Below are 132,514 nucleotides of genomic sequence, written 5' to 3'. Positions count from 1 at the left end.
CTGAGATGCTCCAGTTACCTCCAAAGAAAGTTCATGGAACAGATCAAGAACCTCATGAAAACCCAATGCGAAGCACATTAGAAATGGTGGAACTTGGAAAAACCCACACATGAGTGGACAGCCAGAATTCTTAAACCCTCATTGGATCACAAGACAATCTTGGTCCAGTGCTATCTTGGGTCCCTTCCTCCGTCACTGTCCCAATGGCCTTCACTAAGTACCCACCCCCTGGCTTTTGAAGATGGTGAAGATGGCCGACGTTTGGTACTGGCTGGCCCATTTTGGAGCAGAACACCACCACACAGATGGGACCGTTTGTGGGGGGAGGGAGGGAGAGAGATAAAAGTGCAGCATGTGGAACTGGGAGCAAAGCTTCCACCTTTAACCGTGTCATCTCTCTGGACTGCAGTTTCTCCACTTGTAAAGTGGGAAAGATTCTCTTCTAGCTCCAAGGTTCTGCAGGCTCGTGAAACATCCCAACCCTAGAAATGAGGCTTTTTTTTCCCTCTTGAGCTTCCTGAGGCACCAGTTCCTGCTCAGAATCCATGAGAAGGTCATTCATGTGGTTTAAAGGCTTTCACAATTCACTTTCTTGTTACTGTTGCCTAATTTATAATTGTACATGAGGTTTCTGAACAACCATCCTAGTCTCTCATTTAGCCTGTTTTATGCCCTGGCTTCAGAGATAGATTAAACCAATCTGTAATTACCTGCTTCCTTTTTGGGCAGACTTGTTAACAAGTGGCTGCTTGAGAGTACCTGCTTCTTTTCCCCCTAAATATTATCTACCACCCAGACCAGGGAAAATAAAGCTGTTTAGGTTTTATCTACTAGGGAAGAGAGGATATACAAATTCAGAAATAATCCACCTGAGTAAGGCAATTAGAAATTCAAATAAAAGAAAACGACCTTGTCTTCACTGGATGCTACTTAATTTCTATGCTTTTCCATCCAGCTTCCTCCCCAAAACACTTCACCAACGTGGGAATCTCCCATTCACCAATTCTCCAATCCCCAAATCACTCTAAGCCAATCACAAAGCCTCATGATTATCCGGCAGGTAGAGGTGTTCCATTCACGTTCCTAGATAATCATTGACTAATTCCCTAGGCTTAAGGGAAAGACCCGTAATAAATATAAAGATGAGTTCCTCACATACACAGAATGAGCAGGTACAATGCCAGCCCATTCAAAGCCCTGTGACAATGGTAGTCTGGCTCACAGTGACGTGACTAAAACACTCAAGACCCACGGGGCAGGATAAGCTCGTTCCCAAGGAGGGCAGTGCCATTAGGAAGAGCTAGACTTGTGTCCAGATCGGGATTTGGCTGGCTGCAGAGGCTGATAAGGTCAGACTCCCCCCATCCTGCAGGGGAAGCATCATGAGAATATCCCACTAGGAACTGTATGGCGTTGGGTATAGGCGTTGGGTAATGGGGACGTTATTAGAATAACCTGCAGAGAATTAAGTGTTTGAGCATGGAAGGAGATATGATTTTATTCCTTAGTATTATACCCTTCTTCCACTATATCTTTACTCAAATCTTTGAGTATGAGGAGAAGATGTCCAGGCAGCATGAGACAGAATGGCAAGAATTATATCAGATGAGTATATTTCCAGTTAACAAAAATCTATTTCCTCCCCCTTTCTTTTTTCCTCCCTTCTTGAATGAAAAAAGAAAAACAAAATCTTTATAATATTCAAAGTCAAATAAAATAATTTGCCCCATTGGCCATGTCCAAAAATGATTACCTCCTCCAACTTAAGTTTCAAGAGGACAACTTACTTTTGTTCTCTCCCTGCCCTCATTACATTTAAAACAAGGGGTTCCTTCTTGAGCAAAAACCATAATTTGTTCAAACCTAGAATGACAGATTAAGAAACTGAGGGCACATCATAGGCTATCAAAATTGGAAGGAGCCGCAGGTCATTTAATCTAACCCATAGATGGATTGAAGTCCTTTCTATAAGAAAGAGAATAAAGAGTAGTGGACAGAGCACTGGATTTGGTGCCAAATCCAGGATAAAAAAGCCTAAATAATTTATTTATCAATATTTATTTATCAATTATTTTTATTTTCTTCAGTTATATGTAAAAACAACAGTTGTATTTAAAAAAAAAAACAACTTTTTTTGAATTCCACCTTGTCTCCCTCTTTCCTTCTTGAGTAAACAAGCAGTTTGATACAGATTACACATGTGCATGCAGTCCTTCCAGTGCCTAAAATCCTTGAAGAATGGACCAACCAAATACAGGCTCTGCCAGATCCATCTCAAACTCAATGAATCCAATATAGAACTTATTACCTTTCTGTAAAAAATCCTTTCTTCTTCCTTATCATAATGGACAATAATGCCATCTTACCAGTCATCTTGGCTTAGGAGCTTTGACTTCCCTCTCACATACATTCCACATAGTCTGTCTCCAAGTCTTATAATTTCTCCCTTCACAACAAGTTTTCTCTATGTTCTTATCTCTCCATTCACTCAACTATCACACTGGTGCAGGTTCTAATCACTTCATACCCAAACTGCCTCATTCGACTTTTAACAGGCCTTCTTGAAGCCCTCATGTCTGTTCCCCACCTAACCAGGTCTGACCATGTTACAGCTGAATTCCAGTGCCAGATCAGATGTAAAATCCTTTAGTGTTTAATACTCTTTACAATATGACCCCTACCATCTTTTTCAGTCTTCTCATATTTATTCCCCTTGAAATACTCAGCTCCTTTCAGAATGGCTCCAATCTCACCTCCTGCAGAAGACAGAAAAGGTACCAGTTATAGAGCAGATGAAAAGTAATCCCAGAGAGAAAGTACTGAGTATATCTCATATATCTGTGGTCTCTTCAATTAAAATGTAAATTCCCTAGGGCCAGGGACCATTTACTGTTAACTTGGCATTTGCTACTCCGATTAATAAATGCTTTTTGATTGATTTAACTATAGCCCTGTCTGTCATCAAAGAGCCAGCTGTCAAATACTGAGAGTTATCACCAAATTGGCTTCAGATTGGTGGATATTTTAGTCATCCAGCATCCAACATGTAGCATGTTGGAGCCTTGAGGATCAATAAGATCACAGGTGGTTGAAGAATTGAAATAAGCTAAGACTGGTAGGAGTAGAGAGGTTAAAACTGGAAGAGCTTTGAAGATCAGAAGGTCAGGAAAGGTAAATAACTTTTGCTTCAGGCCACATAAAAAAGCCAGGGCATAAGACCTTTCCTTTAACTTCATCTTGTGGTTAGAGCATGAATTCTTAATCTTTTGAGCTATGGACCCTTTGGCATCCTGGTAAAGCCTCTGGTCCCCTTCTCTGGATAATATTGTTAAATCAATAAAATATATAGGATTATAAAGAAAACCATTTAATAATAGTTTGATTTTTCTAATAACATATCAAGACAATTTTTAACATTCATTTCTTAAAATAATTTTAAGTTTCTATGCCCAAAGGGCAATAAAAATGCATATTCTTTGATCCAGCAATGTCTCTATCCTATAACCCAAAGAGATCATAAAAGAAGGAAAAGGACCCACATGTGTAGCTCTTTTTTTAACTAATTTTTTATTTTCAAAACAAATGCATGGATAGTTTTTCAACATCAACCCTTGCATAACCTTGTGTTTCAAATTCTCCCCCCTTTTCCCCATCATCTCCCCTAGATGGGAAGTAATCCAAGATATGTTAAACATGTGCAATTCTTCTATACATATTTCCACATTTATTATACTGTACAAGAAAAATCAGATCAAAAAGGAAAAAAGTGAAAGAAAACAAAATACAAGCAAATAACAAAAAGAGTGAAAATGCTATGTTGTGATCCACACTCAGTTCCCACAATTCTCTCTCTCTGGGTGCAGATGGCTCTCTCCATCACAAGACTCTTGGAATTGACCTGAATCATCTTATTGTTGAAAAGAGCCACATCTGTCAGCGTTGATCATCACATAATCTTGTTGCTGTGATTTCCTAGTTCTGCTCATTTCACTTAGCATCATGTAGGTCTCTCCAAAACTCTCCAAAATCATCCTAGTAGCTCTTTTAGGGGCAAGGAACTGGAAATTGAGTGGATGCTCATCTACCGGGAAGTATGAATGTAATGGAAACTATAAGAAATGATGAGCAGGCTGATTTCAGAAAAGCCTGCAAAGATCTACATGAACTGATGCTGAGTGAAGTGATATTGTCTCCAAGAGAATATTTACACAGTAACAATAAGATTATGTGATGATCAAATGGAATGGACTTGGCTCTTCAACAATGCAGTGACTCAAGGAGAGAGAACTATAGAGACAATGTGGATTAAAGCATAGTAGTTTCACCCTTTTGTTGTTTGTTTGTTTATGTTTTTTTTTCCCTTTTGATTTGATTTTTCTTGCACAACATGACAAATTTAAAAATATGTTTAAATGGATTGCACACATTTAACCTATATCATATTACTTGCTGTCTTGGGGACAGGGGAGAGAAAAGAGAGAGGGAGAAAATTTGGAACGCAAACTTACAAAAATGAATGTGGAAGGGCAACTAGATGGTTCAGTTCATAAGCACCAGCTCTGGAGGCAGAAGGACCTGAATTCAACTCTGGCTTCAGACACTTAACACTTCCTAGCTATGTGACCCTGGGCAAGTCACTTAATCCCAATTTCCTCTCTTAAAAAAAAAAAAAAAAAAGCCCCCAAAATCCCAAAGAATGTTGAAAACTATCCATACAGATATTTGAAAAAATAAAATACTATTATTTTAAGTTTTAAAATTTCTCCTTTCCCCTTTCTTAAAATGATAAGCAATCTTATATATATTATACATGTGCAATCATGTAAACATTTCCATATTATGTTGTGAGACCAAAAGGAAAAAAAATATAAACCAAAAATAGTATGCTTTGATCTTTATTCAAATTGTATCGATTCTTTCTCTGGCATGTTCCATTCTAAATTTATTGGAATTTTCTTGCATCACTGTATTGCTGATAAGAGCTAAATCTATCCAAGTTGGTCATTGTACAATGTTGCTGTTACCGTGTACATTGTTCTCCTAGTTCTGCTCACTTCACTTTGCATCAGTTCATGTAAGCCTTCCCAAGGGAAATCACTTATATTGAAATAAAAATATATATTTTTTCATACATCCCTGTATGTGCAGAGGATCCCAAGTTAGGAAACTCTGCATTAGAATATCTTATTGGACTTGGAGGCAGAGTACATGCGTTCGAACCGAGGGTCTTCCGTTCACTTTTTGGTGATCTTGGGCAGCTCCCTTTACTTCCCCCAGTTTTTGTTTCTGTCAGATGAGGGGATGAACTGTATCATTTTCAAGGTTTTGTTCTATTTTTTGTGACTTTTTTCTACTACTAGTCTGTGGACTGGATTCATCACCCCAAGTGCTCCCTTTTCCCTGAGGAACTGAGGTTGTAAAAGTAAGAGACAAAGATCCCATAAAGACCAGCTTTTGCCTGGCTCCTGTGTGCCCTGCAGCTTGTCCACCAGATGGCATCAGCATCCCCTAGATGCCAGCTAGAAAAACTAAAGGCTGTGAATGCTCTGAACCTGAACTGGGTCCCGGTGTGATCCAAGCTTTAAGAACTGTCCTTAGGCACTAATCTCTGGTCATGCGGAGAACAGCTCTGATGACCTAAGGAAGAAGTAGGAGGAAGAGGAGGAACTACAGAGCAGGATAGTGGGTGGGAGAGAAGTGGAAGCTGGCTCAAGGCGATGCAGGATGGAGGGGAGGGAGGATGCTGGGAGGATGAGGAGGCTCAGGTGGCCCCAGGTGTCAAGCATGTATATGGCTGTAGGGACAGAGGAAAGAGCAGGGCTATGGAAACAGCAGCCAGCCAGCCAGCCACCAGCAGTGAATGAGGAGGGAATGTGAATAACTATATTTCCAGCCATTATTGATGGAGGTTTGCTCCTTGCAGCTTAGCAACCATGAGTGGATTGGGGGGGGGGGGGTGCTCCTACTCTGCTCTGAAGTGATCCCAGGAAAACCAATGGAGCAATGAGTCTTCCCTTTCCACCCCATCCCTGGGGATCCCGGTACTGGCAGCTATAGAATCACAGAGATTGGAAGCCACCTTGTTCAACTTCCTGAAACTGATTCTTTTTTTCTGTCTAGCTTAATGATCCGGATTAATTCACAGATCCTCTTCAGAGCATTGGGAGTTTTGGGGCTGAAGCTAGGACCTGCTAGTCGACAAGAGGCTGGGAGGGTGCGGGTACTGTTTACTCTTACAGGAGGAGGGGGTACAAATGTCGGAAAAGGCGATGGGACAAGGATACTTATAGCCACAGGATGTGGGGCTAGGAAGTTGAGAGGGATTTAACTAGCTCATTTTGCCAGAGATGGAGCTCTAAGGGAAGGTCGGATGATTCAGAAACACATGAGGTTAACAGGATAAGTCAACATCACCCCCATAGGAATTGGAGTTTTATCAGGAAAGGAAGTTGGAAGCTTAAGGAGAGAAAAGAAGTCCAAGATAGGACAGGACTAATGGGTGAGTGGGGGGTGGAAGGCAGGAGGAGAGGACTCGAATTCCAAGACTCTGAGAGGAGACTGAAGATATGTTTACAGCTATACCAGAGAGTACAGAGAAGCTAAGACTAATATTGGGAAAGGCTCAGGGACTGGATGTGAGAGCCCTAGGGTGCTTGCCAGGGTGGAAGTCACAGAATATTAGGGATGGGCTCAGGGAAGACAGACAAGAGGGAAGAGGAACAAGAAAAGGGAGATGGTAGGAATAGAGAAGATTCCAGGAGTCAGGGCAAGGAAACTTTGAAGGCTGGAGAAGGACGGAGGAGACTGGACATTAGACTTTCCCCTCCAAATGGGAGTTTTTTGGAGGTGCTCCAGGTAGGGATGCTTGTGGTCAGACCACCTTTCCATTGCTAGAGAGAAGGACACCAAGGGACACTGAGTGAATGAAGGGAGAGATTCCTGAAAGAGAATAGACACTTGGCTTCTACTTTCACCTCTGCCCTCAGCTCTCATTTTTTTGTGCGTCTCTTTGGTCCCTCTGACCATCCCCTCACCTTCGTTCATTCAGTCTGTGTGTGCTCTTGCCCCTGGCTCTCTGCCCTTTGTGGCCATCCCCATCCCAAGGCTGGCTATACAGAAATCCCTTTCTGGGCCAGTCAGGCGGATAACTCAGGGCTGACAGGCATCCGGGGAAGAGTACCTCTAAGCAAAGCCATGGGTGAGGTCATTGGGGCGGGGCACTCAGTGCCAGCCAGACTCCCTCCCCCCACTGGAGCCTCTCGCCTGTCCTGCCTTCCTGCCCAAGATGCTTCAGGCCTCTAATTCTCCTCCAAAAGTCGACGGGCCCTTTCAGTATCTCAGAGGGGAAAATCCAATTTCAGTGGAATGATCACTTGGAGAGGGAAGCATCTGAGCTCTTTCCAAAGCCCTCCTCAACTTCATCTCTCCTCCAACCCCTCATGTCCTACTGTACAATTCACGGGGAAAGGGACACTTTTGTTTCTCATCAGCAGATTTTGTCAGTCACCAAACTACTCTCATCTATGGAGGGAGAGGTGGAGGTTGTGGAAGACAGAGATTGGATCAAATATTGCCTTTTGACTCCTTAGAAAGGGCTCTCTGTCCCTAGAACCCAACCATATATTTTCCAAGAAAAATCTATTCGGACCTGCCTGTCCACAGCCCAGAGATTCTCCTTTGGAGATGTTGGGGCCCTTATGAGAGAAGCTCAGTCATAACAGTCCAGACTTCTGGGAGTATCAGGGAATGATCTGTCCTTCAAAGAAGTTGAAATTTGCTGGGGAGGGATCTTACTCTCCTAACCTCTTAGTTCCCTCTTAATCCCTCCTCTACTCCCTTCCCCCAGCCAGCTTTATCCTGGGTGTATGGTGCTGGCTGTAAGTGGGAGAGCTGGGCTGGAACAAGGTTATCCCTTTTCCTGAACCTGGCAGAGAATGAATCCCATACACTCCCTCCCCTCATCAAGAAGGACAGATGCCCTAGGTTTATCTCAGTTAAGATTGGGCAAGAGGTATTCCCCAGGGGATAACAGACTAGGGTTTTTCTCATACTTGCTTCAGACTCTCCACTCTGCCCTGAGTATAACCCTAGAGAATCACCCTGGGGTCCTCTTTCATCCTCCATTACTCCAAGTGACAGCACCCGTATTCCTAGTGGGCAAGCTAGCTCTCTTCCATATAACTCCAATTTGGGCCAGTTCTTTAATAAGCCATGTTCCCCCTGACATGCTAACCCAAACTACCCCCTTCCCACCTCCTCTTCTCCTCTCCCTCCTTTCCTAGTATCTGCTTTGTCTTTGTCTCTTCACTCTCAACTCAGAGACATGACATCACTCTCCTCCCAGCTGTAACCCACTCTGAGAAGGAAGAGGTGGAGAATCCCTTAGCTATCTTTATGGAAGGGCTGGGATCCAGGAATCCTGACTTCTAACTAAGGTTAGCTAAGGCTCATCTTTAGAATGCCCAAGTCTTGAAATAAAGCTTTCTGAACTTTTGATTCTGGTTCATAAAAGTTTAAATTATGTATATTAAATGTAATAATGTATATTAAATTAAAAATTAAATATGTTTCAAAATACTTTATTCACCTGTAGTCTGAGATACAGGAGCATTTCTTGTGGGCATTTCAATGATGGTTTTCTAGATTCCTCAATCATCATTTTTGGTGATGCTCTTAGCATGTATCCAGCACAGTGTTGGGGACACAGTAAGAGCTTGATAAATGTTTATTAATGAATGATTGGGAGCTTTTTCCTTCCAAGAGTTCCTTGCACAGTAACCACACCAATGATCATGGGCTTTGGGGCCCAGATGGGAATTGGAAGAAAAGACAGAAGGCAGAATGTTGTTCTATTTAATTTTACAGGTCATTCACTGGCAACCAATGGAAGTGAAGCCAGGAGAGATCTGGGTGAATTACTGAGTTTACTACTAGATGCTTTTACAATGGACAAGTCTTTACTTTTTTACAGGTTTTTTTATACTTTTCCCCCATTTGACACCTTTTTTATCCAGAGAAATTTTTCTGTAACCCCAGACATATAAGTATATATAATAGGTATACAAATCAAAAATTTGCTGATAATAAATCATAATTTCATGATCCACACAATTCAGTTATAAGATCCTATATGGAGTTACAACCCACAATTTAAGAAGCTGGGCTTTAGAGGATCAGAGCTGATAAGAGACGGTTGTAACCTTTACAATGCTTTTTAACCAAAGTCTTCTCTGCCCAAATATTCCATGCTATCCCTCCCTCACACTCCTATTAGAGATCTGCCCAGGGGATGGGCTCAGTTGCAGTGGCTCATTTGGAAGGTTCTTCTCTGGAAGCGCTGGGGCAGAAATGTCTCGGTCACTATTGACTGTCACCTCACACAGGTGTGATGGCTAGTTTCCTCTTGGGGGAGAGAGATTTGCTGCTTAATAATCTTCTTATTTCTATAATAAGAGCATCAGGTCTTAGAGAAGGGCTGGGATGGGAGCTAGGGTAAGAAGACAGAAATTCTGGGAATAGCAGAGAGGTGAGAGATCCCGTAGAAGGGGCTTCTTCTGACAGCTCTTCATCCATAGTTAGAGATAGGAGAGAATGGTTTTCTTTTCCTACACAGTGACTAGTTTTTGGTTATGATCATAGTAATCCTGGGCCATTCTCACAATCCTGGGCCATCAACATTACATATACACCACCCCTCGCCCCCCAAGCTTGGGAGTTCCTTAGCTATAGCTTCCTCTGTTAACACTCCCTGCCCCTACTCTGTTCACCTTCCTACTTCTCCTCCTCCTCCTCCTCTTCCTATTTCTCTATCTCCTCCTCCTCCTCTTCTTCTTTTTCCTCCTCCTCCTCCTGATTTGAAGTCAGTAAGATGAATCAGATCTGACACTCTACATTCTTGGTCACCTAGTTGCAAATCTGCTCTCTGCTAAAACTTTTACTAGCCTTCCTTCTTTTTTACAAGATCATTCCCATCTTCCAGACAAACTTTCCATTTTGACCTATTCAAACAACTGTATCCTAACCCTTCTCTTCTTTAGCAAGTCACTTCCTTTCCTAAACCAGTTATTTTCTGCTTACTAAACCCATGCTTTTGGGGCATCTCTACATGAAATAGACATTCCTTACCCCCTGGCATAGAGTGCTGATCAAGATTAGGAAAATAGAATTGAAAAAAGCCTTAAAGGGTTTCTAGGCCAATTTTCTCTTTTTTACTGAGAGCCACAGAGTTTCGTTGACTTTTCCTAAGGTTGAGCTGGTAGTCAAGTATCAAACAGACTATCTAAAATCAGTTGCTTTTTCCTTTCTACTATTACATCTAATAACAATAACAACAATAAAAATAATGTATAATGATAACAACAAATAATGATATTTACTTAGCACTCTAATGTTTACTAAATACTAAATATACAAGCACAACCTTTATGACTCATAGCTTAGTGCCCTAAACTCTCAAATCTCAGATCCTGTTTTGTGTGTGGCTCAGAAATATCAATATGTCTGGTTTGCCATTGTCCTACTCAAAGTTTAATCTAGGAAATCTCATAGTATAGCTTATGTATAGTCTGGTCTCCATAAATGTGGGTAACTGGGTCCTTATATAAAAATATATAAAAAAAACTTTTTTAAAAGTCTGAGGCAAGATTTGAATTGTAATATAGCCTTTTATACTATTGTTGTTGTTCAGTCATGTCCAATTTTTCATGACCCTGTATGGGGTTTTCTTGGCAAAGATATGTCAGTAGTCTGCCATTTCCCTTTCTAGTAGATTAAAGGGAAAGGTTAAGTGACTTGTCTAGAGTCATACAACTAATAAGTGTCTGAGGCCAGATTTAAATTCAAGTCTTCTTGACTCTAGGTTCAGCACTCTATCCATCTGACTGTCTCAGCTTCTGTATCACTCTACAGAAAATTCAACATATGCAAAGAAAGCCCTTCAGCAAATATAGAAAATAATAAAGAACTCAAAACTGTCCTTTAGTAAATGAAATTCTCCTTCCTCTCTGGCAGTTTCCATTTTCTTCACAGCATCCTAGAATCTTCTGTATTCAATTCTACTGCACGGTTTGGACTTTTCTCAGGGGGATTTGACCTGGTAATAAAATCCCAATGTTCTGTTGGATGCCTTTTCCCCACCGTGTACTACACTAACCATATTACTACCTTGCACGTTAGAATTTGAACTCCTTTGAACTCCTTTGAGGGTAGGGACCAAGTTGTTGCCTTTATTTATATTCTAAAGTGATTAGCACAATGTCTGCCACATAGTAAGAACTTAACAAAGTCATGTTGATTAATTGAAACTTCTGTAGAAGAAAAACATTTTGGAGCTGGTAGACAGCCAACTAAATTCCTGTCAGATAGTATATATCTGAATAGTTTGATGTAATATCTAGAAGCAAAGCCAAGGTCCTTTCCTCTCCTAAATTATAGGTACAATCTTTTATTGCTCCTCAAGCCGTAGGCTTGGTATAGATAATTGTCTTCTTTTTTCAATATATACTTATTTCTCTTTCCCAAGTAGAAGGCAACCCTCCTAATCTGGAAGTATTCAAGAAATTTCCTTTCTTTCTATGATCAATCTACCCTGCAAATTCTCCTTCTCTAACTGGGAAGCTGGAGTATAAGAATGACAATACTCATGAACTGCATTCTGGGACTATATGGGCAAATGTGTAGTTCTTATGTACTTCTCCAGATCACTTCTGCCATGACTTAGTCTAGAAAGGTCCACTCTTCCCCAGCATTTAGCATACTACTTGACATGTCACAGGTACTTAATAAATGTTTATTGGCTTCAACTGCTACTTCTATGATGGTGACTCTAAAATCTGTATCTCTAGTCACATATCTTTTCTGAGCTCTAGATGTACGTCTTATATCTCCTAGGGGAAACTTATTGCTACCTTGAACTCATTAAGTCAAGAAAGGAATATCAATAGTCATATGAAAGATCAAGTGATATAAAAATACTCTAAATTGCTAGTAATTAGAGACAAGCAAATTAAAACAACTCTTGAGATAGCACCTTATACCCATCAGATTGACTAATATAACCGAAAAGGATAATGAACATAAATGCTGGAGATGTGGAAAAATAGGAACACTAATACATTGTCATACATAACTGTAACAATAACAATATATAATTGTCGATAGAACTGTGAATCTAACTATTCTGGGGAAGAATTCGAAACTATGTCTAAAGGGCTATAAAACAGCTATGATCCAGCAATATCATGACTAGATTTGTATCTCAAAGAGATTAAAGAAAAAAGAAAAGGACCTATAGGTATAAAAATATTTATAGCAGCTCTCTTTGCAGAAGTAAAGAAAGGAAAACTAAAAAGATGGCCATCAATTAGGGAACTAAAAAAATAAAACAAATAAAAATAAAAATTAATGAGCTGATGTGGTACAGTAGAAGACCTGAATTCATCCAATCCAACCTCAGACTCTTACCAGCTATATGATATCAGGCAGGTCACGTAACCTCTCTCTGTCTCAGTTTTCTCATCTGTAACATGGAGATAATAATAGTACCTATCTCTTATAGTTGTTGTGAGAAAAAAGTGACATAATATTTGTAAAGCATTTTGCAGATCTGCAAGTTTTATATTAATGATAGTTTTGTTGTTGTTGGGGTGGTGGTCTCTTGCCCATAAGCTGCCTTTAAAAAAAAAAAAACTGCACTATTTCTGTCTATGTCATCATCAATTACTTTACTTCACAATTTACCCTTCTCTAGTTCTCACTTCTTATGGCTGATCAGTGGTCAAATCCCTTCAATTCCATCTATGCAACATCTCTTGCATCTTTCCTCTTCTCCATTGTCCCTGCCATTACCAGGGAAGCAGTTACATTGTAATGGCAAGAGCCTTGGATGTGGAATACCAGTCTTCTATACATTCCCTCTGTTATCTTGGGCAAGTTAATTAACTTTTGTCTGTCTCAGTTTTCTCATTTGTAAAATGAGGGATTGGTCCTGAAATTTCCAAGGTCTTTCTTCTTCAGCCTTAAATCCTAGTACAAGTCTACCCACCTGGATTATTGCAACAGTTTCCTCATGATTGTTCAGCTTTTAGTGTCATCCCCTTCCAAAGTATTCTTAATGTAGTCAGAATAGTCTTTTGTTTAAAAAAAAGTTTAATTTTTTTTTTACAGAGTTCCATTATCTTTCCTTTTTCCTCTCCCAGAAAGTGATCTAACATAACAAATAATATTTTTTTGAGAAAGCACATATGCTTTATTTTAATTTTTTTATTTAAATAAGAAGAATTCTTTTAAATAGAAAGAGCTAGTACAATCATAAATTTGAAAGGAGAAATAATAGATACTGAAACGGAGGGAAAAGGCAAGAGAGTGCTTCACTGGTCTGATGATTCCAGGATTCTGGCTTCTCATCCAGGTTAAAATATTTCCAAATAATATTCAAATAGGTTGCACATTATCCTCTTATTCATCTTCTACTTTTCAAATATCTAGTCTACATGAAGAGACAAAGAGAGGAAAGACCCTCTCTCTCAAAAAAAAAAAAAAAAAAAAAAAAAAAAAAAAACAACTCCCAAACCAAAAACAAAACCAACCAAACAACAACAACAAACAAAACAAAACAACCCCCCCTAAAAAATAAACAAAATCTTTTACTCTACAAGAGGTTAAAAACTTTAAGGAGTACAATATCCCCAATTAAAAACAATGAATCCATCCATAGAGACTAAATGGATTTAGTGCCTCCAGTGACCATAAACCACTATTACTATTTCCAGGACCATAATTCCATAACAGGATGGGTGAGGGAATTTGGGGAAATGAGGCAATGATTAGATATTCTGATGAAGCAGGGAAATCACCACAGCTATATTTGCCAGCAGTAAGAGTAGGAACAGCTGGCTGGTTGACCACCACTACTACAATCCCAGACTAATTCCCTTGTCCCTGGGTGACATTGTGTGGTTCAGACAGCATTTAATAAAAAAAAGCTGGAGAAATATCTAGAAGCAAAGCAAAGTTTATACATTCTCGAGAATTGGGCGTCGCATCCAATTAAGCAGATAATGGAAGGGAGGAAGCGCAGTAGGGGGCAGGGTCAACACTTCTTATCCCTAAAGCAAATACCCCCTCCCACCACTGACCCTCATCCTTATTGGCTGAGGATCTTACATTCTAAACTCGGGAACTACCCAAGAAATTAAACTTGACCAATAAGTACATAGTTGCCCATATTTGACCTAACAGAAAGACACTGATGTCATAGGAGGATAACAAGGGGACTTAAGTATGCCCTCAAGGGACAGTAGGGAGGGGACTTAAGTATGCCCTTGACTTGATGCTTAGTCCTTCAGGCCTACTCCAACTCTGAAATAGATGAAGCCTTACTCAATTTTCACAACTGTCTTGAAAGATCTCACCTCATCTCGTTCAACATCAATGAGTTCAAAGGGCTCATTTTCCTGACAAATAATATTTTTAAAAGAAGAGAAAGAGTTATATCTCAAATGTTAAATGGTCAAAGGGTTATGAATAGGCAACTTTTTTGATGAAGAAATCAAAACTATATGTAGTCATATGAAAAATGCTCTAAATCATTGATTAGAGAAATGTAAATTAGACAACTTACATCTATCAATTTGGCTAAAATGATAAATGTTCTTCAGTTGGGGAATGGTTAAACAAGTTATGGTATATGATTGTAACAGAATACTACTATGATATAAGAAATTATATGCTGGTTGGTTTTTAGAAAAAATATATGTATATCTACCTATTTGTCTACCTATATCTATGTTTAAATGTAGCTTTCTTTAGGGGTGGGGAGGGTAACCAAAAAAATTAAAAGTGCACATCAGAGAACAAAGAAAATTAGAAGGAAGCACAGAGAAACTGAGTAGCTTTGAAAATGAGTAGTATTTATCATATTGTTTTTTTTTTTAAAGAATAAATAGTTTGAAATGGAAATTTATTATTTTTCATTGAATTCTCTATATTCTGCTGTTACCCCCCTCATTTTCTATTTAAATTTAAAATGAATAAAAACTTTTTAAAAAGAAGAAAAAGAAAAAAATGAGTAAAATATATCAATAATTAGAAAAAGTTTGAAAACACACATAATTTACCCCATCTATGGACTTTTTACTTCTTTGAATGGTGAGGGTAGAAGTGATGTCTTTTCATATCTCATTTTAGTCACACTTGTTCTTTGTGCAGTAACTTCATATTTTCTCTTGATTGTTTTGTCTTGACTGTTCTTTCTGTTTACATTGTTATAGTCACTGTTTACATTCTTTTTTTTGACTTTACTTCATTCTTCACCACATCATGTTAATCTTTTCACATTTCTCTATATTCATCATATTTGTCATTTTTGTAGGACAATAATATTCTATTATGTTCACCTGTCTTATATTGATACCCATTCCTCATTTGATGGACATCTACTTTGTTTCCAATTCTTTGCTATCAAAAAAGTGCATTTATAAATACAGAAAAAATTTTCTTATACAAAAGATTGGATCGTGTCAGTAATCTGCTCAAAAATCACCCATGGTTCCTTATTGCCTATTCTGTGTAGCATTCCACAATCTAACATCATCTTATTTTTCCAGTTCTTTTCTCATGTTATTTCTCTTCACACACACTGCCAAATTGTTCTATTTTTTGTTCCCTCAACAAGTAATTCTTTTTCCTGCCTCCAAACCTTTTCCTTTCACTGTTTTCTATGCCTGAATTTCCTTCTTCCTGTTCTTTGACTATAGATCCCACTCAAAGCCCAACTCAAATATTATTTCTTCTAGATGTCTTTCTTCAGTACCCTGGCCAGTAACAATCTTTACTTTTCATAATTCACATGGTACTTTGTTTTGTAAACTCGAATGAACTTATCAGGGAGCTCTTACAGTTTCTGTGTTGGTGTTTTATTTACCTACTATGGAATGTGTTTCTTCTTTTTTTTTTTTTTTTAAGTATAAACTCTTTTTTATTTTATTATTATTTTTATAGTTTTTTATTTATAAAACATATGCATAGATAATTTTTCAACACTGACCCTTGCAAAACCTTCTATTCCAACTTTTCCCCTTCTTCCCCCTATTCCCCTCTCCTAGATGGCAGGTAGTCCAATACATGTTAAATATGTTAAAGTATATGTTAAATTCAATATATGTATACATATCCATACAGTTATTTTGCTGCACAAGGAAAATAGGATCATGAAAAAAAGAAGACAAAACCTGAGAAGGAAAACAAAAATGCAAGCAAACAATAACAGAAAGAGTGGAAATGCTATATTGTGGTTCCACACTCATTTCCCATAGTTCTCTCTCTGGGTGTAGCTGATTCTCTTCTTTTCTGAACAATTGGAACTGGTTTGAATCATCTCACTGTTGAAGAGACCCACATCCCTCAGAGTTGATCATTTTATAATCTTGTTGTTTCTGTGTATAATGATCTGATTTTGCTCATTTCACTTAGCATCAATTCATGTAAGTCTCTCCAGGTCTCTCTGAAATCATCCTGCTGGTCGTTTCTTACAGAACAATAATGGAATGTAAGTTTCTTGAGGACAGAACCTGTGTCCTAATTTTACATCTAAACTCTCCAAGTTTTCCCAGAGTATAGCAGAGTGCTCAAAACATAGTAGAAACTTAGTAAAAAATTGTTGAATTGTATTGCATTAAATATGATAATATTTATAAAGTGTTTTGCAAATCTTATGATTGCAAATCTTATTGAAAATATTAGTTATTATTATTATGTCATCTGATTCAGAAATTCTTAATCTGGGAACTTGTGTTAAATAATGAAATGTACATATAATGCAACAATATTTCCATATAATTTTTCCTTTGTAATCCTATTTATTTTATTTTATGCATTTAAAAATATTTTTCTGAAAAGAGATCCCATAGGTTTCAAGAAACTGCCAAAGGGGTTGGTCTCTGAAACAAACCTGCCTCAATATAGTTCAACTCCATTATTTTATTTTTTTTAAATTTGTTTATTAGTTTTTGACACTTATTTTTATAAGATTTTTATTTCCATTTTTTCTCCTCACCACTCCCCAAGATGGTAATTAATCTGATATAGGTGATACATGTATAATCATATTAAATATATTTCCACATTAGTCATGTTTCAACTTCATTATTTTACAGATGAGTAAAGTGAGTCTCAAAGAAATTGTGACTTGTCCAGAGTTACAGAGCAAGTTAATAGCAAAGTAGGCTTAGAATACAGCTCTCTAGACTCCTTTGAGTACATCACAGCTAGGTGTGTTGTGTATTGGAATTGGACACTCTAGCTTTGGGGGAAGGGCAAAGGGGGAAAGGCCTGATATCTAGACTTTCTCTATTTGTTGAGAGAGGATGTTATTTAAATTAAAATACTTCACCTGGATTCTAAGGATTCACTGAAAATGCCCCCAAGTAAGTTGAAAAATGCTCTTAGATACAGGAAATTAGTTCAGCTTTCCATCCCAACAATCCCTCAGGCAGACCTTCAAGGGCACAAGGACTCACAGGAAAGAAAAGTTTGGGAAGGAAGTTTTTCTGGAGAAAGTGGCTAGAAAAAGGCCCTTTTGAGAAACTTTGCATAAGGACTTTGAATTTGAATTTATGTCATTAAATCCTGGGATGAAATGGGTTTCTTAAATACTTTTGAGTGCCTAACATTGTCCCTTCCACAATACTAAAAAACTCCACCAATGACCTGAGTTCATATAATGCTACACAGTTAACAAAGTACTTTCTTTACAACAGTACTGTGACATTGGTGGTAATAAGGGGTGAGAGTTATATGAAAACTCTCATAAAGTCTCATAAACTCTCTAAAGTTTAGACAGCGCTTTACATACTTATATCATCTCATTTGATCCTTATAAACAGCCCTATGAAGTAAGTAGGTCATGTTGGCATTATTATTCCTGCTTTACAGATAAAGAAACCAAAACTCAGAGTCAAAATGATTTAACCAGAATCACAAAACTAAAAAGTGGGCTGCTTTATTATTTTTTTTACATCAGTGGGGGGAGGGGTACCTGGAAGGAAATGAGTCTTGGACTGCAAGATTTACTCCTTACTTGGGACAGTTCCAGAATTAATTTACTTTGGCAAGAATTTGGAACAAAATAGTTACTTCCTTCCTTCCTCCCTCCCTTCCTCCCTCCTTTCCTTCCTTCCTTCCATCTCTTCGTTTTTGTCTTTCTTCTTCTTCTTCTTCTTCTTCTTCTTCTTCTTCTTCTTCTTCTTCTTCTTCTTCTTCTTCTTCTTCTTCTTCTTCTTCTTCTTCTTCTTCTTCTTCTTCTTCTTCTTCCTTCTTTCTTCTTCTTTCCTGCTTAGATAGCTAACTGGTATAAAACCTGAACTTAGGAAGAAGATGGTTAAGGTATATCTTTGCTCTTATTGCAGATTGGTATTTCCCAGGGTTTGCTACCTCTTTATGAATGGGCTGTATTTGGCATGTGTGTGATTAGAGCAGTTGCTATATCTATGGTTGTGTTTTTGAGAGAGAGAGAGAGAGAGAGAGAGAGAGAGAGAGAGAGAGAGAGAAAGAGAGAGAGAGAGAGAGAGTCCGTGACCAGATGTGTGTGATTGTGTGTTGAGTTAGAACACAGCGGTCAACTGCATTTGTGTATGCTTGATTGCATAACGCGTGGCCATGAGAGTGAGGGTGACTTGTTGTATGTGTGAGCTTGTGTGTAGGACTGTCTGAGTGATAATATTGAGTGTACGTGGTTCTGTGCGGTTGTGTGTTGGGCTTCACACTGGCAGCTGATGTGGTGGGTGAGGGGAGGGGGAGGAGAAGGGAACGGAGGAGGGAGAGAGGCAGAAAGAGAGAGGGAGGGAGCGAGGGAGGCAGAAGGGGAGGGAAAATCATCAGAGAGAGACAGAGACCGAGACCCAGATCGGGGAGGTTTTGCTGGAGCCGGAGGCTCAGAGCCAGGAGGCGGAGCCCGCGGGAAGAGAGAAGCAGCGGAGCCTCTGGAGCTGGGCACGGTGAGAGCCGGCTGGGGGACTCGGGCTGGGGCCGAGGGATGCGGGGCTCCGGGATCCGCAGATGGGAGATGACGGTGACCGGGAGTCTGGGTGATGGGGAAGGACCAGGAGGACCGCAGGCGTTGGGGAAAGCTGGGGAATTCACGGTTCGCATCTGGACACGCGGGGCGATGGGCAAGAGGGGGACAGACGTGTGTGTGTGTGTGTGCAGGGGGGTTGGGAATGTCTCAAGGGCAGATCCATCGGGCAAGCTTTCCTCCCCATTCATTACCTTCTTCTTCCTTTCATTACCGAAGATGAAGGTAGCCGGAGTGGGGGGTGGGGAGGTACGGGGGGGAGGATGCTGAAGGGGAGAAAGGGGTTCAAACTGGATTGGGATGGGAAGAGGGTCCGTTTCCTCCCCTTTCTGAGAGGGGACTTTCCGATGAAACTGACCCCCGGGGAAACCCAGTGCAATCCGGCTGAGTGGGAGTGGAGACCGGGTAGATGAGCGCATCCCGGGTCTTAGGGGAGTGCATGTGCATGTTGTGCGCGTGCTTGTGTGGAGGACGGGGCTGGCTGGTGGGTTGTGTGTCTGAGTGAGTGTGCTTGGGGGGTGGGTGAGTGAAGCCCATAGGTGTTACTAGTGTGGGAGCATGTTGAGTGAAGGAGTTGGGGGGGGGAGCAGAGAATCTGTGAGAGAATGGATGGGCGTGTGCGCGCGCTGCCTGGATGGGCGTCTGTAGGGGGTGTGTAAGTGTGCGTGTGTAATCTGGATGTACCGGGCATGTGTGTGATGGGAGGGTTGTTTGTGCATGTGTGTATCCGAATCTCATCTCTCCCCTTCCCTTCCTCCCTTCCCGGCCCCACCCCCTGCCCCCACCCCCCACCCCCCACCAGCCTGATGTGGCCGCTTATCCCATCCATAGCGGCGGCGTGTCTGTGATCCGCTGCGGGAGCCAAGAGTCTGGGTCTGCCTGGCTTTCTTCCCTGGGGAGCTAGGAGCCCTGAAATAGAAGCTCTTTACCCCCACCTTCCTCCCTGCAGAGAAAGGAACCGAAAATCCCCAAGAGGGAGTTGGGCTGGGGGACAAGTAGAGAAGGAAACTGGACAGAGCCAGAATCAGAGCCTGGAGTGGACTTCCTACACTGGGAGGGGCTTCTCCTCTCAAAATCTGAAGTTCCCCTCCCCCATCCTCTCTCCCAATTCCTTACCGCCCATGGGCCTCCCTCCTCTTTCCCCCTTCCCCCAGATCCCAGTTGTCTCCTTTATGCCCTAGTGGCTCAGCGAGGTTAAAGAGCCAACGTCCGGGCTTGGGGTCAGTAATTCTAGTCCTTCAAGGTAGACAGGTGGGGGGAGAGAGAGAAATTTCTGGAAGTCCTCCGTGCCCCGTGTGATCACAGTGGGGTGGTACAGGGCCTGTGGGGCTACTGGTTGATTTAGTTTGAGGGTAAGAAAAGGTAGAAGGAAGCATTGGAGGGAATTGATGGGGCCATTGGGATGTACACTGCAGCATTTAGGACACACAGCCTCAGATCTGTGGAGAGGGATGGGCCAGGGATGCTGGCCAGAGTAATAAAAGGCTGGGAGATTGAGTGAGAGAGGTTCATTCATTCAATAAACATTTATCAAGTGGCTACTATATCCAATGCACTAAGCTGGCTGTGCAGAGAAGGGGCAATGGGAGCAGAACTAAAATATCATTCCTCTTCCAGGGGCCAAAGACCTTTGCCCTCTCCTCAGGATCTTGTTACTTGCCCTCTCAGTGCCTTTTTACTGAGTCAGAAGTGTACCCCCACCCCCTATCCCTGGGAAAGGGGAGGATGGAGCATTTCCCTTGGCAAGCAGGGCTGACTGGGACATCTGTCCTTTCTTTAGGACAGACAGAAGGACAGTGCTTCTCTCTCTGGAGGTGAGGTGTTCTCCCTGAATCCAGTGTGGGGGCCATGGCTGGGAAGGGCTGGGTTGGGCTGGGGCTGATTTCCTGGGCCCTCCTGGGAGTTATTGTGGCTCCCCAGCCTGGCTCCTCAGTTCCCGGTGCTTTTCTTACCACCTTGGCCCCCCGCCCGCAGAGTGAGGCCTCCATGTTATCTCTCAACCTGGGCCTCAACTTTAAATTTCATGTTCGGGGACCTGGATCTGCCTGGGGAGGACTGGCCACAGAGACCCAGCCTCGACTCCAAGTTCTGGACCAGGGCCCTGATGACGGGGTTGGTGGGCTGAGGACCGACACTCTCCCTGGACTGTTGACGAGTTCTCCAGAGTTGGGGTCTGCCGAGGGCAGTGCTGTCTCCAGTACCTCCACCCTGCCTTTGCAGTCCACCTCTCCTGATCCTCGGCCCAAAGATGGGCTTCCTCTCCTGGGCACACTGTCCCTGGACACTCCCTTTCAAGCCACTGCCCCTCCACCCAGCACCCCATGGCCCCACAAGGGTGAACTGGAACTGAAGTTTGACGTGGCACTGAGAGCAGGGGCAGCACCTACCCTTGGGCACAAGATGCTGCCCTTGCTACCTAGCCTTCGGGCCAGCCTGGCAGAGATAGCAGGACGCCTGGGTCCCTTTGGTAAGTACTGGCACTGAAGCAATGGGGGCTCCAGAGAGGGGATTGGGAACCACTGGTGGGCCACCCTAGCCCCAGCCTACAAGATAGAGGACTGACCAGTCCAGTTTACTGCCTCTGTACATCCTGTCCCCTTCCATCCTTCTAAATTACAAACTGGAATGAGTGGGGCTTGTCTCAACCAGTGGGATATAGACTATTTACCAGATGCCCTGCATCTGTCTTTCACCCCACTGACTCACTTGGGAAGATGTTTTCCAAGCCCACCTACCTGATGACTTAGGAATTCTGTAGAGGACAAAGTGCATGTCACGGATGGACTATAGTGTGGTACAAAGTCAAGTCAAAATACTTTTATTCTGGTTGGAGTTCTTTGAGTGACTTAGATCAAGTCATGTCTCTACTGTGCCATAGTTTTCTTAACTCTAAATTGGGTTATGTTTGCTCTGATTTTTCTCTCCCAACATAATTCATAAAACAATGTGTATTAAAATAAACTAAAAAATAAAAGTGTAGGGCAAAAAAACACCCAACAACTCTAAACTGGTTTATATAAAGTCTAGGGACTACATCCTATGGACCTCTGGGGTCTTCTCCCTAATCCCTCTTCAGGCACTCACACATGGGAGGTAGAGAAAGCAGGACATGGTCTCAGGGGCTCCTGTTCCTTTGCAGGATTCTTTGGCACTACCCTGTCCTCCGAGCTGGAGCCAAATAACCTCACAAGCAGCATCGTGGGCTCAAGTTCCTCTCCAAGCAATGATTCACTGCGGAGCGAACCCCCAGGTAAGAGCTTGCTGCATTCTCCTTTTCATCAAATTATCAAGTCAACATGAATTTTTTAAGTACTTACAATATTTCGGACATGGTACTAAACTGGAGGACTCAAAGAAAGGCCAGAACTATTTCTGCCCTCAAGGAGCTTACATTCTAATGGAGGAGAATTTCTGTGCTAGATACTGTAGGAAGTCACATGGACAGTTCCTGCCTACTAGGAGTTTATAGTTTTAAGACTAATTGATATTTAGTCATTTCAGTCAAAATCAGTTCTTTGTGACCCCATCGGGAGATTTCTTGGCAAAGACACTAGAGTAGTTTGCCATTTCCTTCTCCAATTCAATAAACTGAGGCAAACAGGATTAAGCAATTTCCTCAGTACACAGCTAGTAAGGGTCTGAAATCAGGTTTGAACTCAGGAAGATGAGTCTTCCTGACTCCAGACACGGTGCTCTATGCACTGCGCCAGCCTAGCTGCCCTAGTTTAAGATTGATACCATGAGGCAAATAAATAAACAAAGAGGCAGCCAACTAAGATTTCTTCTATTAGTTATTCCTACAGCTGCTCCTCTCTCCTTTCTTTCCTTGCTTTCTACTAACACTGGCTGATTCAACAAATTCAACAAACACATTTTAAGAGGCTACTGGCAAGCCACAGCCCCTCCACCCCGTGGCCCATGGTCCCACAAGGGGGAATTGGAGCTGGTTTGATGTGGCACTGAGAGTACCCTGTGCCCTTGCCACCCAGCTTTTGGACCAGCCTGGCAGGGAGAGCAGGAAGGTGGGTCCCGTGAGTCGGCAAGCTTTAGTGAGTAGGATGCTAGATTTGGAGTCTCAGAGACCCTGGGTTCAAGTCCTGCCTCAGACATTTCCTAGCTGTGAGATTCTGGGATTACAGATTTAAAACAGGAAAAGGGCAAGATCTCTGTTGCAGCTGGGGGAAGGATCAGTATCAGGATCACTTAAGTACAAAGCCCCAGAGGCAAGGTGTGAAATCTGAGCTACTTGGCTGGAACTTCAGTACTCTATTCACTGTGGCATCCGTGGGCATTTAACAGCTTCATACGGGCAAGCTACTTAACCTCTCTCAGATTTAGAGATCCCTTAGACTTATCTAGTGAATTATAGAGATTTGAGACTGCAGTGGTTGGAAGGGGTTTCTATGCCAACAAAATCATAGATCTTTGATGTATTGTCAGGCATCCAAGGCACAGTCCCTCATAGGATCTAAAGGTGTGAGGAGCCCTAGAGAGCCCAGTCAGTCCCCTTCCATTTTCCCTCTTTCCTCTCCCCTCTGCCGGGCCTGCCATTGTCTCTCTCTGTACTGCTGTCTTTTTTGGCGGTGGGATCTGACATGACATGCTGTCAGGAGCAGACAGAGCTTGGCCCTTCGGGGGAAAAAAGATGTGAGAATGCAGACTTGGAGCAAAAACAAATACTACATGTGTATCATAGCATAGGTGGAGGACTTCAGAAGCCTAGACTCCCTTTTCCCATCTCATTCCCCCTGAAGTTCATAATTAAACTAGACCTAGGAATGGGCTGCAAGGGCTTAGGCCTATATGTACTAGCACATACTTACTGCTTCTTGATTTGCAGCCAAGTTCTGTTCGCTGTGCACATTTCCAGTCTTGCATGTTCTGGTAATCAGTCAATACCCATTTATTAAGTTCATCTTATGTTCCAGCACTGAGGATGCAAAGAAAAATAAAAGACAGTCCCTGCTATCAAAAACCTCACAGTTTAATGAGGAAGATAACTTTTTGTTGTTGTTGTTGTTTATTTTTTTATAATAGCCTTTTATTTTTCAAAATGTATGCAAAGATAGTTTTAAACATTCACCTTTGCAAAACCTCATGTTCTAAATTTTTTTGCTGCCCTCCCTTAGATAGCAAGTCATCCAATTTAAACATGTGCAATTCTTCTAAATATATTTCCACATTTATTATGCTGTATGTGGATCACAGCTTAGTATTTTCACTTTTTTGTTGTTGTTTGTTTACATGTTTTTTTTTCTTTCTGATATGATTTTTCTTTTATTTATTTAAAAAATTTTAAAGCTTTTTATTTTCAAATAATTTGACAACATTGTATAGCCTTGTGTTTCAGATTTTCTCCTCATTCCTCACCTATATAGTAAGCGATTCACCATATGTTAAACATGTTAAAATATGATATGATTTTCTTGAGTAGCATGATTGTCTCTGGATTCAATGACTTTCCAGCACAAGTCTATTGAAATTGCCTTGAATCACCTCATTGTTGAAAAGAGCCAAGGGGCAACAACTTTTAAATGACCATATCAAATAAATATATGCAAGATTAATTGGAGATAATCAAGGCCTTAAGTGGAGTTAGGAAAAGCTTCTTATAGAAAGTAACATTTTAGCTGGGACTTGAACCCTTCAAATTACTGATATGCCGTAGTATGAATAAGGTGGGGCATGTAGTGAGATGACCCTGGGCCCTCTTCACTAGGAGGATGAGAGATTGCTCCTTTTCTTGGACTCATTGGGCAGAAAGAACCAGTTTCAAATAGGTCCGATTGTGGGTATGGAGATACCCAACTTTCCTAGACTGATTTGAAAGTACTTTTTGGGGAGAAGCCTTCTGGTTCAAACTACTTGTCCATAGTCACACCTATTAATTGTCCGAGGGTGAATTTGAGCTTGGGGCCCAGATTATAGGGCCAGTGCTCTGTCTACTATCTCGCCAGCTATTCCTTGAGAGTGCTTCTTAAAAACTATCTTGGGTACAGAACCCAGTGCTGAGGAGAGGGTAAGGTCCCATGGTCCCAAAGGAATGAACTGGAGCTCATTTGATGTAGCATTGAGCCAGTCCTGGTTTTTGTATTTCCTACTCTTGTTAAAACCATAAAAAAAACCCCTCAGGTGAGGTGCCAGCCAGCGCTGGTCTCCTGGTGACTGAAGGTTCAGGGAGGAATCTGTGGCCCTCGGAGGGAGATGGTTTGAGAGGATGCTGGCTGGCAGCCTGTCAGCCCAGGTGACAGTCTTGGCCAAGAAAGACCTAATGCCTCCGGACAGCCAGAGACAGCTTGGCTCGGCTCCCTTGAGAAGTTCCTCCTCTTCTCCTCTCCCTTCCTTGCTGGTGGCCTAAGGGAACTACAGGACAGAACCTGTCCTGGATGACTGGTGTTTTTCTCTAGGTAATTGGGGTTATCGGGCTTGTTCAGGGCCAGCCAGCTAATCAGTCAAGTATCCGAGGCTAGTTTTGCCCTCAGGTCCTCCTAGGTTGCTCTGCGCTGTGCCACCAACTGCCCCTGGCTGGTGTCTTTTGAAGAGGTCATTGAGTCTTGACTGGGACAACTGGGATGGCTCAAGTGGCTGACCCTTTGCAGGGGAGGGTGAGTTCTCTGTGATTCTTCTGGGGTCTTTTGGACCTGGGTAGGATTTGTGGATTAGCCCCTGATTCCTTCTTCCACGTGTCCCTTTCCCTAGAAAGCCTTGAGGGAATTTAAGAATTCCATCCCAAAGGGATGATAAGGAGCCATACCAGCCAAGGCTACCCCATCTTCAGATCAGAGAGCAACCCTTTTCTTAGTCTCTTTGATCTGGGCTACCTCTGGTTAAAGAGCCTTAGATTTTCCTCCAGACACCATCACCTAGACCAAGCTTCTGTCCCTTAATCAGTCACACTGCTTACTTATATCCACTGGAAGACTGGGCAGAAGGGTTATGGAGGAAGCCACTTTGAAGAGAAACACCTAGGGGAAGAGAGAAGCAGTGGAGTATAGAGGAAAGATCGTTGAATTTGGAGGCAGAGCTTGGATTCCAATTCTGGATCTGTTCTTTACTGTCTGTGTGACACAGACTTTGTGGAACTTGGCTGCAATTCAATAGCAAATCAAGAAGCAATAATGTAAGGCCATTTTTTGTGCCTTAGTTTCCTCATTTATGATATAAATGGATAGGACTAGATGATTTCTAAGATCCTTCTAAGTCAAGAGCTCTTAATCTGCCATATGTGAAGTTAAAAAAAAAATTGTAACTCTTTCCCTGCCATTTTTCTCCTTTGTATTTCTATGTAATTTGTTTTATGCATTTAGAAGATTTATTTGGATAGGGATCTATAGATATCCCCTGCTGCTTGCCAAATGGGTCTAGAACAAAAAAAAGGTTCAGCACCCCTATACTAAGATCTTAGTCCTAGGGACCCATGAGATTTCACTCAGTGAACCCAGGTAGGAAAAAGCAGAAGACCCCATTGCTCCCCCCTTTTTTGAGGCAATCAGGGTAAAGTGATTTGCCCAGGGTCACATAGTAAGTGTCTGAGGATGGATTTGAATCAGGTTCTCCTGACTCCAGAGCCAGTGCTCTATCCCTTTCCCCTGCACTGGGGATGGAGAAGAAGGGTCAAATCTTTCAGGTGTCCTAGAGAGGAGAAGGCTTAGAGACTGACATTAGCGTTACTTCTGTTCTGTGAGGACAGAAAATGACTTTTCTCTCTCCTTTGTAACTCCCCCACTGTGCGGGCACATACACCCCCATCAGTAATACCTAGCACAATGCCAGGCACATATGTGGGTGTTGAGTGATGTTGATGACTTGAATTCGGAGCCTTGGAACAGGTGTGGAGGCTGAGCTGGCTAAGTTCTTTTGTTCAATAATTTATGCAATTTTATGCCAAAATGTCTCTCTCCCTCCTTTCTAGTGGGTGATGTTAGGGTTCCCTGTCTCAATGCTTCTGAATCTGAAGGGGTTCCCCATCTGTGTGTATGGTTAGGGAAGAGCTTCATATTGGTCTCCTTGCTGCCACCATTTGTATGGTACTTAAGGTTCACAAAGAGTGTTCATTCTCCCATTTTCCTCATTTGGATAATCAGAATAATATTGCCTGTAGCTCATACTTTTATAGGATTGTTGTGAGGATTAGGTGAGACAATGTTTATAAAGTACTTTGCAAACTCTCTCTCTCTCATATATATATATATATGAGAGAGAGAGTTTGCAAAGATAGATAAACTATATATATAGTTTATCTATCTATCTCTGTTATCATTTTTGTTATTGGAACTTCCTGACAGTCCTTAGATATTTAATATAACAGAATTCTATAATTTAAGGTTTGTCAGGTGGTTTCCTTGCAATAGAAGAAGTGCCAGTATTTTTATCCCTATTATACAAGTGAAAGAATGAGATTCAGATGAGTCAAATGATTTAGTCAAGTTGAAAAAAAGCTGGTAAGAGGCAGAGGCAGAACTAAGGTCTGGTTCCTCTTTTTCCAAATCTGGTGCTTTCCCCTTTACATGAAGGGTTGCTGCAGGTGATAGAGAATGGTTGGGGGCAAGCCTTTGGGAAAAGATGCATTTGTCTGTGATAAAGAAAGAAAAAAGGGATGGGTTATATTAGCTGGTGCAGGACAGGATCTAGAGTTCTTAGTTACCTAAGGGCCTGGTTCTCCAGGATATTCTAGTGAAGTGGGTGATGAGAGGAAAGACTGGGGTCATTCTGTTTCCTTTGGGGTCTTTCCAATCTGGGTTTTTTGGATTGCTTGATGTTCCATGACAGGAAAAGGGATAGTTTCTGCCCAGCTTGGGAAAACCTCAGGGCCAGGAAAACAAGGTTACCTAACAGATGGGAAAGGAAAAAGGAAAGGAAAAAGAATGAGAAGAGGTTAATTTTTAGGATTTCCTTCCTTCCTCCCTACACTTTCTTCATGATTTATCTTTCAGTGTTGTTGAAGGGGAAAGTGCCTTATAAACTTTAAAGCCCTGTAAAATTATGAATAATTATCATGTGTTTGTACTGAGCATGTTACAAGGTAGATTGGGTTGGTGAACAAGATAAAATTTTATAGAAGTATTGGAATGGACAGAAAAACAAGAAAAAAGTGAAGAATGGTTGGGAGGAGAAGGAAGAAAAAGACAGAGAGACATACAGAGAGAGAATGTTTACCCTGGCTAATATCTAATAACAAATTAATGTGATTTACTGATCAGTAAATTAGGATTGTAAGATCATAGACTCAGAGCTGGAAGGAATCTCAGAGGCCATCTTTTATAGATTTCTTTTAGTCTTAAATCTATCATCCTTTCGTTTTATAGAAGAGGAAACCAAATAGGCCATGTCTCAATTGTCTTTCACCTTGTTCTCAGTTCTAAGGTAATCAATCAATAAGCATCCTACTATGTGGCTCAGTGCTCAACTTAATGGCTTATTTATTCATTAGATAGCTGAGATCATCATTAAAGACTGTTAGTATATCCGAATTGTTGAACTCAGTAAAGTGAAGCATTAAGTTCATGTTTATTCATTATGCTAATTAAGATAATAGCTTTAGAGCTAGAAATGACCTTGAAGGTTACCTAGTCCAATCTTCTTTTTTTTTTTTTTTAAAGTTGAAGAAACTAAGTTCTGTGTCTGTTGTCCTTTCCATATTTTAGCTAATGGTTTATTTAGTCACTAAGCACCTCTACCTTTATTAGAAACTGTTAAGCACATCCAATGGTATTTTGTTGAACTAAGTAAAGCCTTGTACTGAGTTCACATTTATTCTTGTTGTTAATTAGGATCTTGAGATTATAGCTTTAGAACCTAGAGGGATCTTGAAGGCCATTTTTTCCCTAGTTGTTTTGTTATTTATTTTTGCAATGTTACATACAACAAAAGGCAAAACACAACGTTCTTTATAGGGAGAATCAGATATGGTCTTTAAAACTTTTTTCAATAGTATTTTATTTTTCCAAATATATGTAAGGATACTTTTCAGTATTCATTTTGACAAGGCTTTGTTTTCCAAATTTTTCTCCTTTCCTCCTTTATTGCCCCCTCCCCCAGACAACAAGTAATTTGATATAGGTTAAATATGTGCAATTCTTTTAAACCTATTACCACGTTTGTCATGTTGTGTAAAAAAATCAGACCAAAAGGGAAAAAAACACAAAAAAGGAAAAACTCAAAGAGAAAAAAAGGTGAAAATACTATGCTTCAGTCTATATTTAGTCTTCATAGTTCTCTCTTTGTATCTGAATGGCATTTTCTATCCCAAGTCTAATTGAATAAGCAGATATATTCTTTTTAAAAATTATTTGTTTTAATAGCTTTTTATTTTTCTAAATATATACAAAGATAGTTTTCAACATTCCCCTTTGCAATAGCTTGTGTTCCAAATTTTTCTCCTTCTCTTCCTTTCTTCCCCCACCCCAACACAGCAAGCAATCTGATATAGGTTAAAATATACAGTTCCTCTTAAAATATTTCCATATTTGTCATATGCAAAAATAAAATCAGATCAAAAGGGAAAAAAACGAGAAAGAAAAAATAAGCAAGCCACCAACAACAATAATAACAAAAGATGAAAATACTATGCTTTGATCCACATTCAGTCTCCATAGTTCTCTCATTGGGTGTGGATGGCACTTTCCATCACAAGTCCATAGGAGTGGTTTTGAGTCACCTCAATGTTGAAAAAACAAGTCCATTATAGTTGATCATCACATAAACTTGTAACTGTATACAATGTTCTCTTGGTTCTGCTCACTTCACTCAGCATCAGTTCATGTAAGTCTTTCCATATTTTTCTGAAATCAGCCTGCTTATCATTTCTTAAAGAACAATAATATTCTGTAACATTCACATACCATAACTTATTCAGCCATTCTCTAGCTGATGGGCATCCACTTAATTTCCATTCCTTGCCACTACAAAAAGGGCAAGCAGATATATTTTTAAAGAACTAGATACAGACAAGGTAAATTTTAACATTTAAGTGACATACCATTTACAATTTTGGGAACTCATAGTGAGAAAACATCAGGATGGGGAAGATCATTGTTATGTCACTACAACTTCAGATCATGAAAAAGGATAAAATCAAATATTTTGAATTAAAAGTTACCAATTTTCTGTCAAACATTCAATTAAGATGAAAAAGTTCAATTCTATGTCTACCTTCTCCCTTTCCCCCCAAGTTTTTGTTTTGTTTTGATTTTTGGGCAAGTAAATAAGAATTTGTATCTATAGGATAGTTCAGCAGCTAGGGTAGAAGGAGGTAGTCTTCAAGGATCTCTCTTCTCAAATGCAGAAGTCACTAAATAAATACACCAGGGGTCCCCCCCCATTCCCTCTCATTTTACAAATAAGGAGCCTAAAATTCATGACTTTTTTAATCTCACAAGGATTCCAACCCAGACCCTCTGGCCCCCAATCCAGACTTCATTCTGCTTCCTGCACCTTTCTGAGATACTGAAAAACTTCTTCGTGTTCTCTCCCCTCACCTCTGCAAAAAAATCAAAACAAAACAATCCCAAAATAAACAGCCTTCAGTTAAATAAAACATCAGAAGGATCAGTAAAGACACAAGCTACTGCTTTTGCTAAGTGATGAATATCAGACATTGTGCAGATTTGAGCCGTACCAGGAGTTAGAGAGGGGGAGTGATATAGGAAATGGCATTTAATAGAGATCCCAGAGCACTCTCAGCTTTCATTGTGCAGCTGGAAGTGAACTGGGTCTATTTTCCCTTCTGATCTCTCTCCCCTGCTGACCCCTCTATTCCTCTCTCTCCTCCCCACCTGTCCAGTTCTCTCACTTGCCACTTGTGCTAATCACCCTTCTGACTTTTATCATTCCTTCTCTCTTGTTCCTTCCCCTCTCTCCGGTTTCCCTGTTTCCTCATTTCCAGCTTCTTTCTCAGATCCCTGCCTTTTCCTTTCCTTGACCTGAGCTCCCCTGAGACTGGATGTGTCCCAAAAGTCCTTTGCAGAGCAACCTCAGGTGTTTTCTTTGGGGCCTTTGCTTGGATCGCCCAACTTTGGCTTGGCCAGGCAGCTGGCATCCTGAATCTGGGAGCCAAGCTATCCCTCCCCCTTCTCGTTCACAGCTGCCTCCTGTCTATCCCACCTCATCCCCTCTTCTCCCAGTGCCCCGTCTCACCCCCTTTTTGACCACCATGCAGCTGAGCCTGTTGGTATGATGGGTGGTCACAGGTTCCAGGGCCCCCTCCCTAGTTGTTGAATTGCAAGAATCTATTTCTGCAGCTTCTCAAACACAAACCATCTCTTCCTCCCGAACTTGGATTCTCATTGGTGAAGGCAGCTGCCTCCAGCCCCCAGAACTTGGGACCTGCTCATAGGGACACACTCAGAAGCCAGGCTCCAATCTAGGTATCTCTGGTTCTAAGGCCACAGCACACAGAGTAGAACCATTTGGATGCTTCCCTCTTCCCACCTCCCAAGGATTCTGGATTTGGAATTCTAGGAACACAAGCTGGGTGCTGAGGGGGAGAATTTGTCTATTCAGAAGAGATTAGAGACTCAGATTCTTATTCCTTTCCATTACTTGTCCCCAATTATCCCCTCTGGAAATCAGGCTGGGGACACAGACGGTTGTTTATCTCAGCATCCTCGAGAAATGGTCCTAGTTCTGTCTGTCTGCCCTGAAAGGACAAGTCCAGCAGACTTTCCAGGGATTAACTCGGTTGTCTTCTTCTTAGTGATTGCAAGGAAGACCTGGGGAGACCCTGGGATGCTTGGCAGTTCGGTGGGTGGTAAATGAGAATGAGAGAATTGCTGTAATCAGAACGCCAGGGGGAGGGGAAGCTTCTATCCCTCCCAGGCTTACAGAGAATGCTGAGCAAGGGGGAGAGCTGAGGAGATGAAGGAGCTTTCTTTCTTTCTTTCTTAAAGCTTTTATTTTCAAAACATATACATGTCTAATTTTTCAACATTAATCCTTGCAAAACCTTGTGTTCCAAATTTCCCCTCCTCTTCCCCCAACCCCTTCCCCTAGAAGTTAATCCAATATATGTTAAACATGTTAAAAAATGTTAAATCCAATATATGTATACATATGTATACAGTTATGGTGTTGCACAAGAAAAATCAGACCAAAAGGGGAAAAAATGAGAAAAAACAAACAACAAAAAGAATGAAAATGCTATGTTATGATCCAAATTCAGTTCCCAAAGTCCTTTCTCTGGGTGCAGATGTTTCTCTCCATCACAAGACCATGAAACGGCCTCAATCATCTCATTGTTGAAAAGAGCCACGTCCATCAGAATTAATCTTCGTATAATCTTCTTGTTGCCATGTACAGTGATTTCCCAGTTCTGCTCACTTTATTTAGCATCAGTTCATGTAAGCCTCTCTGAAATCCTCCTCCTGATGGTTTCTTATAGAATAATAATATTCCATATCATTCATATACCATAACTTATTCAGCCACTCTCTAACTAATGGGCAGCCATTCAAAAAGGGCTGCCCCAAATCTTTTTGCTCATGTGGATCCCTTTTGATGAGGGAGTTTTTTTTGAGGTGATAAGAACATTAAGGGGAAGGGCAGGAAAGAGACTGTTCCAGACTCTGGGGATAGTGCAGAACAAGGGATTGAAAAGAAAATCATTGGGGCAGCTAGGTGATTCAGTCAGTTACAAGGAACCGAGTTCAAATCCAGTCTCAGATGCTTAGTAGCTGTGTGAATTACAAAGACTGCTCCAAAGAAAGAAAACCATTATGAGAGACCCTCCTCTAGGTGGGAAGTGCTCCCGACAGAGAGTCCAGGAGTCTTGGGTTCTAATCTCAGCTCTTCCTCTAACTAGCTGTTTAACTTGGGACAAGTCTGGTCCGGCCACCAACCTGTTTCTTGAGCTGCAAAATTAGGAAGAGTGGGGAAGAACTGGATTGAGAACCAACTCTGAAGTTAGAAGTTCTGGATTCAAATCCTGATTCTGACAATTATAATCTTGGAAACTTTAGAACGGTGATTTCCCCCAGAATTTCAGACCTGCTAGTCCCCAATGCTCCTGAGTATCAGCCTAACCAGATTAAAAGGAAATAAATATTTCCTGTCCACTGAAATGAAATATTTACTAAAGTGAACACAGAAAATTTTAGTACAAATATACATACTTTAATACAAGATATATGATCCACAGGGATTTTTATGTATGGTTTAATGACTTGTTTTGATTTGAATTTGACTTCCCTGATTTAACTTCCTTGAACATCTAACTTGACATCTCCCCTTAGAGCTACAAATCTTCTAAGATCCTCAAGAGTCTCTTCACTGTCAGAAGTTTTAGGTTCCGTGTGAAAAAGCTCATTGGCTTTAGGGAGGCCATGATGATTGGGGACAAAGCTCAAAGTCTGGAGTGAGGAATCTGAATGTGATTTGGGGAACGGGGGGTAGAGGGCCCAGTGAGGCCTGAGGAGTCACCAGTGACCGCAGGGAGTGATTCTGCATCTCCAAGGCTGTCCCGTGCTTGCTTGTCTGACTGGGGAGCAGTCCTAGGCCCTGATCTCCAGGGAAGGAAAAAAGACCCACAGATTCTGTCTGGGCTGGCGCTGGGGACTGGGCGGGCCAGAGGAGGCTGGTGGGCAGGGGCGTTACTCATCTCTCTCCTATGTGTCCACAGATATCACTCCCACCCCAAACGAGCCTTCTCCAGCCAGCCTGAGGAGCTCATCAGCACAGCCAGAGTGTGCGGCCCAAGCCTGTGGCACCGGGAACCTGCCTGAACCCAAGGACCCTGCCCCGGCAGTTCCAGTGCCCCCCATTTTTCTGAACCTAGAGGCTGACTGGGCCTCTGCCCGAGCCCGATGGGGGCTGGCGTGGGAGGCCCATGTGTACGGGGTGGGCGCGCTCTTCGGACTGGTGGCCTTGTTGGCCCTGCTGAGTCTGGCCCTCCTGCCCTGGCGTTGCCCACCAGGAGCCTCTTGCTTGGCTCTCCTCAATCTGCTGCTGCTCTCAGCTGGCACTGCCCGGGCTTTTCCCCTCTTCTACGATGCCTACGGGCACCGAGAGCGGCTGCCTGCGCTGGTCCGCCTGCTGCTGCACGACCTCTCTCTGCCCTGCCTCTCTGCCTGTCTGGGGCTGGCCTGCCTGCTGTTGGCCCGCCCCCACCCACCCCGCTGCCCCGGGGGCCTGGCCATGCTGCTCCTCCTGGTGCTGGGCCTGTCCTCGGGGGCCACCATGGCTGGAGCCGTCTCCAGACCCCTTCTGCCCCTGCTGCTGGCCTCCCGGGGCCTGGCTGCTCTCCTGGCCTCCCTTTTCTCAGGACTCCTGCTAGCTCTCTCCTGCCGCAGGAGCCGACGGAGGCAGGGGGTCTCTTTGGGGGGGGCCGGCCTCAAGGGCCCCACCCCAACTCCGATGACCCGGGGTCCCTTTGCCCTCCCCCAGTCGTGGCAGCGGGCAGCCCGCACAGCCCCGGTGGCGGGGGCCTTCGGCCTGCTGAGTGGGGGTCTGCAGGGCTACATGGTCTTGTACACTCTGGGCTACGGAGGCCAGCTGGGCCTGGCAGGGCCCTGGCCCTGGTGGGCCTTCCAGCTGGGGGTGCGTCTGGGCGAGGTGGGTGTGGCCCTGCCATTAGCCCTGTTAGGGCTCTACCCCGCCCTCTGCAGTCCCCGCCTGTCCCAGAGGTGCTGGGCCAAACTGTTCCGCCTGTCCCCCGGTCACGGGGCCCCGCTGCTGCCCTCGGGCTGGGAACCAGGGCCCCCCAACAAGCTGCCCCCAGTAAATGCCATGGAGCAGGGTGAGGCTGAGCTGCTGCCTCTGTGTGCCCTGACCGGGCCCGGGCCCGACCTCCTCCTCCCTGGCAGCGGCCACCTGGGCATCGAGGGGGTGGCTGCCCACCCGGCCCCCTCAGCAGCTTCTTCCCCAGGCACCGGCAGCGACTGCACTGTGGACTTCTGCCCGCCCTCCCCCATCGACCTGCACCGGAGCATTGCAGAGGCCCTCTGCAGTGAGGTGCTGATGGCTCCGAGCTTTCTCCAGGCTCCGGTCTGCAGGGAGAGCCTGCCAGGACCGAGCCTCTCGGGCACCGCCTCCAGTGAGGAGAGTTCTGGGCCCAGGACGGCCGGGGCCCCGGGGGCAGAGCCGGGCTCCCCAGCCCCTGTGCTGCCCTCCCCTGGGGCCTGGCTGGTGGGCAGCAGCGCCTCCTCGGGCTCCCTGTACGGACTCTCCAGGGACAGCTCCTCCATGCTGCTCTGCTCCAGCCCGGAGAAGCCCCCTCGGTCTTCTCTGCCAGGAATCTGCAGCACCCCCCGACCTTCAGGGAGGAGCCCCGGCCCCCCGGGCCCTGGGTGCTACAGGGCTCTGTCCCTGCCCTCCTGCAGCTCTCCCGAGAGAGCAGAGCTGGCCAGGGAAGAAGCCCTGCTCCAAGAGCAGTTCCTGGATGCTTGCCGGCAGATTGACGAGCTCAGCGTCAGCAGTGAGACCATAGACCTGTGAGGGCTGGGCAGCCCCCTGCTGCCCTCCTCCTGCCCTGTTCCTCCAGGCGCCTGCACTGCCCATGACCTATTCACTGTAACCCTGCCCCACTCCTGCCTGGCTCAAGCACCCCTTCCCCTGGTCTCTTCCATCCCTGGGGATGAGTGGGCTGGGGCTCAACACAATGGACGGGGAAGGCACCAGAACGGCCTCTTCTGGGCACCCACGCCCAGTGCCCACCCTATGGGCAACTGCAGCCCGGCAGAGTCGGACTCTCCTTGGATTCACCAGCAATAAAGTTCCAAGGTGCTCCATTCCTTCTGACAAGCCTGCGTGCCGCTCAGGGTGGGAACTGCGGCGGGGGGCTGCTCTTGGACCCCTGCTTCTGCCTTCCCGAGGATCCCCTAGCCTGCGAGTGTGTGTGTGTGACACGGGTCCCGCCTCTCTCCTGCCCTTCCTCCCCTCACGGATGGCACCGCTGATCCTTCCAGTGGCCGGGAGAAAAGTAGCTACTTTTAGAGCTAATTTATCAATAAAATATTTTCTGAAGAGAGGCATCTGATTAATTGGGAGAGCTGGGAGGGAGTGATGGCGGCAGCGCCCCAGGTGAAAAAAGAAAGGCAGTTACCGGTTTTTTACTGGACCCTGGCTCGAACAACCCCCTCTCTCCCCCCCCCACCCTCCCGAGTCCTGAGTTCATAAGGAGGCTTGCAGCTTCTGGTGGCCCCTGCTGTTCCCGGAAACACCTTCCTGATTACCAGACGGGCATGGCAGGTAGGGGTCCCTCTACTGTAATTGTCCCACTGGGTCTGATTCTGGGAGATTAGCTTCTTGTAGGAGACAAAAACCTGCTCCCAAACAGCTTGGAGACGGAGAGATGGGGCATAAACACAATTCTAGAAGGCAACGACCATCCTTCCTGGGGTCTGCCCTGAAAAGCACTCTGGAAACAGGAAAGAATTAGGTACCACAGGCACTGTCAGAGTGCTTGATGGGTTTGACCTGGGACCCCAGCTTCTGTTCCTAGAATTCAGTGAATCAGAAGTTCTTCCCCCCACAATGAGACAGAGAACAACTTATTCCTCACTGTTCATCCTTTCCTATGCTCCCATCGAGCTCTCTGCTTTGGATCCAAGAAGTCTTCCTCAATCTCTCCTGACACATTGAAGGCGCCAGTAGAATGCTCACCTGTCATCCCTTATCCTTGTCTCACGGCCCACCTGTCTCTCTCACTAACGACAGCTGGCGTTTTCCTGGGACTTAAGGGCGGCCCATCAGTTTGCGTGCATTTTTCTCATCTGATCTTCCCAATGATGCTGTGACGTTCTGTTATCCTCATTTTACAACTGAGGCTCAGGAAGGTTACATGACCTCTCCCAGTGACAGATCTTGCTGGAGGGGGGCTCTCCTAACTATTACGCCATGATAACCAGTTATGTACACGTGAAGACAAAGCTATGGCTGACATCTGTGCCCATGCAGCACAAGCCCCGATGTGGGGACACCCTTCCTATCTGAGGGGATCCTGTCTGTCAGGGGCAGCCCCCTCTCTCCTAGCTTCCTTTCCCCACTCACCAATGGGACAGAAGTAACAAGACCGAGAGACCAGAGGCACACAAATTTACAGCTGCCAGGCGTCTTTCACTTTCTAGATTGCTAGGAGGAGCCGTGTTTTAGAGAAAAGAACATTTAGCATTTTTCTGAAATACAGTAACAAGGACATTTTGACTTGTTTCTTCAGTGCACTGTAAATACAATTGATCTGATGACATGGATCAAGCGTGGGGCAGAATTTGAAAATCTATGAAGGTTCCTGAACAAATGCTTCAGGTTCTGATCCATCAGAAACACAGAGACAGGCAACACATGTGTTTACATGTTTAGTTAAAGCCAAGGACTGACTTGTAGAATGCACATATAGAGACTCCAAACAAAGAAGGAAAAAAAGAACTCGGGTTCTTTTCCTTCCTGTAGGCTTTGAGAAATGGAAGGAGAGACGGGGGAAAGGGAGGAAAGAGAAGGACATCTCCTAAAGTGGGAGGATGAAATTAAAAAGCCAGATCCCCAATCTCTGTGGATAAAGATCTGTCTTAAACAAGGGCTATGCAGAGTTCTGGCCCGGTTTCCTTGGTGGGGAGCTGTCAGGAAAGGGGGGTGAGCAACAGTGCTTGGGGGTGGGGAGGATATTAGAGGGAGAGAGAGACAGAGGAGGTGGGGGAGGGAGGGCTGTGGCTGCTCCATCACTGAGGGCTTGGCTCAGACATCCTGCTGCATCTTTACTTTGGCCTAGGACCCAGAAAACTGCCAATTACAGCGTTTCTCACCCGGAGAGTAACAGTCAGAGCAGGGCTGCTGGCTTGCTTCAGCTGCTTTTGATTAAGAGAGTGGATTTTGAATTAAGAAAAGCTTCTCCCATTCCCCTCCCCACCTTCTTTAGTTCTCCTCTTTTCTTGCAGTTATGGTCTCCTCCCAGTTCTATCTTGGTCAGATAAGTGCACTCTCCTACTTTACAGCTTAGGTATCTGAGCATTCATTCATTTTAATTAATTGATTTTAATTAGTTAATTATTTTGGAAGTACCTTACTCCAGGAATTTTCTCCCTCCAACCCTTTTCTCTCTCTCTCACACAAAATCAATTCACACAGTATTTATCAAGCACTTATTAAGTGTCAAGCACCCTTTAGAGATACTGGATGAGATACAAAAATGAGTAAAATAAAGCCCTTTCCCTCAGGGAGTTTATAATCTAGCAGTACATTTTATTACATACATCTCTGCCCTAATCATATAAAGAGAATGAAGTTCTTAACTTATATTTAAAAATACATTCTGATAACTATTTAAATACAATTGGTTATTTTGTTTTGTGTGTTTTAAAACATTCTAAGAAGGGTTCTATGATGAAAAAAAACTTAAGAATTCCTGGTAAAAGGTGAGAGATGGGGGCAGTGATAAAGGAGAAAGGGTTTAATCTAGGTATGACACTGATTTAGACAAATTAGTTAACTTCTCTGGCCTTCAGTTTACTGGAAGCTGGACTAAAAGACTTCTGAGATCTGTCTTTCTACTCATGAGAATTTTTTTTTCTGTCACCCAAGCAAGCAGCCAAGCAAGACCATATTCCCAACTTTTAGCCCAAAGTAACATTTCTAGAGGAGAGCCTGATTTGTGCCCCAAACTGGACTCTTTTGCCTCAGATTGTCTAGCTCTTGGAAGGTGGGTCCAACCAGCCTGGGTTTCCAAAGGGGGAACAGATAGAGGCTCATTACTTTGGAAGAGAGTTGGGAAAAGTCTCTGCCAGTCCCTTTTAGTGATGGATGGGGAGGTAGCTCACCACTGATTTCCCCTGGCAGCCTGGGGGAACTGGTGTGGGGCCCGGGCACTCCTGTTGCTGCTGCTGTTTAATAAAAATACCCCGCAGGAGTCCTGAGGAGATTTATGAGGGAATGTTCTCCAGTGAGGGAGCTTCTTGTCCGGCCAGATCTGAAGCAGCAGGGGAAGGGCTGAGGCTAAGCAAGAGACCAGGAGGGCTGAGATGGAGAGTTTGGCTGCCTCTGCTTGCCTTGGGAAATACAGGAAGAATCAATTGTGATGTGTCAGGCTCTGGGTGTCCACAGGGCTACACTGTGGGTGGCTACTGCCCTCTGATGGACAATCCTGCAATGTCTTTTGAAGAGGCAAGCAAATAGGGCCTATGGTACTTCGTGCTGAGCACTACAGGGGCCGAGAATACAGCACGTAGAATATGTCAATTCAACCATTTTTCCTGGCCTGATTCTGGCCTCTCAAGGTAGTTGGGACCAAAGAAAAGTTCCTGGGCTGGGTTTCAGAAGCCTCATCTTTGAGCTTCTAGGCCTACTACCATTTTGACCATCACCTCCCTCAGGCCCCAATGGGGACACTCCAGGATCTTGGATCCAAGAGCCTCAGGTTAGCGTTACCTCTAACCATCAGATCTGCTTCTAGCCCAGCTCCCACAGCCATCACTGAGTGGGGAAATCATTGTGGAGAGGTGGCCCATCTTGCCTTCATCACCAGCAACAACTGTTGACTGACTTCCACCAAAAGGCAGCTAAGCACTATCCCCCTGAGAGAAGTAAAGCCCAGCCCACGAATCCCGCTTCCGGCCCGTCTCTCAGAGCCATCGTCTGGATAAGCAGTTCTCCTGGGGAGATGAATTGAGATATCCCTACCAACTGCCAACCAACTGCCACCCCCCCCCCACATACCCCCACTCACTCCCCCACATGGCAGTCAAGTCAAGCTAGCTAAAGCAGCAAGGCACCCTGAGGGAGAGAAAGGAGGCAGCATGTGCTAAGTAAGTCAAATCACCACATCTTACACCTTGATCAGATCTTCCCCTCAGAACCTGATGGAGAACGCTCCAAGAGCCTTGGGACTAGCAATGCTTCCAGCATGGGGCCCTCGGTCATTATCCTGGGAGGGAGGCCTTCGGAGAAACAGCTTGGTAATTGCTCCTGCAGGTGCTACAGCTCCTGAAGATCCTGAAAAATCTTTGCCATTAAAGTCCTTGGTAGGGAAGGGAATGAGCATTTATATAGCACCTAGTAAGTGCCTTATATGTGTTTATTCATATGAAATGCTTTACAAATATTATTCCCTTTGATCCTCACAACAACACTGAAGGTAGGTGTTGCTAATTTACATTTAGAAGATTTTCTAGCCTTATTTTTCCTGACCGGATCCCATTTTACAATAGGAGAAACTGAGGCAGAAATTAAGTAACTTGGTCACACATCTAGTAAATGTTAACTCACGCTTTCCTAACTTCAGGATCGATACTCTATTTACTGTGTTACCTAATTGCCTTCGTGTTGCTAAATGGTTCACCATCTGCGTGCTGTTTAATTAATTATGTCTTAAGGTATATGGGGTGCTCAAGGGGACTAGCTTCCACTTTGGTGTCCACCTGCCTCTTAACTCACACCTGGGACTCCGAGAAGTTCTAGCAGCTGCCACATCCCAGACTGAATCAGGTGGAGGGTAACCTGCAAGCCTCAAACCTGTGGGTGAATTAGGGGGCGTCCCCCTGAGTGTTTGAACTGAGAACAATTTATTCCCACAGCCATGAAGGCACTGTGGGGCACTTAGCGCTTGGTTGGGCAGGGAAGAAGGCAAGTATCCCAGGCCGCATCAGTTGACTCTGGAATATAACTTTGCCTTACTTAAATCCAATTTATGCACAAGTTAAAAAACAAACAAACCAGAGACTCTAAACCAAAAAATTTGCACGTATGCAGTAGGAATACCTCGTTTTACATTCCTCGTGATTTAATTCGATTTTATCAATGGAAGTGACTTTAAAAGAAGCGCCCTAAAGATAACGGGACTGTTTCCTCGGAGCAGCAGCTGAACCGCTTTATTCGCGCTGTTTCTCCCGTTAAAATGTGAGCTCTCGGAGAATGGGGCCTGTATTTCCATTCGCTCCCCCGGGGCTTCGGACCCTGAGAACTTAATAAAGGCTTCGTTCACCCATTACCAAAGGCTAGCGCGTGTGTCAGGGATTTCTCCTGCACGCCGACTCTCCGGCTCTGAATGCACGTCCTCTGACTGAGGCCGGCCCCGGGGTCCTGCGCTGAGAAGGGGAAGAACCCCCCGAGGTCGCGTCACCCGGGGGGGCTTAGCTACATTTTGTTTCTTTTTTTGGTGACGCTTTCGGTGAACGGCTCTCCTCCGTAAGCCTCTGGCTTTTGCTTTGCGCACCAGAAATCTTACTCTGAGGCTTCACTGCCCGAGCAAGGAGACCCATGCGACAAGGAGATGTTAAGGCAGCCCCCGACCTTCCCCCTGGCTGTGGCTGCCCTTCAGCCATCCATCATCTCCGTCTCTTTGTGCCCTCATGGACGCTATTGTCCGGGGGTTTCCCTGGCAAGGATGCTGGAGCGCTCGGCCATTCCTGAACGCCGGAGGCGGCCGGAGGCCGCGTCCCGCCGCGCGCTCCCTCGGCCGAGACGGTCCCTCCGCGGAAGGGGATGCGGACCCCGAGGTTCCTCTCCGGCCCCTCCCACGAGCGGGGCTGGCTCTCCACAAGCCACATGGCGTTCTCGGAACGCGGGGTGGAAAGAGGGCGGGGCTCCCGAGAAGAGGTGAGTTGCAAAAAAAAAAAAAAATACTCCCATCCAACAGGAGGCGCCAGCGCTGGAGCAGACCAGAGAGGTGGGGCGAGACCCTCGCGGCGGCCCAAGAGCCGGCCTAGGCCCGCGGAACTGCTTCCTCCCGGACGCCGCGCTTTCCCCCGGACCCCTTTCTTCACCGGGCTCTTCCGGTCCGTCTTGCGGCTAAGATGGCGGTGCTGAGTGCTTCCAGTCCCGGTGCGCGTGCTCTCCTGACGGTTCTCCGGCGGTTCTGAGCACGCGCGGCACCAGCCTTTCGGCCCGATGGCGGGACAGACCCTGTTCGTGGGCCGCCTCCCGGCCTCGGCCAGCAGCCTGCAGCTGGAGCGTCTTTTCAGTCAGGTGGGGCCCGTGAAGCAGTGTTTCGTGGTCACCGAGAAAGGTAGGAGCTGCGGGAGCGTCTCGGTTACCCTTTCCTGCCTCCCTCCCTCCCTCCCTCCCCACCCGCCGGGGCCCGAACGGCCCTGCTCCCGGGGCGTCTCAGGTGGGGGGGAGGGAGGAGGGAGCTCTCTCAGCGGGGAAGGGACAGAGACGGCGAGACGCACGGAGGGCGAGCCAGCCCTGCAGGCCTGGAACCTCGGCGCAGCTTTGCTTAGCAGATGCTTAAGAAGTGCTTGTTGATGGAGCGAGTTTGACATCTGGGACGGTCTCTACAAGTTTTATAAGCAGGGGCTTAGACAGAAACTTTCTTGTGCCGCGGACCTCTTTGGCAGGCTGGGGAAGCTTCGAGACCCCTTCTCGCAGCAGCGTTTTTAAATGCATAAAAGACATAAGAAGCCCAAAAAAGCAATTCCATTGAAACTCGATCGCCAGAATATTAAAAAAGTCAGTTTGTAGCTCCCAGGTTCTTTTTTTTTTTTCCCCCACAGACTCTTTAGAGAATTTTATTTAGATTTCTTCATAAAATAACAGTTAAAGAAAGTTTTTTTCAAGAAAGAAGTTTATCCTCATCTTTCTCCCTTCTCTGATTTCTTACGAGTCCTTATGGACCAAATTTAACTTAAACACTCTATCCTTTATTCCATGACACCTCATAGCAAAATAGGAACAACGGCCCAAACTTGCAGCCAAATTCTTTCATTTTCATAATTTTCCATTTTGCTTTTAGAGATAGTGTTTTTACTCTGTGGGAAAACCTAGTGAAACAAGTATTTATATGACATATACGTAGAACATAGTTTTTTTTTTTGCCTCTTTAAACTTTATTTTAATTTAAAATCAGTTTTATTAATATCTTTTTTATTTCATGTATATTTCTGAAGTATGCTGTCCCAGAAACAATTCTTAAAATATAGATTAATTTTTAAGTTACTGAATTTATAATAACTTTTTTTGTTTTCATGTACTTTCTCAATGAATAGTTTAAAAAACCATCATGTGGGAGTCTGATAGACGTAGAACATATAAATATACAGATAGATCCTCTCCATACATTGTAGCTCCCAGATTAAGAACCACTGCTTTAGAAGGAAGAGACCCGGTCCCCTCTCCCCCATCCCCTTCTTTCTCCAACATGTTTTTTCTTTCTCTTCTCTGAGGAGTAGAAGTACTTGAAAAGGAAGGAGCTAGATCTGGGTTTTTCTTACCTCTTTAATGTAATTTTTATTTTGCTTTTTTTTTTTTTTTCCAGCTAACAAGTACTTAATTTTATTTCTCTCACCCCCCCCCAAAAAAAAAAGAAAAGGATACTCTACTAACAAACATGCATAATTAAGCACGATTAAATCTCTATATCTGCCATGTTTAAAAATCAGGGTCTCATTTTATATCTTGTCCTATGCTCTCTATGGGTAGAGAACCATACCCATGGCTATGGGTAGCATTCTACATTATCTGTCCTTTAGAATTGTAATTGACCACTGTATTGTTGCCTGACACACTATCATTTGGAAAAATAAAATACTGTTAAGGAAAAAAAGAATCTATGCCAGCCAAGGGAACCCTCCTGCTTCTGTCACACAAGTCGATTCTTAAGGCCTTCAAAATTATTATTTACAGTGTTGTTTTGTTTATTGCTTTCTGCATCAGTTCATACAAGTCTTTTTGATCCCCTGCATTACTTAATTTCTCATGGTGTAATACCATTTCATTATTTTCATATTCATGTTAAATTTGATTTGTTCAGCCATTTCCCAACTGATGGTACTCCCTCTCAGTTCTCTGCCACTACAGAATAACCTGCTTAAAGCATTTTTGTATATTAAAAAAAAAAACAAAAAAACTTTCCTATTTTGTTCTTTAATCTCTTTGGGGCAGAGGCCTACTGAATAGGGAGTTTTTTCTCAAGCTGACATTGTGTGGGCTTGGGTGGATTCAGTACTGGGGGGAAGGGTGAAAGGGAGCCCATTTCATTAAGTTCATTTTCCTTCTCTCCACATTGTCTTGGATACCCAGGAATGGGGTACATGCCCAGAGCAACCAAGTAGTGTAAGTGGCTGCCTCTACTTCCTAGCAGGAGAACTGATGAGAAACCAGCATCATGTAGATTTTATGCTCTGACAGATCTGAATCTGCTGAGAACGCAGTCCTCTCCATCAGAAGAGTAACTGGAAGACTGCCTTTTTAGTAGTCACATAACTAAAATTGCTATTTTTGTTAGGGCACTAATACTAAAGAGGGCCCAACTCTGTTGGGCTGGCCACATTGTTGAAATGCTTAATGTACATTTGCTAAAAAAAACTTTTATGGAGAACTCACACAAGGCAAGCAGTCATGAGATGGTCAGAAAAAAGATACAAGGACACTCATATAACTTGGGAGACACTGGCACAGAACTGCCTAGCATGGCATAGCCTCATCAGAGAAGGTGCTGAGCTCTGTGAGCAAAGAAGAATTGGTTTAGCCTAAAGGAAACTTGAGACGGACAAAGTTAGAGAAGCCATCCCAAGTGTTCTATGGTCCGTTTGTATCTGACCTGTGCCAGAGTACTCTTGAGCTCATATGATCTGTCTGATCAGCCATAGTTAAGACTTAATAACTTGACTCTAACATAGTGATGTTATTTTGATCCTCTTCGAGTACAAAGGACAGCACCACAAGTTACCTTGCATGTAGTCCAGGAAGGATGCTGGCCAGATATGGTCAGTTTTCTCCTTAAGGGATTTCTTTTTTTGTTTTCCAGAAAATTTTTAAAGATAACAAATTAGCACTTAGCCTAGTGCCTAGCACTTAATAAGTTCTTAATAAATGTTGATGGATTGCTCCCCCTTAAGTTGGATCTCAACCAGCGGTTTGAAACCAATGGCCTGTGGCAACTTGTTGCTTTTTTCTCTCTTCTTTTTTTTTTCTTCTCCCTTCTCTTTGCACCAGCAAGAGTAACCCATTGGATGTGTAGGAGAAATATTTCTTTCATAAATTTTATATATGGAGGTGGATTTTCCCATGTTGTGTTAAATACCATACCAAAAACCTTAGCAGGTTCTCTTTGTTACTTTTTCCAAAGCCATGGAAACTCTGCACCTCAACTTCTTGGACAGTTCCTAGTATCCTCTTTCCCTCTGTACTTAGCAGAACAGGCTATGATCCACTGATGCTGTTTCCTTACTAGTGAACAGACTAACAAATGAATGTCTTTAGATGGAAAGGAAACACTTATGTTGTGCTGCTAGGTATGAGATTTAATTGGATTATATTCATGATCAATCTTCAGTTTGCAGGCATATTGTATAGGATAAATATGTAGTACAAGGAAAGGGAAATCTAGTGCTTTTGAAATCTGTTGCTAATTTTGATGTTAGGCAAAATGATGTGTTTTATGTATCTTTCTGACAGAGCTGACCTTTGTACAATGATTTTTTTAGACAGGGATTTAGAAGCTTCTTCATTCTTTACTGGAGAAGAAAGTGAAGTTGATGATTTTGCACAGCCCATCTTCACTTAAATCCAACTTTTTTGCATGTCATTGCATCAACTCCCTGATGTCATGGTCCTCTTCAAGAATGAAGGACAAACAACAACTGCAGCAATGACATCAATTTTATCCTTTTCAATTGCATGTAATGATAGTTTTCAACATTCATTTTTGTAAGATTTTGAGTTCCAATTTTTTCTCCTCTCTATTTCCTTCCTTCTCTCCAAGACAGCAAGAAATCCAGTAGAGGTTATACATGTACAAATATGTTAAACATTAAAACAATTATTTTTCTGATCTCCACCAAATAAGTATTTATTTTTTTTTGATCTCCACCTCCCCTCCTCCTGCCTCCACTATTGAAAAAATAAAAGGAAAAAATCAATAAATGTACAATAAAAAGCAAAATAAATTTTTATTTTGGGCATATCTAGAAATGTAGGTTTCATTCTGCACCTTGTTTATCATCTCAGTAATATGCTTAGTCTTTTAGATTCTTGATTGCATCACTCAGATTTCTCAAATCTTTCAAAGTTGTCTTCCTTTATAGTTTTGCTATTGTTTTCTTGGTTTTGCTTACTTTATTCTGTCCATATATGTCTTCTTAGCATTTTCTAAAACAACTGTTTGATTATTTCTCATGGGACAATGATTTTCCTATTAAATTTATATGGCATGTCATTATTGGGTCTGTATCCCAAAGAGATCATAAAAGGATCCACATGTACAAAAATGTTTGTTAGCAGCTCCTTTTGTAGAGTTAAAGAACTAGAAATGACTGGATACCCATCAGTTGGGGAATGGTTGAATAAGTTGTGGTATAAAAAGCTAATGGAATATTATTGTTCTATAAGAAAGGATGAGCAAGCTGATTTCAGAAAAGCCTAGAAAGACCTACATGAACTGAAGCTGAATGAAGTGAGCAGAACCAGAAGAACATTGAATACAGCAACAAGATTATGTGATCAGCTGTGATGGACTTGGCTTTTCTCTGCAATTCTGTGATTCAAAACTTTGGATATAAAATGCCATTCTCATCCAGAGGGAGAACTATGGAGACTGAATGTGAATCAAAGCACAGTATTTTCACCTTTTTTTGGGTCTGTTTGCTTTTTCTTCCTCATGGATTTTTCCCTTTTGGTCTGATTTTTTTTCTTATACAGTATGACAAATATGGAAATATGTTTAAACTGATTGACAATGTTTAACCTATATCATATTGGTTGCTGTCTTAGGGAAAGGGAGGGGAAGGAGAGAAAAAAAATTTGGAACACAAAGTTAGATGAAAATGAATGTTGAGGGGCAGCTAGTTGGTGTGGTGGATAGAGCACCAACCGTGAAGTCAGGAGGACCTGAGTTCAAAGCTCGGCTTCAGTCCTGGCTGTGTGACTCTGGGCAAGTCACTTAACCCCAATTGCCTCAGCAAAAAAAAAAAAGAAAAAAGAAAATGAATGTTTAAAACTATCTTTGTATTTGGAAAAATGAAATATTAAATTTTCATTTTAATAGTAGCTTTTTATTTTCAAAATATATGCAGAGATAGTTTTTTTTAACATTCACCCTTTCAAAATCTTATGTTCCAACCCTTCACTCCCCTAGATAGCAAGTAATCCAGTATGTTAAACATTTGCAATTCTTCTATACATATTTCCACATTTATTATGCTGCATAAGAAAAATCTGATCAAAAAGTTAAAAAATGAGGAGGGGGGGGGAAAGCAAGCAAACAATAACAAAAATGGTGAAGATAATTATGTTGTGATCCACACTCAATCCCTATAGTCCTCTCTCTGGATGCAGATGGCTTTCTCCATCACAAGTCTGTTGGAGTTGGCCTGAATCACCTTGTTATTGAAAAAGAGCCATGTCCATCACAGTTGATCATCACATAATCATCTTGTTACTTGTACAATGTTATTTTGGTTCTATTCACTTCATTTAGCAGCAGTTCATGTAAGTCTCTCCAGGCCTTCCTAAAATCATCACTTTTTGAGGGGGGTGCACATGTGCATATTTTCCCTTTTTTATGATCTCTTTGGGATATAGACCCAGTAGAGACACTGCTGGGTCAAAGGGTATGCACAATTTGGTAGCCTTTGCGTATTCTGGATTGCTCTTTAGAATGGTTGGAGCATTTCACAACTCCACCAACAATGTAATAGTGTCCCAGTTTTCCCCACATTGCTGCCAACCTTTTTTCCTGTCATCTTAGTCAATCTGAGAAGTATATAGTGGTACCTCAGAGTTGTCTTAATTTGCATTTGTCTAATCAATAGTGATTTAGAGCAAAATAAAATACTATTCAGAAAAAAAAAATTTAAATAAATTTGCATACTATAATTTTTATTGGGTGGTTTTCATCCATTTGATTTTAATGAAAACATACCATTGGCCAATTAGTAAAAGCAAAAAACAACCTATAAGCATCATGCAATAATTTAGCATTTTGCCTGTGCTTATATAGTGGTTTACTTTACGTGTAATAAAATAATGAGGAGAGAGAAAACAGTACTGGTGTAGTTAGAATATGGAACAACCAGATTTTGATTTTGTAATTTTGAATATATTGTTCTCCTTGGGAGCAGAATTTAGGGATAAAATGGAAGGTTCTCTTTCGGTAAAAGTGGTGTACTGTTGGACACATTGATTGGATCTTCAACTTCCATTTCTATTGTCCTGGTATTTCTATTTCATATTGTTTGGCTGCCTATCAAATTGGAATTTGATTTGCCTAATTGACAAACTGTTCACAATAAATTCATTAATTTACTAAGTAGTATGTGTTTTTTAAATTTAAATTGAACCACAGAACTATCGTCTTGCTCTGCTCTTTTCAAATTCATTTGGTCATTTTCAGTCTTGACTCCTTACTTGGGCTTCTGTTTAGCCCTGGTACATCATGGAGTGTTCTCAGGAGCTACTTAAGAGCAGAATATTTTAGCTTTAGAAAGATTTAAAAGTACAGGTAACAGAAAGGGTAATGGGAAAATGGGTGTGGTGTTTTTAAGCAGAGTACAGCATATTACCAGCATCGACTAGCACTCAAATATTGGCACAAAAGACATTATCCAATCATAATTAAATAAACTGATCATGTAGTGAGAATAAAAGGCAGCAGATGGAGCAGCACATTGATATTTCCTGAAACACTAAAATAACAAAAGGAAGAGGAGAACATGTTAATGGGGGAAGGGAAGTGGGGGAGGAGGGGAGAACTATTGGATTTGGATTAAGAGAACTTGAGTTTGAGTTGGAAAAAGCTTTCATCTGTCACTACTTAAGCAAGATACTTAAACTCTCTTGGCCAAGGGGCCTGCTTACAGGGTGCCATTTAAAAGAAAAGGATTGTGTCAAAGCTTTCTTCAGGTCTTGTGTTCAAAACCTTGTGTTCCAATTTTTTTTCTCCCTCTCTTCCCTCCATCTTATCCCTTAGACAGTAAGTAATCAAATATATGTTAAACATGTATGATTCTTCTATACATATTTCTACAATTATCAGATCAAAAAGAAAAAAATAACAAAACAAAAAGCAAGCAAACAACAACAAAAATGAAAATGCTCTGGGTGTAGATGGCTTTCTTCATCACAAGATCATTGAAACTGGCCTGAATCATCTTGCTGTTGAAAAGAGCCAAGTCCATCAGAATTGCTCATCATGTAGTCTTGTTATTGCTGTGAACAATGTTCTCTTGGTTTTATTCACTTCACTTAGCATCAGTTCATATAAGTCTCTCCAGGCCTTTCTGAAATCATCCTGCTGATCGTTATATGTTATATTATTTTATAATTCAGCCATTCTTTGACTGATGGACATCCATTCAGTTTCCAGTTCCTTGCCACTACAAAAAGAGCTGCTACAAACATTTTTGCACATGGGAGTCCTTTTCCTTGGGTAGATTCTTAATGGAGTCTTTCTGGGAAAATAAACACAAGAATCCTACATGGATATTTTTACAACTGTATTGATGAAAACATAATTCTTTCTTTCTTTTTTTTTTTTTTTTAATAACTTTATTGACAGAACCCATGCCAGGGTAATTTTTTTACATTATCCCTTGCACTCACTTTTGTTCCTATTTTTCTCTCCCTCCACCCCCTCCCCCAGATGGTAAGCAGTCCTATACATGTTAAATAGGTCACAGTATATCCTAGATACAATATATATGTGCAGAACCGAACAGTTTTCTTATTGCACAGGGAGAATTGGATTCAGAAGGTAAAACATAATTCTTTCAGAAGATCAGTGTAAAATACTTTTATCTGCAGGATAGAAATAATTTTTTCTTTTTCTTTTAGAAATAGTGATTGCTGCTTTTTCTTGCTTCTGTTTAGAAATGAATTGATATGAAAATGTTAAAAGTATACTGTAGGAGTTGTTAATTGTGTGCTCATGAATTCCCTTATAGCAATACAGAGAGTTTATTTTCAGGGATACCCTAAAAGAAATCGAGTCTTGATCATTCTAAGGGAGCCACTTTAATTTTTATAAAGAATCTTGTACATGTTTCTTTCTTGCCTCCTTGGTGTTTTTCCATTTTCTTCATAATTCTGGCTTGTATAAAGGTGGTGTTTCCTATGATAAGATTTATAGCAGGTCTCTGGCTTATTTATGAAGATGTTCTCTTGGCTTATAGCTCCATTTCCCCTCATACCCTGTTGTCTTTTAGGCAGTAAGACATGTCGTGGCTTTGGCTATGTCACTTTTTCCATGTTGGAGGATGCTCAGAGGGCCCTCAAGGAAGTTACCACCTTTGAAGGTTGCAAGATCAATGTGACTATTGCCAAAAGAAAACTAAGGAGCAGACCAAAGGCAAAGAAGGGTAAGTTATAAAAAGTCTGTTCTTATTTAGGCCGAGGGAAATGGTGTTAGGGTTCTGGAGAATCTTTAGAAGTTAAAAACTCCCAAACTAATGTCTCCAAAGTGATTTCCAATTCTCTAATGCATCCAGGCTTCATCAGCCATTCATTTTGTTTTTCTTCATTTATTCCTGAAGTTGAGAAATTCAGGATTCCTTCACATAGGCAACTTCATGGAAGGTCTGTTCTAGTTTGGTACGGTTCTTGGTAGTAATCTGGGTTTGGATTTTGGTCTTGATGATTTCTCAATGTGCTCATCATGACCCAACATATTACCTATAGCTCTAATGTTTTAGTGTTCCTGGTATTCATTCTTCTGACAAGTGTCATCTGTTACCTTGTACTTGAAATCCTGTTTGTTTCTATATAATCAAGAGTAAGTATTTGCTCCCCCCCTCCTTTTTTTTTTTTACTTTCCAGAATATTCAGTGACCTCACAGGAAGAACCAGAACGAGAACCAAAAACCAGGCCTAAGAAAAGCAAAGCAGCTGACAAAAAAGCTAGATTAATCATCCGGAACCTGAGTTTTAAGGTAGGATCTGAGGCTAGTGATCAAATTGGGCCTCAAGAGCAGTGGAGAATGTTACCTGTAAAACGTGCCTGTTGTCAGTAGTATCATCTGCCTGGGATAGTATTGATGATTTCTTGTCTTTTTAAAAATGAGTCTTGGCTATAGTGCTATCGAAAATGGATCTGTTTAGCAAAGAACCTTTATGAACACTAACTACAGAGGAAGGACTACTTTGGAAGGATTTCATAAATAAATCTTCCATTATTTCCTATCTTCTATGCCATAGATTTTATAATGAAATGCCCCCTTTCCAAAAATCTGATTTTCTATTCTTCTGAAGCTGAAAAGTGACATAATATTAATGGATTAAATTCTCAAGAGCAGGTTGATGCTTCCAATTTCTTTGTGGTTACACTCCTTTTGTCACTTATTTTTCTCTTTAGTGTTCAGAAGAAGATCTGAAGAATTTGTTTGCTCAGTTTGGCGCTGTCTTAGAAGTGAACATCCCTAGAAAGCCAGGTACTAATGAGCGTCTTTGCCCATTTTATGAATCAGAATGGAATTTTTAAAATATTTATCCAGTTCATGATTTCTTTTCTTTCCTTCTTTCTTTTTTTAAATAACTTTTTATTGACAGAACCCATGCCAGGGTAATTTTTTACAACAATATCCCTTGCACTCACTTCTGTTCCGATTTTCCCTTCCCTCTCTCCACCCCCTCCCCCAGATGGCAAGCAGTCCTATACATGTTAAATATGTCACAGTATATCCTAGATACAATATATGTGTGCAGAACTGAACAGTTCTCTTGTTGCACAGGGAGAATTGGCTTCAGAAGGTAGAAATAACCCGGGAAGAAAAACAAAAATGCAAACAGTTTACATTCATTTCCCAGTGTTCTTTCTTTGGGTGTAGCTGGTTCTGTCCATCATTGATCAATTGAAACTGAGTTGGATCTCTTTGTCAAAGAAATCCACTTCCATCAGAATACATCCTCATACAGTATGGTTGTTGAAGTATATAATGATTTCTTGGTTCTGCTCATTTCACTTAACATCAGTTCATGTAAGACTTTCCAAGCCTCTCTGTATTCATCCTTCTGGTCATTTTTTACAGAACAATAATATTTCATAACATTCATATACCACAATTTACCCAGCCATACTCCGATTGATGGGCATCCATTCACTTTCCAGTTTCTAGCCACTACAAACAGGGCTGCCACAAACAATTTGACACAACCAGGTCCCTTTCCCTTCTTTAGTATCTCTTTGGGGTATAAGCCCAGTAGTGAGCTCGTGATTTCTTATGTTAGTCACTGTCCAGAACACATGGATGAGGTTTTTATCTTTTCTTTTGGATATTTCAGGATAGGTCAGATATCTTAATAGTTTTAGGAGTAAAGTCCTAACTTTAGGACAAAGCAGTGTCATTTACTTTGAACTTCGGTCAAGCAGCTAAACTCATTCTGTTGGAAGAAGTGCCATTTTAATTTGGAGGAAAGCCAGTTTAAAATTCTGGTCAATTTAAAATTATTTTTCCTTCTTTTCACGTTATATTTCTGTGGCCTTACCTTTTAGCACTAATAGCTCAGTTTACTTGATTTTGTGTCCTTTTTACTTATAGACGGAAAAATGCGAGGCTTTGCTTTTGTTCAGTTCAAGAATCTCTTAGAAGCAGGAAAAGCCTTGAAAGGCACCAACATGACAGAGATAAAAGGTAGGTCTGTTTTGTCGTCTTCATCTACTAAAGGCCTGCATCGTATACCTGGTATTTAGGTAAATTGACCTAGTAAGTAGAATTCTTTATATTTTCTGAAAAATACAAGATTTCACATTTGTCATTATTCATTGTTAGTGTACTAAATTAGTTTGGTGACATTTTCCTGATGACAATTAATCTTAGGGTTAAAAATGAAAGTACCTGAGATTGTTGTAAGTATTGTTTTTCTTGTTTGTCCTTACTTTGTATATTTTTAAAACTTTGACTGGGTAGAAGACCTAAAACAGTTGCTTATGGATGAAAATTGGCATTGTGGTAGGATGGGAATCTTCTACTTGTCTAAGTTGATATAATCCAGCCCTCTTGGTTTGTTTTGACAATTAACATTTACTGATGCTTCTTCCATCATGGTCATTTCCATATATACCCATCCCTCCCATTGAGCCTTCCCTTGTAAGAAAAATATCCCCAAATTGTTAAGCAAAAGCTATTGACACAATGTGACCTCTGAATTCTGAGCTTTTGTTCTATGAATACCATCCCAGTAACTCATTTATATGATACTTTAAAGTTTATAAACTACAAGCAACTCTATGAAGTTGCAAGTTCAGATGTTAACCTTTGCTTTCTCCTTCCCTTTTCAAGTGAAAAAACTCCAGGTCAGAGAATTGAATGGACTTGCCTAGGGTCAGAGATAGATTTTGAACAAATTTTTTGTTAGTCAGAATTATTTCCCCCCTTCATTTTTCTTTGTTGACCTTTCACGTTCCCCTTTCTCTAGAAACCTGGAGGGTATAGAAAATGGGAAGGGATATATGCAATAATAGGAATGAGAGCATAGTCCTATTGGACTGTTTTTGAAGGGTATGTTTTATTGTTAAAACAAGGGCAGGTCAATTCTAGGAGTTTTTTCTATAGAGGCTAAGTCCTTAAACCCCTCAAAGAAGGAGTAGTGATAAAAGGAAGAGATATTCTAATTTTCATTTTTTTGTTTCACAGGGCGGACAGTAGCTGTGGATTGGGCTGTGGCCAAAGATAAATATAATGCAACACAGTCTTCTGCTTCAGGTAAGAATTTAATAGCTCTCTGGATGGGATGCTTGGAATTTCCTTTCTTCCTTTTTGAATTTGTGTTAAATTTCTGTCCATCCTTAAAAATTCAAGTGATGCCTCCTTTCTCATCTCACTACATTCCCAGCATATTAATTCACTTGACCTGTATTGTCATGTAGTATGTATTTGTTTTTTATATTTTCTTATCTACTTAATAAAATTACTGGGTAGGTGGATTAAAAAACTAATACTGATAATGTAGTGAGATCTGGGGGTTAACAGACAATAACCTAAAGATTGTACAACTGCTGGAAGGACTGAGAAAAACAAACACATTAATGCACTATTACTGTATTCCCAAAGTTTTTAAATTCTGCACCTCTGACTCAGCAAAACTACCATGACCTCTATACTCCAAGAAGAAAAACAAAAGAAAAAGACGCATATGTATAAAAATATAGAAGCTCTTTTTGTAGTGACAAAGATTGGAAAATGAGGGGTTGCCCATCAGAGGGTAACAAATTCTGGTATGTGAAGTTTGATGGGATGTAGTTGAACTATAAAAAATGATGAAGCATATAGTTGCAGAGAAATCTTTTTTTTTTTTTTTTTTTAATTTAATTTAATTTTATTTTATTTTTATTTTTTTATTTAATAGCCTTTTATTTACAGGATATATACATGGGTAACTTTACAGGATTAACAATTGCCAAACCTCTTGTTCCAATTTTTCACCTCTTACCCCCACCCCTCCCTAGATGGCAGGATGACCAGTAGATGTTAAATATATTAAAATATAACTTAGATACACAATAAGTATACATTACCAAAACATTATTTTGCTGTACAAAAAGAATCAGACTTTGAATTATTGTACAATTAGCTTGTGAAGGAAATCAAAAATGCATGTGTGCATAAATATAGGGATTGGGAATTCAATGTAATGGTTTTAGTCATCTCCCAGAGTTCTTTTTCTGGGCATAGCTAGTTCAGTTCATTACTGCTCCATTAGAAATGATTTGGTGGATCTCGTAGTTGCAGAGAAATCTACAAAGATTTTGTATGAACTGATGCACAATAAGCAGAATCAGGAGAACAGTTTCTACAATAACAATATCATAAAAGAACATTAAAAGACATAAGAATTTATTAGTGTAGTGACCATAATTCCATTCAACTATTGTTGAAACTTATTGTCCTTCATCTGACAGAGGGGAGATAGGATTCAGAGTGCAGATTGAGGGCTTTCTTTTTTTAGACATGTCTAATTCGGGAATTTGTTTTAAGTGTGTGTTTATAATGGGTCTTGCTTTCTCAAGAAGAAAGGGAGATAATGCAGAGCTAAAAATAAAATAAAATTCAAAGAAAAAGAATTAAGGCTTAAAATTAAACTGGAAGTTCAGAACTTGGTGCTTGTCTTTATTTTGGAAATAACTTAAAATTTTATTAATATTTTTGGATTTTATATGATCTTCATTTCCTAATGTGTCCCCCGCCTTGGAAGGCACTCAGCAAGCCAAACTGTGTAACAAAATGTAAAGAAAGAACAGAAAAAACTAATTTCAGCAAAAGTGACCACCTATTATCTAAATCTGACGAAATATGCAATATTCTAGACCAGTAGTCCTCCCTCCTCTGCATAGAAGTGAGGGAGATGCATTTTCTCATCTCTTCTGTGAGGTCAAGCTTGATAGTCTTAGTTATCATACAACTTTCACTTTTTAAAATCTTTTATTCTTTTGTTTGACTGATTCTTATTGTCTCACAAAGTCATTAGTTTCCATTTGTTCTGTTCTAGTTTTTAATGTGTGATTTTTTTTCACTTAGCTTTTGTATCTCTTTTTCCCTTTGGTTAATTCTATTGTTTAAGGAGTCGTTTTCCTCAGATAATTTTTTTCTTCCTTTTCTAAGCTGTTGCATATCTCTCACGCATACCTTTCATTCCTTTCTCATTTTTTCTTCTCCCTCTAAGTCTTTTATGAAAAATTTCCAATTTGGGTTTGAGACCAATTTATCTCAGTCTTTGAGATTTCTTCTCTGGAAATTCCTCATCTAAGTCTGTATTTTGGTCTACCCTGTCACCATAGAAGTTTTCTATGGTCAAAGTTCTATTTCTTTCTCACTCTCTTTCCTTTTCTTTTGGTATTTCCTTTTATTTATTTATTTTTTTAATTTTTTTTTTTTTTTTTTTTTTTTACTTTTAAGGTGGGGACCCTTGTGTTTGCAGGGGTAGCTTTGCCTGCTCTGTTTAGGAAATAGCCTGGTTTCCCAGAGTTTGCCTTCTGAGCTGGGGCTGGAAGCTGCCCCCCTGCTGTGATCCTCTACTGAGCCAGGACTGAGGGTCTTTGTTGCTAATTTGCTTTGATTAAGACCCTTTCTCTAGCTTTCCCAGAACCTGTCTGAGCTGGGCTGAACACACTTTTCACTCCAGTGAGACTGTCTTTCTTTCTTTTTTTTTTTAAATAGATTTTTATTTACAAGTTATATGCATGGGTAATTTTATAGCATTGACAATTGCCAAACCTTTTGTTCCAACTTTTTCCCTCCTTTCCCCCACTCCTTCCCCAGATGGCAGGATGACCCATACATGTTAAATATGTTAAAGTATAAATTAAACACAAAATAAGTATACATGTCCAAACCGTTATTTTGCTATACAAAAAGAATCGGACTCTGAAATAGTGTACAATTAGCCTGTGAAGGAAATCAAAAGCATGAGCAGACAAAAATAGAGGATTAGAATTCTATGTAGTGGTTCATAGTCATCTCCCAGAGTTCTTTCGCTGGGTGTAGGTGGTTCAATTCATTACTGCTCTATTGGAACTGATGTGGCTCATCTCATGGCTGAAGATGGGCACGTCCATCAGAATTGATCATCATATAGTATTGTTATTGAAGTATATAATGATCTCCTGGTCCTGCTCATTTCACTCAGCATCAGTTCGTGTAAGTCTCTCCAGGCCTTTCTGAAATCATCCTGCTGGTCATTTCTTACAGAACAATAATATTCCATAATATTCATATACTACAATTTATTCAGCCATTCTTCAATTGATGGGCATCTACTCAGTTTCCAGTTTCTGGCTGCTACAAAGAGGGCTGCCACAAACATTCTTGCACATACAGGTCCCTTTCCCTGATGCTGTCTGTCTTGAAGTTTTTCAAATGTATCCTAAGCTGGAGAGTGATTTCATTCTTTCAGATTGTTCAGAGGTTTGATTTCCTGTGGTTTTCAAGGGATATTTGGAGAGCTCAAGCAGCTACTTCATTTTACTTTGTTATCTTGGCTCCACCCCTGGAAATTTTTTTTGTTGTTCTTTTCATTTATATTGCTTTTGTCATTGTGTATTGTGTTTTCCCGGGTTCTACTTCACTTTGTATCCATTTTTCGGTTTCTTTTGAGTTTTTTATATTCATTTATTCTTGTGGCACAGTCATAATAGTGTGTCTTACATTCATGTTCCACAATTTATTTAGCTATATTCCATTCAGTGAGAAAACAAGTAACTTTCAGTTCATGACCAGCTTAAGAAAACAGATTTCATGGGGGATTAAGTTATGTGACTGGTGGTTTTTGGTTTGAATTTACTGTCAGGCCAGATAAGCTTTTTGATGCAGATGACTTTTCTTTAAGTAAGAATAATGTTCAATAATTTGAATAATTTGGTAGAAAGTATTTTTTTTTTAAAGTTGAATGATGAATTATCTTCATTCAATTTTTCTCTTAGAAGCTGAAAAAAAAAATCCCAAGTAACCTGCAAACCCCCACTGTGGTGAGAGCTAATATATTATTAGGGTTTTGGCCTTGGTCTCTGTATCTGACCTGGAAGCTCCTTGGCTTTCTGTACCAGATCACCTTCATTCTATTTCTCATTTCACTTCACAGGTGAGGATCAAAAAACCACTGAATCTAGACAACAAGATGCAAGTCAAGAGGAAGGCAGTGAGGAGGAGGGGGAGTTTGAAGAAGAAGAATTACAAGCAACCAAGCCAGTGAAGACTCAGAAGAAGTGAGCAGCAAAGCTTTTTATGAACACAGAGTGGGAGGATTCTAGTTTGTAGGTTCACTGATAATCTTTAAGAAGAGGAAATGCTGCTCTATTGGTTTTGGAAACAGAATCAACTTGTGTAGTAGAACCCGGAGGGTCTCTTGGTTGGCATAGATTTTTTTTTCCCCTTTAATAGTACTTTATTTTTCAGCCTTCATTTTTGTAAGATTTTAAATTCCCAATTTTTTTCTCCCTCCTTTATTTCCTCTCTCCCCATGATAGCAAGCAATCTCATTATAGGTTATACATGTACAATAATGTTAACATATTTTCATATTTGTCATGTTGTAAAAAAAAAAAAAAAATTAGAACAAAAGGAGAAAAAAATAAGGGAAAGAAAAAACAATCAAAAAAAGTTGAAAATAATATGCTTCAATTCAGTGTCCATAGTTCTCTGTCTGGATGCAGATGACATTTTGCATCCCCAATCTCTTGTAATTGTTTTGGATCACTGCATTGCTGAAAAGAGCTAAATCTATCATAGTTGGTCATCACATAATCTTTTTATTACTATGTACAATGTTCTCTTCACTCAGTATTAGTTCATGTCTTTCCAGGCTTTTCTGAATCCAGTCTGCTCATCATTTCTTACAGAATTATAGTATTCCATTACATTCATATACCATAACTTATTTAGCCATTCCCCAGTTGATGGGCATCCAATCAGTTTCCAGTTCCTTGCCATCTCTTTTATGATGATTTCTTTTAGATATAGACCCAGTAGTGATACTACTGGGTCAAAGAATATATGCACAGTTTTATAGCCTTTTAAGCATAGTTTCAAATTGCTCTTCAGAACTCCACCAACAATGGCATAGATTCTTTTTTAAAAGTTTTTTATTTACAAAGCATATGCATGAGTAATGTTTCCAACATTGGCCCTTGCTAAACCTTTTGTTCCAAATTTTACCCTCCTTTCCCCCACTTTCTCCCATAGCTGGCAGGTAGTCCAGTACATGTTAAAAATGTTGAAATACATGTTAAATCCAATACATATACATTTTTATACATTTATCTTGTTGCACAAGAAAAATCAGATCAAGAAGGAAGGAAAGAAAAACTGAGAAAGAAAACAAAATGGCAAGCAAATTACAACAGAGAGAGTGAGAATGCTATGTTGTGTTCCACACTCTGTTTCCACGGTTCTCTTTTCATCACTGAACCAAGGGGAACTGGTTTGAATCATCTCAGTGTTGGAGAGCCACATCCATCAGAATTGATTGTCGTATAGTCTTGTTGTTGCCTTATACAATGATCTCCTGGTTCTGCTCATTTCACTCAGCATCAGTTCGTATAAGTCTCTCCAGGCCTCTCTGAAATCATCCTGCTAATTATTTCTTACAGAACAATAGTATTCCCTAGCATTAATATACCATAATTTATTCAGCTATTCTCCAATTGATGGACATCCATTCAGTTTCCAGTTTCTAGCCGCTACAAAAAGGACTGCCACACACATTTTTGCACATACTGATTTCTTTCCCTCCTTTAAGATCTTTTTGGGATATAAGCCCAGTAGAAACACTGCTGGATCAAAGAGTATGCACAGTTTGATAGCCTTTTGGACATAGTTCCAAATTGTTCTCCAGAATAGCTGGATCCGTTCACAACTCCAACAATGTATCAGTGTCCCAGTTTTCCCTGGGACCGCTGCTTTATCATATAATTTTAGATTTGGTGCAACTAGGCCACCTTCATTTGCTTTTCTCTTCATTAATTTCTTTGAAATTCTTGACTTTTTGTTTTTCCAGATGAATTTTGTTATTTTTTTTCTAGGTCATTAAAATAGTTTCTTGGGACATTGATCTGATTTATTTGTGTGGAAAGTGTGCTTATATAGTTCCTGATTTTCCCTTGGCAGATAGATTCTCAAATATTTTATATTATCAACAGTTATTTTATTTTATTTTATTTTTTTTTTTTATTTCTTATGTATTTATTTATTTATTTATTTTTTTTTTTAAATTTAATAGCCTTTTATTTACAGGATATATACATGGGTAACTTTACAGCATTAACAATTGCCAAATCTCTTGTTCCAATTTTTCACCTCTTACCCCCCCACCCCCTCCCCTAAATGGCAGGATGACCAGTAGATGTTAAATATATTAAAATATAACTTAGATACATAATAAGTATACATGACCAAAACATTATTTTGCTGTACAAAAAGAATCAGACTTTGAATTATTGTACAATTAGCTTGTGAAGGAAATCAAAAATGCAGGTGTGCATAAATATAGGGATTGGGAATTCAATGTAATGGTTTTTAGTCATCCCCCAGAGTTCTTTTTCTGGGTATAGCTGGTTCAGTTCATTACTGCTCCATTAGAAATGATTTGGTTGATCTTGTTGCTGAGGATGGCCTGATCCATCAGAACTGGTCATCATCTAGTATTGTTGATCAACAGTTATTTTAAATAGAATTTCTCTTTGTTATCTCTTGCTGTTGAATTTTGTTAGTGATGTATAAGAATGCTGATGATTTATGTGGATTCATTTTGTATCTTGCAACTTTGCTAAAGTTGTAGATTTTCTAATCTTTTTTTTTAGTTGATTTTCTAGGGTTCTCTAAGTATACCATCATATCATCTGCAAAGAGTGATAATTTGGCTTCGTCATTACCTACTCGATGGCATAGATTCTTAATTGCTGATTGCTTACTTTTCAGGGAAGGCAAAAGACCACTAACTTTGGAAGCAGAAAGCAGTGAGATAGATGAAGAGAGTGACCTAGAGGACAGATATAGCAGCGATGATGAAGAGGAGCCCGAACAGGATCAGAATGAAGTGAATTCAAATGAAGAAGAGCCAGGTTTGCCTAATAACTGTTTTACATTAACTACAAATCTTTATTCATTTATTAAGAAGTCAAGCCAGTACTTTAGTTCACACTTTAGATAGGTCCTTAATATTTGCATAAAACTTATTTTAAGAAATCTATGTCTTGTTCTCTCACCTCTTTACCCAGAGCTCATTTTTAAGAATTTGGAATAGGAAATATATTTTTAGGAAGTGAATATTCTTCCCTAATGAATTAAAAACTTAAGCTTAATAGTTTTTGGTCATAATACTAGTTATGTACAATGTGCAGGCAGAGAGGATGACAGCTTAGACATTCAAAATGTTTTTCTGCACCTTCCATTATAGGTGATAGGCATGTATCACATGTACACTGTAAGTCTTATAAGACCTATTAAAATGCTTTTTAAAGCTGTACCTGTACTTCCTAAACATGTCAGTGAGAGTTAGGATGGTATAGGAAATAGGAAATAAAGTACTGAAACCTGGGAGTCAGAAAGACCTGGCTTCAAATCCTAATCTATCTGCTGACTGTGCCCCAGGGCACACTGCTTAACCTCTCAGTGGACCAGATCATTCTGTAAGATTGTTATTGGTTGTAGAATAATTGCTTATTGATAAAGGGAATTTATTTGTTGATTTCTTTGTTGAGTATCCCCATCTCTAGTCTAAGGAAATCACAGATCTGAAACCCCAACAAAGGGTCAGTACCTGTTGTAATATTTATATTAGTTTATACAAGTTATATTAACTTATGTGTAATACTTACATGAATAGCCTATGTTAGATGCTATGGGAAAGTCCTAATCAGTTGCATTTGACTTGAAACCTTTTTTGAATGCGACATTGTAAGTGCAAAAATTGCTGTGGAGTCACTATCCCTGCTCATCTTCCTCTTGTAGTTGAGTTCAGACCCATGGGGTCTTGGGGGGGGGGGGAATAGAACTTGCTTTACCAAGAGGAAATAAAATAACCTACCCCACTGAATGGTACCAAGGCCTGCGACTGACCAGTTCCCATGCCTCTTTTCTGTTGTCTTTAGATGTAGAAGTTCCAGAGAAGAAGAAGAAGAGGAAGTTGCCATCTGATGTGAATGAGGGGAAAACCGTGTTTATCAGGTAGAGTGGGGATTTTCCCCAGTGATCACTGCTGCAAATGAGGCTTGAAAGGCAATGTCTGTGGGACTCGAGATATATAGGAATATCCCTAGGAATGATGGAAAACGGATAAGCTAGAAAGTTATTTTTTAGCATGCCTGATTTTGCTGCCTCGCTTTTCCCTTCTCTCTCATTTGTTTTTAGCTTTTTCCTCATGTTTTCCTTCCTGTCTTCCTATAGTTTCACAAAGCCTAATAAAAAGCCTGACTGTAGCTCTCCTGACCCATCTAGCTCTCCTTCCTGTATTTCTCCTCCTTGCTGTTCAACTTATTGAAAAAATTTTCTGCACCCAAAGCCTTCTTACTGCTTAATTTTTTTGTCTTTCCCCTTGTTGTTAGACTTCCTCCTCCCCTGTCCTTCTCCTTAAACTGTTCTCAGGTGCATATAACCCCTAAATCCACTCTCTGTTTTTGATGACTTCTGGCCTCTCCAGGTTTTGGTGTCATTGACCATGCCCTCCTGCTGGACATGCTGCCTTGCATTTTACAAATATGTGGTTCTTCTCCTGCCTCTTTGAATACTTATCTCATTAGAAGTGATACAGTGCACAGAGGATAGGTTTAGAGTCGGGAAGACCTGAGTTCAAATCCTGCTCAGACAGCTTTCATCCTATAATTGTGTGAAGCCACCTCTATCTCAGTTTCTTCAAGTCTAAAATAGAAATAAGAGTAACCACAAATAAAAAAAAAGAAAAGGGAACTATCTGCCCCCAGGGTGATTGTGAAAATCAAATGAGTTAATATTTGTAAAACACTTAACACAGGGCTTGGCACACAATAGGTGCTTTGTGAACTATGATTTCTTTCCCTTCTAATTGCTGTATCTTGCAGATCACTTAGTGTGAGTTTTTTGCAAGATGCTATCCTCATTCCCTTTTCCCTTTTTTATCTGCATTTTTATGTTTTTTTGACCTCATTTCCATTGTTCTAACAGCTGCCTCCAAACAGATTACTCCTAAATCATTGTCTCCAGTATCAAGACTTTCATATGAGCCACAGACCATCATCTAGGCAATAATTTATTTAGCACTTATTGTGAACCAGGCATTGTGCTAAAGACTGGGGATGTAGATATAAAAAAGATAGTATATGTCCTCAAAGAACTTATATTTCAGTGAGAGAATACAACATGAAAAGAAGCTGAATGGTTGTTGGGAAGGGGTAAGGATACTGATGAGATGTGGCTAGCAAGGCTGATTGGATTTTGGAAATGTTGAGATTTTCCAATGTTGAGGGCATGGTAGAGGAGCCAGAGAGAGGTCCAGAATTAGTGAGTACAGTCTGTGGGAAATGAGGAAATATATGAGGACTTTTGGGGGCATTTATTACCTTCCTCTTTAAACTTGCCACGTCTTCTTACTTTTGATCATTTCTCTCTATAACACTACTGTTTACTGTGCTTCTCCTGTGTAAATCCTTGGACTGTTTTTGACTTCTCTTTTAACCTCTCATACCTCATCAGTACCATGTCCTGATTCCATATCTAAATCATCTGATATCTTTTCCCTTTCTTTCTTTTTAAATTAAATCTTGTTTTTTTGAATAGCCAAAATCCATTTTTGCCTGCTTCATATTCTGATAAAAAAGACAGAAAAATAAAACCCTTTGTAGTATTTATGTATAGTCAAGCAAAATAGATTTCTGAATTGACCATGTCAAAGAATATATGTGTCTCAATACTTTGAATCCTGTCACCTTTCTGTCAATTCTCTGGACTTGTAATAGTCATAGCACTGATTAGTTCTTAAATCTTTTAAAGTTTTTTTTTTTTTTTTTTTTTTTTTGATATTATTCTTATAGAAATTGTTCTTTTAATTCTGTTCATTTCACAAGTCAGGTTTTTCTGATACCATATCTATCTTTTTTTTTTTTTAATATATCAACAATATTCCATACATCATGTATACCATAACTTGTCCCCCTTTGATTGACATTTCCTTAGTTTCCAGTCTTTGCTACTACAAAAAGAGCTACTATGTTTTTGTATGTTTACATCCTTTTCTTTGTTCTGCTTGAGATGTAGAGGTCATGGTGGTATTGGGTATGAGGTCAAAGGGTATGCATAGTATTAAAATTTGGGAGCCTATGACCCCAAATCAGTACCTTAATGTGCCTGTTTTCCTATAGTCCTTCCACCATTTGTCATTTTCTTTTTTTTTTTTTTTTTTTTTTGTCGTCAACTTTGCTAATCCAGTGGATGGGAGGTAATAACTTCAGTGTTTTAATTTGCATTTCTCTAATTATTGGTTCTGTAAAGTATTTTTCATAAGACTTGTGATGACTTGAATTTTTTCCTCTGAAAACTGCCTGTTAATAATCCTTTGATAGTTTATCAGTTGGAGAATGACTGTTCTTATATATTTGAATTGGTTCCCCATTTATCTCAGATGTGAGGTATTTATCAGAGGGGCTTGTTGCAAAGATTTTTTTCCTCCAATTTTATATTTTTATTTTAGATGAATTAGGTTTTGGGTTTTTTTTGTGCACAGATATTTTAATTTTTTGTAATTAAAATTGTTCATTTTACCTTCTATGAATCTTTTTATCTTTTGTTTGATCATGAACTCTTTTCCTTATCCATAGATCTGACAGGTAATTTTTACTATGCTTCTCTAAATTTGTTTATGAGGTTACCCTTTATATCTATATCATGGGTTTATTTTAGTATGTATTATGAAATGTTGCTCTATATAATGTCCCTGACAGATTTCTATCGGATTGTTTTCCAATTTTCCCAGCAGTTTTTGTTAAATTGTGAGTTTTTACATCCAGTATCTAGAATTTGGGGTTTATTGAATACCAGGCTACTATGCTTGTTTTCTTTTGTATGTAGTATACCAAATCTGTTTCTCTGATTAACCTTTCTATTTGTTAACTGATAGCAGATCTTTTGGGGCATTACTACTTTACAATAGATTTTGAAATCTGCTACTTCTAAGCTCTGTCTTTCTCACTTTTTAAATTATTTCCTTTGAGAATCTTGACATTTTGGTCTTGCAAAGGAATTTTATTATTTTTTTTTCTAATTTTATAAAGTGATCCATTGATCCTCTCTTTCTACAATGGCAGTCCTGAAACAGGCCCTTATTACCACCCATATTGAATTATTGCAATTCTTTTTATGGATCTTCCTGTCTCTGATCACTTCTTCCAAGCTGTCTTTCATACCAATGCTAGGTAATCAACAAACGTTTATTATGTGCCTGGAATTATGCTATACATCTTGGGTGCAAAATCAAAAATGAAAGTCTCTGTCCTTTCAATAAAAGGAAGAGACAATATGTACATATAAAAGTATATCCAAAATGAATGCAAATCACTTTGTATAGTTTATTTTGTTTTTTGTTTTGTTTTTGCCACAAAAATCACAGACTTCTGTTTTTGTTATTTGAGATTTCCATGAAGATAAATTATATTGTCACAAAAAATAACAGGAAGAAGAAAAAATCAAGTCAGAAGATAGTGCTCTTAGAACCAAGGACAGCATGTCTTACAGATTCTCAAATAGTAAATAATCTGAGAAAGTAAAGGAATCAACCAAATTTTAGGATAGAAAGAATGGGAAAAGAGAATAAATTGTGTCTTAGTATGGAATACTGTCTGGAGACATACATCTGACCTGTTCTGTGTGAAATAATTGTGTGCAGAGTTTATGGTAGCTACTTAAGAAGAAAGAGTCAAACTCTGTAGATTTGTATTAAAATCCATTTTCTCTATTCCTGGAAAAGTGTGCACAGTTGGGGAAATATGGAATTTTAACATTGTGTTGAAATATTAAAAAACAATAACAGTTTCCAACATTCCTAAATCTTATCTAGAAAAATAAATGATTTGTAACTATTTTCTCTTCTTTTTCAGTAAACTTGTAAACAACATGTGTTTTAAGTCTGGACGTTTAACATTTTAAAGCTTCATCAAGTTTTCAAAATTTTAACCAAAATATGAATTTGTTAGCAGCTTCAAATAGATGAAATTGATAAATCCTATCAGTTTCAATCAAATAAAATAGCTATATGAGAGGCATTTCAGACAAAAGGGTACAGATCTTGCATTTGTGATGATTTACCTTCATATGACTTTCATATTTGTTGTCTTTCATAGAAACCTATCCTTTGACTCAGAAGAAGAAGATCTAGAGGAAATCCTTCAGCAATTTGGGGACCTTAAATATGTTCGAATTGTCCTACACCCAGACACAGAGCATTCCAAAGGTAAGAGGTCTGGAGCTTGCTGCTATTGCTATTAAGCACATTCAACTTTGATTACTATCTACTATGTGTTTATACAATAAGCTCTGAGGTAAATGCAAAAAAAAAAAAAGGTCTGATTTTTTTGCCCTCAGTGATTTTTTTTTTTTTTTTGAGTAGTGTCATTTAAGACCTTTTACTAAAATCACATTTAAAAATTTTATTTTGGTAGTATGTATTATATAACATAACCCTACAAAATGTAATTTTAATAGAAAATCTTACATGAAAACATAAAAAGTGCTATTATCTGTCAGATTAATGGTTTATTCTGTCTTCTGTCTAAGAAATACAAGATCTTTTGTGGTTGCTGTTAGTGAAGCTCATAGTATTTATTACTGTCCTCAACTGCCTATTAATAACCTATGAAGGGATCTCATCCATATTTTTATGTCCCTGCACTGGATTCTTTACTGTAACAGGTTTATTAGATTTCCATTATTCCATTTAATTGAAAATACAGAGATATCTGTATTTTGATACTTCATTAAGTTGGTAATCTCATCTCTTTGAGTTTCCTCTCTGGTGATGCAGATCAAAACCCATTCATGCCTTCTCATTCTTTGAGATTCGTGTCCAAGGCTTAATTCAGCTTCCATGGAGTAATTAATGTAGTGGAGGCCACCTTCTTTGTTAGGGGCCCTTTGTCTTTCTTACACCTAGGAATTCTTTGCTAGTCTGGAAGAACTTATAGATGCCCTGTCTGAACAATGTTTGTTTGTTTGTTCATTCATTCATTCGTTTATTTTTTGCTGAGGCAATTGGGCTAAGTAACTTGCCCAGGGTCACACAACTAGGACATGTTAAGTGTCTGAGGCCAGACTTGAACTCAGGTCCTCCTAAATTCAGGGCTACTGCTTTATCTACTGCTCCATCTAGCTGCCTCTGAACACTGTTTTTAAATGTGTAAAATTAAATATATTGCATTGAGAAAAAGAAAGCTGAGCTTATTGAACAGAAAGATGCAGTTTTTTTCTTATCCAAATTAATGAGTCTCCCGAAATCTTATCAAGGTTAAAAGTTCCAGCTCTAGATCTTTTAACACTTGGTATATCAATGCAGACTTTATGTTGTCTGTTTGTCAATCCCTGGATCTCACTATATTATCAGCTTTCCTCTTGTTCTGATCATATATTTTCTTGTTGATATCTTTTCACTACTCCTTGTGCCTAAGCAGTTGTTAATATGCTGCAATACTCTGCTTCTTTCCATTGTCTCTTCTAATCACTTAAAGGTTTGATTCTTAAAAGAAATTTTGATGTGATTCATCATGTATGTAGAATCACTGGGAGAATATTGGGTGTTTAAAATATAGGCTGATTTGTCAGAAATAGCTTAGGATCATTCAAAGCACTGTATGATTTTGGAAATCTAAGCTTTCTTCCTTTGATTTGGAGCCTAGTTATTGTCCAGTGGCAACTCATTGAAGAATGGGGGGGAAATAGCATCTTCAACACAATTTAAAAAGAATTGCTTTTAATTTTTTATAGCTATGCTGTGGTCCACACTCAGTTCCTACAGTCCTCTCTCTGGGTGTATATGGCTCTCTTCATCACTGAACAAGGTGAACTGTTTGAATCATTTCATGGTGGAAGAGAGCCACGTCCATCAGAACTGATCATTGTATAATTTTGTTGTTTCCATGTATAATGATCTCTTGATTCTGCTCATTTCACTTAGCATCAGTTCATGTAAGTCCTCTCCAGGCTTCTCTGAAATCATCCCAGCAGGAGTTGTTTGTTTGTTTGTTTGTTTTTTTAATACTTACTGTTTGCAAGGCCATTTGCTTATGTGGAGAAACAAAGATCAATGAAGGACAAATTGAGGGGGGGTGGGAGGAGATACAGAATGTAAACAGATAAGTCTGTGATTATTTGAAAAATTATTTGGGAACACTAGCAAGGTGTCAGAAAAGATATCCAACAAGAGATTGCTGAACTTGGAAGGAAATTGGGAATTTTAGGAGCTGGAGGGATTTAGGCGTGTTCAGTGGTGGAGAATTGAGAAATGGAATGTTGAGTTTTGGAAAGAGAAGATAGGTCAGTTTGACTGCGGTATAGTGGGTGAGGGGGAATAATGTGAAATAAGCTTGGAAAACTGAACTGGAGCCAAAATTTGAAGAGCCTTAATCCTCAATAGAAAGATTTATATTTTATTCCAGGGCCTCAAAAGGATTGAGGTAGTCACTTGATCAGATTTGTTTAGGAAAATTATTTTGTTAACCTTGTGGAAGGTGGATTGTAAAGGATTAGGAGATTAGGAGATTATAATACAGTCTAGATTAAATGGATGACAGTCTTCTCGAAGAAGTTGTGAATAAAGAGAAGGAAACGTTTGCAAGATAAATTTGAAGACAAATTTGATAAAAATCATTGGAGATGATGGGGATTAAGAAAGGAAAAAGAGGAGGAAGAAAGTTGAGAATGATTCCAAGTTGTGAACATGAGTGAAGGGAAGAAAAGGAGTTCTGTAGGATTTTGGAAGAGGATCAGGTTTGGAGAAAAGTCTTTTTTTCAGCATGTTGAGTTTGGGATGCATATGGGATAATCGGCATAAGACATTCACCAGACAGTTGGTGGTTCTGTTGTTCCAGAGAGACATAATAGCTATGTAGATTTGGTTATCATTTGTTTCTTAGATGATCATTAAACAAATGGTAGTAAATTCTATTCCAAGAAAAAAGGTGTAGAGGGGAAAAAACGAAGGCAACCAAGGCCAAGAACCACTAGCTCAGTAATTAAAGGATTTTGGTCTTAAACCTGTCCTAAACTTGGTTACATAGAGATCATCTGGGGAGCATCAGCTAATTTCAGATATGATTTTGGGATTGCAGATTATTACTTAGTTATTTTAAAAAATCAGGATCACATTTCTTGTCTCAGACTTTGGACTCTGTGGACCCAATCTATCTTATTCACCTGGCTTGGAAATGAAACAGTCTAAAGTATTTTTAATGCAAAAATAGGTATAAAAAAAAAGTATGCAATAAATGAGTGGGAAGAAATATAAGATGCATTTTTCTTTTTGTTTATGTCTAAATAAATTTCAAATGTGATGGAGATCTCATACACCTACAAGACCGTTTGGACATATCAGGCTATCTTCTGTAAGAAAGGAAAATAATAGGATAGCTTGTTTGTATTTATAAGTGACTTTAGAGGTGCATTTTCTGTGCCACAGTGAAGACAATAACATGGTATAAGAGCAAAGAAAATTCTTTCCAGCCTACCTGAAAAAACGTAGTTCTCGAGAAGGAGAGAATTCTGGATATAGTCTTAACATTTGTAAAAATGATTTGCAAGAGAAAGTCCTTAAAAATACTTATGCAGATGGCACTCCTCTCTTTAAGGTGCTATGATGTCACATTGAAAAATATGGATTGTAGGAAGATCTCATCAGGCTGTGTGAATAGGGACAGAAAGGTAGCAGATGTGCCTCAATGTTGGCAAGCAAAAAAATGCCATTTTGAGAAAAAATAATTTGAGTTATACCTATTAAGATAATTAGTTGAGCTTTCAGCTTTAACTTAGCAAAGAAATCTTTTAGTCATTGTATATTGTTCTCTAAAGATAATCTTCTATCCAGAATATTCCTAAAACTAAAAAGGTTAAAAAAAAAAAGCAGGAGGAATGTTAGAAACAAAACAAAAAAGATTAAAAGTTAAACACCAAGTTAAAGAAAACCACAGGGAAGCAGGTGCCTAATCTATTTTTTTACTCTTCTTAAGTTGTATGTAGACTTATGCTAACCATCTGCTATTTGTGATAGACAAAACAGGATAGCCAAAGTAGCAGTGCAAAGCATGTATTGTGTGACTGCCCTCATTTTGACTTCTGCTTTCCTTCAGATGTTGGTAGTGACAGTTCAGGACCCTTTGCCCAAGAGCTCTGGGAATTATTTTGCTCTTCAGTTCACTGGCCTTTCTTCCAGCCTGGCACCTGCCACCCTATGGAGAAAAGGCCTGACAACTTCCTCTAAAAGTGCTGCAGCCCCTAGATTCTTAGTAGCCAGAGCTACTGAAGACCTAGAGATCCTGTTCTGTCAAATGGTTAAATACTGGCAGTGGATCTGGTTTTAATCACTGGAAAGAACTCTAAAGAAGATGCATAACTGTCTGCTGTGCTACTTAAGGATCAAATGAGATGATATTTGTAAAGTGCTTGGCCAGTGCCTGACATATAATAGGACTTAAGAAATTCTTGTTTCTGCCTTCTCTCAGCTTTGTGGCTTTCTCATCTGACTTGAAACTGAGCCTTTCTCTCTGTTGTCTTTCCCTGTTAGCATGTGAGCTTCTTGAGAGCAGATGTTGTTTTGCTTTTTTGTGTGTGCTCTGTGCTCTATAAATGCTTTGCTTGTATTAATTATTTAATAAATGTCTTTTTAGTCATTTATTCACTGAAAAAGATAGTTGAACATAAGTGAAGGGAATACTAATTTACATAGCAGAATGCCTATATTCAGTCATTACTGTGATCTAAAGTTTTTCTGACGTCTTCTGACTTCGAAGGGGGTAGTTGCTAAGTGGCCCATTAATCTCATTCTTTTAGAATGTTGGAATTAATATTTATGAATCCTGAAAAAACACTTAGAATTTATGAATCCTGAAAAAACACTTAGAATTATTCCCCCAAAAATATTAAACTATTCTATATACCCTTTGACCTATCAGTCTTCTTGTGGGCATATATTCCAAGGAGGCTAAAGACAGAAAGTTTTCTACATATACAAGAATGTTCATGACAATACTTTCTGTGGCATCAAAAAGCTGGGAATAAAGTGGGTAGCCCTTATTTCTGTTCCCCAGGCTATTTGCCTACCCTCTTTACCCTTGGCAATATTGAAAAGTAGATCTCTTGTTGAAGAAAACAGACTTGAACACGGAGCAAAGAAGGAAATATGGGACAAAGATCAGAACTCTCTAAGGGGATAGGCAGAAGGAGCATCATTAGCTCATTTCACATCAGCCTACACAATGTATTGGACTTGACATCTTGACTAGACAATGTTTCGTTTCTGTTTCTCCCCAGGTTGTGCATTCGCCCAATTCATGACTCAGGAAGCAGCTCAGGCTTGTCTTGCAGCAGCTTCTGCAGAGACTGAGGTAAGACATTTTTCTTGACCATAGTGCTTCTTGACCATAGTTGCCATAGTGATTTCCAAGGCAAAATCTGATAGGGCAGCCACTTTTGATTATTATCAACTCTTGATTATATACAAGTTTAATTCAGCAAAGATTTGTTGGGCATTGAGGTGTAGTAGATAGAGGGCCAGGCAGGATCAGGGCAAGTGCAGCCACTGTGTGACTTCTGGTATCCATGCAATGTTCGAATAGGTCACAGATAACTTGCTGATCTTCATCCATGGTGAGAGTTTCCACATGTACATAGATGAAATCACAAGTCTGGACCTCAAAATGTGTAATAAGAGGGATTCAAGAGACTCACAGTCTCATGGAGTGGAGAAGGACAGGCTAAAACAGATACAGAGTTAATTATAATACAATATTGTCTAGGCAAATGTTATGAGGAATTTGAAGAGAGAATTCACTTGTATTTGAGAGAGGTAGTAAAGATTTCATGGTACTTCACAACACTGGAATCAAAGGGAGAAGCAAAGGATTCATTTTCAAATTTGGAAGATGGCATGAATAAAGGCAGACCATCCACTCTAGGAGGATGTGTTATTCCTACCAGAATCTTCCATCAGCAGAAAGGAACTGATACCAGGGATTGTTTCTGATGGTATTCCCAAAGCTGAATGGTTTTTAAATTATCTGTTATTTTGTATCACCATGATTCTCTTCTCTTTAATAAAGTGTATCTTTATTTATTCTTATAGTAGCCTTGCCTATGGTATTAAGTATTCACCAGTTGACAATATCCTTACCAATTCAGTATACAATAGCCTTACCAATTTTATTCTGCCTTCTGGACCATTCAGATAGCTAGGAATTATATTCAGACATAGTAGTAAGTAGTGATTTGCTATTTACAAGGCTGTATTTATCAATAGCTCTTAGTCTAGTACACATCAAAAGGTACACCTTGTTACCACCAGACCAGAATATACTGAATTTGCATTTCAGACAGAAAGATTTGGATTACCCTTTCACTATAGTGTTTATTAAATGCTTAATCACTTCTTCCTATTTGTCTGTGTCTACCTGCTTAGCTTAAGAGATAGAGGACATATTTTATTGTAGGATGGAGGGCTAAAGCTGGATGGCCGGAAGCTTAAGGTGGACTTGGCTGTGACCCGGGATGAAGCTGAAAAATTGCGAACCAAGAATGTAAAGAAGCAAACAGGAACCCGGAACCTCTATCTGGCCAGAGAAGGCTGTGAGTAATGGGAGTTACTGTATATAGCTCCATGGTCCAGGAGAATGCCATTTCTGTACTGGGCTCTCAGATCACAGCTTCATTCTCATGTCTCAGAAAAGATTCAGCAATAATGTATTTTGGGCAAAAGTTTGCATTAAAACCCAAAACTATATTACCTGAAGATGTTCGTATGGTACTATATGTGACTTCTAATATTTCTTTCAGATTCTAAATCCTGTGACCTTCATATTATTCAATTGAAAAACCATTATTGAGCATCTGTTATATGTTGTTCTAGCTATGCAGATAATCAGTTTTGATTAGTGAGGAAATGACTTTCTAAGCTGTAGAAAAATCAGATGCTTGTATCTTTGCCTGTCTGCATTTAAATATTTCACCAGAGAGTGGACAGGTATAAAGAGGGAGGAGGAAATTGAGATCAGAAATCTTAATTTCTGGTCACTATTTCTGCTAAAAGGTTTGGCGTGGGATTAGTTTTGAACCAGTTGCTAAATATTATTGTTTTTGGATTCTTGATTCTTCCCTTTTTTATTGTTTTTAATCTAAACCTTTAATATTATCAGTTTAGCGAATCTCTTAGTGTGAAACTCTGTCTTCTGATGCAGATCAGCAGATTCAATTATAACTTCAGGTCTCAGAGAATTTCCTTAGTTTCCTGAGGGCATTTAGAATTTTTGTCTTTCTTGCAGTCACACAGCAACTGTGTGTCACTGGCAGGACTTGACCCCTTAAGCTTCTGGTATTTTTGCCTTGAACTCTACTGCTTTTCATTACAAAAGTAATGGAAAGTTGTCTCCAGCCAGCCAAAAAACTAGATCCCTGACAGCAGATCACCACAAACAAAATCATGGAGCACTCAGAAAAATCCAGAGCCATTTTCAATGCCATGTTCTACAAAGCCATGGTTTGAACTTTGTAGCAAATTTTATCCTCTTTTCTTTAAATATGATTTGTTCTTGTTAGCTCTCCATATTTGGACATCTGCATGGATGGCTTTTCTTTATCTGTTTCAAAAGTCAATGAAAACTGGCCACAAATTTATTTGTATATGTCATATATTCTTCCTTTATAATATAAGCTCCTTGGGCATGGAGGTTGCTTTCATTTTTACCTTTGAATTCCCAGAGTTTATCACAACAATTTGCACATGGAAAGCCCTTGTAGTTGATTTTAACTTAATTGAATGAGTCTCTCTTACTCTTTGGATGATAATTTCATACCAGGGGTTGGAGAAATTTGCTATGTAGATATTTGGGCAATTCAAATTGTTGAGCACTTCACGCCTCTCCAATCTAAAATTTTCCTTATATGTTCAACCCCTTTGTAAAAACAGAATGTTCAGTATTTTAGATTTAAGTGCAGTTCTGAGTTCAGAGAATTGTAGGCTCCTTCTACGCTGACTGCTGTGTCCTGACCAGCCCAGCCCTCTGGGTCTTGAATGCAGTTTGCATCATTCAGAATACATTCCTCTAATTGCTCAGAGAATCCCTTGGTGATTCCCCTGGCCTTTTGCTTTCTTTTTTGTAGTGATCCGTGCTGGGACGAAAGCTGCAGAAGGTTTAAGTGTTGCTGATATTACCAAGAGAGAACGGGTAAGTATATCCAGAACCAGGCCAGCTTTTAGGTGGTGGCAGTCAGAAAGTATCTAAGTGCTTACTTTGTACTTGGCACATTAGGGATTAAACTGTGAGTATAAGGCAGTTTCTGAATACAAGGGGCTGACCTCTATTTTGGATTAAAGCATACATGAGAACCAATTAATAGGACAAATATTTTATTTACATATTACAGATATCAGCATTATGGGGCATCTCAAATGTTTGGGATTTCATTGGTGTATCTTTTGTCTCTACTAATGTAGGTCACAGTTATGTGGTTTTATCTTAATTGTGTGATCTCCACAGGCTGCTTTGTCTAGAAAAGTTCATTACCTGATAGCTATCCTAGGATCTGATTGTTCTTTACATACCCTTCAAAAACCCAGGGTCATTTCTTTACTATGGTGAATCATTAGAGTCAGTCTGGATATAATAATGGATATAATAAAGTACTGAATTGTGTAGTACAGAGAGCATATATACATATACATCTGTAAATATGTATGTATATACATACAGATTCTTATCATGTAATACAGATAAGTACAAAAGGAATTAGAGAAGGTAGACATCAGTTTGTGCTGGAGTCATTAAGGAAAATTATTTGGAAGATGTGGGTTTTTGGAAGCATAATATTCAGTCATCACCAAAATGGCATGAGTTTGTAACTGTTTGAATATGGGGGGTAAGAGAATGTGAGGAGTTGAGGTTTAATTCTGATATAATGAACCTAGGTAACTAGTATTATGTTGCTCTCAATATAAATAGTAAAATTTGGTAGAAGTTGAGTAGGAAGAATGAATTCTATAGTACATAAAAGTAGCATTTGAACCATGCCTCTTGACTCCAGATCTAGTGTTCTTCTTACTAACCAACTATACTTGTGTTCATCTTGTGGCTTTCCATTTTGCCTACAAAGATATCCTGGGCAGTATTTCAGTGGTGTGTTGGAGCCATCTCATACTTGTTCATTGGAGCTGATGATGAAAATTTCACTGAACATTTAAACCTCAAAAATGGGCAAATGTCACAAATCAGGGCTTGATTTATTTTATTGATCATCCATCTAGACATAAAAAATGATAGGAAAATTTTAATAATGCAGATTAAGCTTAAAAGTGTGTTGTTGCCCATTTTTTCTTTCTTTCTTGGTTGTTAGACATTTACCAGCACACTCTTATTATGCTGTGTTCTGCTGAAATCAAGATATATTGTATTCATTATAATCTCGACATATAGTCTAGTAACCTTATCAAAAAATTGACATAATTTGGCATGACTTGTTCTTTAGGAGCTCATGCTAATTTCTGATGGTCTTGTTTTCCCTTTCTAAGTGTTTATACTCCCTCCCTTTAATAACTCATTCTAGAGTTTTATCAGGAATTTATATTGTAGGCTTATAGTTTGAAATATCCAACTTCTTCCTCTTTTTGAACATTAGGACATTTGGAGGATGAGTGGAGTATACATGGGCAGAAATGATATCTTTTTTTTTCTTCATTTCCTTTTCTCTGGAGTGAATAGACTCCATATCACTCTCATCACCCTGTATTGGCTATTAGGCCATAGAATGTGACTGGATTTTTTTAATTGCTCATGAGATTATATGATTTAAGAGGTTGTAGAGGTTATTTACTTAATTGAGCAAGTTTGACCAAGTCCTGTATTACTTAATAAGCATTTATTAAGCTCTTGCTTTTTTAGCAAGCCATGTACATATGTAATGTGCAAAAGAAGTTTAGGTGGGGAGGTAACTAATAATTGGGGTAGCAGAAGGTGATATTTGAGCTGACTTTGTGTAAGGGAAATGAGATTCTAAGAGGTGGAGGTGAGAAGTATATTTTAGGCAATGGGGGACAATCAGTGCAGAAACATGGGAAGGGAAAAACAAGTATTTATATACAGAGTGTATGAGATCCAGCAAGTTTGCCAGGACTGTGGAATATTGGAAGGGAGTAATGTATGACAAGGTTGGAAAGGCAGGCCGGGACCAGGTTGTGAAGAACTTTAAAAACTCAGCTTTCAAGGAATTGATATTTCATCCTAAAGGCACACTGGAAAGTGGCTAGCATCCAAAAAAAAAGATGCCAGTATGCTAATAATCTGAATATTAAAAGTTGAAAAATCAATCTGGATAAAGTATTGAGGGGGCAGCTAGGTAGCACAGTGGATAGAGTACTAGTCCTAAAGTCAAAAGGACCTGAGTTCAAATCTGTTTTCAGACATGTAACACTTCTTAGCTGTGTGACCCTGGGCAAGTCACTTAACCCCACTTGCCTCCCGCAAAATAAATTAATAAAATGGATAGAGTATTGAGTAAAAATATTAATTTCACCAAGTTCGAAATGAGAAGGTATAGTTAGCTCATCTCACAAAGATCTGGGGGTTTTAGTAGAATGCACACTCGTGAGTCAGTGATCTGGCAGCCAAAAGAGCTAATTCTATTTTGGGCTGAATTCAGAGAAGCGGGCTCTTTTAGGAGTAAGAGGTGCTAATCAAACTGTATCCCATTAGACTACATTTAGAATATTTTTGGGCACACCAAAGTTTGGAGGTCAACAATAAAGATGGTCAAGAGCCTTTTGAATTCATATCATAAAGAGAATTGCTTGAAGAACTGGGGATATCTCGCTCTAGAAAAGATAATTCTCTGAGAGATATGACAGCTGTTAGTATTTGAAGGGCTATCATATGAAAGAGAGAATAGGGCATGTTCTGTTTAGCCCTAGAAAGCAAAGCCAAAAACAGTAGGTAGAAGTGGGTAAATAGGCAAATGTAGGCTCGGTATCAGCAAAAACTTTCTAATATTTAGAGCTGGTTAAAAGTACAGTAGCTGCTTTCAGAGGTAGTAGCTTTTGTTCTCTCTGGACTCTTCATGCAGTGCTTGGGTGATTTGTCAGTTATGTAGGTGTTGGATTTCTTTCAGCATTGGGTTGAACAGTATATAGCCAATAAGGTCCTTTTTAGCTTTGAAATTTTGTGATTATACAGTAGAAGCTACTGCCATTTATTTAGTAGGAAAATTATGACATGGTCAGAACTATGTTTAAGGAAAGTCACTTGAGCAGCTGAGTGGAGGATGGATTTGAGCGACATGAAACATGGGTCAGAGGGTAGTCTAGAGGTGAAAGACAAGAGCCTGAATTAGAGTGGAGACCATGTGAGGAGAGAAAGATGGAACTAGTCTGGCAGTAGGTACAAGATTTGATAACTAATTAAATGTGTCTGGTTAAGAAGAGTGAAGAATTGAGGATAACACCAAGATTGTAAACCTGGGATGTTGGGAAACTAGGATTGCCCTTGAGAGAAATTGGGAAGTTTAAAATAAGGGTGAGTTTGGGATATAAAGTTATATTTTGGACATGTTGAATTTGTAATGCCTGTGACACATACAGTTTGAGAAGTCAAGCATACAACTGGAGGTAGATAATAGGAACTTGGGAGAGGGCTATAATCTTTACTCTTAACGTGTATTTTCTGAAATTCAATTTGACTTATTTTCATTTCCACATTTTTTCCTCACCCATTGAGAACCCAAGAAAAATAAAACCCATTACATATATATATTTATAAAAAATTCTATAAAACAAATTCCATTATGTCCAAAAAATGAGCAAGGAAATAAAGTATGTGTAATCTACTCTATCACCTTTCTATCTGGAGGTAAATAAAATAAAAAATTCTATAAAACAATTCCATTATGTCCAAAAAATGAGCAAGGAAATAAAGTATGTGTAATCTACTCTATCACCTTTCTATCTGGAGGTAAATAAAATAAAAAATTCTATAAAACAAATTCCATTATGTCCAAAAAATGAGCAAGGAAATAAAGTATGTGTAATCTACTCTATCACCTTTCTATCTGGAGGTAAATAAAATGTTTCATCATGAATCCTTTGAAATTATAGTTGTTCACTGTGTTGATCAGTGTTCGTAAATCATTCTAAATTCATTATATAATATTATATAAGTTATTTAAGCATTGATTCTTCTAGCTTCACTTTGCAATAGTTCACCCAAATTTTCCCAAGTTTTTCTGAAACCATCCCCTTCATGATTTCTTATAGAATAATTTTCAGCAGAATAATATTCCACCACAACCATATGTTCAGTAAAATTTACTTTAAAAAAAGACACAACTCTAGCCAGCTTAGTTTGGTACAGATACAGTATCATGAGCCTAAATTAATAAAGCAAAAAATAATGAGCAAATATATGAAATTAGGACCTCATTTAAATAGACTATATTTTGTGTAGTCAAATGGCCATACATGATTATAGACATAGACATTCCTTTGCCTCAAGATGGCAGAGTTGAATTTCTTTTTTAAGATCTCATCCCAGAAGATATGTTGTACTTTCAGAACAAATCAGCTGGTGTAACAAAGAAATGCCCCAGATATTTTCACTCCTTTATCAGGTCATATGAGACTGTATTATGACCAGCCTTTTCCAATTTACACACACACACACACACACACACACACACATAAATGTATCTAACATATATGTGTGTATATATCTATATCTATATATACACATGCACACATACATATCTATATATCTATATCTATATCTATCTATATATATGGAAGTATGGACACATATAAATAAATACAATCATTAGATGACAGGATTCTCTGCCTTTAGAAGGCAACTGTTGTGTAATGGACAAGATAGCATATTTGGAACCAGGATTTCAAATTTGGTTTTGAGTCCTGGCTCTGCTACTTATTATCTGTGTGACCTTGGATTCTTTCTCATTTTGTCTCATTTTACCTCACCTCTGTGTTCTTCACCTGTAACATAATTGTGTTGCCTCCCTCACAGGGCTCTTGTGAAAATCAAATGAAAAATGTAAAGTATTGTGCAGCATGATGACTCTCAGTAGCTACCCTCGTTATTATTAATATTCTCTTTCCTTGTCATAATTCTAAGTCTACTCTTAAGCTTGAGTCTACCAGTTTGTTGTTCATTGTTCTTGCAGTTTGAGCTTCTCAAACATAAGAAGCTGAAGGATCAGAACATCTTTGTCTCCAAGACCCGGCTGTGTCTCCACAATCTCCCGAAAGCAGTGGATGACAAACGGCTCAGGAGGTTGGTGCTGACTGCAGTTGGAGGCGGAAGGGGTATACGCTTGAAGGAGGTGAGAGGGCATTCTTTTTCTCCTTTTTTCTCCTTCTTTTTCAGAGAAGAGTGTGTGTGTGTGTGTGTGTGTGTGTGTGTGTGTGGTCTTTGCCATCATCTGTGACTCAGTTGGTCAAGCACTGTGTGCTCTGATGCAGACAGGTTTGGAGATTGAATCCCAGCATTGATCAGGTAGCTTTCCTCTGTTTTTTGTTTTCACACTACATTCCTATCCCTGACCTAATATTTTATAAAGTGCTCTTGAGTCACAAGATGGGCTTTCTGGGAAGGGATAGCTAAATCCATCACTACAAATTTATTTTATTATCCTTAACAACTAATATTATTGACTGTCTGCCGGATATAAAGTATATGATTAATACATTTTTAATTTAGTAAATATTGAGATAATAACAATTGATATTTATGTGATTTAAGATTTACAAAGCACTTTACAAAAATGTCATTTGTTCCTTATTACATGCTGAATTTTGATCCTACCGGGTTTCACATATGAAATCACTGATCATCAACCTTTTTGTACTTGGAGTCTTAGATAATTCTGTGAAACGACTGAAAGTTTGTGTGTCTTGTCCATAGCCATATAGTTAATATTGTGAAATCCAGTGTTGATACTTTGAATTCAGTACTCTTTGATATTGACATATTATTATTTATTGATTTGTACTGTTATTTAATTGTAATCTTGTGTAAATCTTGTCTCTTCATCAAGATTGTAAGATTCTTGAAGTCAGTGACTTGCACTTTAAAAACCCCAATGGGGCTTTACACAATGTTAGGGACATAGGTCCTCATCAAATAATTGTTTTATACTGAAATCAGCATCTTAGTGTCCTGATGTCTTAGTCCTTTCCATTTTTTGGCTATTACTTGGTATTATTTGCATACTATTATCCAAAAAACTAGGTGTGGATTAACAGATTTTGAACAGAAAAAAACCTGAACTCTGAGCCATATTGAGTTTTCTCTCTCTTTCTGTGTCTTTATGCTCTTTGTATTCTTCCTATACCAGGAATGCCCTTCCTGTTCAAATCAGAAGGCAACATCCCTTCTTCAAAGGAAAGAGATATAAGGCTACATATACTCCTACAGATTTCTCCTCATCAAATATATAACTACTGAAGTTGACCAAGTTTATATTTCACTTTAACATTTCAACAGTCTGTAATTTCATCAGTGTGGATACTCTTTCTTCTAATGCAGACTATTGCCACTCTTTCATTTTAATAGATGGTCTTAAATGGCTACAGCCAAAAAATTTTTGGCCAGCTTGGTGATGAGCTGGATTACCTTTTTGTCAGTAGTGTTGATATCGATCATCAGCTCTTTGAAAGCTTTGGTGTAGGGTGCTAGTGAAAGAAATGACTACCTATTTTTGAAATGTTGTTGTTCAGTTGTATCCGACTCTTCATGACCTTGTGGAACATGGTGACCATTCCTGGCTCCAGGTCTAACGCTCAATCTACTGAGCCAGTTAGCTAGCGACAGTTTATTTCTTTTTGTAACCTAATTATCTTTTTTTTCCTTTTGTGTATAAATGTGTTTTTCATGTTGATATATATTTTTGGGATTTAAGTTCCTAGAGGTAAGGGAACTACTATATGTTTCACTCATTTTGTATGTGCCTAGCAAAGTGCTCTGTTAGGTTGATATTGACTCGGGGGAGATTGTTTTGTTGTTCAAGTTGTCAGAGAACTTAGTTGATCTTGTTAGAGCCATCCATATCAAAAACCTTGAGGACAGGAAAGATGTCTTTTTCTTTCTGTCCAATCACCATTGTTCTTTCCCTTGATTACCAGTGTCGAGTGATGCGAGACCTTAAAGGTGCACATGGGAATGTGAAGGGTCAGTCCTTGGGTTACGCTTTTGTGGAGTTTGAAGAGCATGATCACGCACTAGCAGCCCTTCGTCAAATCAACAACAACCCAGAGATCTTTGGCCCTCAGAAGGTGAGGGGCGTCTTGTGGAAAGATGACCCGGTCTGGACCTCTTGGTGTTCATTTTCTCTTTGTGTTAGAATAGAGAGATGGAAATAGTTAAGGACATGAAATCAGAGGGTAGGCCAAAAGGGGAATTGTCATTTGAACAAGTTGCCTGCAGAATCAATAAAGCTTACTACTGTGTGAAGTAAGTAAATAGCAGGCCCTGGCTTGGACTGCATACATACATGACCCACTGTACCCATAAATTAAGATATTTGTTTAAAGCTTTTCTCTCTTTCCCTTATACAGAGACCAATAGTAGAGTTCTCTTTGGAAGATCGAAGGAAACTAAAGGTGAAGGATCGAAGGGCCCAGCGAAATCTGGTACATGTTTTAGTGACTATTAAAAATACTCTATGTTGTTTGTTTTACCAAGTCCTAGAGTGTGTGTCTCTTATTATTTCAGAGGCTTAGCTTTAATTCTTAATTATTCAGGGATTATCAATTTATAAAATTTTCAGATTCTTTTTCTTCCTGCTATTTCTTCTCTTGGTCATTTTACTTTTACCACATGCTAGGTCAAACTGCACCATACTTAGAGGAAGGGGAAAAGGTACAAAAGAGAGAAAAAACTCTAGGTTAATATTGTTACTAATTAAACTTTTAATCAGGATAGATGTTAAAGCTAAGAATGGAATTTCATATTAAATATTTTCTCTCTATTCTCTGAATTTTCATTGCCCTTTAGTTTACTATACAATATATAATACATTGTAGTTTTAATAATACAATTCTAATATATATCTGTACACACACACACACATATATATCCGCACATGGAAAATATTGTTTTTATTTTAACTTTTGCATTTATGGTTATTTCTTATCATATTAATTTGCCTATTCAGCATACTTTTGGGCTCCAGATCATTTATGTGTGAAATTTAAGTAGGACAGTAGTCCTGGCATGGAAAACCTGGGATTGTTAAGTGTTTTGGTACTGTTTTGGTACTTTATAAAAAGTAAATGTGCAATTCTTGTCTAAAAATATTATTGTTATTGCTTTAGAAGCATTTCTGAATTTTCTTGCTTTTTTAGATCCTGAGTATTTTCTTTCCTTTTCATCCTTTTCAGAAGTGGAGAGACTGTGTGTGTCCTCTCTTTTGACCCTTTGTGACAATTGTAGTACATGTCAAACTGCCCATTATAGTTTTTTCTTTGATCCTCATAGGTTTTGGGAAAGCAAAGTATATTGCCTTTTTTTCCCCTTCGGATTCTGCTCTTCACATGAAACCCATATATTCTGTTGAGACTTGTTAACCATCAGTTTTCATTGAGAAACGACATGGGAAATTCACTGTGAACTCTTGGTTTATGCAGCAGAAAATGAAAGCAAAACCTGTAATTGAGGAGCCTCCAAAAGACCAGCAGCAACCACCTGTGAAGTTCCAGAAGCATAAGGCAGCTCAGAGTCAGATACAGGGCTCAAGCAAACCTCCCCTGAAGCCGCCAAAAGTGACTACAGGTTCATGGGCAGGATTCCAGACCAAGGCAGAAGTGGAGCATATAGAGCTACCAGATGGGAAGAAACGGAGAAAAGTGTTGCTGTTCCCCTCACATCGAGGGCCAAAAATAAGGTGGGAGGAAGCTTGGGACAGCAGTGAGTGGGCGGGAGGGCAAGAAGATGCTTCTAGTCAGACCTTGTTTTACAGTAGTGAGGAGTCAGCTGTTGTCCTTTTTATAGAGAGATTTCTTGTTTGGAAGGCAGCTAGGTGATAACACTGGATAGAGTTCTAGAACTGGAGTTAGGAAGACATCTTCATGATGAATTAAAATCTGGCCTCAAAACACTTCCTAGCTGTATGAACCTGGGCAAGTCACTTAATCCTGTCTGCCTCAGTTTCCTCATCTGTAAAATGAGTTACAGAAGGAAATGCCAAACACTCCAGGATCTTTGTCAAAGAAAACCCCCATTGGGGTCACAGGAATTCAGGTATAATTGTAAAACAACTGAACAACAAAATCTTGTTTGGAGAGACCAAAGAATCCATCTTTGCAATAGTATACATGCCATTGTCAGACTTTGTTCAAGGGAAGTGTATTGTAAGCATGTGACCTTTGAGGGCAAGGCTTCATCTGTTTCTTGTCTGGTTCATGACTGAATGTAGAGAAACCCCATAGAACATCTTACTTTCTAAAGGGGCCTTTAATATTTGCTGAGACTTGTCTACCTGGATTTTTTCTTAAGTTAGTGAAGGGCACTTTGGGAGGAGATGATTTTAAGGAGGTTTTCTATAATACATAGTATCACGGATACCATACAGTGCTGTCATATCCATGTACAGTAGGTACTTAGTGAGCATTTGTGGAATGAATGAATGTGGATTGATATATGAAGATTTTGAAGTTTGGCTGAAATGTGGTTAGTTTTGTTGAACAAGGATACAAAGGCTGGATATCAGAATGCCCTGCTCTAGTGTCATTTTAAAAATAAGTTCTCCCTACTATAAGTCTGAAATGCATTGTTACAGCCTGCCTGGCTGTAAGAGAGATTCTTGGCCCATGTGGCCCCCGAGTAGTGATCCACAATGAATGTTTGACTCTCTGATTTCAGAATGCGGGACAAAGGCAAGGTTAACCCTCTTCCACCTAAAAAGCCAAAGGCCCAGATGAGAAATCAGAATCAGGAGAAGCGGCGCCCCATGTCTTTGCAGGTAAGAACAATGTGAAAGCCCCACCTTCTTTAGGCACATTCTTGTCACTTATTATCTTAGTAAAAGATGGCTGAGATGCAGCCATCTTTTCTGAGTCCTCCTTCCCATAAGAAAGGTCTGTGTGCTGGTGGGTGAGCTGGGAGAAGATGCCACAGTTAGTGATGATTCCAAGGGTTACTAGGCTCCTGTCAGGCTCATTAACAATCTTCCCTCTTTACAGATTCTTGGGAGGGTTCAGATTCTGGGAAGGGTTTTTACTTCAGACCAGGGTCAGGCTTTGACCTGATATGGTCAAATTGATGAAGTAACAGTCTAAACTGGGACTCAGAGCCTCAGACACACACATCTATCTTCTTCAGGTTTCTAGGTTTTCAGCCTAGGTGTGGGATACTCACAAAGATCCTGTTTTTATCAGTAGTGGCAGAGATGATTTTTGAGGTCTTCTCTTTGAGGATTGTCTGGGATTTCTTGAATTTAGCTTGGGATAACTTCTTATTGGTGAACTAGTGCTTTGAATACTGCATCCTTTGGATGACTAAATAAAGGTGAGATTTCACACTAATTTCCTTTTGCTCTTTTTCTTCTGTAGGTGCCAAAGAAAAAGGCTAAGGGAAATAAGTCAGAAATTCGATTCAACCATCTGGTCGAACAGTACAAGCAGAAAATACTAGCAGGACCCCCAAAGGGAGCCCCTTTTGGAAAGAAGTGCAAATGGTTTGACACTTAACCTTAGCAACAAATGGCATAAATACCTGCTTCCTTAGCTACATTGCAGAACATCCTGTCTGGTAGTCTTGTGTTTTTCATTGTAGGAAAGAGATGATGGACTGCCAAGGGGGGCATGTTCTTAGCTCTGAACTGTACAACTCTGGACAACAGTTCTCCTATCTGAGGTCTGCTATCCACAGAAAGAAATGTCAGATGTTGTGATGATAATCATTTATATTTATATCCAGATTGTTCTATGGAGCGGTATCTCATTGTTCCATATTATTCTTGTTTCTTGAGTAGAAACAATTGTAAAAAAATCCTTCTTATGATGACTTTAATATGTCTATTTTGATAAGCATCCTGACTCAAGAAAAATTTTTTGATGTTTTTAAAATAACATATCATCATGCTATTCATAAACCATCATATCCTTGTGTCTGATTGCACAATCTGTGTATACCGAATTTCTAAAACTGGCCAGATGAGAGTCAGAAGGGCTGAAAAATTGAAAGCAATGCCCTCAATATAAGGGTATAGGATTGCCCTGAGTATGACTAACTTCATCTGTAGGTGTATGCACTGGTCCAGTAGGTTTACTTTGCCCTTTGAAAACTGCTCCTTTTCCCTACCCTCTTCAGATGCTTCTTCTTGTGACACAGTTATTTACCACATGCCACAACTTCTCAGTGTATATTGGCACTAACTTGTATAAGGCACCAACTTGCTACCATGGGTTGTCCCAGATCATGGAGATGTGTATCCCTTGAGATAGAGTAGATCATCACACAAAAGGGGAAGGAGGGAAGTAGAGTTTGAGGACTGTATTATCTTCAGCATCTCGAAGTATGGTAGGAATACCTAATGGTCTGGGGTACAGGATAAAGAATATGATGGTAAGTTTAAAATGTGCTACAAATATTTGAAAATGCCCTGGAAGCATTCCTGTTTCCCAGAATACTTCAGACTTAGCCACCATATCAACCTCTTACAAGCTCAGTTTTTACTGTAATCTATCAGAACATTTTCCGTGCTAATATGTTTTTATTTTATAATGTCAGTGGGAAAGTTGGGTTCATTTTGGGGAATTTTAATTTATAGCTACCTTTGCTGGAAATGATTAACCCTAAAATAGGAAATGGCTATATTTGTGCTCTAAAAGGTGCTAAAAATGAGTGGTTGATAACCTTTATCCCAAGAGCAAAGAAGGAAGTTTGGTTACGTAACATGAATATATACTCACATAAATACATTGTCTAATCTCTTCTGCTCAGGAAACAAGCGCTTTCTGCATTGCTTGCCTACATTGGCCCAGAACTTGTTGCATTTCTTGTCAACATGGGATTCTACATGACTCAAAAATGAAATGCTTTGAAGAAGTCAGCTGATTTCAGACACTTTCCTATAATTAAAATATATATCTTTGCCAGTGCTTAGCATAGTGCTTTGCATATAGTAGTCCATTAAGTCTATATTGATTGTGATACCCCTCTCCTCCTCCTTCTCCTCCTAGCTCAAAGGACTTCCTTTATTGACCTGTCTGATGGCCAGATCAGACTGGGGTGGGAGCTGTGGAAACTGCTGTGCTCCCCTTCTCCCACTGTTAAATCCTGTGCAAACTAATGAATAACTGTAATTTTATTTTCAGGCCAACATGGTAGATGTGTAGAAAGTGAAGAAAAAAGCTAAATGATACAATTGCAATTGAACTATTTATAATTATTATTCTATTTCAGTGTTTAACTATGTCAGAGCAATTAGCTGGGAAAAACAATCTCCAAGCCAGAGCTTTCTGTGGTTGGGCTAAAAATGGAGAAATAACAAAAATGGAGAATGAGGCCTTAGGGTAGGCAGTAGCAGCAGATTAGAAACCAGTCTGCAAACCACCCTAAAGGACAAACTGACTTGTCCTTTTATGAGTTACTTCGTGGCAACCCTTTGTACTACGTTAATAAAATATATCTATTGAAAAAGTTGTCCTTATTCTGTCTCAGATAGCTAGATGGGGTAGGAGATAAAGTACCTGATCAGAGTTGGGAAGATCTGAGTTGAAATCTCAGCCTTAGTTACTAACTGACAGGGCAAGTCACTGTACTCATCTGTCCCATTCCCTTCCTCTGCAAAATAGAGATGACAATAGTAGTTTGTTCCTGAGGTGGTTATGAGGAATAAAGGAGGTAATAAATGCAAAGGTCTTTGTTAATCTTTAATGCTATGTAAGTGCTATTATTGTTTTGGTTTTTTTTAAGCTTCATTCTAAGGACAAAAGGAGGATTTCTTTGTAGGGCTGAAAAAAATTTTAATTCTTTTAGATCATGTTTCCCATTTTTGAGCACTTCCCCCAGTTCCCCCTTTCTTACTATTGTTTGTGTGAGGATGTGTAACTCTAAATAGTCTAAATAGTTTTATTTGTTTTTAAAGAAGTTCCCTTGAGTGTCTTCATAACTTATTTTGGTGTTTTTCAGTATTTCATTGTAACTTTTCAGAATGATCTTTACTTCAGTCATCTTTACCTGAGGCAACTTATCTCCATTTCTGGAAGTGGGGACAAGGGAAAGAGCCGAGGAGCCCTGGGCAACAGGACCCAAGTGTTTTGAGAATAGAGCCTTTGGAGAATCCAATTCATTGCTCTACACCATGCTTTCAGAACCATTTTAAACCTAGTAATTATGGCATCAGAAGCCAGTGAAATTGTTAAAGTGACCTTGGCAACATGGAGAAGGGGTGGAAGAATTCAGACTTTGGATAAGAGGCCAAGGACTAAATCTCAAGGGCAAACTCTGGAAATATGAGAGAGTTGGAGTGTTTTAATTGTATTCAAAACATGTTGGTCATGATTTCAGCTTGGGTGCTTGGGGGGAGGGTGTCCATACAACTCACAAATGTGATTTTCTTTACAGTAAGGGTTATCTAATTTTTTTGCTTGGGTCATCTTCAGCCTGCTTGTGGGTTCATAGTGTTTCACTTCTTGAGTTTCTCCATGACAGGTCTGTGTGTCTCTCAGCAGACAATCTCCTGACAATGAATGGAAAATAGCTTGTCTCTCCCCAATTCTACCCCCAGTTTATCCAGGAACTGAACTAGTTCATAATTCACATGCTACTTTGATACAAAATCACACACACACCCTCATTAATTCCTCCTCTAAGCCTCTTCTGTCTGGATTAATGGTTTTAGGATTCTTTGTTCCTCTCTTACCATAACCATTTTGTCTCCATTTTTACCTTTTAGGATAGTGGGCCTTACTTAGCCCAGTCTGATGGCTTTTGGAGCTAGAGGTTGCTAAGTGGTCCTGTTGCTACCAAAAGGGCCTGTAGCCCTTGTGCAGGGCTGTGATGGAGTCCTTGGTGTTAGAGGCTTTAGTTGCAAGGAACTCGATGATTAAAAATCCGGCACTGAAATCCCCTTTTCTTTTATCCTTTCCTCTCTGTCCCTCTCTGCTTTTCTCTTTTCTCACTGCCTTTGTGTCCTCAAGCTGACACCCCATCACCAGCATGCTTCTCTTAATTAAAAAATCCTTTTAACATCCTTTTAATGAGATTTTTTTTCCCTTTTGATGTCACTGTGGGAAAAAAATCTTGCAACTCCCATTCCAGGGTGTAGAAAACTTTCCACGCCACACTGAACCTCAAATAGAGGCAGGAGCCCAGAACAGTTTTACAATGTCATTCTTGCTGTTGGGGAGTTATGGAGACTTGCTTTTCAATCAGAAAATAATAATAATTTAAAAACCCCAGCAAACACCCCTGCTGTTACTGCAGGAACAATAGTGATTAGGCCCAGCAGGGTGTAAAGCCGGGGAACACTCATGGCACTTTCTCCAGCAGGGCCCCTGGGGAGGAGAGCAAGCCTGCTTCACTTCAGAGGTGAATTAAAAACCAAAATGAAACAGGAGCAGGTTTGAAATGTGTTTATGTGCCACAAAGCTCACTAGATCTTAACTTAGAGGTCCTCAGTTTGAATCCTGACTGCCACTAGTCAGTACCTTCTGGGCCTTGGATTCCTCAGCTGTCAAAGGGCTGGACCAGATCATCCCAAGCTCCCTTTTCAGCTCTCAGTCTGTGATCCTAAAGGACTGATTGACTATTTGGTTGACTATGGTTTGTGTCTCCCCACCTCAAAAAAAAAAAAAAAAAAATAGTCCAATAAAACAATCAGGAAACTCCTGGCATTGGCTGGAGCATTGGCAAGTCCTCTTGGAAATTTCATCTTCTTTCTGTTCACACAGGACAGAACTTGGCTGCCACTGTTCTGACTACAGGTCATTCCCCACTGCCTTTCTCATGACTTTACCATAACTCTACTTTGGTCCAGCCTTTTTTTTTTTTTTTTTTTTTTTTTTTTTTAAATAATAGCCTTTTATTTTTCAAAATACATGCAAAGATAGTTTTCAACATCCATCCTTGGAAAACCTTGTATTACGTATTTTTCTCCTTCCCACTCCCTTAGACGGCAAGTAATCCAATATAAGTTAAACATGCAAATCTTCTAAACATTAACACAATGTTGCAGATGAAAAATCTGATCAAAAGGAAAAAACCCCAAAAGGTACAAATTATACATTAGGACCCACAGAGCAGATCCACATCTGAAGACCATTGGAACTGGCCTGTTTCTCGGTGAAAAGAGCCACAGCCATCAGAATTGATCATATCTCATTATTGCTGTGTACAGTGATCTCTTGGTTCTACTCAGTTCATTTAGCATCAGTTCATGTTTCTCCAGGGTTTTCTAAAATTGTCCTGTTGATCGTTTCTTGTAGTATTCCATAGCATTCATATGCCATAATCATTCTCCAATTGATGGGCATCCACTCAGTTTCCAGTTTCTTGCCACTATGAAAAGACAAACATTTTTGTACACGTGGGTCCCTTAATCTTCAAGATCTCTGGGATACAGGCCCAGTAAAGACACTGCTGGATCAAAAGGTATGCACAATTTGATAGTCTTTTGGGCGTAGTTCCAAATTGCTCTCCAGAATGTTTGGATCAGTTCACAACTCTACCAACAATGTGTTAATGTCCTAGTTTTCCCATATCCCCTCCAACATTTATCATTTCCTGTCATATTAGCCAGAGATGTGAGATTGTACCTCAGATTTATCTTAATTTTATCTTAATCTAATAGTGATTTATAGCATTTTTTCATGTAACTAAAAACCAACCACCTTTCTTAGTCCTGTCCACAGATCATGATAATTCCAGAACTATACTGATCCAGAAGCACTAGGTTTCTTTTTGCATTCCTCCCATAAAATTATCCTATGCCTTTTTACTTTCTGTCTTCCTAGAATGCTCTCCCACCTCACTTCTGCCTCCTGGCTTCTTTCCAGAGGACCTTGCCCATCCCTCACTCCTGCTAATAGCCCTTTTCTGAAATGGCCTCCCTTTTGTATATATCTTGTATGCATGTGTTTCCCCCATTTAAATGTATTTTTAAGAGGGCAGGAATCATTTTTGCCTTTCTCTATATCCCCAGACTATAGTATAATTCCTACCACAGCAAAGCTCCAATATAAATGCTTATTTACTAACAAGACTAGAATCCAATTAGAAATAGCTCTTCAGCAAATATTTGTGAATTTAGAAATGCAGGGGGTGTTATATACAAATATAATGTGATCTCTGTAAACCCTTCTCCCTGTGACGAATGAACAGATCCAAAGAACTGGTAGCCAGCAACTCCTGGATGATCTCTTAGTATAAAAATGGTCACCTTGTAACTTGCAGGAACATTCACCAGAACCACAACTTGACTTCATGTGATCATAGGGTGTTGGATTTACAAATCCTTTATGATGGGAAGTTGCCACTAGAGAATGAGAAAGCAACTGCATTTTGCCAATTCTGGGGTTTTGGGGGGGTTTCCTACATTTTGATTTGCCTGTGACCAGGGGAAAGGCTAACACCAATTTTTAACAAGAACTGCATCTTTTTTTCCTTCTTCCAATTGCCTACTCCATACACAGGCAGAAAATAGAGGGAATTCTGTGTAAGAGGTAGGACGTGGGAGGAGGTTGTATTCAGGGGATTGTGTAAGGGGAATGCCAAGTTCCCATGTGATATTCCCGGTCTATCTCCCAATTGCAAAGGAATGTAGAGAGTCTTCGAAGACAGAACAGTCTGGTCCATTCAAAAGAGTGAGAGGGGAAGACTTCTGCAAGACTGGGGGAAAGGTTCCCTGCAGGGAACAACAGAACCACAAAAAGGGAGAGTCGAAGCAGTAACTAGCCTCCCATTTCCTTCCTAGCAAGGTCCTGGTGCATGCTTATCCCTATGGAGCCAAGGAGGAAATAGATTCCTAAGCTTGGACTAAGTTTATCTTCTGGGGCTTTCCTTGATTATCCAGGAGTTTTGGCTTGAAAAGCTCACAAGTAGTGAAAGTCCCAATCTTTTCTGGGTTCCTGACTCTAAAAAACAACAAAAAATCATGTTAGATGAAAGCCATTCAAAATAAGATCCATTTCCCTCAACTTAGGCCCTTTTCTTCCTTTCTCCTCTTCCCTCCAATCCTCTTCCCCTCAATAATTTGAGATCTACCTTGACATATCCTGATTTGTGCCATACTAATCAAACTACCAGAAATTATTTTATAGAGCTGGAGAAAAATTCATCTGGAAAAACAAAAGTTCAAGGATATCAAGAGAATCTTAATGAAAAAATTATGAAAGGTTGTCTAGCTGTACTAGATCTCAAACTATTATAAAGTGATAATTATCAAAACAATTTTTAGTGGCTAAAAAATCGTGATCAGTGGAATAGATTACACACAAATTACATCATAGTAATCTAGTATATGATAAACTCAAAAGATCCTAGCTGCTGAAAAAACTAGAAAAGAGTATGGCAAAACATCACACTGTATACCAAGATATGGTCAAAGTGAGTACATGATTTATACATAAAAGGTGATACCATAAGCAGATTAAGAGAGCATGGAATTGTTTTATCTGTCAGATTTACGGGTAAGTAAAGAATTAAGGACCAAAGAAGATAGAGCATCACAAAATGGAAAATGGATAATTTTGATTATATGAAATTAAAAAGTTTTTCCATAAAATCAATGCAACCAAAATTATAAAGGAAGCAGAAAATTGGGAAATTTTTTGCAACATATTTCTGATAAAGGTTTCATTGTGCAAATATATTGAGAACTGAGTTTAATTTATAAAATTAAAAGTTAATCCCCAGTTGAAATCCTATCAAAGGATAGGAACAGTTTTCATACAAAGAAATCAAAACTATAGTCATATAAAAAATACTCCAAATCATTCATTAGAGACATGCAAATTAACTGTTGACCCCCTTATCCTATTAAAGTAGCTAATATGACCCCACACACACACACCCACACACAAAAAAGGACAATATTGGATGCTGGAGGGAATGTGGGAAAACAAAAAATTGTTGAGTTGGGAACTGATCCAACTATTCTGGAAAGCAGTTTGGAACTATGCCCAAAGGACTATAAAACTGCATACCCTTTGATCCAGTAATAACACTATCTCAAAGACATCCAAAAAGGGATCTATTTGAAAAAAAATTTTTAGTAGCTCTTTTTGTGGTGACTAAGAACTGGAAGTTGAAGGGATGCCCATCAATTGGGGTATGACTAAGCAAACTGTGGTATATGATTGTAATGGAATATTAGTGTTACAAGAAATGACAAGCAATATAATTTCAGAAAAACCTGGGAAGAGCTACATGAACTGATGCATAGTAAACAGAACCAGGAGAATGTTGTAACAGCAGTATTGTTGGATGAAAAACTGAATGATTTAGCTGGAATCATTCTTAACAATACAGTGATCCAAGACAATCCCAAAGGACTAATGGTGAAGCATACTTTCTGCTTCCAGAGAAAGAACTGATGTCAATTGATTACAGACTTAAACATGCTATTTTCACTTTTTTAAGTCTTCCAATACAAAATGGCTGATATGGAAATGTTTTATATAATTGCACATGTACAACATATCTAATTGCTTACAGTCCCAGGGAACAGAGAAGGGAGGGATGGATAGAATTTGGAACTCAAAACTTAAAATAAAAATTTTTTTAAAATCCTGAGCAACAAAAAGTTATCAAACTGTGCATACCCTTTGATGATCCAGCAGTGTTACTACTGGGCTTATATCCCAAAGAGATCTTAAAGAAGAGAAAGGAACCTATATTGCACGAATGTTCGTAGCAACCCTCTTTGTAGTGGCCAGAAACTGGAAACTGAGTAAATGCCCATTGGAGAATGGCTGAATAAATTGTGGTATATGAATATTATGGAATATTATTGTTCTGTAAGAAATGACCAGCAGGATGATTTCAGAAAGGCCTGGAGAGACTTAAACGAACTGATGCTGAGTGAAATGAGCAGGACCAGGAGATCATTATATACTTCAATAACAATACTATATGATGATCAATTCTGATGGACGTGCCCATCTTCAGCAATGAGATGAGCCACATCAGTTCCAATAGAGCAGTAATGAATTGAACCACCTACACCCAGCGAAAGATCTCTGGGAGATGACTATGAACCACTACATAGAATTCCCAATCCCTCTATTTTTGTCTGCCTGCGTTTTTGATTTCCTTCACAGGCTAATTGTACACTATTTCAAAGTCCGATTCTTTTTGTAAAGCAAAATAACTATGAACATCTATATATATATTATATTTAATTTATACTTTAACATATTTAACATGTATTGGTCAACCTGCCATCTGGGGGAGGGGTTAGGGGGAAGGAGGGAAAAGATAGGAACAAAGTTTGGCAATTGTCAAAGCTGTAAGATTACCTATGCATATAACTTGTAAATAAAAAGATATATATATATATATATATATATATATATATATATATATATATATATATATATATATAAAATCCTGAGCAATTCAGAATGCTTACAAGCACATCCTTTTGTAGTGAGCTTGGCTATGTCTACAACTGCACAAAGAGGAGTTCTGGTTCCTTAAAATCATATGGCCCAACTCTGTAATCCAGCTTCCCCATTAAATTTTGGGGGCGGGGTCAGGAGGCTTTCTTAATCCAGTTTCTTAAACTGAGGGTCTCTTGAAGTCCATCTTAGTGGCAGGACAGTAATGATGTTCCCTAAGAAGTTACTACTTAAAAATGTAGCAGTTCTTTTTGTAGTGGTGAGGAATTGGATGCCCATCAGTTGGGGAATGGCTACATAAGTTATGGTATATAAATATTATGGAATATTATTGTTCTATAAGAAAACGACCAGCAGAGAGGCCTGGAGAGACTGACATGACCTGATGCTAAGTAAAATGAGCAGAACCAGGAGTACACTGTACACAGCAATAGCAAGATTATATGATGATCGACCATGATAGACTTGGTTCTTCTCAGCAGTTCGGTGATTCAAGACAATTCCAATGGACTTGTGAATATGGCCTCAGAAAACACTCGCTGTGTGATGTTGGACTAGTCGCTTAACTTCTGCCTCAGTTTCTTCGTCTGTAGAATGAAGATAATAATAGCACCTACCTCATGGGGTTGCTGTGAGGATAAAATGAGATATAATATCCATTTGGATATTATATCCGCAAAGCATTTTGCAAATCATAAAGTTGTAAATTTCTAGATATCATTACTTCTGGGCAGCTAAGTGGTGGAGTGGATGGAGTGGTCAGAAAGAACCAATTTCAAATCCAGAGTCAAACCCTTAGTAGTTGCATGACCCTGAGCATGTCACATAATCCTGTTTGGTTCAGTTTCCCTATCTGTAAAATGAGCTGAAAAAGACGTGACAAACCACCTATCTTTGCCAAGAAAACTCCAAATGGGGTCAGAAAGTCTGAAACAAGTCTGAAACGACTGATTATTATTATTATTGTTGCTAGGTGGGATGGCAGACAACACTTGTTTGGGCCTCAGATTCCCTATATTTAAAATTAAGACATATTAGGTGACCTCTTAAGATCCCTGTCAGGTCTAAATCCTATGATGAGTCTCACATTGGCCAGTCTCCCTAATGCTTTGGTTTTGTAAATTATGGGGCCAAAAAATTCTGGGATCAAGAAGTGCATTCGTTCAATAGCTAATTTAATTGGCCTAGTTTAGATTTAGCCTATTGATCCAACAATTCTTGAGTTTGATGACTTTGGATTTTAGTATCTATAGAATTTAGTGTCGCCTGAGGAAGAATTCAGCAACTCTAGACATTAGCTTTGAATTTCCTCTGTTGCTATTTGAGCAAATTGTCCTCCCAGCATTTCTTCTGTCTGCTCTGTCATCCTAACCTCTCCCTTAGACAGTGTGCTGGGCTCATAAGCAATTTTTCAATCCCTTGGAACGTCTTTATTTTAAAATGTTCTTTTCAGGGCCCGAGAGATCCTTCCTTAGGGAGGGTTAGACATGTGCAAATTTCAGTTTTTCAGAGTTCAGCTGTTTCTGAATCATTTAACATACCAGAAAGAGAAGGAGGAGAAAGTGAAGTTGTTTTGAAAATAGAAAAAAAAAAATGGATTTTTTTCCCCCTCTCTGCAAGCTCTAACTCTGGAACAAACTGATTGATTTGGCACAAGCTTTCTTATCAGAGATGGCAAATACAATTCCACAGGGATTAGTTGGGGAAGCTCTGAGTGAGAGTAAAGGAAGCTTGCCTCTCCCTTTAATTAATGTTTATGGCTAAGTGAAGCTTGCATTACAATTGGGCGGAATAGACACTTTCTTATGTGATATGAACTAAAGAAGGAGAGGAAAGACTTAAACCTCAATTTATCCCCACTGATAACTGCAATTTTACCTTTAGAGATTAATTTCTTTGGATGATACTTATTGTCCTCTCTTTTTCGAGGGGCATGTTAATCCATTTGTCAGTATTTTAGTTTGCCATAAAAATCCCAGGATGAGTAGGCTCCATGAAGATTTAATCCATTTTACAGATCAGGAAACAGGTCTAATCATAAAAACTCGATGAGAAAGTCAGCAGCACAAGTGGGAAGAAAACTTTGAAGTGGCAAAAGGATAGATCGAAAGTAGACTTCTGTCGTATTTTTGGTGTGTCCTACATTTTCAGAGGTTTTCCCTGAGACTTACAGAAGGTTCAAGCTGAAAAGAAACATCTAGTCATTCTACAAATGAGATCATCTATTCATGTCTAGTCACTAATGAGGAAAACAGGTCCAAAAAGGCAAGTGACCGGCCTGCCCAAAGCCCGGCTTTCCTAATTTCTCTTCCTGCACATCACACCTCCTTGCTTTCCTCATCCAGCGTGAGTAATAAGTTTGGGGCTGGAGCCAGTTTCGTGTAGAGTCTGGGTTTTCAGAGCTATTTTTTCTTGATCAGATTTCAATAGAAAGGTTAAGCATTTTTGAATGCATTTGTCTGGCTCTACCACAGGGATTGTGCAAAACATAACCTGCAGGGACAGCCTAGAAGAGTGGCAAAGACCCAGAGGCTGTAGCCCCAGGAGATTGCTTCAGGGCCTTCCTCCTCCAATCCCATCCCTCCCTGATCCATAGCTCTCAATCTTTGCTACTGCCATCACCTGAAGGCAAAATAGGAGGAGATGTATCAGTGTCTGTTTCCCTGACTCCCAGATTGCCTTCTTCCTCGCGCCACAATCTCTAGTTGTCCCTCCTTTTCCTACTCCATCTCCACAACCAGACAGCCTGCAAAAGCTCCTTGACCGGCAACCTCAACCAAGGTAAATTGCAAACTTAGTTCTTAGCTACCGAGTTCACTTATCTGTTGCAACTGCTGGAACTCCAGCACTGTGTATGGTGGGGAAAATATTAGGACTGGAGTGACAGTACCTGGGTTCAGATCCCATCTTTGTCGTTTTCTATGTGACCTTGGAATGCCATTTTATCTCTTGGTTTCTTAAGATTTAGAAGCCCCAATTTCTTCATTTGTAAAAGGGGGAGAATAATATTTGCAGTTCTTCCTTTTTGTGAAGAAAGGACTTGGAAACCTTGAAGAGGTGAGAATTACTTCATTTGTATGCCTTTACCCTTGCTTGAGATTATGCTCCATTCTCTAATTTTAGGTAAAACCCCAACCTCTCCTCATGCATCCCCTTTTTGTCTCTAGAGGATGATAGCATATTAGATTTAGAGTTGGAAGGAATCTTAGAGCTCTAGTACCATTTTACAGATAAGGAAACTGAGGCCCAGGTAGACTGTCTTGCTCGAAGTACCATAGTTCATAAAGGGCGGAGTCAGAATTTTCCAGCAATTAGTCAATAAGTAAACATTAAGTGCCCTACTGTGTGCTAGGCAGTGTGACCAGACTCCAAATCCAATCTTTCCACTGTTCCCAAGCTTTCTGGAATCCAGTCTTTCTTTCCTTTCCCTTTCTACTTTGCCTTTCCCTTTTCTTTCCCTTTCCCTTTCCCTTTCCCTTTCCCTTTCCCTTTCCCTTTCCCTTTATTGTTCCTTTTCCTTTCCCTTTCTCTTTCCCTTTCCTGTTCCTTTCTCTTCCCCTTCCCTTTCTCTTTATCCCCCCTTTCCCTTTCCTTTCCCTTTCCCTTTCTCTTTCCCTTTCTTTCCCCTCCTTGCCCCTCCCCTCCTCTTCTTTTTCCTGTCCTTCCCTTCCCTTTTCTTTCTCTTCTTTTTCTTGAGCTATAGGTATAAATCCCAGTTGGCTTCTGGTTGTCTTGGTTTTGCTACTTCCCAAGCTCTTTCTGGGCTTGAAGTCAGGAAGACTTATCTTCCTGAATTTAAGTCTAACCTCAGACTTACTATTTGTGTGACCCTGGGCACATTGCTTTAACCCTGTTTGCCTCAGTTTCCTCATCTGTAGAAAATGACCTGGAGAAAGAAATGGCAAACCATTTCAGTATATTTGCCAAGAAAATCCCCAAAATGGGGGCATAAAGAGTTAGACACGACTGGAAACAAAGCTGCCTCCCTAAACTGCATTGTTGGTGTTGTCCAAGCCCTTTCCCTAAAAGAACATGATCCTCAGCTTTTGCTGCCCTAGAGGAGACACAATAGGTTTTCTTGACTATCAAATGAGAACTTATGGCTAGGTATGATGTGGCAGACCTATATCATCCCCACTATCAGGGAAACTGAGGCTGAAGGATCCCAGGAATTCTGAGTTACAGCAGGTTAAGCTGATTTTCTGGAAACAGAGCAGGTCAAAATATCTGTGTTAATCAATATTGAGCTTAAGTTGAAGAGCGAGTGATTGCTGCACTTCCAGTCTGATTGAGATAAAGAGATTTAGTTTCAAAGAGAGACAGATGGAGAAGGAAGACACAGAGTGAAAGAATATGTAAACCACAAACCTTAAACTGTGCCATAAATGCCAATTATTATCACCATTGTTAATTGTTCTGGTAGATAAATTTATAGCTTTGTGGCTACTTGGGGCTCTGTCTGAGGTTGCCCCATAATACCCAAAGGCTTTTGTAAGAGGGAGCATTCTTCTAGTTGTGTGTACATGCAGAGCTTTTGGCATCAATGTGTCACTGGAATTAGAGAAGGGAAAACATGGCACAGTAGAAAGGGTTCAAGACACCAGGTTTTGCAAGGATCATTGTTGAAAAATTATCCATGCATGTATTTTGTAAATAAAAAGCTTTAACAAAAAAAGGGGGTTCAAGACTTAAAGAAAGAGGGCTTGGGTTTGAATTCCAGGTCCTATGTGACGTTGGACAAGTCACTCTGGACCTTGGGTGAGCTCATCTGTAAAAAACAAAGAGGCTGGTGGTTTTTAAGATCTCTTCCAGCTCTAGGTCTAAAAGTCTATCACCTGGGTTTGAATCTCACCTGATCCTAGCTTTATAGCTTTATGGGCAAGCCACCCAAACCTCTCCCAATCTCAGTTTCCTAATTTTCAAAATGTGAATTATAACAATAACATCTATTTTACATCTGCTTTGATGTGTTCATGCTCTTTCCCTTGACTGAATAGAAATTAGAATCCTGGAACTGGCTCATTTTTTTTTCAACTGCTCTGCAATTATTGGTACTCAATAAATGCTTCTTGATTGATGGATTCCTAACAGGACCATTTGTGAGGATCAATGTATGTAAAGCCAATGAATGTGCTAAATTAGTGTTATTATCTGTGACTTCTCTAGCATAGGGAGCTTCCAGGTAAGAAAACATCCACTGTGAAGGTCAGCATCTTCTCTGCAATTTGTAGGTTATTTAAAACACTGAAAAATTAGTGACTTGACCAGTGAGAGACAGCATATGTCAGATGGGACTTGAACCGGGGTCTTCTTAGTGTCCATGCTGGCTCTGTAGCCATTACTCCAGATCTCTTAATCGAAACGGATGCAGATGGCAAATGGAGCATTGATAAGGACGTCTCTTTCTGACCTTTTCTCTGTTCTTTCCTCTTTATTGAGCAGGACAGCTGAAAGGTCAAAAATGACTGTGATCTCAGCCTGTATTTTCAGAGATAGCTTTCCTCCAGATGCCAGAGGCTTCCTATAAATCCATCATAGGATTTTAGGGATGTATTAAGGGAAAGAGCCTACATCTGCATAATGACCAGTGAGCAATCTATCTATGATCTGGGACTGGAAGGGACCTTAAAGATCATTCTGTCCCAAGTTTCCAAATATCTGGATTTTGGTGTGGTGGAAACAAAGAGTCTGAATGCTTGGCTGAACTGCTCACAGCTCACTGCTTGCATAGTGTTGACACAGCCGAAAAGGGATTATAAAGGACTTCTATTAAGGGTTTGGTTTAGCTCAACTAGGAAGATCTGACTGGTGTTAGTGGGAAGGTCAGGAGCCTTGGGCTCTGTTCTGTTTTACCACTAACTTACTGACTTTGAGTAAAGCCTTATCTGGACCTCAGTTTTTGTCTTTAACATGAGGAGTTTAACAAGCTTTTGAGGAGTATGTGTGCGTGTGTGTGTGTGTGTGTGTGTGTGTGTATACATATATATAGGTAGATATTTAGAAGGGATTTTGCTTTTATCTTGTCCAATCTCCCCATTTTACAGATAAGGGAAACTAGAGTTAAATAGTTATTTAGGTAATAACAGTGTGAGTGTCATCTCACACTGCATTGAGGGGTATGGACCATCCCTGTTCAGCCCATCCATCCCTGGAGAAATAATGTGTCCAGTTTGAGGCATCAGATTTTAAAAAGGATAAAAACAACCTGGTGAATTTTGAGAGAAGCCTTGAGATCATGCCCCCCATTGAAGAAACTGGGGATTCTCAGACTAGAACAGAGAACATTTGGAATGACAGGGTAGCTGTCAACAAATATTAGAAAAGGTATCAAGTGTAAGAGATTAGACTCGCTCTGCTTAGCCCTAGAGGGCAAAACAGAACGTTGCATAAAGATGGATTTTGGCTTGATGAAAGAAAAAAGTTCCTAATAATTAGAGCTGTTTAAAAGTCCTTGTCAAAGTGTTTAAACTAAGGCGTCCCAGACAGAACATGGTTCTCCCATAGGCTGCCTCAGAAGGCAGTGAATTTTCTCTCACTTGAAATTTTCAAGCAAAAGCTGGGTGACATCTGGCCAGGAATATTGTAGAAAGGATGCCATTCAGATATTGAGAGGATTTGAGCTACCCACAATTTTTCAGATTCCAAATCAACCTCTCTTTCTATGCTATTTTCCAGATTGGCTGATAATATTTTTAGAAAAAAAATTTTAAATAAATTAAATTTAAAAAAATAAAATAGATAATGAATTAATAGGTGAATGAGTGAAATAAAAGGCTTTTATTTATTAAGTGCTTACTATAATGTTTCAGGCACACTGGTAAGTATTAAGGTTATGATTAAAAGACAGTCCCTACCTCAAGGAACATTCTGCTAAGTAGAGTCCATATATAGAAGAGTGATGGCCAGGAAGGGGTGTTTTGGTCTAGAATAGAGCTTCTTAAAATTTTTCCCCTTATGATCCCTTTTTGTCTGAGAAATTTTTACATGACCCTGGGCATGTAGATATATAAAATGGGTATACAAATCAAACGTTTACTGATAAGTCATAATTTTTCAATCCCCACATTCAGTTTGGTCTAGTAAATCACTAGGATGGTGAGTAGAGCCATAGATCAATCGATTCTCACTTTCCAGAAGCAGTAAAAGAGCTGATTTGTTTACTGTTCTCAAAGACTGCCGAAATGAAATGGGGAGAAGGCAATAGCTTCACTCCCTCTGGGGAATGGTTTTGGGAGATTCCCCTTAGAAAATAGCCATATGGCAAAAAGATGACTAAGAAATATGATTTATACTCCTATAGTCCATGTATACATGCATGTATACCTTTGTACGTATACATGCATATATACACCTATGTACATATATGGACTACAGTAGCATTCATTAATCAACTAATCTGGACAAGAAAAATAGTCTAGAACAGGAAATGGCTTAATTTCTGCAGAGCACAATCTCTGGAGGTCACATAACAAGGGCACACACACAAATACATATTATTACATGTAAATGTATTTATATATGAATATACAATACATGTACATGTACACATGCACATATATAAGAAACATGACAGCATGAGAAGTTACCAAAGGAGAATGTCTGTCTCTGTGTATACAGTGTGTTTTGTTTTTCAGTTGATTCTAAAAAGATTTTACATCAATTTAATATGTTTAATTGACTTTTAAAAAAATTTTTGTCACTGAATACAATGAAATGAAAAACCAAACTGTAACCATTGTCTCCAAAAGAATATTGTTATAGAATGCATAGAAGCCTAGGAACCTTGAGAAAGCCCTGAAAATTTATGCACCTTTACCATAATACAAGTTTATCAGATCATAAAATTTTACCATTAGAAAGAACTTCATCAGTCATCTAGAACAACCTGTACCCAGAAAGAATTCCCGTTATAATTTATTCAACAGGTTAAAAAAGTCTTTGCTTAACAAACTCCAATGAGATGGAACTTGCTTGCTTTAGCAGTAACCTCAACTGCTATGGGCAGCTTGAGTGACTAGGAAGTTTTTCCTGTCATCTTTGCCTCTTCTCCCTATTACTTCCAGTTTCACCTTCTAGGGCCAACAGAACAATCTAATTTCTCTGATATATAATAACATTTCAAATACTTGAAGACCATTACTATGTGCCTAAGACTTGTCTCTGCCCAGGCTAAACGTCTCCAATTCCTTTGACCAATTCTTATCTTATGCAGCCCTTTTCTTTTTAAAAATGTATTTTATTTTCCTTAAGTATATGTAAAAAACATTTTCAACATTTGTTTTTAAAATCGAGTTCCAAATTCTCTCTCTTCTTCCTACCCTACCCCCTCATTGAAAATACAAGCAATTTGATATAGATTATACATGTGTATACAAGCAAACATATTTCCATATTAGTCATGTCATAAAAGAAAACACAAGAAATAAAGGAAAACAAATATCTTAGATCTATGTTCAGAGTTCATCAGTTTTTTCCTTTGGGATGGATGGCATTTTTCATTATAAATCTTGAAAGCCCTTTTCAGTACGGTTTCTTTTCCTTTGCCTAAGTTCCTAAACTAAGTTATCCAGAATTCAAAACAATATATATATACTTCAAGTGAGATCTGACCAGGACAGAGTATAGAGTTAGTTGTCATTTTCTAAGTTAGCTAAAACAAGCATCTGGGTGGTACAGTAGATGGGGTGCTGGATCTGGAGTCAGAAAGACCTGAATTCAAAGTCAGCCTTAGACACTTACTAGCTGTGTGACCCTTAACAAGACAACTTAACCCTGCTTTAATCCATTGGCGAGGGATATGGCAAACCACTCCATAATCTTTGCCAAGAAAACTCCATACAGGGTTAGGAAGAGCCAGACATGACTGAACCACAGAATTCATAACTGAGTAGAGACTTTGAGGGTTTGAGAAGGGAAAAGGAGAATGATATCAAGAATTCCAGAAAAAAAAAAGCCAGCATTGCTCCAATGGTTCAATGGCAGAAAAATGAAAGCTGTGTCTATGTTTTTGGAATTTTCCTAACCTGGAGCTTGGAGTCATTGTGATTGTATTGTTAACTCCCTAAAAACATCAGATGGTGGCTAGGTGTCACAGTGGAAAGAGCACTGGGCTTGGAATCAGGAAAACTCATCTTTACAAGTTCAAATCTGTGTTCAGAAACTTACTAGCTGTGTGACTTGGGCAATTTATTTAACCCTATTTGCCTTGGTTTGCTCATTTGGAAAATCAACTGGAGAGGGAAATGGCAAGCCCTTTTAGTATCTTTGCCAAGGAGACCCTAAATGGGGTCATGACAGGACTGAAATGACTCAGCAACAAAAACATCAGAATATACTCACAAGTATAAGAGAGTGATTATTACTTTTATGTTAGAAGCAATCGATGAGTGGACAAAGAAAAAGCATCCCAGAGCTGCACCGAGAGCTAAGACCTAGGAAAGTGCCATCATGCCTTCAGGCATCTTGGAACAGAAGACATCCTTAAGAACTGTAGCAAGTTCAAGTGAAGTTCTGTCCTTTTCCCAACTTGCTTTTCTGGTGCCTATTCTATTAAGACACTGCTGCTTCTGTGCTTCAATGTTTCCAACAACCTTGATTTTTACCTCAATCATGCTAGCTAGAGATTAATGTATATAAGTTAAGGCAGAAAGCCAAACCTGTGCCTGAATGGTAGGAATTTTCCTAACTGGGGACTTCGAGCGATTGTGATTGCATTAATAACTTTTTGATTAATATTTTTGTTGTTTAGTTAGTTGTGTCCAACTTTTTATGACCTCATTTGGTGTTTTCTTGACAAAGATACTAGAGTGGTTTATGATTTCCTTCTCCTGTTCAATTTACAGATGAGAAAACTGAGGTAACCAGGATTAGGTGATATAAACTCCTTAAAAACACCAAGAATATATTACAGAATATAACAAGTATGCACTAGCTCTGAGCTCAGATGCACAGTTTCTAGTGCCATCATTTGTATGTTAATGAGATGAGTCAAGATACGTGGGCAGCCCCATTTCTTTTTTGACTAAAGAAGCCACATGCTTCTTGAATAGCCCCCAGCCAGGAAGAGAGAGAGAGAGAGACAGAGAGAGAGACAGAGAGAGAGAGAGAGAGAGAGAGAGAGAGAGAGAGAGAGAGAGAGAGAGAGAGAGAGAGAGAGAGAGAGATGGAGAGAGAGAGAGAGATGGAGAGAGAAAGGAGAGAGCAGACAGACAAAGAGAGATAGACACAGAGACACAGACAGACAGACAGACAGAGACAGAGATAAAGAGACACACAGAGAGAAACAGAGAAGGAGGGAGGGAAGGAAGAAGGGAGAAAGCCTTTTTAATATCCCTTTCAGTACTAAAAATCTATGATCCACTCCAGTATTCTTAGTTACTATGTAACTCGTGACTCCCTCAGAAATGTTCTCTGAAGCTTCACACATATAAAGAGCCCACTCTGTGAATTTTAGGATAACTTTGCAGTCCTATAATAACCCAGGATCAGAAGCAGGCAGGAATTTTGGGTCTATTTCCCTCAAGCACTTTGAATTTCCTATCAAGTCCTTTAGCCTTTATGATTAAAAAAGAAGAAAAAAGAAAAGCGACAGACACAATTTAATATCAGTAAATAACTCCTCACAGCTCCCATCCATCTTTGCTTCTTAGCAAAAAGTGCATACCCACCCCCTCCCTCCTTCCCTCCCTCAAGCATCAATCTCTCTCTTTCATTTTCTTCTAACAGCTGGACAATTCGGTGGTGAAAACAAAAGTCGATTGATTTTTTTTTTAGACTGAATTGACTGGCTTAATTCAGGCATAGCATACAATCTAACAGCCTCATGTAGAGCAGCCTCTTTCATGGGATTTAGAGCTGAAAGAGACTTTAAGAGTCATCTTGTCCAAACATCTCATTCTACAAATGAGGAAACTGAGGCTCGGAGAAATTGTAGTTTCCTTTGATAGAAGTATTTCACTGATGCTTAAAAAACAAAACATACATCACTGTTATGTCCTCACAACCTCCTCCATTTCCAATAGAACACTCTTGTCACTTAATAGCTAATAATAATAGCTAACATTTCATATGTCATTTTATAGTTTACAAATTGCTTTGCAAATATTATCTTATTTGATCTTTACAACAACCCTGGTAGATAGGTACATTTATTATCTCTATTTAGTTTTTGACTTAGCCAAGACAAATAAAGGCTATTGACTAGTCAAACAACTAAGTAAGTGTCTGAGGCAGATTTTGAATCCAGAATTTCTTGTTCCATGTCCAGCCAGGTAACACTTAGCTGGCTTGGAAAACATATCGATACAGTGATCATGTTTTAAAAGGTATTACTCATTCTGAACCACCATTTCTTAGACACGAAGTGAAAAGTATGTTTTCCCATCAATCTTCTAAAATTAAATGATTTCCCCAAGTCTCCCAGTCCTCTAGATAGGGAGTCAGAATTCAAACTCAGATTCTTTACCACAAAGTGCAATGCTTTGTATGTTTTGTATAGGTCTCAAATTCAAATTGTTTAAACCTTAAACTCTTAAACTCACCTTTTTCTGAACTTCCCTATTACTGTGGAAGTATTATCATTCTCCCACTCACCCATTTTCAGTTGGTCAATAAGCATTTATTAAGCACCTTCGGTGTGCCTTTCACAGTGCTAAAAGCTGAAGAAATAAAGAAGTCAGGCTTTGTGCTCAAGGACTTACAGTGTAATGGGAGAGAAAACATGTTAACAACTATGTCCAAACAAGCTATACGTAGGTAAATTGTAATTAATTAAGAAAGTTTGGGAAAGACTTCCTGTAGAAGTTGGGGTTTTAGCTGGGACTTGAAGAAAGTCAGGAGGCAGAGATGAGGAGGAGAATATTCCATGTATGACTGAGAGCCAGTGAAAATGCCTGGAACCTAGAGATCGAGGATCTTCTTCGAGGAACAGCAAAGAGGCTGGTGTCATTGGAGCAAAAATATGTGACCAGGAGTCAGATGTAAGAAGCCTGGGAAGGACAGCTAGGTGACACAGTGACAAGAGCACCAACTGACCAGAGTTCAAATTCAGCCTTAGACACTTACTAGCTATGTCACCCTAGGGAAGTCACGTAACCCCAAGAGTCAACAACAACAATACAAATGTTGAGGGGAGGGCCAGGTTATGAATATCAAATAGGGATTTTTGCATTTTATTTAGGTTTATTGAATATTTTGTATTTTGTCCTGGCTTAGGAAAATCTCATTGGTGACTGAGTGGAGGTTCACCGTCCTAAACTAATTCTCACTCATCCTCATCTCCAATCTATGGTCAAATCTTATTTTTCTACCTTTACAACATCCCTCTACACACAGAGCCATCAAGCTAGATGGAAACTTCAAAATCTCTGGCAAAAACAAAAGCCTCCGATTTTGCCTCCTTGCCTCAAGCCTCTCCCCATTCCATTTGATCTTCCACATAGCTGCAAAAGGGATTTTCCTGCATCTAAGTGCAGATCTGATCCTGTTGGTGCCCCAACTCAGTAAACTCAGTGACTCCAAATTGAACAAACTCCTCTGGCATTTAAATATTTTTCCCAACCTGTCTTCTACTCCCATTTCTGATACAAACTGGCCTGTGGCCCTTGAGTAAGAAGATGAACCCCTCAAGGTTTTAGGTAACCCTAAAATTGTAAATGAAAGACAAGGTGCTTACCTGCATTGGTAGAGGGAATTTCCACATCTGGGAGTTCAGCTGCTTCGGAATTTCCAGACATGACTGACACTGAGCTGCCATTCAAAGTGGACAAGTGGGAAAGGTGTGGACCTCAGCAGTTCTCCCTCACCATTCAAGGACACAAAAGAGGCTGGGGATTGTACCCCAGAATGACCCTCTTTCCACCTCAGGATCACCAGCCTCAGCATCGCTGACTCAGGGAGAGAATGAACCAACAAATAGAAAGGTGAAATGTGCTGAGAACAGAATTCTTTCCCTAGCCAAACAAGCAAAATGGATGGCATTATTTCAACAAGGTGAGCTAAATACTGGCTGTCTATTTTTCTCACTTGGGCCATTTGAAGGCAGACAGGAACTTTGTTGTCTATAAATCCATCCACTCCTGCTGTTAATTTTTACTGAAGGAGGCCATGGTTCGATGGAGGTAACACTGGGAGCAGAGGAGACTGGAGGGACATCCGGGGAACTGAAAATAATGAGATCTTGGAATAGGAAAATTTATAGTTATTCGAATGTGGTAAATGGTGGTAAAGGTAGTGAGTACAGATCCAGTTCTGCTATTTATTAAAGGGATGAGTCTCTTTACTTCAATGTAAGAAGCCTCAGTTTCCTCATTTGTAGAAAAAAAAAAAGGTTGGACTACATTATGGATAAGGTCCCTTCCAGCTCTAAATCCTAATGTTCCTTCAAAATTACCCCACCCTTCCACCCAAGGAAAAAATATGCCCCAAAATATATTTTCTGTTTTGGTATAAGAAATAAATAATAAATAATAAGCAATAAAACTGATCAAGGTCTTGACTTACTTAAGATTGTTCTATTGTTCTAAGACAAAACCACTTATATAGCTTCTATATCTGAGGATTCTTATCCCAACTCCCAGTCAAACTGATGATTTTGGTCCCTGGAGGAAAACTAAGTACAGATCTCCTCAACTTCAGGGTTTTAGAAGTACCCCTGAAGGAGCATTAGAGCTCTTCTAATGCTAATGACTTGAAGCCCTATTTCAGATTAGTGCTCCAGTTTCTCTTAACCAAGGTATATATGCCTATTAACTTTGACAAGGGGAGAAAAAACAGAAGGGCAAGACACTCCTCAGGGCCAGAGGGCGTATTCTTCCCTGTATTCCCTTAGTCCCTTGGGAGAATGAGCTTAAACAAAATGTTTGCTACAAATTATTCACTGACCTTCCCAAGTTCACGCCTGAATTTGATGGCATAGTAAATATTCAAGGTGTTCCTTCTGTTAGAACCCAGCATTTGGGGTCAGTCCTCAGTTGGACTGGGTCCAGATCCTTGGCACTGTGCTGATGGACTAAAAAGCCTAGGGTAAACTTCTGTCCCAGAAGCTCTGCTCCTCTGACCTCTTAGCACTCACAAGATATAGTTGTCCTCAAGATTCCTTCACCTAAAATCTAGAAGGAAAAAAATGCAAAGAAACAAAGCACAAAGCACAAATGTGGCTAGGTGAGCCACATTTGGGAATGGTGGGAAGGGTCTAAGGTCTCTCTCCCTACCTAGAGGCTTATGAAGCTGGGAGGAAGAAATGGAAAGAGGAGGGAAGAGAGAAAAAGGAAGAAGAAAGAGAGACAGAAAGACAGAGACGGAGAGAAAAGAAGAAGGAGAAGAAGGAGGAGAAAGAGGAGGAGGAGGAAGAGGAGGAAGAGGAGGAGGAGGAGGAGGAGGAAGAGGAGGAGGAGGAAGAGAGAGACAGAGAGATAGACAGAGAGGCAGAAAGAGACAGAGACAGAGAGACAGAGACAAAGAGAGACTGAGAGAGAGAGAAAAGAAGAAGGAGGAGGAGGAGGAGAAGGAAAAGGAGGAGGAGGAGAGAAACCGAGAGACAGAGACAGAGCAGAGAGGCAGAGAGAAAGAGGAGAGAGACAGAGACAGAGACACAGAGATTTGGAGAGGAGAAAGAGCATTAGCTCTCATTTTGTCTGTCTAGTGTCTTTTGAAAACACATCTAGTTCTGGGTCAGTACCCAATCAAAAATCCATTTCTTCACTACATGATTAACAGAATAGAACAATGCCTGCACATGCTCTGAAGCACAGAGGTCAGTTGCTTCAGCCCGGCATTCTATCAATGCTTATAAGAACTAGATTTGGCCTCACTCTATTATAATTATATTAGCCAACATCTATAGTAGTAGATGCTATAGTAGTGCTATAAGGTTTGCTGAGTGATTTGCTTTCTTTCCTTCCTTTCTCCTTCCATTTGCACCCCCGCCTCCCCTGGAGGGAAGGAAAGGAAGGAAAGAAAGAAAGAAAAAAGAAAGAGAGGGATTGGAGGAAGGAAGGAAGGAAGGAAAGGGAAGGAGGGAAGGAAGGAAGGAAAGAAAGGGAAGGAAGAAAGGAAGGGAGAGAGAGAGGGAGAAAGAAAGAAAAAGAAAGAAAGAAAGAAAGAAAGAAAGAAAGAAAGAAAGAAAGAAAGAAAGAAAGAAAGAAAGGAAGGAAGGAAGGAAGGAAGGAAGGAAGGAAGGAAGAAAGAAAGAAAAGGAATGGAGGGGGAGAAAAAAGAAAAGGAAAGAAAGAAAGAAAAGAAAGAAGGAAGGAAGGAAAAAAAAAGATGAAGCCTAATAGAATTCATTGCTTCTCTTTGGAGTAATGAAGTTAAAAATACAACTGTTTAAGGTGAACGGGTGTCTTTGTATAAACTTCTTTTCGTAGGCCTGAAGAAACTCATTAGAAAAAAATCACTCCCACATCTCATTTTGTTATGTGAAATAAAAGAAGTTGATGGAAAGGGAGGCATGGTGGATATATAGGATAAATTGGATAGATTGGATTAATTGGTAGGAGTTAGAAATAAGAAGACTTGGATACCTGGGTATGAATCTTGACTGTCACAATTACTGACAGTTTCTACTCTGTAAATTGGCTCTAGTGGTAATTTTATGTCATTACTTCCTTTATATTTTCCTTTTTTAAAATTCACTTTGAACTTAAATACATAAAGAAAAAAGAAAACATTTCCATGTACACAGCATAATCTAAGATAGGATTCACTATGACATCATGAATTTGTTTCCCACTGCTTACTTTTTTTTTTCTTTTTTGGAAAAATATATAATCAGTACTACATATTTTCAAAACTACTCTGCTTTCTATGTTTTCTTTTAAATTTTCTTGTATTCTCTCTGTATACTTTTTGTATTTTTTTGGCCTCCCTTCTACATCTCCCTACAGATGGCTACCATTAGATACATACATACATATATATATATATACATATATATACACACAGAACCATACTTCTGTTTACATATATACTTCTGTTTATCAATTATTTCTCTAGGGACAGTTAACATCTTCCTTCATGGGTCCTTTGTAGCTGATTTGAGTATTTATATACTATACTCAAATTGGGTTTTCCTCTTGCCTCTAGAAGAAAATTCGAAGAACTCAGCCTGGCATTTAAGCCCCACCACAGGCTAATTCTTAAACTGCTTTTCCAACCTTATGTAACTTGTGGCTCAGGGGCCCCAAGCTGTGGGTTCAGGTAGAATAGGTCCAGTCATAAGGACTGATCCAAGAAATCATTCTCTCTTTTTCTCTTTTACGTTGCCATCAAGATTTTCTATTGGGAAGTCTCAGAATATAGGTAGGTCTTCCCAAATAGGTTATCAGGGTCCCTAGCTTCCAGGAAACCACTCAAACTCTAATGCCTTTATTAAGGAAAGAATTGTACATCATCCCACAGGAAATGAAGAATAGGAAAAAGATTCACTAGAGAGCATAAACAATGCAGAAAATATATAGGAATCAATTCAATTCTCTCTTTTGGTGGGTCCCACTTTTCTACAGAGTTCTAAAATCCTCCAGATTCAAAAAACACCTTATGATTTGAACTCCCTTCAGAAGGGAAAGGAGCTTTGGGATGCTAGAAGAGGCAGAACTCTTACATTCTGGTGAGTTCTTTCCTAATCCTACAGAAACTCTTATAGAGATTTAACTGGATCATGTTACTCTGAGAATTTGGTCTTCCCCAGAAGGAAAATATACTTAAGGCTATTAGTTTGGCAATTATATAATTTCTGACTTATGAGGATTGAATAACACTATTATATCGATGGGTAAAATCCAGGCTCATAGGTTTCCCCTATGTCACTGTATTAGTTTCTTGTCACTGATCCTTCTAGCAATGGGGGTCAAATTGTCTGAGGATCTTTCTGGAAGAAAGGCAGAAGGGAAAAGTGTAAAAAGACTAGAAGTACTCTGTGTCTCTCTTTTATGGGCTTATTCAAAGGGGTGGTTCCTCCTACATTAATCTTTCTTCCCAAGAGTCTGAACCAATTGAACAATCAATAAACAAGTATTTATTAAGCACCTACTATTTAGGTGTATATGTACTAAGATCTGTCCTAAGTGTCGGAAATGAAAATATAAAAAACAAAACAACCTTGACTTTAAAGGAGTTTTTATATTAATATAATCAATCCACCCTTGAAGCAGCCTCCATCAGGGAAACATCTAGGATGAACCAAAAGGCTTGTCCATTCCCTTTATAATGAGATACAATCAAAAGTTCAAAATAAAGCTCTTTACTGCATGATAAAAATCAATAAAATGATTAGGGAAAGTCCTTGATCTACTCCTCTATATTTATTTCATATCACTCTCTACAATTGACAGAAAAAATCGGACTGGGTATTCTACAATATCAACTCTCCAATCTGAGATGAACTCTACGCACCTCTGGACCTCTCAGAATTCTTGGTCTATTTTCAAGGTTTATCTTCCATAATATGTCCCCATATGAAGTTTTCTGAAACCATTATTAATAGAGTTCTTTCCCTCACAAATTATTTCATTTAAAAAAATTATGTTGTATTAGGGGCATTGAGGTAGTTCTGGAGTCAGGAGGACTCATCTTCTTGAGTTCAAATTTGGCCTCAGACACTCAAGACTGAGCAAGTCACTTTAACCCTGTATGCCTCAGTTTCCTGATCTGTAGCAAAACCATTCTAGTATCTCTGCCAAGAAAACCCCAAATGGGGTCACAAAGAGTGGGACATCACTGAAATGATTGCACACCAACAGCACACATTGTATTATCTCAGTAACTATAGGAGAACTGACTTTAGAACCAGAAAGACCTGGATTCAAATGATGTTTCTGCCTGTTTTTTTGCTGTTTGTTTCTGTACAATTCACTTAATCTCTTAGTTCTGCAAGAAAGCCCTCTAAGACTAGAAATTGCAGAAAATGCTAATTTTCACTGGTTGATCGGAGATCTGCATTGGTAAAGGGAATATCTTCATCTGAGATTCCCTGTCCTCACACACCTTTTACAGCTTCCTTCTTGTGTGTTGATTCTCTCCCCCACCCCCACCCCCATTAGATTGTAAGCTTCCTGAGGGCAGACTGTTTTTGTTTTTCTTTATATTTGTATCCTCATTGCCTACCACAATATGGAGTACATAGTAAGCCCTTGATAAATGTTTACTTACTGGCAGATTGACATCATAGGTCTCATCCAAAAGCAGAACAAAAGAAAACCAAAACAAATCACCAGTCTAATATACTATTTTCCATATAATATATACCCAATAAATATTTATCAACTTTAATTGAATAATGATTCTTGAATAAGAGAATTATGTTTCATTGCCTCTGTTTAATCAAGACTATGTGTACATATTGATATTTGATGAATAGCATTGGCAGATGATAACTTGACTTGACTATGAAATTTTATCTGTAGGAAAAAAATGGGCTACTTACCCCCTGTCCATTCATCCATATCTTAGGTCCCATGTCCATTATCTCATAGCCTAGAACTCCTAATGCTTCCCTACTCCTTGAGCCCATATAGGAAAATTATTGATCTCATTAAATTTTCCTATACAGCTATATATATATATGCATATATACACAATACCATATATGTAATATAAGCCTATGATATCCATATATGTGGTATATGTACTAAAGGCAAGAAAATTTCTGGTACTAAGTACTTAGACCTTTCTGTCAAGAACAAAGTTTTTGTTTTCTGGTTTTTGACTTCAAAAATGCTTAACAAAGGAGGTATAAATAGAGAAGCATTAACAGCACTTATTGGTTGTTCCCTGTTTGAGCAAAAGAGGGCAGCAGAGAAACTGTTTAAGATTTCTTCCTGCAAATTCCCTACCAGCTGGGAGCACCATGGTGATGGTCAACCGTATCTGAGACTGTAGAAAAAGGAGACTGTATGGGGTGGAGGAGGCGAGAGTCCCACACCACTCTGTCTTAAAATATTGGCTTCAGATCAGGAAGCCCCATTTTAAGAAGGTCATTGAAAAACTGGAATTTATTCAAGAAATTGACTAGGACGTGTGTGAGCTGAAAACCAAGTCTTATAAGTAATCTCAGTCATTTTAGCAAACAAAGGAATTGGAAGATGCTTCGTTTACAGAGGGAGGAGGGAATAAGTATTTATATAGCACCTACTATGAGCCAGGGATTGTGCTAAATATCTCAACAACCCTGGGAGACAGGTTTCTATTATTATTCACATTTTACTATTGCTTTTTTTCTCCTTCTAGTCTAATTGGGTTTTTTTTTAATTAAAGCTTTTTATTTTCAAATCATATGCATGGGCAATTTTTCAATATTAACCCTTGCAAAACCTTGTATTCTAATTTTCCCTTCCTTCCCCCACCCTCTCCCCTAGATGGCAAGTAATCCAATATAATTATACATCACATTTTACTGTTGAGGAAACTAAGGTACAGAAAGCATCAGTGACTTGCCCTGAATCACACAGCTAGCCAGTATCTGAGGCTGGTTTGAATTCAGGTCTTGACTCCAGATTCCTTGGACCGCCAGCTGTTTCTATGGAGGCAAAGATGAATTGTAGTAAAGGTGAAGTGTGTGTGTGCTTGTGAGGGGGGTGTAGCAGGGAAGTACATAATAGCTACAAGTATCTGAAGGACTATCATGTAGCAGAGACATTGTATTCTTTCTATATAAGAGAGAAATGGGACCAGTGCGTGGGAGTTACCTGTGAGGGAGATTTCAGTTTAATATAAGAAAAAAAAAGAAGCGAACTCTTAATGAATAGGTTGCTTCCTGATGTGGTGAATTTCTTGTCATTGGAAATGTTTTCATGTAACCTAAGTGACCGTGCATCTGTGATGCTCTAGAGAGAATTGCCACAGTGGGTGGTGAGAACTTGGAGCAGACTGTGTAGTGGAAAGAATGAGCCATTAGGTGGCGCCATAGTGCATAGAGCATTGGGTTTAGAGTCACAAAGACTCATTCTCTTGAATTCGAATCTAGCCTCAGACATTTACTGGAGTCATTTTCCCGAGTTCAAATCTAGCCTCAGACATTTACTGGAGTCATTTTCCCGAGTTCGAATCTAGCCTCAGACATTTACTGGAGTCATTTTCCCGAGTTCGAATCTAGCCTCAGACATTTACTGGAGTCATTTTCCCGAGTTCGAATCTAGCCTCAGACATTTACTAGCTTTGTGATTGGTTAAGTCACTTAATCTTATCTTCAATGAGCTGGAGAAGGAAATGGCAAACCATCCCAATATCTCTGCCAAGAAGATTCCAAATAAGGCCACAAAGAGTCTGACGTGACTGAAAATGACTGAACAATAATAACCATTTATTTAACATTTTGTTAAATGATTGTCTCACATTGACACAAAGCCCCCAAATTTAGTTCTTTCCTAGAGGCAATTAGGTGGAGTAGTAGATAGAGTACTGGATTTAAGTTGGGAAGAGCTGAATTCAAATTCTGCTTTGGATCCTTACTAAGCTGTAGTTACTTAACCTTTCTCAGATTCACTTTCCTCATCTATATGAATTTGGTGACTTCTAAGGTCTCTTCCAATGCTAGGTTCATGATCTTAAGATGACTCTCCTGCAATGGTCCCCTGATGAGATCTGATCCTCCTTTCCTCAGTGCTTGTGAATCTGTTTTTCACAGAACTAGACAATGTTATATGATTCTTTGACAGACACCTTGGCCCAAATCCAAAGTCTATCTTCATATTAATGAGACATTCTAGGGTCAAGCTTATGAAGAAGTAGAGTAAATACAATCTGACCAGTGCTATAAGAAATTCTAAGAAAAAGAAAAGTTAAGTTCAATTTGCATTATTACCATTTTCTCCATTATAGTTAAGTCTAAACAACCAACAAAATAACAAATCAAGCCCTGATTAGTAGTAGTTTGCCACTCTCCAAAATATAAATCCTCACACTGAAAATTTAATAATCAGCTCTCTGCTGGTTCAAGCTGACTCTAGCCCACCCCAGGTAGTGCAGTACTCAGCACATATCATCAACTTGGACTCCATAATTATTACTTTGGACTCTTAAATGTATGAGTTTAGAAGACATTTTCGTAATTCTCTAGTCTCAACATTTTAGTTCTACAAATGGAATTTAGAAGGATTCAGTGGTTGATTTGCTCAAGATCCCTCTAGCTGGCAGAACTGAACCAGGAATGCTGTTCTTAAAGGCTCCCAACCTAGTGCATCCCTTGATCTTTTGACTGTTCTAGATTTTGTTCTGGAACTTGACTGTTCTAGAGTTTGACTGTTTTGGAGTTTGTTCTAGAGTTCTCGTTTTTCTCAACTTACCCCACCAATATCCTGTTGTGACAGAGGCCAGTAGTCTCATCACCTGACTTTTTTCTCCTCCTCTGGCTTCTGTTCCCTCACTCTAGCCTGGGTCTTCCTACATCCCTTCAGCTTATGTCAGAGCACAGGCTGGTGAAGACCACAAGATGGAGTGGAGGTCACCCTAGGTGATTTATCCCAGGAGCAAAGCCTCTCCTCCATCCCCTTGCTCTTACAGTTTACAACTTTGCCACTGATCTGGAATACTAACTGGATGGACCAAGTGGATATGGAGCTTTGCCCAAGATCCCTAAATAGTGAGGGAGGTCCCTTACTATCCCCTTACTTTTAATATGGACATAGAAAGATAGGAATGATAAAAATTATTATAATAAGAGTCAGTCTAGAATTGGTTTTTAATAATCCCAGGCTACAGGGGGGAATTGGAAACCTATTTAAAATGCAAATGCAAATATTTTGCCATGAACGCTTTGTCTGCCAGCTCCCCTTACATGTCTATTAAAGACATACATCAACCCTCAACGCCTGTGAGACTGAGAGTCCCAGACCTTATGTATCCAAGGACCCGGGAGAGAGACAAACACGCACATGGAGGTAGGCTTTGATGCTTTCTGAGAGGCAGGGTCTTCCCTCAGTGACTTCTACCTGCCTGCAGACATAACCACACATAAGGAGACAGAAGTTGTTTACTTCCTTTCCTACAGGACTTGGGATTCATTTGCATTTGGCTTTGGCCCAAATTAATCCCTATTACCTTCCCTGCTGGCGGAGACAGTTAGGAGGCAGGAGCAATTTCTCTTGATGCCCCTCAGGGAACACAAAGCCAGCAGAGTCTCCAGTGCCGCTACACTCAGTGTCCTGACTAACTAGGTAATTGTTCTTGCAGAAGTCTAGGAAATGCTGGTCTGTGAGGAGAAGGGAAGGAGCTGCTTAGGACCCTGAATCTCCCCAAATGGGACATCTGAGATGAAAGGCAGCACTGAATGATGCAATATTAAAATAGACAGTTGGGGAGAGGAAAAGAGAAAGGAAGGAAGGAGGACAAGTTCTTTTTTTTTTTCCCCAAAGAATCTTATATCCAAAGTGTTTGAAGTTATGATGTGAGGGGGTATGGGAGGAGAGAGAACTAGCAAGGAAGGGAAAAAACTTAAATCCAAAGGCACAGAGAAACTGGTACAACCCATGGCCTGGTGCCCCGACATCTGGGTTTACAAAGATGTGCTTCAATTTTGAGGGCAGCCCCCTAAATCCTATCTCTTTTGCTCTATTTTAGTTATATAACTCTGGGAAATCTCTGAAAATAGCTCCTTTTAAAATGTCTACAAATGTGGCTAAAAGTTTCCCTGGCTCATCTTGTTAATATCATTTCACTTGCTAGTGGCCCCATTTGAGATTTTGTTTTTTGGCAAAGATACTGGAGTGATTTGCCATTTACTTCTCCAGCTCATTTGATAGCTGAGGAAACTGAGGCAGACAAGGTTAAGTGACTTGTTTGGGGTCACACAGATAGTAAATATCCAAGGCTAGATTTGAACTCAGGAAGATGAGTCTTCCTGACCTCAGGTTTGGCACTCAATTCACTGCATCCCCTAATTACCTTAGCTCATATACAAGTACTCAAAATAACTGCCTATTATGCACATTTTATTTCATGCCAAAAAAAATATAAAGGTTTATAATTATCCTCTTGTTTCAACTGAAGAAACTGAAGAAAACCAAGGCTAAGTGTCTTGCCCAATGTCATACAGCTAATATGTGTAACCCACTATTGCCCATGTATTCCTAGTGTTCAAACCTATACAATTTTTTAGAGTCATAATGCTATTCATTAGCATTATGGTTTCAACAACAAGTTCAATAAACAGGACAACTCCCCTCCCATCCTGGGGAGTCCTACTTTTATCCCAGAGACTTGTTCACTTATCCAGACTTAGGATATCATCTTGACAGCTTAGACTCTCCAGGAAGGTAAACAAAGCAGAGGGTGGAATAACTCAAAGCCGAAATTTTTTTGGTCCTCTATATAATAGTTTTAGTCCCTTATTGAAACTTTAAATGTAGAGACATATGTATGATCTTCTCTTTCTAGAAAACTGGATCCCAGAAATCTGGAACCTGAAGTTGCCAAAGAGGCAACCTCTTTTCTCCAGAACGTCCTTATTTCTCACCCAAAGGCTGGATACTGAAACCAGAAGTCCAGGAACACCATCAACTGCGTTGATGGGGAACCATGCAAATCCCAAGTACCTTTGCTTGTAATGGCCATTACTCTGTCCTAGAAGTTAAGCCTCTTGGGCTCAGATGTGCTCTTAGATCAGCTGTTCTCTGTTCTAACATCCCAAAATGGAGTAAAAGAACTAACTTTACAATTGACTCTCCCTTTTTTGTTCTAAGCCAGCACAAAGGGTGACTCTGACTTGCTGTAGTCCAAGCCAACTAATTCACTCCTAATTTATGAGATATTCTCAAAATTTCAAAGCAAGACTTACCCCCTATAAATCCGACATGTCCTTCTTGATTTACTCCTTACATTAGAATAACCACTCAGCTGGCCAATTTGTGCTTAGTACTTCCTCTCCATTTGTTCATTCAATAACCATTTTTTTAAACAATAGCTTATTGGACTGACAGGTTGTAGGGTAAAATGGAGAGATGAGGGTTTAAATCCTGGCTTCAATATCCATGGGTAAATCGTTTAACTTCTTGGCTGTTTAGTTTCCTTGTCTATAAATATCTGAGTTACCGACCTCCCAGGTTTGTTATGAAGAAAGCACTTTGCAAACCCTAAAGCACCATATAAATATTAATTATTATTTATAATATGTACAGAATGCTATGCTAATGAGGTATCTCTCATTCTTTAGCTTTCCCTTAAGCTTTGCCCCCCCTTTAACTGCCTGGAGTGGTGAGGCTTTGGCCCAAGAATCAATAGAGGCTATATATATGACTTTCCTATAGCAGAAAGGTCTCTCTTAAAGTTTATAGGAATTTTATTGGTCAGTTGAGGTTAGACTGCTCATTTCTAGGACTGAATGCTGAGTCCATTTGCCCTACTCCATGACGGGCTATCTGAGAGATCCAGATTGGTCAGAGGTCGGGACAGGACAATTGAAACTTAGAAAAGGCACCAGTCTTCATGAGTTCCAGTTCATAATAAAAACCCAAATCCTATGTGTTTGGAGCTGAGCCAAGAGCTAGAGTTCCTGTGCTTTAATTTAATTTTGTCTTACTGGAATTGTGAGTTAAGTATTCTACGGAAACTGCATTATTTATATTCTTTTTCTGTTCAAAGGGAGATTCAAATTTTTTATTTTCTAGAACTCTTGGATGCTATCTCATTATTGGGGACTAATGGGACCTAGAACAGTGGCGGGTTCATGATCATTCAGAAGAGGTTTTGTTATGCATTGTTTTATTGTTATTATGTACTGTTTACTTATTTCTATTCTAAATTTCAAATCTCTGTATAGAGTTAATCATGTTTGCCTGCTGCCTCGGAGAGTTGACTACATTATGCCAAGGTCATATCAGGGCTCATTTAAATAAATCTACTTCAATAAAGAACTGGAGTTTGTCAGTCGAATGGAGATGCAGAGCTGATTCTTGCTGGGGACAATAGGAATAAAGGACTTGGAGGTAGATTGGAAAGATAGTACAGCAGTCAAGCTGAATGGATTTATTTAGTAATTGTCTGGATGGGGGAGATGGAAGGAGTGGGCAGAACCATGGATTATCTTGAGGTTTGAAACCTAAGGAAGTGGGTGAATGGTGGGCGTCACTGACAAAAATAGCAGCATTAGTAATTTGAGCGAATTTGATGAGAAAAATGGAGCCGTCAGTGTCTCAGGTCTGGTACATTTGCTTGATTTGAGACCCCGAGTAAGCCATTTCCTTCTTTGTGACTCTTATCCATAAAAGAGAGGTATTATTATTAATTGTCATTAACTCCCGGTGCCAGAATTTTTATTTCTGGAGCACTTAATAAGATGTCATCTTTAGGAATCCGTGATGATGCAGTTTGGACAGAAAAGATTTCTCTGAATGGCATCATTTTTGTGATAAAGGCAATGTCGGCTTAATGGACAAAGTACAGAACCGATATCAGATGACCTGGATTTTTCTCAAGGCTCCTCTCTGAATTCAATCTGTAACCTTGGCCTCCACACTTGATATTGTGAAGCTTCTATCCCTCATTTTACAAGCAAAGAGGCTGGATTGATGGTTGTTTAGAGGCATAAAATCTGTTATTTGATCTGACATAGGCATGAGAAACTCCCTCTGCTCCTGGAGATGAGCATTTGCCCTGCAAATTATTCTCGGAGAGTGTCTAGGACACTGAAGGAAAGGGGACTTGCCCAGGATCCTCCAGCCTGGACCTGTTGGACAAAGGCCTGCTGGTTCCTCTCTCCAAGTTCTGAGTTGTCGTCCCTCTGCTATGGGGCCTCCCGGTTCCAAAAAGCTCAAACATTCTTCTATCTGGTTTCTTACAGCTCTGACATCCTGTGTCTCTATGTCTTTATGACTAAGCAGAGCCAGCTTCTGTCAAGAGTGAGGAATACGTCTCCACTCATTTTTTAACCTCCCCTCCCCTTCTTTCTCTCTCAGAGAAGCCTGGTTGCCGTCAAGGTTGGCTGCACTGGCAGAGACCAAATAATAGTTTTTCAAGCCTGGATAATCTAGGCCTGACCCAGCTAGAGAGGAAATTGCTAAAGTCTGAAGGTCACTTGTGAAAAGAAGAATGGGAAAGAGAGGAAGAAGAGAGACTCGAGGGATGAGACCTTGGGAACTTTGGAAAGGAGGAGACATGGTTTGGAAAATGGAGAGGAGGGATTGATTGCTTTTGTGTAGTCAATAAGATGTAAAAATAACACGCCAGTTCCCTATCTTCAAGGCAACGACTGTTCTCAGTGTCTCTCTTTAGTTCTGTAGTAGAATGTCTGTTCCTTGAAGATAGGGAACCATTCTTGGGGGTTCCTCTAAGGCCCAGGGCCTTGTACACTATAGGAATTTAATAAGTACTTGTTCAGTTGAAAACTCTACTACTTGAAGTTTTTTTTTTTCTTCCAGGTAGCTTTTCTCTGGAGGAATCTGTTTGGTGACCAAGGTGACATTTTTGATTCAATATATTTAACATTCAGCTCATTTCCTCTGTACCTTTCTTACCCCCCAGTTTTTCTCTCACACAAGGCAAACTTTTTATTTACGACTTCTCATTCAAAAGAAATTGAAACTGAGAGGTAAAAGTAATTCTGTGTGGTTGGCTTGTGACATTTAAAAAAAAAATTATTATTTTGAGAAGAGCACAGCTATGGAGGTTTGATTCCTAGGTGAGAGCAGGGGAGGATGCTAACTTCCACATAGTAAACCCCAGACTTTTATGGGCTGAAAGAGAGAAAGTAGTTTATACATGAAAGGCGCCTACCCTCTGGAGTCCAAAGACCGTATTCAAATCCCATATTGCCTGTTTATTCTCTGTGACCTTGGACAAGACAATCTCAATGACCCTCAGTTTTCTCATCCATTAACAAAAAAGTTGGACTACATGCCCTAGGAAGTACCTTTTAATTTAAGAGCTATGGTTCAGATCGAGTCAAAGTTTTCTGACTCTTCACCTGCTGCCACTTTATTGTGCCAGGCTTATCTTATCTCTATCTTACGCTCCAAAAGTAGGGCAGTGAGATAGCTCCATCGTGTACAGAGTGCCCGACCTGGAGACAAGAAGACCCATCTTCCTGAGTCCCGATCTGGCCTCAGACACTCACTAGCTGTGTGACCCCTGGGCAAGTCACTTAACCCTGCCTCAGTTTCCTCATCTGTAAAATGAGCTGGAGAAGGAAATGGCAAATCACGCCAGTCTCTGCCTAGAAAACTCCAGATGGATCCCGAAGAGTCAGACATGACTGAGAATGACCGAGCAACAAAGACAACGCACTTTTCACACTTTATATAGCATCGTTATCGCTGCTGAAATCTTAGTCCTTCCAATATAGCAAGAACCATGGCTTCCCTATTGAAATACTTTCCCTTCTTATCACCTTTTCTTCCTTCAAGTCCCAGCTAAAATCTCACCTCCTACAGGAAGTCTTTCCCATTCCCCTTAATTCCCAGGCGCTCTCTCTCTCTCTCTCTCTCTCTCTCTCTCTCTCTCTCTCTCTCTCTCTCTCTCATATCCAATTTATCAAAAAAATATCATATCCTCATATAGTTAATTGCGTGTTGCTTCCTCTGTTGGGCTCTGAGCTCCTTGAAGGGAGGGACCATTTTGCACCTTTTCTTGCATCCCTGTTTTTAAATTTTATTTTGCAGACAGTGGGGGTTGCTGTGAAGCTATTAGTGCTGGCTGAATTTGAACACAGGTCCTCCTGATTCCAGAGCAGGTACTCTATAGGCTGCTCCCCTCTCCCCAGCTACCACCTCATCCCTCCTCTTTAGCACAGGGTTTGATACATAATAAATGCTCAATGTTCATCGAAGGGCTGACTGTATCTCTCAGCTGTGCTTTGCACAGTAGGCCTTTAATAAATGCTTATTTGTCAAAATCCAAGCAAATATCTGTTCTTATTCAAGCGTCTGGACGCCCCCCTCCTCACTTGGCTGGATTTCCGGCAGCTCTCTTTTCTTCCCCCAGGCTTTGGCTAGCCCTTCCAAAATAGAAGCATTGACTTCGGACGCAGCCAAGAAGCACATCTAAGAAAAAAGTCCACTCCTTCCGTGGTTCAGGGAGCGGAATATGCTGACTCGGCAAGCCCTTTTCCGGGGCTTGCTCGGTATTTAATAAGCCCTGTCATGTCACCTTAGACAGCAGCGCTTGGCAAAGCCCCATGACCTGAAATGCTGAAATCCCAATGCGTGGGTTTGCATCCGGAAAGCACGTCCTAGTTCCCCAGTCTGCTTCCCGAAACTTGGTTGGTCGCATTTGGCCAAAGTGTCCTACACTGGGGCTTTTACACCTTCCCTGAGAGGAAGCTGGGCAAATAGAACCGATGAGGAAATCAAGACTCTGAGGAAGGAAGGGAACTAACTTCCCGTGATCAGTATGAGAGGTTAGAACCCAAGGCTTTGGATCCAAGTAAGACTGAGAGTCAGGGAGACTTGGATTCAAAATGCACTTCTGATAGTTACGTGCTGCGTGGTCCTAAGTCAGTCACTTGTTCTGAATCTAAGTTTTCTCATCTGCAAAATGGGAATAATATTTGTAGGGCTCAGGGTCATCCTGAGGCTCAAATGTGATGGGGCTTGTGAAGCCCTTTGACCAGTCTTTAAAACTGTCTGATCTATATGTGAGCAACCAAGCTGGTTTACACTTTGCCAAGGGCTATCTCACATCATCAAGCCAGATTTTACCTTTTTAGTTGACCTTGATTGACATCCGACCCCTCCTAAATGCTGTAGTTATTCTGTTGTTCAGTCCCGTCCGACTCTGTGATCCCATTTGGGATTTCCTGGCAAAGATACTGGAGTGGTTGGCCATTTTCTTCTCCGGCTCATTTTACAGATGAGGAAACTGAGGCAAATAGAATGAAGTGACTTGCCCAGAGTCACCCAGCTATTAAGTGGATTTGAACTGGACTCCAAGTCCAGCACTCCATCCCATGAATCTTCTCGCTGCTCTAAATGCTGATAGCCCAAGAAAATTGACCACATCCTCAACCTAGACCACTCCTCCCAGCCCTGACCACAGCTCTAACCTTAGTCCCTCCCCCCAGCTCTGATGACATCCTGAGCCCTGGCCATATCCCTCAAGCTTGATTATACCCCAAACCTAATTATTCTCCAGTCCTAATCCCACCCGATTCCAACACCTCCCTCGCCTTGATCACACCCTAAAACTAATCGCTCCAAGACTCCTGGCCATACTCTTACCCCTTGGCTATACCTCTGACCCCCAGCAAACTCTGAACCTGACTGTCCTCCGGCTTGGAACCTGGCCATATGCAGACCTGACCTTGCACCCCTCCCCTGCTTTGACCTCCCTGGGCACCTGCCACTTGGGGGAGGACGTCAGGGAGGAAATGGATGCTTCTGCGGATGGGAATGGGCCCCCAGGGCTGAGGGAGAGAGGATAATTTTAGTGTGGTCTGAGGCTGAGACAAGAACCTCCCTTCATTCCAGGCAGCTGCTAATGACGGTTTCCGGAGCTGTCTCTGGAATGAGTGCCCCGGCTTCACAATAACTAATAGTGCGACCTTGGGCAGTTCACTTTTAAAAATGGACATAATAACACCCCTCCTGCCCCGCCGACAGACTTATTGTGAGGATCAAATGGGGTAATGTATGGGGAGGTGCTTTGTCAACTGGACTTGGCCATATAAATGTCAGGAACCAAGAATCATTGGCCTGTTGGAGTTGGAGCGAGCCTCAGAGACCATCCGCTTCAGGACCTGCATTTAGGTCAGTATTACTTCATTTGTCTTGAGAAAATAAAAAATAAGATCGTACGGGATGCTTTGAAAACAAAATTTGTTTTGCCCGGGGATTTTTCTCGTAAAAGTAGCAGGAAGGAGGTTGAGGATTAATAGAGGGAAACTGAGGCCCAATAAGGTCGAGCTACTTGTTCAAAGTCATATAGTGGCGGACTCTGGACTGGAACCCAGGTCTCCTGACTCCTGGCTTAATGCTTTTTCCATTACATAACCGCGTACAGCGGCAGCAGCTGACCAAGACAGCTATCCCTTGGAGTATAAAGTGACAGCAGCAGGAGTTCCATTAGGAAGGGGAAAAATGAGCCAATTTTCCTGGGGTTAAAAAAAAGAAAAGAATGACCACAGAAAAGGAAGAGGCACCGAGCAGCAACAATACCAATGATTTAATAGTCAAGCAGAATCCAATATGACCCGCAGCTCAAATGATATCTGTTCTCTTTAGTTGGGCTCCTGGGAACCGGTGCCAGCAACAACACCCTTTCCTAACCTCAGGAATGATTTGTTTGGTGATTGCATCTGGGAGTTTAGAGAGCCTGATAGATCTACTGTCGGTGCTCAGCGGAAAAAGCGGACGTCAACAAGATCTCCCCTCTTTCACCTTCCCTTTATGAACAGGGCACCCTGAAGCGGCGAGGATGGCCCTCCGAGGCGCTTCTGGAAGGGAATGGCTCAGCAGCTCCTTTCTCCCTTAAGTGGGTGGACTGACAGGTCTTCCTGCCCTTCTTCGTCGTGTGCATTAGCAAGCAAAGTTCTAAAAGCTTTCTCTGGCTGCTAAATCTTAGCTCTTTAGCACAATGAGACTGTAATGACCGCCTAGCACTTAAAGTGGATGAGATGATTTGAGATGCCAGACCTTTCCTTTTCGAGAGGGCCTGAAACCATTCTTCTACCTCATCTAGTTTATAGAAATGGATAAACAACTACCTTATTTTTCTCACTCCAAGGGACTTAAAGCTAGACTGAGGAGAAAAAATCATCAGTTTTTGCTTTATGTGGAGTTATATATGCAAAATGCTTTTATTTTTGCATTCCTTATTCCTTAATTACTTGATTCGTGACATAAAACTTATTTTTATATGGAATTATATATGCAAAAATATGTTTTTTGTATTCCTTAATGAATTATTTAATTATCTTTATTACTTAATGTTTACTGTATTTAATTTTTGCTGTGTCACCTGTCCTTGATTCACCATCTTTTTTTACTCCTTTCTTTAAGGGAAAAATCTTGGAGATCTGTTTTGTTTCAAAGACATCCTTTATCATCTTATTTTTAATTTTCTAGAGACAGATGATAGAATACTGACCTTAATTAATTGCCCCTCACACCTGTCTCCCCAAAATTATCTACCTTGACCTACTTCCACAGATGTTGTCAGAATTATAATTATAGAGAGACATTGTGGGTCAGGGAAAAATACTAATGAATATGAACTTTTCTTCAACTGAGGTAAGATCCTAGGTTCAAGGCAAAGGCTTTATCTTTAGCTACACAAAAAGGTTCTTGTTCAGCCTTTTTTTTCTCTTCTAGAAAAGAGAAAACAATATCTAGAGAGATAGTGCAAGTAAATGATAGAAGTTTTCAAGTGAGAAAACCTATGTTTTTCTATGTCTTCTGCCTCTGACACATCCTTAGCTAAAGAACCATGAAAAAAATTATTCAACCCTCCAGTGCTCCAGTAAAATTTTTAATCTGGAAGCAGAAATACTGATCTGAATTGGTGAAGGTATTTTCCACACTGAGAATTCTCTGTACTAGTAAAATCACAAGCCCAGATGAAAAATAATCTACACCACCCACTTCATAGAATTGTAAGTACTGCATCCCATCATGGACATAAAAGGATTTTGTAAACTTTAAGGAACTGTCTAAACATGTGTGAGGTTGATATTGTTTCTGCCAAACATCCTGGAATATAGGGGTAAACTCCACTGCACCTCAGCTAACCATTGGGATGTTTCTATATAATTAGACCCTAGATTTCCCATAGACCAAGCTCTATCGTTTGATGGAGAACTATCAACTTCTCAACCAGATCTGGTATCATGGACATACAACTTTTTAAAAAATTATATATTAGGTTTTTTTATATTTACTTTTATAAGATTTAATTTCCATTTTTTCTACCTCCTCTCTCCCTTTCTCTTTCCCCAAGACAGCAAACAACCTGAAATAGGTTATATTAATTAATATTTATTTTTATTATTAATTAATTATTAATTTATTAATTAATATTAATCATATTTCCACATTAGTCAGGACATGCAACTTCTTATAACCTGTTTATTACTCACCAGGAATGGGCAACTAAGCAAACAGGCAAATAAATTGATGAATGAATGGATAAGTAAAATTGTGGTGGTGTTGAATTTTGTCTGACTCTCCATAACCCCATTCAAGGTTTTCTTGGCAGAGATATTAGTGGTTTGCCATTTTCTTCCCAGCTCATTTTATAGATGAGGAAACCGAGGCAAGCAGGGCTAAGTTACCAGTACAGGGTCACACAACTGGTAACTGTGTCTGAGGCCAGATTTAAATTCAGGTCTTTCTGACTTCGGGCCTGGCACTCTATATACAACCTAGTTGCCCATGAATAAATAAATAAATTAGCAAATACATATAGATGTAGATATAGAAAAAAATTTTTTTAAAAATAAAAGAAGCTTGGAATTAGATTTTAATTTTTTTGGAGGGGAACTAGGGCAAGCAAGGGGAAGTCAGGATAATTTCAGGACTAATTTGCTAGTGTGTAGGACTTTTGGGGGTTAAGAAATTGTTTCTTGAAGAGGCAAGTTCAGTTACTGTGTTGTGTTGTGCTGAGGTATGTTGGGCTACAAGCCTACAGGTGGGGCCAAAGGAACTGGAGAGTCCAAAGAGACAGACTGGTATGGAAGGAAGAATTGAAGACTACTGTTTAATATTTTGGGCAAGATGCTTAACTTTTCTGAAACTCCTGTTCCTATTCTATAAATGGATGGGATTAGATTGGATGCGCTCAAAGGTCCTTCCAGTTCCAATCTTCTGACCCCATTAGGTTCTCTTGAGGATTACTCAGTTGAGAGGAGCAGAAGCTTTTATTTTCCAGACTAGGCTATTGCCTGGCCACAGAGTGTGGAAGCCTTGTGGGGGTTTCTAAAACCTGGGAACCCTCCAAGAACCTGTGATGCTGCAGGCTTGTATGTGGGGTCCTCTGAAACTCCCAGATGTTTAATTGTGAGAGCAGAAGGGGGGTTCTCCCCAACCCTCCAATCTCAACTGTACAGAAATAGGAACAAGGTGAGATAAACTGAAAGGTGAATTTATCTTCCCCAGACCAAAAAACAAAAAACAAAAACAGACAGTTTTAGGCAAAGGCAAGGGCAACAAGATAGGGCAGGACAGCACAGAATGGTGTCTGGAAGCAAGGGAGAAAGCACCCATGTTCCATAGCCCACTACAGCAGGGGAAAGGCAGGCAATGGAGCATGGGCTTTCCTTTATAAATAGTCTGAAGGCTTTTTTCACTATTAAACTGTTAATAATAGGAAAGGTTATTTGCAAAACAGCAGGGATAGAGCAGTAATGAGACAGCCCCTCCAATCCAAATCCCTGGGGGGTAGATAAGCTAGGGTATTTCTCTCAACATTTCTGGGACAGCTGGAAGACCCAGATCTCCTGGTGGCAGAGAGCAGGACAGGCTTGTCTCTCCCTAGCTCTTTGCAGGCCCTGTCTGTCTCTCCTTGTTTGATTTGCTAAATCTCTGTTTTAGTTCACTGTTTCACACCCACACCAACAGTCTGTCATCCCCTGAAGGCCCTGGGACATCTGCCAGGCAGCGTAATCAAATGAGAAGTTAAATACAAATCAGCTAAACATCATTTTGCTTACAAATGATTCTTGCTTACTTAATAAAGGAGGTCCAGTAGACCCTCCACTTGACTATACTTGTTGGCCTTTAGTTCAAGTTCCTGTATTCAGCAGAGGCAACTGGGTGGCTAGGGTCTGGAGTCAGGGAGACCTGAGTTCAAATTTGGTGTCCAAATAGTTGCTCTATAATCCTGAGCAAGTCACTTAACCCTCATTTGCTTAATCCAAAGGAAAAGGAAACTACTCCAGTGTATTTCCCAAGAAAATCCCATCCATAATATTAGCATGCTATGGTTCACAGGGTCATGAAGAATCGAACGTGACTGAATACCAACAGTATACTTACAGTGCTATATCATTAAATTTAGTTGGCTTAGGAAAAGGTATTTATTTATTTTATTTTTAATACACATTGCTTTATGAATCATGTTGGGAGAGAAAAATCAGAACAAAAGGGGAAAACCATGGGAGAGGGGAAAAAACAGAAAAAAGGAAGTGAACATAGCATATGTTGATTTATATTCGATCTCTATTATTTTTTTCCTGGATGCAGATGGCGTTTTCTATCCAAAGTCTATTGGGATTGCCTTGGATTTAGACCACTGAAAAGAACCAAATCTTTCACAGCTGATCATCGCACATTCTTGCTTTTATTGTGTACAATGTATTCCTGGTTCTGCTTGTTTCGAATAGCATCAGTTTAAGTAAATCTTTCCAGGCCTTTCTAAAATAAGCTTATTTATCATTTTTTATAGAACAATAATATTTCATTACCTTCATATCTCACAACTTGTTCAGCCATTCTCCTATTGATAGACATCTACTCATAGAAAAAAAGTATTTATTAAAGTAACTATAATAAGAACAACTGTTACAAAACATCCACCCCCCAAAAAGATTTGGGATATACTCTTATTTTTAAAATTAAATTTTATTTAGTTCCAGTCAATAAAAAATTCCCTTCTCTTCCTTTTCCCTTCCTCCATCCAACTGAGAAAGAAAGGGGAAAAAACTAAGCAAAGCACATGGTCAAATTGACCAGTATGTCTTACTTTGCACTCTGAGTTTAATCACTTTTCTATCAGAAAACAAGCAGAATGTTTCATCATGTGCCCTCTGGAATCATAGTGTTTTTTTTTTTTTTTTTTTTTTTTTTTTTTTTCTGAGACAATTGGGGTTAAATGACTCACCCAGTGTCACACAGTTGGGAAGTGTTAAGTGTCTGAGAGGACATTTGAACTCAGGTCCTCCTGACTTCAGGGCTGATGCTCTATCCACTGTGCCACCTAGCTGTCCTGGTTGTTCATTATCTTGATCAGAGTTCCTCAGTTTTCAATGTTGTTTATACGATACTGCTATTGTATAAATTGTTTTCTTGGTTCTTACTTCATTCAATTCACATGTATCTTCCCAGTTTTCTCTGAAATCATCTCCTTTGTATTTTCTTATAGCACAATAGATTATATCATCCTCATATATCTTCCATAACTTGTTCAGTTATTTACCAGTTGATGGATACTCCCTCAGTTCCTAGTTCTTTGTTGCAAAAAATCAAAAAAAAAAACTTTGGATTTCTTTTTTATATTTCTGGTCTCATGAATTCATTAGTTTCGATGTGTTCCATTCTAATTTGCTGATGATTTGTTGCTTAGGCAAGGTTTCATACCTTTTTGGCCAAGCTATTAAATCTCTTTCCAGTTCTTTCTTCCATGGCTCTTATTTCTATTCCAAATTTTCCTCTAGTGCTTTCATTTGATTTATAAGAACATTTTAAACTTTCTCTCATGCTCCCTCCCTCCTCTATTTCTTTCTCTGTCAGTCTCTTTCTCTGTCTCCTTTTTTCTTTCTCTCTCTCTCCTTGTTAAACTTATGCTCAAACTGCGCTTTTCTGTGAAGTTTTGCTTATAGATGGATAATAGTCATTCTCTTTTGAGTTTGGGTCTTGATTTTCCCTATCACTGCAATAGCTATTTTTCCCTTCTCATTTTTCTTCCTATTAATTTTGCCCCATAATTCTTCCTACTTCCTGGCTTGGGATTTTATTTTAGGGCCATGATCTGTGTACTTCTGAAAGGAATATCTAGGATGAGCCTATTGCCGGTTTTTTTGAAGGTAATGGAGGTCGTATTATCCCAAAATTTCAGGCACAGCTTGAGCTGAGGAACTGCAAGCTTTCAGTGCTCCCAGGATGTGACTCTGAGCATCATACCTGTAGTTCTCCTCTGTGAGTTTTAGTTGTCTGCTGCTAGATTCAGTCCCTCTTAGGCAGCTAGAAATCCTTACTTGTTCAGAGTAACAGAACTATAGTGTTCCCGTTGTTGGGGTGGAATTCCTGCTCTGGTTATTTTACTATAGATTTTAGACTAGGCTACAAGTTAGAACTGAGTCCCTATTCTGAGATCATTTACTCTCAGCTGTGTTTTGCTTGTGAATTTTGTGCTGCTTGCTTATGAACCTAGCTTAGTACCAATGTGGTTCCTGTGGTCACTCCTAAGTAGGATAGAGTATCCAGGGGGAAATGGTAGTCAAATTCAGGTCAAATGAAGCAGGGAAGTCAAGAAAAATGACAACGAACAAAAGACCATCACATTTAGCCAAATGTGAATTTTTGTTGTTATTCCCTTGTTTCTGCAGAATCTCTCCAGGGCCAGTACTTTTTTCTATCCTCTTGTTTTTCTCCCTTTCTTCTTCTCTTCATTTCCTCTTTTCCTACAAGGTCTTTCTGTCTTCCTATTTGTCCCTTTTCTCCATTCCCAATGCCATTCCCCTTTTTGTATATTCTCATTACCTCTCAACTGGACTATTGAAACAGTCTCTTAACTTCTCTCTGTCTAGTCTGGTCCTCTTCTAATTCTGTCTATTACTACTACTGCTAAGGACACAAGATGATCAATGATTTCCACTTATCTACAGAATAAAGCCCAAACTTCCTAATTTGACCTTAAAGGTTCTACAAGATTTGTGGCCAAACCATTACTTTAAGCTTTTCTTTTTCACATTCCCCTTCATACACTGTTATCTAGCCAAACTATCCTATTCATGGTTCCCTGAACACAATCTTCACTCTGCCCACCTCCTCCAACCTTTACCCATCTCCTCTAACTTTGCTTATGATGTTCTTTCCCTCGGGGGTGCCTTTCAGTCCCAAATCTATCTGTTAAAATTTCTAGTCATTCTTCAAAACCCAGCTGAAATCTTGCATTCTCTACGAAGCCTTTTTTTTTTTCTTCAGCTAGAAATCATTTCTGTCTTTTCTGAGTGATGAATAATGTTGATCTTAATAGCTCACATTTAACGTTTAAAGTTTTCAGGTCTCTTTACATGTATTTACCACTTAATCCTCACAATGATCCTATGAGGTAGGTATTTTTACCTACCTCAGGAAGGAATAAAAATACCCATTTTTCAGATGGAGAACATGAGACTCAGTTTCAATGATTTGTCCAGATCCTCTTGATTCTTGATCCAGAACTTGATCCTCTAATCTACTCTAATGCACTTCCCTTTATTTTTTCTTTTACATTGAGTCTTTTCTGAGCTCCAAGTCCCTCCCCCATGTTTATTTTATATCTCATGTATTTTGTGTTTATTTTATATCTATCTTCTTTTCTATGTATATGTGGTACAAGTTCTTCTGAGGCAACGACTGTTTTATTTCTGCTTTTGGATTCCCAGAATCTAACACAGTGCCAGGTACGTCATGGGCACGTAATAAATAGTTGTTAATGGATTATTATAATCCTTTTGTGAGTGTTTTATCTCCTCAAAAAAGGTCACAAAAGCTTGGACATGACAAAATGACTAAATGACAACATCTAAGAAGTTATGTTGGCTCTGTTCTAGGATTAATTTTTTGTTCCATGAACTGAGACCCTGACATTCGCCTTCTCCTTGGTAGGCTATCTTAGAGATATACATTTTTCATCTCTCCAAACTCTGAAGGATTGGTCTTGTCTCTTGGAGAATTAGGAGGTGGGGAAAGAGAATTAACTCAGAAGGTAATATAAGTCACTTCTCAGTGGTTTGCAATCTACAGTGGAAGGAAGAGATTGTGGGGAAAATAGAAAAGTCTAAAAACCTGGAAAATCTCCCCTTTTTGTTTTGGGCAGGCTTGGCTAGCGGATTTGTAGAGCTAGTCTAACATAACAATGTTCCAGCTTCCTTCCTCTGTTCTCCTTACAAAATATCCCTTACATAGCATTTCCCCATCCCTTTAATTTTTTTATTCTATTCATTATGGCATCTCATAGACTGTGAAACCTCTTATTATCATAGAGGAGCAGTGTGGTGGTACAGTGGATAAAACACCTGAATCAGGAAAACTCATCTTCCTGAGTCCAAATCTGACCTCAGCCATTTACTAGCAATATGACCCTGGGCAAGTTTCTGAACCTTATTTCCCTCAGTTTCCCTGTCTGTAAGGACTCCAGGAGAAGGGGATGGCATACCACTCCAGTATCTCTGCCAAGAAAATCCTGAAGGGGATCATGAAGAATCACACAATGGCCGAAAATGACTCCACAGCAGTATCATAAATTCAGAAATGGAAGAGACCTTGGAGACCATTCAAGGTCAACATCTGCCTTTGACAGATGAGGAAACTGGGACCCAGAGAAGTTGTAGACTTGCCCAAGATCACACAGCAAGAAAGTGACTGAACCTGGTCCTCTCACTCCCATCCAAGGATCTTTCCATTACACAACAGCAGTGAATATACCCTACGACCTATGATTTTATAAATAACTTAAGTTAGTTATTATGATTCTTTTTTTTATTGGTATATTTTTATGGGAATGGGCGGCACTTGTCAGGAATAGGAGCTGGAAATAAGTGTGGAAAGGGAACTAAATGTACATGGCTGACTCATGAGTGTTTGTGCCATGGAGGGGACTGGGGTTATGGATAACCCCAAGCATTGAATTATTTGAAAATCACTTCTACTTGGCTTTGGAAGCCATGATATTAATTTTTTTTCCTTGGCAGTAGATTTTTACACGGACAGAGCCATAAAGTGATAGATTTTACTGGTGGCTCTTTCACTGAGAGAATAGCGGAAGTCTGGGGCCCAAGAATGCCCCGCAGATGTTCCATTGAATTTCTGCCATTATGGAAACAAGGCCTCCTTCACGGAGCTGAGCCCTCTTGGGCGTTCTCTTCCAACAGACAGTCCAGGGCTTCAAGGCCATGTGTGAAGAGCCATGAAGCGCTGTGAGGGCAGGAGAAATAGGACATTCATCTCTGTGTCCTGAACAGCTCCTAGCACTGCTTCTTGTCCAGAGTGGACAATCCATAAATGTCTGCTGATAGATGATGAACTGTATGATCCCTGTTGGGCCTGGGGCCTGAGGGCACGCAAAACAGGCCCTTCCATTTGGCTTGGTCATTTGATAGAACTGGCATTAACGGGGCTTTGCCTCATATAGAGTGGCCTTAGAAAATCCACTTCAGGATGCTAATGTCCCTGAGAATCTGTGCTGACAGTTTCCCAGCCTGGCAAATTTTGCCTCCCTAATTATGCTCCATTTAGGCCAATATTAAAATTAGCCTGCATTCCCTGGATGTTTGCCAACTGGGCAGAAGAGGGCAGATGGCCAAATGTCTGTTGGGTAGCCAGAAAGAGCCAGCCCAGAGTTTTAAATTTTCTAGTAGATAATCAGAGGGTTAAAGAAAGGGAGAGACCCTAGCTGTCTTTGAATAAGTCAGCTAGGTGCCTCAGTGCCTAGAGCTTGGCCTGGTATTAAGAAGATCTGAATTCAATTTCAACTTTAGGCAACTCAATCTTA

General features: G+C 39.8%; 2 protein-coding genes across 6 annotated transcripts; both read left to right on the top strand.

Moving 5' to 3' along the window:
• The first annotated feature begins 19,910 nt into the window (after window positions 1-19,910).
• PRRT4 (proline rich transmembrane protein 4) lies at window positions 19,911-36,089 on the top strand. Its single transcript, XM_031939013.1, has 3 exons — window positions 19,911-21,536; window positions 22,209-22,319; window positions 33,684-36,089. Exons 1-3 carry the CDS (start codon window positions 20,918-20,920, stop codon window positions 35,495-35,497), a joined length of 2,544 nt encoding a protein of 847 aa, XP_031794873.1. The 5' UTR covers window positions 19,911-20,917; the 3' UTR covers window positions 35,498-36,089.
• A 3,037-nt stretch (window positions 36,090-39,126) lies between these two features.
• On the top strand, window positions 39,127-86,258 carry RBM28 (RNA binding motif protein 28). 5 transcript variants are annotated; one of them, XM_031939008.1, is made up of 20 exons: window positions 39,128-39,795; window positions 41,625-41,993; window positions 50,128-50,280; window positions 50,738-50,850; window positions 51,273-51,348; window positions 52,456-52,548; window positions 53,551-53,619; window positions 57,491-57,614; window positions 60,325-60,467; window positions 61,497-61,572; window positions 65,712-65,821; window positions 70,885-70,958; window positions 72,060-72,195; window positions 73,726-73,790; window positions 78,784-78,942; window positions 80,744-80,893; window positions 81,176-81,250; window positions 82,250-82,503; window positions 83,481-83,580; window positions 84,170-86,258. In XM_031939008.1, exons 2-20 carry the CDS (start codon window positions 41,876-41,878, stop codon window positions 84,305-84,307), a joined length of 2,226 nt encoding a protein of 741 aa, XP_031794868.1. In that variant the 5' UTR covers window positions 39,128-39,795; window positions 41,625-41,875; the 3' UTR covers window positions 84,308-86,258. The 5 variants fall into 5 exon arrangements, with proteins under 5 accessions (XP_031794870.1, XP_031794872.1, XP_031794868.1 ...); XM_031939007.1 differs by having other exon boundaries at window positions 82,247-82,503; XM_031939010.1 differs by lacking the exon at window positions 80,744-80,893 and having other exon boundaries at window positions 39,127-39,795.
• The last annotated feature ends 46,256 nt before the right edge of the window (window positions 86,259-132,514 follow it).

This window comes from Sarcophilus harrisii, chromosome 5 (genome assembly GCF_902635505.1).
Source record: "Sarcophilus harrisii chromosome 5, mSarHar1.11, whole genome shotgun sequence".
NCBI lineage: Eukaryota > Metazoa > Chordata > Mammalia > Dasyuromorphia > Dasyuridae > Sarcophilus > Sarcophilus harrisii.
The sequence above is the reverse complement of the archived record's forward strand: the minus strand, read 5'-3'. Positions and strand labels throughout refer to the sequence as shown.

Bases quoted from the DNA above. Each gene is read 5' to 3' on its own strand.
- PRRT4 (XM_031939013.1), top strand. From the start codon at position 20,918: ATGGCTGGGAAGGGCTGGGTTGGGCTGGGGCTGATTTCCTGGGCCCTC. The intron at 21,537-22,208 runs GTAAGTACTGGC...GTTCCTTTGCAG, and splicing joins AGGACGCCTGGGTCCCTTTG to GATTCTTTGGCACTACCCTG. The intron at 22,320-33,683 runs GTAAGAGCTTGC...ATGTGTCCACAG, and splicing joins ACTGCGGAGCGAACCCCCAG to ATATCACTCCCACCCCAAAC.
- RBM28 (XM_031939007.1), top strand. From the start codon at position 41,876: ATGGCGGGACAGACCCTGTTCGTGGGCCGCCTCCCGGCCTCGGCCAGC. The intron at 51,349-52,455 runs GTACTAATGAGC...TTTTACTTATAG, and splicing joins GAACATCCCTAGAAAGCCAG to ACGGAAAAATGCGAGGCTTT. The intron at 60,468-61,496 runs GTTTGCCTAATA...TGTTGTCTTTAG, and splicing joins TTCAAATGAAGAAGAGCCAG to ATGTAGAAGTTCCAGAGAAG.